Source organism: Dermacentor albipictus, chromosome 2 (genome assembly GCF_038994185.2).
Source record: "Dermacentor albipictus isolate Rhodes 1998 colony chromosome 2, USDA_Dalb.pri_finalv2, whole genome shotgun sequence".
NCBI classification, from domain to species: domain Eukaryota; kingdom Metazoa; phylum Arthropoda; class Arachnida; order Ixodida; family Ixodidae; genus Dermacentor; species Dermacentor albipictus.
The window spans coordinates 78,941,314-79,085,492 of record NC_091822.1 but is presented as its reverse complement, the minus strand read 5'-3'; the positions used below and the strand labels follow the sequence as shown (position 1 = coordinate 79,085,492).

General features: G+C 45.6%; 3 long non-coding RNA genes across 4 annotated transcripts; 1 reads left to right on the top strand and 2 right to left on the bottom strand.

Moving 5' to 3' along the window:
• The first annotated feature begins 25,660 nt into the window (after window positions 1-25,660).
• LOC139055967 (uncharacterized) lies at window positions 25,661-119,776 on the top strand. The gene is made up of 3 exons (XR_011512052.1): window positions 25,661-25,708; window positions 118,082-118,192; window positions 119,709-119,776. It is a non-coding gene; the product is annotated as an uncharacterized lncRNA (long non-coding RNA).
• LOC139055964 (uncharacterized) lies at window positions 71,803-91,173 on the bottom strand. Of its 2 annotated transcripts, none has more exons than XR_011512049.1 (4): window positions 91,040-91,173; window positions 86,214-86,284; window positions 83,146-83,247; window positions 71,803-76,186 (listed from the first exon to the last, which is right to left on the bottom strand). It is a non-coding gene; the product is annotated as an uncharacterized lncRNA (long non-coding RNA). The 2 variants fall into 2 exon arrangements; XR_011512050.1 differs by lacking the exon at window positions 71,803-76,186 and adding an exon at window positions 78,316-78,397.
• Window positions 119,777-124,022: 4,246 nt separating the features above from the next.
• On the bottom strand, window positions 124,023-142,501 carry LOC139055449 (uncharacterized). Its single transcript, XR_011511766.1, has 3 exons — window positions 142,406-142,501; window positions 128,598-128,647; window positions 124,023-125,181 (listed from the first exon to the last, which is right to left on the bottom strand). It is a non-coding gene; the product is annotated as an uncharacterized lncRNA (long non-coding RNA).
• Between the last annotated feature and the right edge of the window lie 1,678 nt (window positions 142,502-144,179).

The following is a 144,179-nucleotide window of genomic DNA, read 5'->3' as shown; positions in this document are numbered from 1 at the left end:
CTTCCACTGACAGAAATCGTTTTGGTTGGTTTGGGTAACAGTACATAACTCAAAATAAACAACAAATATTGAGGTTTTGTCTTCATGCAAACATAATGAGAGAAAGAAACTTGGGAGGCCCTTTGCCTTTATTAAGACTACGTGCAACAGGCTATGCGAGTTGCAGTTGCCAATGAGGTTTTACTTTATATGTTTACGTTACAAGAAAAACTAAAACGAAACGCTGCTACAGCTTCATCACATTGGAGTACGAAAACGTACATCTTGCCCTGAACATTCGTAATAGCACCCCTAATAAAAAGGACTCGTGGGTAATAATTTACTCTAGCATTATCGAATAACAGCCGAAAAGTATTGGATTACGCACCCAGCAAGGACTTCCATCCACCTCACGCCGTGTCTCCATGCGGATGCCTCCTCTTCTTCCGTAACTTACGCAGATATAATGGCACGGCATTGTTCTTGAAGTCTAAAAAAATAAGGCGAGTTCACTATGTTATTTTTCTTGCATTTGAAGATTTCCAAGAGTTACCGTATCTCTAACTATGTGATCAATTGGCGCTTCTGCTGAGATAACTACTCTACATTACGAGATAGGAATGGGCAAAAAAGAACAGTGCCTAGACGGCCAAGCGATGACAGCGATAACGAGCAATACAGGCTGTGCTAGTAAATTATTTTTTGAACTGTCATATTATTACCTACAATGTAGATTTGATGCTGCAAGAAGAAAAAAAGGCGCAGCGATGTTTTCACTGCCATTCTGTGCGAGCTGTTTAGTCGCGGCAGTTAACACTTAGCCGAAGCTCTAACGGGGCCACTAAAATTTACCATCACACATATATCAGGTAATGGGCCCGTAATACCGACTTTCAGAGTTGAGTGTATAGGCTGTTTTATGCAGCCACACAATATTTTTTCCAGTCTTGCCGATATTAACATTGGTCATTTTTTCATTGAGGCACTGTCACAGTTGCCCAAACAATCCACAATAACCATATATTCAACATATCTTAGAGCGTTGGCGCTATAAAGGAGGCGTACTTGATGATGAAAAACATGGGCCTCAAACATGGCCAATACCATCAACAGAGGATGCCCCGACAATGAGGTGATTGGTTAGCAACTATAGGTTCAACATAGCGAACAGTGTTAGTGTTATAAAGGAGGCGTACTTAACGATGATGAAGGCGGACCACAAACGGATCGAATACCCACAATAGAGGATGCACAACGCTGTCTTCGCGAGAATGACAACAAAGAATCCCACGCAAAGACACCGCCATTGCGTGAAGAACAATTTCTGCATGGACGTATTAGGTTGTGTACATAATAAGACTGCAAGTCATTGTCCAACTCTGAGTATTCATGGCAGTGTCTAGTTATGGTGTGCTCAATCTTAATGGGTAAAAGTTGTTCTTACGTTCCAGGACCCTTCTACTCAAGCGAAACATGACAACAAACTTCTACTTAAGCAGAACGGGACAACATACTTGAGCGGTTCTTTCGGCGTATATTTCATTCGCTATGACAGCCGCATTCCTTTGCAGTGAAGACCACCGTCGTATTTTCGATTACCAGCTGCTTCTTCGTCAAAAATTTCCGTTAAACCACTGCAGGAACCAGAGGAAAACGCAAGAGCTATACCGTTTATTAGGGGGACGGGTTCGGTCCTATTAAGGTTGATAATTGCTAACCAAGCACCTCATTGTCGGGGAATCCTGTATTGTGGGTATTCGCCATTTCATTCATTTCATTTCATTTATTTTCACCTTAAAGGCCCGGAGGCTTTACATAAGGGAGGGCTTTAATCCTTGTAACAATGTTAGAAGAAATGTACAGAACAGTAAGGAAACAACAATAAACAAATACAAGCCAGGAACAATTGTGAAAAAAAAGGAACATCGTGTTAGAGTAAGGGTCGGTGGGATCAGTAATTAAGCAGTGTGGTTATTTAACATTTCGCGGAACGTTTTACGGTCAGTGCATGACACGATATCTTCTGGGAGATGGTTCCAATGGGTTATAGCGTCGGGAAAGAATGAAGTGTTCATGGCAGACGATCGGGTATTAATGTTTGCTATGGGACGACTGTGGCTTAAGCGAGAGGATGTACGTAAGGGTGGATTTAACAGGGAATGCCTGGAGTGTGGATGGTAATAAAAGGTGTGAAGCAAGCAGAGACGAGAGATGATCCGGCGGGAAGCAAGTGATGGTAGTTTAAGTGTACGTTTTAGTGCGGTTATGCTGGTATCACGAGAGTAATTGGAAGTTATAAACCGAGTAGCGCGATTTTGTATTGCTTCTATGTCATAGGTTAGATATGATTGGGAAGGGTGCCAGATAGATGACGCATATTCTAACTGAGGACGTACGAATGTTAGATATGCTAGCTTTTTTATTTCTGGTGATGCGGCTTTCAGGTTGCGTTTTAAATATCCAAGGGTGCGTGAAGCATTAGAACAGAAGATGTCAATATGAGTTGCCCATGATAGTGTCGATGTCATGTGAACGCCGAGATATTTGTAAGACGGGGCATGATTGATAGGAGCTGAATTTATTGTGTAGGTGTGACTGGTTAAGCTGTGGTTGCGGGTGAATGACAGAGCTTTGCATTTAGTAAGGTTAAGTGGCATGTACCATTTCTCGCACCATACTGCGATAGAATCGAGATCCTGTTGTAGTGCGGCGATTTCATTCGAGCTTTTGATTGGGGAATATAGGACACAGTCATCCGCGAAAAGACGCAATTTATTCTTAACGTTAGCAGGTAAGTCATTGATGTAGATGAGGAATAGTAGAGGCGATAAACCAGCACCCTGTGGCACACCCGATGTTACGCTGCTAAGAGATGAATTATGGTTATTTGCAGAGGTAAACTGTGTGCGGCCTTTTAAAAAGTGTTCAAGCCAGGTAAGCAAGCTATTTGAGATTCCGATAGATGCGAGTTTTTGAAGTAGGTGATTGTGGGAAACGCGGTCGAATGCTTTTGAATAATCCAAGAAAATGGCATCATTCTGCAAATGAAGGTCCATGAAATGTAGAATGTCATGGGTGAACTCGGCGAGTTGGGTCTCGCATGAAAATAGTTTTCTGAAGCCGTGCTGGTGAGGGTAAAAGAAGTTAATAGATTCCAGGTGAGACATTAGGCTGGATGAGATTATATGTTCTAGAAGTTTAGAAGGAATGCTGGTCAGAGAAATTGGGCGATAATTTATAGCACGCGAGCGGTCGCCACTCTTGAAGATTGGTACGACATGGGCTTTCTTCCAGTCGTCGGGCAAGCTTTCAGTCTTTAAGGATTGTGTAAATATTAGATGTAGTACCTGGCTAGAAATGTTACTGGTGTTAACTAGTATTTTGGCGTTGATTCCATCACACCCGGCTGAGGTGGTTAGTTTGAGTGAATTAATGAGGCTACATATGCCATCAGGGTTGATCTTGATGTCTGACATTAATTTTACTGGGAGTGGTGGTATTGGTTCAATGGGAGTGTCATTAGTGATGGAGAAAACTGAGGTAAAGTAGTCGTTAAGAGCTGACGCGCATTTCTCAGAATTAATGAGATTACCATCCGGACCTGTTAGTTCAATCTGTCTAGAATGTGTCTTTACTGAAAGTAAGCGCCAGAATTTGTTGGATGAGATTATATGTTTATGTTACATGAGATTTATTTGTTAAACACCAACAATGTTTAAATTCCAAGAGTTTAGGGCAGGCGCAGTTTTCGCATAGCGTCGGGTCTTGCGCGTTCACAAAAGATGACCTGCGAATTCAACGCTGCTGTATTATGTTTGAGACCCATCTTTAGCATCATCAAGTACGCCTCCTTTATAACACCAACGATGTTATTGCAAGAATGACAGCCAAGAATCCCACATGTACACACCGCCATTGCGTGAAAAACAATTTCGGCGCGATGGACAGATTAGAGAGTTACATTAGAGAGACACAATAGAGAGAGCTCAGGAAGTTTAGGGGCCCGAGGGCGCATCGGGCGAGAGTAGACGCCACTGCGCATGTGCGGTACGTTGGGGCGACCAGCGTGATTGCGGAATAGAACACTTGCCCGCTGGTCTTGTCTGCCCAGCGGAGTGCATGCAGCGGACAAGCTTTTTGCCAAACAAACGTGGCAACCATCCGCACAAACAGCAGCATGTAGTCGGCGTCGTCTTCAAACGCGGCACTCGGTCATCTACAGTCGAAAAATGCTGGAACGGGTTTCACCACTGAAAAAGGTACTCTGTGTCCTGCGAAAGGTTTCAGCAACGAGGCAGTTTCGCGACAATCGGAAGTGAATTATCGCTGGTGCTGCCAATTGTAAGTAGAAGTAGCTAAAGGTGGCAACGTCAAAGTAAGTAGAAGTAGGTAAAGAATCCAGCAAGGAGCTAAATGTATCTATTTTTATGCGCATTTTTATTATACTGTGACGGGGATAAGACTAGTCAAAATAAAAGGGAAAATGTATTTAGGTGATATATACAGAGAGAAATCGAGATAGCCGAACAACAAACACTCGAGTGTTTCTTCGATCCTCGTTTTCATCCTCTTTCTTGTGCCTTCTCCAATGTACAGGAATGGCTCGTAACAATATTCTGGGCATATAGCGCATTTATTCGCAGCTGAATTATCTTCAAAGATTTAACACAACTCTCACGTCATGTTTTCTTGCAGGCAACTACGTAGAACCAGTATGAACGAATATTAAACGTGCTCCCGTTTAAATTCCAAGAGTTTAGGGCAGGCGCAGTTTTCGCATAGCGTCGGGTCTTGCGCGTTCACAAAAGATGACCTGCGAATTCAGCGCTGCTGTATAAACATGTAAAAATTCATCTACGTGTACTTTATGGCCATACTCAATGGCCTATGAATTCAAAACTGAAATTTTTAGGAAGATGGACAACCTTTTAAAAAATTAAAAGAAACAAAGAATGGTCGAGTTGACACCGTGCACTTATTTATTAAGAAAATGTAGGATTTTTGCAGCCTATTCTGTAGCCCTATACCAAACATTTTCACATATCTCACTGCGTCACATATTGATAAGCAAAATACAATATAATATAAAAACAAAGCAGAGTGCAATCTCCTGCACCGGGCAAACAAAATGGTCACGTAGACTAAGGCCACGCAGTTCGCACGGAGTGCACAAATTTTCCGTGTACATGAACTTCAACATGCCAACACACCTTTGAACATATCTCAAAGGAAAAGGTGTATTTGGCACAAACGAAACACATGACGTACAATATGATGAGCAAATCGAAAACAAGGTAAAAGCGGGAGCCAACATTTCGACAAGTAGACTTCTGTTTCTTTGTCTGCCTTGAAAGACAAGTCCACTTGTCGAAATCATTGCTTTCGATTTTACCTTGTTCTCGTTTTGCTTTTCACAATGCGAGCAGTCTGCGGGCGGTCCCAGAAGGGAGACGAAGAGGAGGATGAGAATGGAAAAGAGATCTAGTCAATCGGCAGACACTGTGAGGTCGATGCTAAATAAAGGAGTTCCAGCATGAGTTTGTGAAACAGGTCGAAGAGCTCAACAATAAGCTAGATATGGAGCGTGATGCACGAAAGGCGGTGGAAGATAGCTTCAAGGAGTCGAGGAAAAGCTGAACAGGACCGCCATCTTCAACGAGAACGGGTGTGACAATGGAACGCACTCTCCCGATATTACAGGGCAACGAGTGGTAGCAAAGCACGCGAAATGCGTGCATTGTGGGGAGGGATTGCTCAAAAGACCTTCACCTACTTTGAGGTCGTGAAAAAGGAAAAGCATGGACAGAGGGGTCAACGCCCGTTGCCAAGTCCGAATCACGCGGAAAATGATAACAAAGGGAAGCAGGGAAAGGCCTCTGGAGTACGAGAGATTGAAATGATGATTATAGCGGATGACTCAAACCTGGCTAAGCGCTCAGCGGCAATTGTGGAGAGGGTGAAAGGTGATAGAAAAGTTGCCGTAGTCACAGTTTCAGGGCGGACACGGGGTTCTGTCATGGCGCGAGTAAAAGCAAAGCTTGCGGAAAATGACTACGGACGCAACCAGTGTGTCGGTCTAGGTTCACCGCTCAATCTGTCGTTTCGTACTCTTCCTTCCCAAGTCTTTATTTTCCTTTTTTGGCGCAACAAATAATTCTTTAGATCCCAACCAACTTGCCCAGCAACAAGTTCTACTCAACTACATTTCAAGTACAGTGGGCCCCATTTTCTACCATGTCTACTTCAAGTTACATCAACCATTTGAGTCTTATTGTGCAATCAGTGTGTCGGTCTAGGTTCAGCGCTCAATCTGTCGTTTCGTACTCTTCCTTCCCAAGTGTTTATTTTCATTTTTTGGCGCTACAATGTATTCTTTAGATCCCAACCAACTCGCCCAGCAACAAGTTCTACTCAACTGCATTTCTAGTACCGTGGACCCCTTTTCTACCATGTCTACTTCAAGTTACATCAACCATTTGAGTCTTATTGTACAATCAGTGTGTCGGTTTAGGTTCAGCACTCAATCTGTAGTTCTTCACTCTTCCTTCCCAAGTCTTCATTTTCCTTTTTTGGCGCAACAATGTATTCTTTAGAGTTTTCGTGGTTTTATGACGTCGTGGGACGGACAGATAAAGTGGCCGCAGACCGAAGTTGTTTGACCAATGGCAGAGTATTATGGCGAAAAAGGCGTCGGATGAGAAATAATTTTTTTTGGTTCGGACTAACCAGGCATAATGAATCTGTACACGCCATATCAGACAGGGCATTTTCGCAGCTTTCGTGAAGTCGCGTCAGAGACAGGCGAAGTGGGGGTGGCCCGAAAATTTGTTGGCCAACCATAGAGGATTGATTGCAGAATTGGAATAGCTTGACGTTATAGTGCTCCAGTAAATGGATTCCGTTCGTGGTCAGCTGGTCTGTAAGCTCATGGAAGAAGTTGCGGCCGGAGAAAACGCCAATTGCGTTTAACTTTTCCGTTTACTTCATTATTTCCTCGAGTGACGGCTCGCCGCGACACTGGCATCCTCGGAACCTTATACCCGTGATATAGATTGGATAAGTTCGAAAAGAATCTAATGCAAAACAGAATCCATCATCAGACCCTGCAAATAACCCTTAAGCCCATAAGCAATGTGACAGTGACCTCGTCTGGCTTTTCCCTAATTGTACAGCACTTCGTACAAAAATTGGAAACTGGAAACTAGAGTCGCGAGGAGTTGATAAATTAAGCGATGTACAAAGGGAGAGAGCCAAGGTAACAGTGAAACAGGAACGAAAAGCGAAAATTAACAAATGTAACCGTTGTTTGTGAAATTATTTATGAATCGACTTTTTATTTAAAAAGGAAGTAGAGAGGACGCCACTGGAAGTGAAGAATGATTCTGAGTGTTTTGAATAACGCTTCTGCAGTTATTAGTCGAGTCGCCTGACGTAGGGTTCTCTGCTGTGCTAGTTTGGTTGTTTTTCTAACCTTGCGCGTTGGGCGCAGTACGTGTAGAACCGCAGCATCCTGCGCTTCGCTGTTGTACGGGACTGGTAACCACGCATCGCTATGTAACTTCCCAAATAACAGCACAAGTCAGTTTTTGTATTTCTCTTGGCAGAGCATTAAACGAGGGATACAAAAGAACTGTGATTGTTGGGCAAACCTAGATTACTCTCTAATTCTTTGAGTGCTAATTAAAAAAAACGTTACTAGAAATCTTTATTTCACACTTTCACTTGTTTACTTGTTCTTGGCAGTGTTCTTCCTGCGCTTCTTTCATGCACGAGTCCATTTAATGTTGTTCCTTCTTTGCCAAGTAAAGGAGTGCTGTATCTCACAGACGTACCTATGAGATACACCTTATTTCAATTTTCTTTCTCAGGTTTAACCGTTTTTATGGCGAATGGCGGGAAATATTCACATTTTTACTAGTAAAGGCACCTCCCCCCTCATTTGCATAGAACAGTTGCCTGCGCATCAGCGACTTAGATACAATGAATGCAGGCCTGGAAATAATAGCAAGTGTACGTGTGGGTGATCAGCGCTAGCTAGTCTACATTGCGTTTTTAATGCGTAAGCATCCCTTGGAGAGTACCCCAGTGCCTTCACGCAAAAAGTTTAAGGCCGTGTGTTGTATAAAAATGAGTAATTTTCCGACTTAAGAAATATAATGTTTATAATAGCGTAAATGTATGTGATTGGTAGCTTTATAGGCAATAAGGAACGATATAACCCCCCCCCCCCCCATAAAAATATAGAAAGAATACCCGAAGAGATACATTGGGCTTCTTAGAAAATGCATGGCGAAGCTTTTAATAGAGGTGGGCCAACATGAACTTGGGAGTGGACCAACTTGAAGTTTGGGGGAGGGTCAACAAAAATTTGAAGACGATCCACCTGAAAAGTCAGCGTGGGTCCACTTGAATATTGCATGTGGACCAACTTGAAATCTGGGAGTGGGCCAACTTAAATTGGCGGCTGGCCGACGTAAATTTGGGGATAGGCCAAGTTGAAATCTGGGGATGGGCGAACTTAAATTTGCTCGTACGCCAACTTGAAATGTTGTGGTTCTGGAACTTCAAATTTGGACGTGGGCCATCTTGAAATTTAGGGGTCGGCCAGCTTAAATTTGGCGGTGGGCAAACTTAAATTTGTGGGTTGCCAATTTGAATGTGAGGGTTGGACAACTTCGAATTTGAACGTGGGCCATCTTGAAATTCAGGGGTCAGCCAGCTTGAATTTGGTGGTGGGCGAACATATACCTTAGGGGGTGGGCCAACTGAAATTCGGGGCTGTGCTTACGCATACTTAGAGAACTCCAGGGGACTTCCGCATTATTTGTTTAGTTCTTGAATTTGCTTTGAATTAGGCTGGTACGCATGGATGAGTAGGTGACGATTATAATTTGGTTTTCCCACGGATACAGGCAATGCGCAGGGGGTGTTCACATGATCGCGCACGTTGGCGCGCACTGTAATTGTGCAATCGTCCTATTCAGTTAAAAGACCACATCGCGAAAGCTACTTTTACACTGAGAAGACAAATATATGGACGGACGATGCACTCGCCACTAAATGATTATAAGAAGGCATGCTCAAAATAACAGCCGGGGTGCACATGCGCGGACAGGAACGAAAGAAATACAAACAGAGTGGGATGTACCACAAGCAATACTTGAACAGATGTACAAAGTAAAGCATCTGATCATGTGACCGAAAAAAAATGTCTGGAGTATACCCCTCGCCTCAAATACCCTTGTAGATTAGTGTAACCATTCATACGGCTTTAAGAAAAAGCAACTACCTCATAAACATAACCTTCAGCATTCTCGTTGCCAGTATCACCATTTTTTAAATATATCTGCCCCAACGGGGCGTGAAACGGGCCCAAAATTATGCCCCTACATTGAATACGGTGGCCCCTCCGCGGAACCCAAGGAGAAAGAGCGTGCCATGCGCAATGCGCGCAGCTGGCGCACGAGGAGAATCGAGCAAGAAAGCGCCGCGTGGAGGAGAGTGGCGCTACTTTCAAATTATCAAAGGGTTTTAAGGAGCGGCACCCCGCCAAGAGGGGAGCGGAGCAATCAGAGGGCGTGTCGGGGGGGGGGGGGGGGCAGCGGACTAATGAGAGCGCGCTCCGGGGGTGAGGAGAGGAGAGGGGGTACAGGAGCAGGTGTTCCGCCAGCGCACACCCTTTCACTCCTTGTAATCTGCTGGGCGCGAGCGACAGCGAGATCTCGCACATGAGCGGCAGCGCCGACGTCGCGCACATCCCCGGCTTTGAGAGCGAGAAGCGTAAGCAAAACGCCGATGGAGGCAAGCCAAGCCCCACTTTAAGAGAAGGCAACCCTAGCCAAGCGCCAGTAGAGGAAAGGTAACCACCAACTTTGAGAGGGGGAGGCTCAGCAGAGACGTGGACGCAGAAAGATTCCTCCCACTGGACGGTTCAAGAGAGAATTCCTCGACCGTGATTGCAGCCACAGCTGCAAGGTGTGTGATAGGCTGTGTATTGATCCCAGCCTCACAAAACTGCAGGGTATGCGCAATCCGGAACCGAAGCTCGAATCTTAGAAAACAACAAGGAGACAAAAGACTTTCACAAAAATTGGGCTAAAGACAAGTTCAAACTTGGGAGAACGACCACCAGCTTCGTTGTTTAGACGGCTTTCACTGCGTGGAACTGGCTTTACTTTTCCTTTTCGGTTGGCCAGATGCCAGAGCAGTCGTGGCTGCTTCCCGTATACCGGGTGTTCAAAATTAAGCTTTATGGTTTTCTCAAAATGAGGAACTCAGAGACACGCGAAGACCATCTGTGCAAATAAGTTATGTGGCCATAGGGACATAAAGTAATATGATAATAATCGCCCCGAGTGGGAAAGAGGGACAGTTATCACCTTTGGCAATGCCTACGCCCCGTTGTCAGACTAAACGCCGCACGCAACAGCTGCGTCACATCAGGAAGGAGCTTTGCACCGATCCTAACTCTTTTGCAAGCATACTCATGCGAACGACGATTAAAATATGAAGTCAGATATCGCGGCGCACAGACAAGCTTGAAGAATTCTTCCAACTGATACTCTGTAGAAACACGACTGCCTCTAACCCTTCAATACAAACATACCCACTACTGAAGTCAACAAAAAGGTAATTATTCAATTTTACTTCATAGGGCTGCTGCCAGCGATAATTACCATCTCACGTTTTGTCCCCCTGGCCACATAACTCATTTGCACAGGTGGTCTTTGCGTGCTATCTAGTGCCTAAATTTAAGGAAAACATAAAGCCTAATTTTGAACACTCTGTACATGAACTGGCAGGGCATCTGTGTAATAATGAGTCCAGCGTAATATCGCAAAATTTTTAAGGTATTTCCTTCCTGGACAACATATTTCCTTTCTGAAAGTTTTCATTTAAAACAACAGACACCCATAAATTCCCTCTCTACTGCGCTATCTGAAACTAACTATAGTGACTTCGCTAGCCTAGATTTCAATGTGTGTACTACATCACAAAACATATCCGGTCATACTGCATAAGCTACCTTATAGCTTAATTGGGTCTTTCTTATTTTGCGTTATTATTCTGCCGGAGCGATTATTATTCTGCTGGAGCGAAGGAAGAAATGAAGACTTACTAGCGCTTGTGACCATAACCGCTTGCAATCTCCCTGCTGCTCTTTTTGGACTGGTGTTGCATTGCAAGAAGCTAAAATGAAAACGAACAAACACGCACATTAGAAGGCGGAAGTGTGTGTGCACGCTTTAAGAACAGTGCGTATGCATATTTGTGTTATTTGTCTAAGAGTGTAAGGGGGTGGAAGGCGCTATGCTTCGCATAATATTGTTCTGGCTAGCACAGTTCTGAAGTTGCGGCTGGCTGAACATGCGGCCTTCAAAACTCAAATCTCAAACCGAGATTTTCAAGTTCGTTTTCTTTAAATAAATTATTTACAATAGTCTTATTCGAGAGCAGATGTGCCAACTACTGCAGGAGGACACGGTGCCTTGTTGTTACAATAACAATGCACGAGCTGGACAGAGCCGCAGCAAAACGACAGCGAAAAGAAAAAAAAAGTATTTTGCTGCGGTGACGAGTACCTATGAGTGTACCTGTCATGGTCAATGTGCGATCTGAATGTCATTAAAAAATTAAATTATGGGGTTTTATGTGCCAAAACCACTTTCTGATTATCAGGCGCGCCGTAGTGGAGGACTCCGGAAATTTCGACCACCTGGGGATCTTTAACGTGTATCTAAATCTAAGTAAACGGGTGTTTTCGCATTTCGCCTCTATAGAAATGCGGCCGTCATGGCCGGGATTGGATTTCATGCCTTCGTGCTCAGCAGCCTAACACCATAGCCACTGAGCAACCACGGCGGGTTATCTGAATGTCATGAAAGTAGAGAATAAATGCAAGGGGCTTACAAATGAAGATATGTCCTGACCTGTTTCTATTTTTTGCAGGTTGGTGAAATTGCGCGTGTGTAATGATATGACTTTTTAGCCTGTGAATTTTCAACCCATAACTAACAAGACTTTTTTTTACAGGCAATGAAGTAGTGGGAGGTACCATATTGACCCCGGTGGAATACAGATCAATCATAAATTTATTTTATTTTGACAGGTTACGCAAAAGGGACGCGTTCAATGAGGTGGGTGATGTTGATTGGGAGTATTCCCCATCTTATTGACACGTGTGCATATTTATCTTGCTCCGGTGACTGCTGTTCACCGGCTAACAAAAGGGAAATGTTATTGTTGAGCCCAAAAAACTCCTGCATGATTTAGAACTTACACGAATGTTATCGTTCATCCTATCTGCTGTGTAGTTCCGCGCCGTACTTTGTATTACCGAATTGCCTGCACGACACGAATTGTGTAGCACTTTCTGTAAACCACGGGGGAAGCAGCGAATACGCTATACTCATTTCAGTAATCAAGTGCAGCGCTGCGGAGGCTAGAGGTACTTTCTGCAGTGACTGCGTTCGCACTTAGAAATAGTTTTATGACCGCAATGGTGCAAACCTCTTCTTTAAATAGGCTCATTGCAGGAAACAGTTTTTATTCTTATAAACAAACATGGTGTGGTATACAGCTGCTGATGCGTTGTTTTAGATCAATTTGCTTCTTGTGCTTTTTCTTTTCGGGTTAATAATTTGCAGCCTGTCGCGACATCCTCACGTGCATGCTCGCGCGATCAAGCGCCTTTGACTTTCAGCGAAGCACGTACGGAATGAGAAGAGGGATAATTTTTCGCGACCGAACTTCTTGCGTAGGTTCCACAGCGTTGCACCTGATGTCTGAAGAGCAGTACAGAACGTTCGACGAATCATGTATGAGAGCCGACGCGCTTAACGCGTTGATCTGATTTCGATGATCGTCGACTGTGTTCGCCGCTTTCATTGTACTTTGACCGTAACTTGCTTTAGTGGCAAAGGTTTACCCAATAAAAATTCGTTAAGCTATTAATAGTTTTGCTGCTGCGTTTTCTCGCGTCAGTATAGTGACATCTGCCGCAGGTGCTATTGCGTTCATATAGTGCACGCCCCCGCAAAGCCGCGATCCAAGCCTGAGACATGAGGACAGCACCAATGTCGCCATGGGCAGGCGAACAAAACGTAGACTGCAAGGGCTGCTACCGGAGCACGGACCTCTTCCCGAGAAGACCATAGAAATCAAAGCCAAGTCGACCACCATAATGGCAGCCCAACCGTCCCAAGCCACCGATCTACCGCGGATCAACTTTTGAGGACCCGGAATGCTTACCGGAGATATATGAAAGGGTCGCTACATTTGTCAACTGCGGCAGCGAGGGCAAGCAAATCCACGTTTTCTTTTCATTGGACGACGCCGCAGGCAGGCACGTGGTTCGACAATCGAGAAACTACCTTAACAACGTGGGACCTGTTTCGCCACGGCTTCCTAGAGACCTTCATGAGCATCGTGCGTAAAGAGCGAGGGCAAGCACTGCTCGAATCTCTAGGGCAACTGCCCAATGAGGCCATCGGCATCTTCACGGAAGAGATGACCCGTCTCTTCTCGCACGCCAACCGGGAAATATCCAAGAAAAAACTCCGCTTCCAGATGCCGGGCGTAAAGCAAGAACTCCTTATACGGCTGATTCGCAATTCGCCGAAGACCATAGCTGAGTTTTTGCACAGGCAGTAACGATTCAGAAAATCGGAAATGCGCACTAGGCTACATAGCCGCCAGCTGCTCACGCCGCCGTGCGCAATCGAACGCTCGGTTCCGACGACCTTCAAAAGACCATAATGGCCGGTATGCCCCAAGAACTGCGCGAGATGTTTCCTTCATCACAACCTCTGGTGGGTGGCCTCGGTCACTTACATGGTCTAAGACGAACTTGAGTGGTCGTTGGGGGTTTCCAAAGTGCAGCCTGAATTGTCGCCTCCATTGCTAGAAGCGATGACCGATGCCGCCGTAACCCGTCGTCATGGTCCCCCTTCGCGCTTGCATCAGGGCCGCTTAAGGTCGCAACGCCGTCGTCCGCAGCCGCCAGTTCGCCCTCCCGTCGCCCTAAGAAAGATGTGGTGGTTCTTTGTCTTGCGTTGCAGCTTGGTCTTCGCGTTGGGTCACGGCTCATGGCGTGCACCCGACCACTACCAACTCTGCTATAAATGCGCAGAAGCTGTTCATATCATGAAAGAAGCCGTCTGCCACTGATGACCATAGCGCGACTTCGCACTGCGAGGGGGGCCTTCAACGCGCCGCGTCCATAGCTTGGCGACCGACCACGTGATATCGCCGAGTACCTCGCCGCCACTCAGTGTGGCCAATGATGACCATCCCGTTCCCTGTCACCATGCTGATACGTGTCGCTGCGGCTCCGACCATACACTAACTCACCTCATGGTCGGTATGGAAGCCCACATCCCGAAAATTAAAACAGCAACCAATGAGGGGCGATTGCTGTTCGGTAAATTGACGAAGACCCTCCACCACCGACAAAAACGCCCAGACGACAATCTCAGCGACATATAAACAAGACGCTGCTATACCGACTTTGCCTCGAAGCAAGTACGAGGACAAACGAAGAACTGGTGAGCGACACGTTAGCATGATGCAGCCGTGACCTAACTCGAAGACCAAGCTGCAGCGCAAGACCTCGATCCACCACCAACCTCGACATGCATCGCGACGGCCATACAGTCACCACTGTAGCGGATGCAGAATCCGCCATGAGTGGACCCATCGCCGCCCACTTGAAGAAAGGCTGCAGGGGAAGGCTCTCAAATTCGAAAGGCTGCGAAATTCGGACCGCTGCAGGACACCTCATAACGTGGATTGGTATCTGCACGGCTGGTATTACCCTTCATGACCGGACCTACCCTGCCACGTTCATTACCCTCCAACAGTGCCCACGAGACGTCAATCTAGGCATGGAGAACGTGAACGAACGTGGCACAATCATCGACCAGAACTCAATATTGATGACGCTGTCCTAAGATCAAGCGATACCGCAGGAGAGCTATCGCAATCACCATGCCTCATGTGTTCTCGAAGATCAGGTCTGCATCCACCCTCGGTCCACCATTGACATCTCCCTGAAACTGAAACAGCCGCAGAAGTAGAAGGCACCATCGAAGGCGATCAACGTCGACTGCTCCACCGTGAAATTCGCATCGCAAGAGGGATTGCTCGACTGCACAAGGAAAAGCGGAAGTGATGCTGACAAACTTTATCGAGGAATTCATGCACACCAACAAGGGCACGACCATCGCATAGATCGAGGAAATTCCGGAAATCAGCAATGCGCTTGTCTTGGGGGGAGATTGCCCGCCAGGGGGCCGTGGAGCACCGACGTCTCTCACATGGGCTCCCGCTTTTCGTGCTTCTCACCCCGGAACAAGGCCAGTGACGAACCAAAGTTTTGCACCGGTGCGACCGGCAAGACGAAAGAAACCGGCGGACACTAGCCGCTTTCGGGTGAGTGCCCCGTATCACAAGATATCAAGCGTTATTCCCAAAGACCGCCCCCACGCCCGGTTAAGCCTAACGCCAGAACCAGCTCCGCGCGCCGCGCGACGCGTGAGCACGAGCACACGAGCGCTCGCCCACGCCGCGGCGAAGAGCCCCTACGATGAGCCGAGCTGCTGCAAGCAAAATGTCAAACCAGAAAGAAGATGAAGCAAATGCTATGCAAACAGACCGGACGGAAGAAAACACCGGGGAAGGTAGCTGGAACTATGACGCAGAAAGCGGCCGAACAATCGAAACCGAAAGCGCCTGGATCACAAGAAACAAGAAAGCCAAGAAGGACACCTTGAATTCAAAGACGCCGGCAAAAAAACCAACCGATGAGCAAACGCCAAATGCAGCACCTTCACACCAACAACGCAGACCCAGGATGCCGCCCCTGCCGCTTGACGACTTTAAGATCGTCTACCGCCCGCAAGCAGGTCTCGACCTCGCAAAATGGAATACCGTCGCAGTCGTGCACGCCACCGGTAGAGCGAGTGGACTATCACAGCAGGACTTCAATGACAAAGTACGCGTGCAAGTACAGAGAATCGAAAATTTAATCATCGCAAGCACGGCCGACAAGGAAGACGCAAAGCTGCTGGTCAGCATCAACAGAATACAGCTCGGAGGCACTTACCACAACGTCAAAGGCAACATACGAACTCCTGACGACGTCTCCCGAGGCGTCATCAATGGCCTCATACCAGGAACAAGCACCGCAGAACTTATGGCAGGAATCCGAGCACCGGCGCGTTACACCGTTCTTCATGCCCGAATGATGGGTCAGTCGACCGCGGCAGTCGTATTCTTCGAGGGACCGCACGTTCCCTACTACATCATCTTCCAGAGCGTAGACTTCCGCTGCAGACCATATCGCAAGTCAGTGCAGTACTGCCGCACCTGTGGCAACATGGGACACCGCCAAGACGTCTGTCCGAAACCGATCCCAGATTTTTGCTACAAGTGCGGCAAGACTGGACTACCAAAAGACCATGACTGCACACCGACCTGCAAGCTCTGCGGAGAAGCGCACGAAACCGCAAGTACAGAGTGCAAGAAGAGACTGAAGCCAAGTCCTCCACCCTACAATATACGCCAACAGCGCCTTAACAGACTACAAGAAAGAGACAACCACTGGAACTCCAGCAGTGAAGAGTTCCCGGAGCTGGGCACCTCGGCCACCAGCTCGAGCAGTGTCAGCGCGAGCAGCTCCCCTAGACGCAGCAGCTCCAAGCCAATACTGCGAAGTGCTTCGCGCTCACGTTCCCGCTCTCGCTCCCGCTCAGTCAAGCGCGCGAGCTACGCCGACGCGGTAAGCGGCTCGAGCGACTCGGGTGGTACGAGCAGCTTGGATGCATCGGCCCAAGCCGCAGTCATACGGGTCCTAGAAAACAAAAAGCAGAAACAGCAGAGCAAACTGGAGAATCAGCACAGCCAATTGCAAAGCCAGCAAAACCTCATAGACAAGCTACTCCGCAGTCAACAGAAACAGCAAGAGCTCACCGATAAACTGCTTCAAAAATGCAAAGAGCCACAAGAACTCACAGACAAGCTGCATCAAAAATGCCAGGAGCTCGAAAACATAAACAGAGCGTCGGGAACGACGTTGACTAAGGCCGACGTTGAAGCCATAGTAGATGCAAGGTGCCTGATATTTCAAGAAGCCTTTATGAAGAACATTCACGCCACACTGGAAAAAGTTGTACAATCAGCAGTCGAAAAAACAGCCGCTACCTTCGAAAACAAGATCGCCACGTTAAACGCCAAAATAGATGGGATCGCACCACAGCTCACCAATTTTATCGCGCACGTAAAGAACAACTACATCACCAAGGCACAGCTCGACAATTCGCGCCCCACGAGTCGGAAGAAGGCACGGGCGAACAGCCACAGCGATTCTTGCTCGGTCTCGCCCACTCGCGATCGCCGACGCGAATTCGAATCCATCGACGATGGCGATTCCTAACCACAAGGCAAAGAAACAGCATTCTACTATACGCATACGGCAATGGAACTGTCGATCATACCGCCCTCGACACGCCAATCTACAAGAATTCGTCAAGCTGAATCAACCCGACGTCATAGCACTACAAGAAACGAATACGCAGAATGTCCGACTGCAAGGATACGCCACATATGCACAAACCCGACGAACTGCCATACTGGTGAAGAAAACTCTGACAGCCCAAAAACATGACATAGAGAACACCCAGATCGAACACACCTTAATCGAGGTTTTACCGGAACGAAAGACGCAGAAAAGCCTATTCGTGGCCAGCGTGTACAGCCCGCCTCGCGACCAGCTACCGGATTTCGATCACTTTGTACGAGAAATCAGGAAATCCACGCATGGACACCAACTCGCCATAGTGGGTGACTTTAACGCCTCGCACACGGCATGGGGCTATCCTACCACCACAAAGAAGGGTGCTAGAGTGCACGATGCCGCACAGCAACACAGACTCACCCTCTGGAATGATCCCTTCCAGACCACGAGAATTGGAAACAGCGTCTCCAGGGACACAATCCCCGATCTTACCTTTACTGCAGACGTCCCCTGGGCAGAGTGGAGTCGACTCCTGGAAACCTTAGGCAGCGATCACCATATCCTCCAATTAGATGTAGCCCACACCCGTAAACAGACCAAGACCGGAATTGCACGGCTAACCGATTGGAAATCCTTCAGGGGCAAGCTAGATTCCGGAGCAAGCATAAGTGACATTGACGAGTGGCTCAAAAATGTATTAGACGCAGCAGAACGTCACACCAAGATCATACGACTCGATGCCGATACACCCGCGGTCGACGCGCACCTCCTACATCTCTGGGAGGCAAGACGTGGCCTCCTGAAGAGATGGAAGCGACAAAAGCTTAACAGAAAGCTAAAAACACGCATCGCTCTCCTTACCAAGCAGGCTCAAGACTATGCGGAACACCTCGTCAGGCAGAACTGGCACGCTTTCTGTGACAAGCTACAGGGGACCTTGAGCACGAAGAGGACCTGGCACCTCCTACGCGCACTCCTCGCCACTGATCCCACCAAAACGAAGCAGAAGCAACATCTTCACAGTCTTATCCACAACCACGCCGGATCAGAAGAACACCTCCTGCGAGAACTACAAAAGAAACTATGCGGAGATGCACCCTCTACCGCGTCAACTCGCTGCAAAGAATACTCTGGAAAACCGAACCCAGAACTCGACCGACCCTTCACGGAGGCCGAAATCCACGTAGCCCTATCCAAGCTGACTAGAAATACCAGCCCAGGTAAAGACAGGATCGTTAACAAACACCTACGCAACCTACCGCAGCAGGCCACCGAGGCTCTCCTCTGTTACTACAATGAGTGCTGGGAGAAAGGAGAACTGCCTGCTGTGTGGAAACACTCGGACATCACCATGATCCCCAAGGCCAACAAACCTCTCAGCTTGGAGAACCTACGCCCGATCTCCCTCACCTCGTGCGCGGGAAAGCTTTTCGAACATATGGTGCACGACCGCATTACCCAGTACCTAGAAGACAACGACCACCTACCAGACACCATGTTCGGTTTCAGGCAGCACCTCTCAACGCAGGATGTACTCTTACAACTAAAAGAAGGCCTTCTAGATCACCTAAACAATCGAAGCAAATACTCCATAGTGGCAATAGACGTCAAGGGAGCCTTTGATAACGTTAGCCACGACGCGATCCTCAACAATCTCGAAAGCACCGGCTGCGGCACTAGGACCTACGCATACGTCAGAAACTTTCTGATGGACCGCACGGCAACAGTCGGAATCTGCAACATCCGCAGTGAAAGCTTCCTACTTCCAAACAGAGGCACCCCGCAAGGGTCGGTCATTTCACCGCTACTCTTTAACGTAGCTATGATGAAGCTACCCCCACTACTCGAGACCATACCAGATCTGCGTCACGCGATGTATGCTGATGACATCACGCTCTGGACCAGAGCTACGAACGTTGGAAGGCAAGAAAGTAGCTTACAAGAAGCTGTCGACACCATCGAAAGCTATCTCCGAAACTGCGGCCTCCGCTGCGCCCCGGAGAAGTCTGAACACCTCGTCCTGAAAGCAAGAACGAGAGGCCGACCACCCAACTACGAAGAGCCCGACCCCAGCATCACACTCAACGGGACAACAATCCCGAAAGTCGACAGCGTGCGAATACTTGGACTCCACATCCACAAAGACGGATCGGGAGCTGCCAGCCTACCGAGACTAGAACGCACCCTTTCGCAACTAACGCACCTCATCAAACGGATCTCAAGCCAAAGAAGCGGGCTCAAGGAGCAAGACACTCTAAGAATAGTACAAGCGCTCCTCACCAGCCGCATCACATACGGCACGCCGTACCTGGCTTTAAAGAATGCTGAAATAGAAAAACTGAACATCATGATAAGGAAGGCAATCAAAGCCGCCCTGGGACTCCCCGCCATGGCCTCTACATCACGTCTCCTTAAGATGGGCGTCCACAACACGTGGCAAGAGCTCGCCGAAGCGCACAAGAACAGCCAGCTGGAACGACTCAAGCTCACGCCCACAGGGAGATCAGTACTCCGAAACCTAAACTACAGCGAGACGTATGTCGCAGACACGGACAAGAAAGAGCGAATACTACCGGACGTTCGAGAGTGCATTTCCATCGCACGTGTCCCGCGTAACATGCATCCCATATATCACAAGAGTAGAAGACAGGCTAGAGCCAACGCCATCAAAAGAAGTTTCAAGCATGACCCGAATGCCCGCTACACCGATGCGGCCAAGTATCCGCATCGAAACGCGTACGCTCTGAGCGTCGTCGACTCCCAAGGCTCCGAGCTTGCATCGGCAACCATCAAGGCACGCAACCCGGAAACGGCTGAAGAAGCGGCAATCGCTCTCGCCACCACCACATGCACAGACGCAGCAATTATATTCACCGACTCTCAGGCCGCCTGCAGAAACTTCTTGAGGGGCCGCATCTCGGCCGATGCACTCAAGATACTAAAAAGACGAAGCACTCCGCTCCCGTACACCTGCGTAACGTGGGTACCCGGACACGAGGGACTAGAGGGGAACGAAGCGGCCCACGCCGCTGCCCGCGAGCACGTCAGCCGGGCTCCCCACTCCCCACGCGCTCTCGGACCCGTGACAGAAGAGGCGGAGGCCGTACCCACCAACTATTCGGCCATATTGCAGCATTACAGGCTCGAGCGTCGAGTGTACCCTCCACCGCACCCTAAACTCGACAGAGAAGAAAGCCTAATCCTTAGACGCCTGCAAAGTAACACATACACGCACGGAACGATGATGCATCGCCTCTACCCGACACTCCACGGCTACCTCTGCCCACTGTGCAACGTACCCGACACTCTGGCACACTTGCTCCTGGAATGCCCGTGGCAGGAAGGCAGCGAAATGCAACCAGAAACGCAGGCAAACGACCTGTTCGAAACGTGGGAGGCCAAGCTAACCTTCGGGGACCTGGAAGACCAACGACAACTCGTCGCCAGGGCTAAGAGGGCAGTCGAAGCCAGAGGGTTCCTGGACTAAGGAGCCCTCCCACCTTAGGGTGATACCCGGCCTCGCTCGGGACACTGTTTCGTCTAATAAACGTTTCTCTCTCTCTCTTGTCTTGGGGTACCCGCCGTGGTTGCTCAGTGGCTATGGTGTTAGGCTGCTGAACACGAGGTCGCGGGATCGAATCCCGGCCACGGCGGCCGCATTTCGATGGGGGCGAAATGCGAAAACACCCGTGTACTTAGATTTAGGTGCACGTTGAAGAACCCCAGGTGGTCGAAATTTCCGGAGTCCCTCACTACAGCGTGCCTCATAATCAGAAAGTGGTTTTGGCACGTAAAACCCCATAATTTTTTTGTCTTGGGGTACTGCCGCCTCTACCACGGTGAGCAAATTCGCCGAACGAGACTTCGGCATAAATCCAAGCCGCCTCTTGACCAAGCAGTAACAGCTGAATGGTGTTTGCCGAAGAACTGCAAGGGGTCAAAATATTTACGGAACAACTGATTACTGCGCGACAATCAGCTTACCGTGAATTCGGCATATAAAACCACGGAGTGTCCTTTTTTGTGCACATAATCATTTTCAGTGCTTTCATGTTTAAGGTAATTTTGCAGTAGTATATAATATACCCCCCTTCATATGTGGTCCACAAGTTCAATGCACTCCAATGAACAAGTATAAACAAACAAACCTTAGGAGTTCACTGTGATATTCTCTTAAATCAATGCGCGTCCAGAACAACTTAATATTGAAGTGTATGCTTGACTAATTGCGTGGTTTTTTCCTTTCCAGCGTACAGGTGTACCAAGTTCCTATCGTTCATTGTATCTTCGTCGTAAGTAGACTGTTTTCGATGCATGCCAGCGAAATGAAGGAGAAATAAATTTATTAGTAAATTGATCAGAAATGCAGGCTATTGTTTTTTACTTGTTATCAAATTGAATGTTTATTTTTCATAGCAGTACAGGGAAAAGGGCTTAGAATAAAACACTACAAATATAGCTTGAAAGTGCCCAACGCACACCTGTGCCTCGATGGAACATACAAAATGTCATTCAATTAGCACTGTAGTCCACTTTAAAATCTGTAATTTTTATGTGGCATTCGACTTTACATTTAGGCAAACTACAATTTTATTCAATGGGATGCCCATATGAAATCAGTGAAATAACTGTAAATAAACTACATTGGTTCCACGGTGGCGACTTTTCAATTATAATCAATGAGTATACAATGATAGGCCCATGTTATTTAAACTAATGTTTTGTTGATTGAACAGCAAGACGTCAACAGAATTTCCACTAAAGTCTAATAACCATTTTCCTAAGGGCCGGCATTACAATCTTTGACGACGCTACGTAGAATAACAGCTCGACGACCGTGATCTGGCCTGGAAACGCTGTTACGACGCTATTTGTGAATGAACAAACCCATCCGACGTATTCGCGCACTGTAATATGAGCTTGTGACACACAGCATTTCGAATTCACAACGGAACTGCGCGTGACCCGAAGTCGTCCACGTGGTGCGTTTTAGGCCTTTCTACGCCCGGTGACCAACTTAGCGACTTTGTTTCTTTGTTGTTGTTCTTTCATCTTTGTTATTCATTGTTTGCTTTCCGCTTGAGTGTTTGTTTGCAGCTTCGGGAAGAATGCCGCAAGCGAGGCTCTGGACTGAGGGCCTTTCCACGTTACCACCGAACATGAATATAAAGTTTTTTCTCTCCCTCTCTCTCGGGACGATATCATTTAAGAGGGGGGGAGGGGAGGAATGACACGTGCGCTTGTTTATCTTTCTCCATCGACCACTGTTCACCGGCTAACAAATGGTAAACGTTATTGCTTTGCGCAAGAAGGACCTGCCTGATTTGGTACTTACGCGAATGTTATCCTTCATTCAATCTGTTGTGCATGTCCTCACCGAACCTACTATTAACAGATTGCATGCGCGACACGAAATATGTACTACTTTCTGGAAACCACGCGGGCACCAGCAATTACATAAGAACCTTCGAGCAGTGATATATAAAAGCCGACGCGATTGGCCCGCTGATCGGATTTCGAAGATCTCCGGCTGTGTTCGCCGCTATCGTTGTGCTTTCAGTGTAACTTGCGTTTGTGGGCACAGGTTCGTACATTAAAAAGTTAGTTAAACAATTGACAGTTTTGCTGGTGTGTTTTTTCACCGTTGCTTCATCGTAACAATATGATTTAGTCAAAATATCTGGCATCGTGACTTGACACGCGGTCGCATTTCTCGGAAACAACACTAAATGTAGGGCGACCCCGCTCCTCTATCAATCAACACATAAATCATGAGGCGGAGGCCCCTATTTTAGACAATGGCCGCCGAAACATTCGAGACCCAGCCCAAATGTCATGATTAGTGTCGAACCCAAGAAGAATGTCATTCAGCACGATTGTCACTTGCGTAAATGATTCGTGCGCCGGGTTCCCAGGCTTCTCTCACATTCCCAGAAGCAGAAACGAACCGAATGGTCCCATGCTCCTCTGACGACATGCAATAAAAACCAGGATAACTTGTTAGGAGATTGATCACACATTAAGAAAGCCGCGTCCGTCATCGTTATCCCAAGACTGAAGTTAAGTGGATGCAAATGAAGCATCGGGGATCAGCAACTGCAAAGAAGTCACGTGCCCAACCCACGGCAGGAAAGGTCATGCTTGAAAGCTTTTTGGTCTAGCACGATGCAATCTTGATGAATTTTCTAGCAAAGCGTACCATGGTTACTGGGGTGTACTATACTTCTGCTTAAATTTATGGAGGCCGTCAAAAGCAAGAGACGTGGCAAGCTCAACAAAGTTGCCCGCCTTCTGCAAGATAATGCCCCAGATCACAATTCGCATGTTACCCAGAAGGAAGCACGCTGCTGCGGGTTGGAATTTCTACCGCTTCCACCTTACTCACCCAAGCTCGCGATATCAGACTTCCACCTGCTTCCAACAATGCAGTAATTTTTGAAGGGCAAGCGTTCTTCAGATAACGAGATTCCCATTTTTGATATCACAGCGTGCATATTAGACCAACCTGTCGAGTTCTATGAGCGATGTAATTAAAGTGACATCAAAAGATGGGGGAAGTTTGGGTCACTAAGTGGCTCCAATGCAATTCGTTGCTCACAGTCTACAGGAAGTGGATTACGGGAAATCATTAAAGAACGCCCCCTGTATTTCCCCAAGTTGTGGTGCTTACCGCATGTTAAGACACGCGAAAATTAACTCGTGGCGTGAATGACATGGTAAAAATTTAGGGCGTAAGAAACGCGAAGAAAGGTACTTGTTTCAGGCCTCTTTTAAACTTACTTTATCTAATCTGCAAAGTCATGCACGACTGAAAATAAGGTGGCAGCAATGATGACACTCTCAGTATATTTGACCATACTACCATATCACGGACCCTTCACTGAGTGACATTTAGGATAGCAAAGGCGCTTGTCTTCATGAGAGGAACACTGAGAATGACTGCTACGCCGAAAGCCGTGTGGCAAACGACGGAGCGTGGCTATTACTTCAGTGAGCCTAAAGGCGACCCGCAACCGTCGTAAGGCACCAGCAGCGCGCTGACGAGCAGCGCCGCGAACGGTGGCAATGAAGAATTACTGACAGCTGTGCGAGTTGGTGCTCATTTATAGGGACTACGCAGCAATACTACCCATATTGTTGCGTAGTTCCTATGACTGAGGAACAGACGACAAAAGTGCAAACTCCCAACTACATTATTTGAGGATAATTTGACACTTAAGTACTTCAGTGTTACATATCCGCCGTAGTTGCTTAGGAGATTTGGTGTGATGCTGCTAATCATGATGTCGCGGAATCAATCCCGGCCGCCATGGTCGCATTTCGTTGGGAGCGAAATGCGAAAATGCCCGTGGTGCCGTGCATTCGGTGCACGTTAAAGAACTTTAGGTGGTCGAAATTGACATTGAGTGCCTCATCATCATCATCCTGGTCTTGGCACGCGAAATCCCGTCATTAAAGCTTTTATCGTGACATGGTCACCCTGGTGGCGTAAATGAAAACCACAAGGTAAAACTGAACGAAAATAATTTCTATCAGCCGTTGAAAAGGCAGACGTTACACAGTTGGTAAGTAACTTCAGTGGTCATAGCAACACGTGCTGCTCAAGACGGTAAACTCTTTATCTGAGAATGTGATGGAATGCTGGTGACACATGCGTTACCCATGTCTTTGATATCAAACGCCCCTATGATGTTCCGGCTAGTGTTTTTGTTTGTCAGTCGAAATGATGCGCGTTTTCGTTAGCGAATGTTTACCAAAATGTTATGCGGCTTTACCTGCCAAAACCGCAATCTTATTATGAGGCACGCCATAGTGGGAGGCTCCGGAAACAATTTGCACCACCCGGGGATCTTTAACGTGCACCTAAATCTAAGTACACTGGTGCTTTCGCATTTCGGCCCCACTGAAGTGCGGTAACCATGGCCGCGATGGCAAAGGGTTACAGGCGCAAGAACTGCAATGATCAACTAAATGTGCGTGGGATGCGTTGCCGAGGGCCAACTCATGCTCCTTGAAGTCCAACGTTAATACGGCTATTGATTTGGTCCATGAACGTGCGGACACAACTGCGACACGTTTTCACGGAACCGAACACGTTTTTTGTAAATATGTTTGAGAAACTGGCCCAGTCTTCAGTCCTTGTCCATTTCTCGCAGCTTGGCGTGTCAAGAATCGGGAGCAGCGGCCGGTGCACGCGTAAGGCCGCCGTCGACGGTGAGTGTGAACATGCCGCTGCGTCAATATTCGCCATCAATGCAGGTCATACAGAGTCGTGAACCAGACGCGGCAATAGCTGGGAAGCACGAGGAAGGAAAATGTAACCTGAAGGATAAAGACTCAGGCCCTCAGAATACGGCGAAATGACTAAGAATGCGCATGTTCGAGTTTGGTGCAATGCAATCTCCGGAGCTGTTACAAGTGCATAGGCGAAGATACACATATCATAATGAGCGCTAATAAAGACGAAGACAGCGGAAGAGAACGCACGATGACTTTCATTACATGCATCTTTCTTGGGCCGCCCGAACCAGCAGTTGAAGTAATGAAGTTATGTATTATCTATTGCAATGTTAGAAAGCCATACATGAGAAATTGACGACAATGCAGCTGTTGCAACTGTAATGCAACTGTAATGACGACTTCTGGACAACTTTAAATTAATTTAGCTAGCTCCTGATTATTATTCCTGAATTGTTTTAACACGTCCGTTCTTTGTTTGGGCGAAAGAAAGGCAAGGTTTGCCACAAGGTAAGGCAAAAGGAGGGTGCAAACCTCCTGACTAAGGTATTTACCTCGCTGGAGCAGCAAAAGTAGCAGTTTAATAATAAAACCAAATACAACTAATGAGACAGAAAAAATCAAGAATATATACAGCAAAATTTTAAGCACATTGCAATGTTTCAACTGTGTGCAAAATAGGAAGTAAATAAGCAAATACACCCCTGCAAAAATAAGAACAGTTTGTTACTAACAGAAGTTATACATACAGAATGTAACATTTATAACTTTGCTATTGAGATCAAACAATTTAAAGCTCCCTTAGCATTTGTTAAACATGTACCGATCAGGAAATAGTGTCTTTTGCACTGCATATTTACATTTGTGAGTTGTTCTACATTTTATAGCTTCGTCGACAATGTTAGGGCATGTATTGACTAAACACATAGCTTCATATTCGACAGTTTGGGAGCCATATTTTGTCCTTGGTTGCTTCATTGCTATTAAAGTATAATGCCGGCTGTGTCTATACTCAGGTAACGATTTGAAAATTGTTCAGTGTTGCTGGAGACCTCTGTAAATAGCCGTATGCAGACCTTTGTTTCTTTAAGTCTCTAATATTGGAAATGTTGTAGCACATCATTAATATAGAAGGCCCTATGCATTGTTTCCAGAAGTTAAGCAAACGAACAGCTTGCCGTTGCAGTACTGCCAATTTTTCTATATCAGTTTTATAACATGACATGACCTATTACGTGACCGTGAGAACCATTCCGAAATGAGCATTTAATGTCACAGTGTTGCAATATAGCATGATGTTGCATGAGCGCAAATTTTAGTAGCTAAAACGACTGCACAAACTAACTTTTCAACATCCATTTGGCAAATCCGACTTTGCGTGTGCAAGTATATCCGTGCAAAACTTTTACTTCGTAATTCGTTAACCAGTTGTTTGGAGACTTCGTGTTGTTTTAGAGAGCTGGCATACTCTCCCTCCTATGATACATCGACAGCTGTCGTGTTGCACAGGCTAAACTTTGTGGTGTCAATACCTCCTTAAGTGTCTCGTCCATTTAAGCAGTAAAGTTGTTTTCGTCTTTCAGCAAGGGAGCGCTTTATTACATGGTACATGTTCCCATTATAAATGTTGATGGTAAATCATGTTAGAATTTTGTTATCGCAGGCCACCAAAACTAATTTCCAGAGTAGTGACTCCTGCCGACACCTGTTTGTTTATCAGGCAACCCTTGCCCATTTTTAGGAAGGCTGAGCGTAATCTTTCCTGCAGTATTTGCAAATGCTTTACGCAAGCTCTCATAAACAATCGTGGTTGAGAATTTTTCCATGGCGAAAAGAAATGTTCACTCCTTTTTGGAGTTGCGCCTGTCAGACAGGGTTGCGATGTTCATAACCTTGCAGAGAATCGGTTGTTCGTGCCGGCACAAAAGTATTTACGCAAAATTGCAAAGTGTTCGTTACCTGCATAACATACACTAGCAGAATCATTGAGCAAAGTTAAACCAAGTATGGTTTGTTGCTCACCTCGTATCCAAAAAATGAAGATAACCGAAGGCCAGCACGCCCACGCTCCTAGAGCTAGTCGCATTGCTTCTTTAGAACAATTGTCTCATGCCAGAACGGCGCATAGCTCCGTGACAAGTGTCCTCTGTGGATTTCAACTACAGAAAGGACACCCTTCGCATGCGCTCACAGCATTCTGTCTTTCTTGCCAGTTGGCAGTTTTGAGAAGGTCGTGCAGTCTTTCTTAACTGCTCTTTATTTATTCAGCATCGCAAGACTTTATCGCAATTCGCACAATGCACATTCCACAACATGTAGCTCAGAGTGCTCAATATATTGGCTAATGCTTTCGAAATCCGACAAGTTGCTTAAATGAAACGTGTCACAGCAGCTCCGGGAGATGTAATTGATTGTAAACATCATTGTGTTTTACAGACCCCCAAAATTGTCTAGTTGTCATCTCTCCCTGTGGCAGACGACACACGGTGACCAAAATTACCGAGTTGCCAACCCGTCCTGTGGCAGTGAACACACAATGACATGATTTATCATTTATTACAAATTACCGTGCCGTTTAACACGTACAGGATGACACATGTGATTGAAATTAGGTGGCGCAATGCATTTTTTTTACGCCTATTCTATTGTGATCGACGCGGTCTGGATACATTGGGAAGTAAAGTTACTGCAGTTACGCGCAGGATGTAGTTGACAGATTCTAAAGACTTCTGAAAGTGAAGTTATTGCATTTCCGCAGTCACAACAATAGCTTCTCTTTCATAATACCAAATGAGAGCTGCAACAGTCCTGTGGCCAGCGAAAAATGAAAAGCACCTCTTTTCACAGGAGCAGGAGCGCGGTGAAAGTTTGGTGTTCGCCACGCAGACGAAGAAATATGCATTGTGGAGTTCGTGCGTTGTATTTGACCTAGAATATATATATAACCGAACCTCTTTTCTGGTTCTTGAAAAAAAATAGAGAAAAGTGGCTCCGTTTAGTCAGCGGACCCATTTTCGGATCTCGATTAGATCCCTTAATTGTTTTCCTTTTGAACCTAAAGCGAATTTGGTTACAAGACAACCATGTTGACATGAACATTTTAATGCACCTTGCATCTCATAACGCATATAGTTAAGAAGATATTTGGCGTTTTTAAGAACACAAGTTTCTTCCTACATTCTGGTATACCGGGATGGTGTAAGACGAAATTGTCATTCGCAACAAGGCTACATTTTTATAGTTCCTTCTCTTTATTATGATCAGTCCATATCGCCCATAGAGGACAAAGAATGCTAGCTCGAGCTGAACAACAACAACCATCCAGCCTTCGCTAGACTGATCAAGTGGGAAGACCTTTGTTGCAATCGCGACAATTTCTTATCTAGTCTTATGGAAAACTACATAAGGCGCCTGTAAAGGCTCTCGTAATGGGTGACAGGAGCTTATGACATATTTATTACGGCTGTTCAAGAGCACTTACCGCACTTTCTAGCTAATAGTTTTTTTTTTCACACACACCTACTCATTTTCGGCAGGAAACCTCAGTGTCTTTGACTTTCAAGTTTCTTGCTTTCACGTTGGTCTAACCTTCGCCTCGGGAACATTCTTTTCTATTCCTACTGCGACAACAGCTAAGAACTCAAACCTACGTTTGTTGTGTCCACCTTCTCGTCAATCATTTCCGCTTCACCGCCATTGTCACTGTTAGGCTACGTCCTTATCCTTAGTGTCACCATGGTGTCATGTGCCCAATGTTTACCCTTTAAAGCGAACAACTTTATTTGGCTTTTTGACCACTTATTGTGGTTGGTGGTATATCAATGTAGGTTGGTAGTCGGAGGTTGAAACTGATGCATCAATGAAACGGGCGAACGCGATCGCGTTGCGAAGCGTGTTCCCTGGCGAACTGGACCTGTGATGGCTCTTTGAGAGAGAAAGTGCTGTCCAGCAACTCTACCACCAGAGATGCTCTAGCATACGGATCTGTTCTCTGTGTACTTACGCTATGAAACAGCAAGCGCTGCATAAATATCCTCATTGCGGCAGTTATACCGGATGATTAACTTTAGACTTCACATAATTTTAGACACATTGTCGGCCTCGGATAGGGTAAGTCTTGTTTGAGGTCGAATATTCGAAGAAGCGGACATTATCTGCTGAAGAAATCAAAACAGATATTCAACCACTTAGGAAAAGTTCACTACGTAACTTCTTGCACCAATTACTTTGCAGCACATATAACATTTTACGAATTGCAGTTGGTAAGTGTGCAAGGCATACACACTTAGAATTGCCATGGCGGCCGCATTCCAATGGGAGCGAAATGCGAAAACGCCCGTGTACTTAGACTTAAGTGCACGCTGAAGAGCCCCAGATGGTCGAAATTTCCCGAGTCCTTCACTACGGCGTGCCTCATAATCAGGAAGTAGTTTTGGCACGTAAAACCCCATAATTTATTTTTAATCCTCTGAGAATTTATTTTCAGGATTACACCAGTTTAGAGACATTCATACAAGGGCGCTCCTGTTCTTTTTTATGTTTAAATGCGTAAAAGAGTGTTTTGCTTAAATGGAAGTGGAACAACAGGGCATTTTTACGCGCGAACTTGGCGGTGCTTATCCCGAAAACCATCCCACCCTCAAGATTTCCTGCAAGTTGATATACCTCGCAAATCACTGGATAAAATTCACCGAACTGCAATATGTGCCGTACAGTAAATATTTGAAACAATATAAAGCAATTTTTTACCAATTAGCCGTATACGTGTTTCAATTTCTCCTGCAAGTAATTTCCGTCTCTCAATAATCAAGCGTAGTTTCTAAAATTAGGCAATTCGCCGCAGAGAATTTTAAGAATTCTGTAAATCATAAAAATTATGACCCCGTATGTCGTCAAGCTCACAATTTCTTTATTAACGCGAATACCTTTCTTTAGGCGTTCAGATAGTTGCTTACTTTGCCAAAGGTTTCGTCCATTGTTTCTGCCCGATGTTCTTTGAGAGAGAGAGAGAAAAACTTTATTGGTTCTATCAAGGAGGTTAGCGGTGAGCCGTCTTGCGCTTGCTGCCTGGCTTCTCAGCATGGGTGTGCCCCTATTCCAGGGCTCCACTGAGCCTGGCCACTTCGCACGCGTGCTGCACGATCGCCCTTTGGGCGGTGAGCTCGCTGCTGGTGAGCAGGCCCTCCCATTGCTCCGCACTCGGGTTTTTATGTTTATGGAATGTGTAGTTATGCTTACATTCCCATGTTATGTGGTAAAGAGTTGGTATTTCTCCGCACCATGGGCAGGAGTTTCTGTATTGTGTCGGGTACATTTTACTTAATATGTGTAGATTATAGAAAGTTCCGGTTTGTAGCCTTCTCCAGTCGGCTGCTTCCTGTTGTGTAAGTAGTGTGTGTGGCGGAGGATATTTGATTCTCTGCCCTCTATAGTAGTTTAATATTTCCGCACACGTCGGCTCCACCGTTGTAGGGTTCTCGAGAGGCTCTATCTGTCCAGCTCGGTATGTGATCTCGCGAACTAGACTGTCTGCTCTCACGTTCCCTTCTATCCCGGTATGGGCCGGTATCCAGAAAAGTTTGTGTGTCACTTTATTTCCGAGGGTTCCTGCTCCGAGGAGGATTCGCAGGGCCTCTTTACAGACTCTCCCCTGCATGTAATGCCTGCATGCAGCTTTGGAGTCTGTTAATATGGTCAATGATCTGTTACTTCGGTAGCCTTCGGTCGCTGCAAGCGCTATGGCGACCTCTTCCCCCTCCGCTACCGTGCAATTCCTTATGGTTGCGCAGCTGATTGTCTCTCCCATGTAGTCTACTACAGCCGTAGCTACTCTGTGTGTTTTAGTGTGCTTGTCCCACGGGTATAGCCCTGCATCCGTGTACACCGTGTTTTCCTGTGTTGCCAGGTGGCCTTCCACGTAATCTGCCCTTGCCTGCCTTCTGGCTGCGTGTAGGTTCGCATCCATGTTGCGTGGAATTGGACTTATTCTGAGGGTTTGTCTGATGTTGTCTGGGATGTCTGCCCCTCGATCTATTGCCCCTTTCGTATCGTATCCTAGTCTCTTTAGGAGCATTCTTCCTGTAGCCGACTGCCAAAGTCTCGCTATTTGTGTGTTTAGTTGCGCTTCTGCCAGCTCGCTGAACGTGTTGTGTATTCATAGCTGCAGTAGCTTGTCGTTTGAAGTATTCCTCGGTATGTGCAGTGCCGTTTTGTACGCCTTCCTTAGTATGGTTTCTGCTTGTTCTCTTTCTAGCTTGTTCATCAAATGGTAAGGTAGCGAGTATGTGACTCTGCTGACCACTAAACTTTTAACCAACTTGATCGTGTCTGCCTCTTTCAGGCCATGTCTTCTATTTGAAACTCTCGTAATCATCCTACTTACTTGATCTGTCGATTTTTGGAGTAAGCTAGTTGTGTGACTGCATTTTCCGCTGCTTTGCAGCCACATTCCTAGAACTCTTGTCATGTTCTTTTCCGCTATAAGCTGGCCCTCTAAGTTTATTTCGATTTCGGCCTTGGTGGGGTTCTTTCCAATTCTGAGTATTTCCGATTTCTCTGTGGAGCAAGCCAGGCCTCTTGCCTTAACATAGTTTTCTACGCGGTTTGCTGCCTCTTGCAGTTTCTCTTGCTTTTGTCCTAGCGTTCCTTGGTTGGCCCATATTGTGATATCGTCCGCATACATTGCATGTCGTATGCCCTCGATTTCGCCTAGTTCCCTGGCCAGGCCAAGCATCGCAATGTTAAACAGTATGGGTGAAATGACTGAGCCCTGTGGCGTACCTTTGCTTGGGGTGACAAAGGTTTCGCTTCTTATATCCCCTAGTCCTATTGTGGCCGTTCTTTTTGCTAGGAAGGCTCTCACGTAGTCATGAGTCCTCTTCCCAGAATTTATGTTTTGAAGCCCTTCCATTATTGCACTGTGGCTGACATTATCGAAGGCTCCCTTGATGTCTAGTGCCATTATGATGTTTTCTCCTGTCTTGGGTGCTTTGCTTAGGACCTCTTCCTTAATCTGTAGGAGGACATCCTGTGTTGATAGCTTTGCTCGGAAGCCAAACATACTGTGCGGATACAGTTGCTTCCCTTCCATGAGTTGCTGTATTCTCTTTGTGATTATTCTTTCGTATAACTTTCCCAAGCACGAGGTGAGGGAGATTGGTCTTAGGTTTTCTATCTGTAGTTTCTTTCCTGGCTTCGGGATCATTACGACCTCGGCGTGTTTCCATTCCTCCGGGATCGTTCCCTCGTTCCACAATTTGTTTAAGTAGATTGTTAATTGATCTATCGCCTCCTCGCTTAGGTTGCGAATGAGGGAGTTGTTAATTTTGTCTGCTCCCGGTGCTGTGTTTTTGGTTAGGGACCCCAGAGCTGCGTTCACTTCTTCTCGTGTGATTGGCCTGTCCATATCTGCGTTTTCTTCCCCCTGATATTCCTCTTTATATTCTTCGGGTCTTTCCTGTCCGTAGCACTTGTTTTTCAAGGCCTCCATTAGCTGCTCTTCGGTACCATCGTACTGGTGAATCAGCCTCTGGATTGCCTTGTTGCTCTCTGCCTTTGTTTTCCCTGGGTCCATTAATGCTTTCAGAATGCGCCACGTTTTGGCCGTGTTGAGCGTACCTTGTAGCGAACTGCTAAACTGTTGCCAGCTTTGCCTGGCCAGTTGCGTTGCATATTCCTCTGCTTTTGCTGTGATTTCTGCTATTTTCTTTTTGAGTTTCTTGTTAAGCTTTTGTCTTTTCCATCTTTTAGTGAGTCCACGTCTCGCTTCCCATAGCCCAAGCAGACGTTTGTCCACCTCCGGTACTTGCTCCGTCCTATCTATTTCATGTGTATATGTTTCCTGTATTTGTTTGAGCTGCCGACACCATTCCGTGATGGATGTGATCTCTCCCTTTAGTTGTTGACTTCCTTGTCTGAACGCGTCCCAATCTGTTAAATGGGCCAATCCTATCTTTCTCTTGATTGTTCCTGCCTCTATTGACGTTCTTATGATGTAGTGATCGCTACCTAGGTTATCTAGCGTGTTCTCCCATTCGACCTGGCTTGCTCCTCTCACAAAGGTTAGATCTGGGCAGGTATCTGGGCTTACGCTATTCCCTAGTCGCGTAGGTTGGTTTTCGTCTGTGAGTAGCTCACATCTGATCCTTTCCGCCGCGTCACTTATCTTTTGTCCTTTTCGTTCTGCCTTCTGGTAGCCCCAGTTCGGACTTTTGGCATTAAAGTCCCCTGCTATGATGAGTGTGTTCGATCTGGCTAGTTTGTCTGCCTCGGCAAACAGCTTCTCGAAATCTCCATCTTTTTGTCTAGGGGGGCTATATAGGTTTATTGGTTCTTTGAACGTGAGCGTTTTTCAGTGAACAGTCAATGTAATGAATTTGTACCAAAGTGGCGCTAATTGTACGCGAAGATTTCGACTGCTGTCGCAGATTCCGTAGTACCTTAGTCTTATATATTCAGATAGTGCGCGCGACGCGGGTACTGTTCTACATTCTCGAATGTAAGCAAGCATGAGCAATAATTTTGAAATGTGCAGCCATCTTACCCGTAAGATTATATTTCACCGAACGATGACTGGGTTTCCCGTTACCTTTGTCCTTTGTGTGTTACTTGTCTTTCTGGGCCCGAATTCGCCAGTTAAGGTGTTATATTTATTAATCGCAGTTTTGTTAACAGATTAGCAGAATAACAGAACACAGATTCACCGCCCCTCCAACGTCACAATATCGTACTCAAGAAAGAACAGCGCGAATCTTCCTCGCTGCCCTACTATTGTTTTCTTGACAATACTTCCGTTTCATCAACGGTTTGCACTAGCATTCTTTGCAATGTAAGCACAAATTAGACGACGGCTGCACTTTCAAAAGACTCCTGTGATCAAATATTCTGTTACTTAAACACCTTCCGGTCTGGCCGGTGTAGCACTTCCCACAGGACAGGGCAATGTGATACACTACACCCTTTCCACACTCAATAAAACTGTCGCAATGTTTAACATGACAATCATTGCTCTTTTTTGTAACTTCGCAACATTTCTTTCTACTGCTGCGTAGATGCGGCTCGACATGTTTCTTGGCGAAAAAATATTTACACCGAAACGGGTGCCTACCTTTTCCATGTAGTACGACAAGGGTGCAGATACGAAATACTAGCGGCTGGATTTTGTTGAGCTTTAACCGCCCTTGTGAGGGCACCCATTCCTTGCAATTTCAGCGTCGTCAGTGTGTTTTACCGACTGGTACTAGAGTATTTACTGGATAATTTTAGACCCCCCCCTAAATTGTCATAATCAGAACGACAGAAAGCTGAGCTAGTTGGCAAGGATTCATTATGAAAAAAAGATGAGGCGTCCAGACCGGACACAAGAGAAGAGAAGTGGACAACACGAACGCCGACTATCAACTGAATTGAACACTGAGGCGAAAAAAAGAAGGAAGACACAAAACTCATCTGCGCAAGCTCTAGAATGGTACCACCATGTGTCAGTCGGGTACATGTGCTGGTCTACCTGAGAGATAGCTGTTAAGGCACTTAATCTCTTCCTTATGCAAAATAATCAAATGCTGACTCACGCGCGCACTTCCACCAATATAGATATGCCATGTCTCTACCGTAAGACACGTATCTTCATTCTTGTGCCTGCACAATACCGCGCATTCGTCTAACTCTGTCGTGCAGTTACAATCCTGGCAATGTAGGGAACGATCAGACGGCGATCCACCGGTTAACTACATTTTATGTTACATTAGCCTCTGATTGATACAGCGCCCCGTTTGCCCTACGTAGAACTGGCCACAGCTTAAGAGGAAGCTTTAGCTCGGGTGCTCCTTTCTAAATACATGTAAAAGGAGAATTCGTTTTTCCCGGCAACCATTGCACCAAATTTCCCGAGGTTTGTTGCATTTAAAAGAACAACTTAAAGTCTAGTGACTGTTGGTTTCGAATTATTGAGTTAGGTTGTCAATTGTTTATGAAAAATTGCAAAAAATAGAAATTTTCAAAAAACGAAATTATCAAGTTTACAACCCTGCAACTCAACAACGACAAAGGGTAATACAATTCTGTGAATGGCATCTAATAGCACATCTCAAGCGAACAAAATCGATGTTACACATGAATATAAAAAAGTTATTAATATCGAATAACAGCTTCTGCGGAACCCTTGTACCCAGCGTAACAAATTCGCGTAAGATGCAAAATGACATGACGAATTTGTCTGCTTTGGATGATCTCATAGATGCCGTTTACATAACCGCGATATCTGTTCTTGATGCAGAGGTATGAATTTGTAAACTTCGTACTTCTATTTTTTTCAAACGGTCGTATATTTGAAAATTTATTTAACAACATTCAGGCCCTAAATCGAAATTCCGCTTCAAAGAGTCAGTAGAACTTAGCTTTCTATCTCAAATGCAATAAATTTCATTAAAATCTGTCCAGGGCTTATCTCAGAAAAACGTTTTTTGCGTTTTACATGATATTAAAATAGGTCGCGTCAGAGTTGGGCCCGAGCTAAAGCTTCCTCTTAAGGGAACTTTATAAACCACACCCATACAACAGTCAGTAAAACTGTTGTTCTTACTGTGCTTCACTGGACAAATATCTGTTCTTTTTTGCCTTTTACCTGCTCCTTTTTCCTCTGCACGGCAGCGCATATCTTACCTAGCTTATTGGGAGCAGTGATAGCAACATTAGCATCAAATCTACTTGCAATTTTTAAAGCCTGTGCGATACTGCATGAATGTACGGAATAGCCACTACTTTTTTGCTATTACTACTTTCTGTAATCACGTCCGTCCCTCTCGAAACCGACTTCTTTAGGCGCTCAGCCACAGTGGCCACTGCTAAGCTAGGATAACCTGCTTCTAATAGGCACCGGACCTGTGCATTAAAACTGGAGCTCATTTTCTACATGCAGGATCTGGTGAGAGAAGAGTTCAGGCACGACATTGCAACACCGTTTTTTTACTAATGTATCAGCACTCGGTGCACTCTCTCCCCATCGCAGATCGCTTTGAAGATTGGGCCCGCGCGGTCGCGTCTTACGCAGCTACCACCACGGTACCACGGTACCACGATATTTAATAGTCGGCGTTCGTGTTGTCCACTTCTCTTCTCTTGTGTCCTGTCTGCACGCGTCACCTCCTTTGCCTAATCATAATCAGGGGTGCTATAACGTAAAACTATTCCAAACTTTTCTATTCCAATTCTGCTATCAGCCCTCCACGATTGGTCAAAAACTTTTTTCGACCACCCCCACTTCACCTGTCTGTCACGCGACGTCACAAAAACCGCGATACCTCCCCGTCTGATATGATGAGTACACACTGATTATGCATGATTTAACAGAAAAAAAGAAATATAGTTATTTCTGATTCGACCCCTTTCCGCCATTAGCCCTCGGCTATTGGTAAAAAGTTTTCGGGCTGCACCCACTTCCCCTGCCTGTCACGCTACGTCACAAAACCGCAAGAACTCACCGTGTCAAAGTGACGTGTACGCGATAACGATGCATTAATATGCCGAACAAAACTGAATTTTCTTCGGAATAGCCGCAGGTTGCCCTGTTCCAAAAGGAATAGAAGATGGCTGCCGCCGATCGCTCAGACGCTGGCTACTCGCACCTAACGGAGAGCATGGGTGTATTTGCGTATAATAAAACTTCTTGCGTGGTCGTGTAACGTTTTCGAGCACTTTCAGCACGTTTACCCCCTCATTCTGCTAACTCTTCTTTGCTGAGGGTCCGTTTTAGCGTCATTCTTGAGCTTCCGTTGCATGCCGCCGCGATTTTCGACCAGCCACCGCAAGCTAAGTAAGGGAAAGCCGACCAATCGTAGACGCCGGCACCACCCTCTTCATCCGGTTATCGACTTTCAGTGCAGTGGCCTGACCCCATCGAATCCCTCTCCACTTGAGCGTTCTCCTCGCCTCTTCTCAGCCAATTAGATATGACAAGCCGATCAGTGTAGGCAATGTTATTCGTTTTTCAAGCAAACAAAAGTGACTTCCTATGAACGAGGAGGGCGTTTGATTGGTCTGTTCAGACAACTCTGCGGGTGACCGCCCGGTGCTTGCGTTGGCGGTTACGCAAATTTGACGTCACGAGATTGGAATAGAAACATATTGGAATATTTTTACGTTATAGGGCCCCAGAGTTCAGTTCACCACATCATTTGCGGTTTCTTTAGAATTGCTTCTGCCTTTTCAGTTAAAATGTGATTCAAAATAAAAAAAAAACTTACTCGATCAGAACTTACTCCATCAATGTTGGCCCTAGCTTGCACGGATTTCCATTGATACTTTTGATTTATTTATGCAAATTCGCGCACCAGATGCAGCAATGGCGGCTATCTCAACCGTATTTTTTTCATTTCAAATGTTTTTCAATTGTAGTGTGAAGACCATGCGCAGACGCTATATATTTAAATATGTACACAGTACAAAGTTTATTATATGTTTAAAAGGGAAAAGATGGCCAACATAATTATTTGTAATGGTACGGATAGCCTATGCCTAGGGAATGAACATGTTGCTATATGCTAACCTCGCTTCCAATTGTGTTGCGTGTTTCTTTTAATGGTAAAAAAAAACCCTGCAGACTTCAGTGACCCCTTCGGCAGATTATTTTATCAACGGCATGTGAAATGCATGTGAATGATATTTGTTTCAGTAGCTTCTCTTCCCAGTAGGCACTGCAATGCTATCAACTCAAGCAAAAAAAAATCTCTTCGAATGATTTACATTTATTAGGGATGGAAACATCACTTGGTCATGAACTGTCGCTGAGGCACTGTAGCGAGGTTGCACCGATATGGTTTCGCATTCGAGTGGACTTTCACTTGAGGCAACATATGGCGCTCCTCCGAAAGCGCCACCTCGTTTCCCTACAACTGCTTTGCGAAAAAGGTCAAGGCACTATTTGCCGCCATGTAAAAGCGCTTTGACAGCACCGAGAAGGCACTGCATGTTTTGTTCAGATGCTTTTTTGTGCTATTTATCTTAACGCTCACTGTCGTACTGATCATTCTGCGTGGCCAAAATTTGCAATATTTAAGCTCTTGAATCAAAATGTGGAACACATATTGTACGATGGAACTGCCGTAAACAGAAAGAATACGTTGCTAATTATTGACGCCAGCTTACAGGGACTTAATTGAAGAAAGGCGTTGACAATTAAACGTATACGTGACACTATTCTGTCATTTCTAATTGAGTCGATGGGCTACATTCGAACGCATTTCTTTATTTCCCGTAACCTTAAGAGACTACGCGCTTTCCTAGTCCCGCCAACAAATGTCCTCATATGCTTTTTCCCCCGGCCCATTGATGTCACTTCCGTGAAATGTACGCTGTATTACGTGGAAGATTCACTAACATTGTTCGGATACAGACATTTGGTTGGAGATATTTTTTCCATCTAGGTGGCTTTGCGCTAGATGGATGTACGAATTTTAGTGTGCTTTTTGCATGTCTGTTACCTCGACAGACTTATTTTAATCTATAGTGGTCCTGCATGGGTCGACAATGACACTGGCGTTACGCAAGACTATGATATATGAAAATAAAAACGAGATTGTGCAAAGGCCTTCCGTCTGAAGAATATATGCAAAAGAGCGCTTAACTATTCGACATACGCCCTTGTTCTTTAAACCTTTTGTTCGCAGCTATTACGGAATACTTTCGCTAGATGAATACAAAATTGGCTATCTTTTGTTCTACCTTTCATTGTTCCCATTGCTCCTCCCTAGTGCTATTACAACCTGACTTGGCTGGGCACTAGTTTTACAAGGTTAACTTGACGACACCGCCACATAAACAGGGATGAACACACAGCATCTCAACCCGGAAGCTGCAGGTGTTGAAGTGGCAGTTTCAGGTTTTAGTAATTGGGGAAAGCAACTGAAGTCATTTTCTTTTAGTGTGAGAATATTAAATAAACACTGCAAGGGAAAAAAAAAGAAGCAGATAGACTCAGCTCTCTTTGACATCTGGGCAAAGTGAAGCATTCTTGGTGAGTGAGGCTTATGAACCATGTGTGTGTATATGAAATGTCACTTTCGAGGCGCAAATACTACTGTTAAGTGTAGCACGGTGTTTAAAGAAATGGCTTTATTTGAAGTAAATTATCTACAGACTGGATAGTATATGCAGATATTTACATAAGGTGCATAGTATCTATCTTATTTTAAAATATATTTCTAGTGGTGATTTATAGCGTCGCGTTGCACTATAATGTGTCGGTTCCTCCTAGCGCAGCTGCGGATCGAAACGTGCCAAGTGTCCCAATGCTCTCGCCCACCCGCAATAAAGGCTGTTCTATGCTCCCTATCAAAGCGTGCATCTGTGGCATAGTGGTTTATTATCAGGGTGGCGTACTGGAGGTACTGTGTTCAAATCCTGATATCGATGAATGGTAACAATCCTTATTGAATTATTTACGATGACGCAGTTTGTTGAAAATGAGGCGTGTGCAAAGTCACAGAGCCGTTTGAAGCGGAAAAGACGAAGTTTAGGCAAGCCCGTATTAAAAACAGGATTCACAAGCTGGATGAATTGGCTTGCTTGTAACTCCTGTTGACACTAGCGTCTCGGTTATCTCTAGTATTTATTGCGTGACAGTGTTATGCTTTAAAAGTGAACTCGTTAATTACATATTCGCTGCAGTGCTCGTAGATGGCGTCACAATCACGTTAATGAGTTCAGCATATGAGGCCAGATATCTACGAAAAAGAACCTGGAACTCCGCATCCCGCTTCTAATCAACAAGATCCATCCGCAGTTCTCTACACCTTTAACATGCGATAAATGTAACAACGTAATAGATCTTAGTCACATGCACTGGCGTTGCTCTGCATTACCCAGCGACAAGGGCAACATCGAAGAGCGATGGGACACAGCTCTACGCAGTCTCACATTGTAAGAATAGCTACGGGCAGTCCAACGGGCCCGCGAAACGGCCGAAAGGCTTTGTCTTCCTGTCCCAATGTGGGAGCGGCCGGCTTCGGGTTAGGAAACTAGCGTAACGTAATGTACCACAATAAAGTTTATCCATCCATCCATCCGCAAGAAAGCTACACTTTAAAGGGGCCGTGAACCGCATTTTATCGAAGGGCAGAAAGATATTTTAGGTAAAAACAGGCTATTTCAGAAATACGCTGCCACAAAATTACTTAAGTGCGTTCAGCAGAAGCGGAGTTATTGGAAAACACAGCCTCCACTGTGCTCTCATTACTTCTTAAGTGCTTCGCACTGCCAAGGCTACGGCGCACTAGGGCGCGCCCACAATGTTCTAAATGTCACTGTGGCACGCCGTTCAAATTTCATTTGTGATATTAACGTAGACGCCACGACTTCGGCCTTGGTGCTATGACGCGCCAAACATTAGCTAAACTCGCTTGTCCTGAGCGAGCAGCAGTGCGCTTAGCCAGTGGACCCGTAGCGGCACCCCGGGGCGGACGCGGTATATACGACATGTAGCCGGCCGCAGCTTCAAGTCGGCAATAAGTCTATAGCAGATCTCGAAAGGGACTACAAAATAATGCGTCCAATGACGAAATACAGAAGAGTGAGGACAAGGCCTTCTGTTGAAAATAGAGTGCCTGAGGGAAAGGTGACTTCGCGATCCGCTTGCGAACTTCAAGCACCGCGTACGACAACGAACCTTGGCTGAGACGGGCACTGCAGCGTATGGTACCCACGAACTATGTCATTTCACCCAGTCCGAGGGATAGTTCTGGGCCTCTTTGAAAAAACAAGCAAAGGTTTATTTAACCGCTTATACACAAAGTTTCTTACAGTTACTTAGAATGAACGCTGTCGTGCTGCTCTAGGCATGAGAATACTGGGATGTCGTCTATTCGCACTGGCATCTTACTCCGCGAGTCAACAATCCGCGAGGACGCGTTTAACGAGGAGCAATCAATTTGATTGACTTCATCACAAACTGAATATTTTTATAGATAATTGGACCTATCAATACTACTTTGTGATTTGCACAGAAAAATTTCTGAGCAGCTACGGGATGCATTTATCTTATTAGCTGCTGCTTTAAATTTTACGTTTTCGTCATTTCATTCGAGAATAGGTTTGGGAGTAGATGCAAGGGCGGCGAAACCCATACAAGATCTAGAGAAGTTGGTCTTGCTGCTGGAATGCTTCTGTATTTGACTCGCGTTGGTTTGCGAGGGTAAATTTCTCAAGATACACAGTAAACTATTCCGCTTTCCCGCATTTGTATTTAGAACTTTAGCTTGCACTAAGCGCGCCTTTTCGTTTCCCAAGGTGAGAGCTGGTCCGCAAAGCACTCCCTTGTCAATGCAAGTGTGAAAACTTGCACATTCATTAAGAGGAAGCTTTAGCTAAGGCCAAACTACGACGCGGCCTACTCATGCACATGTAAAACGGAAAAACGTTTTTTTCAGATACCCCCTGGACTTATTTTAATGAAATTTGTTGCATTTGAGAGAGAGTTAAATTGTAGTGAATTTTGGAAGCGGCCTTTCAATTTGGTGCCTTAATTTTGCTAAAAAAATTTTTTAATATTCGAAAATTTGAAAAAATAAAATAAAAGCACGATGTTTACAAATAAATAACTATGCATCAAGAGCTGACAACGCGGTTCTGTAAACGGCATCCACGAGATAATTCAAAGCGGACAAATTTGGTACGTCATTTCATATCTCACGTGAATTTGTTACATCGTGTAGAAGGGTTCTGCAAATGCTGTATTTACATATTACTACATTTTTTAGATCCATATAGGACATACCAATTTTATGCGCTTTAGATGTACTATTAGGTGCGATTCACGTCACTGTGATATAGCGTTTAATTACGTTACAGAGTTGTGAACTAGATAGTCTAACTTTCTTAATGTTTGCGATTTTTGACAATGTTTAATAAGTTTGATTGAATAATTCGAATAAAATGACGGCGTAAATCAAAAATTCGAAACCAACAGTCACTAGATTTTAATGTTTTCTTTTAAATGCCACAAACCTTTTCAAATTTGGTGCAGTGGTTGACGAGAAAAAGGAATTATCCTTTTACATGTATTTAGATGCGAGCACTCGAGCTAAAACTTCCTCTTAAGGTGCTGGTGCAGTTGACGTATGACGCGTGGGTCAGTGAGACAAAAGAGCCTCGCATTCTTAAAGGACAATAATTGCCATTTGGAAAAATACAATCTAGGTACATAAAAGAACAATTGTTGCAAACAACTTCTAAGAGCTTCATTTACTCATAGCTAGACATGAAAAAACTGGGCAGGAACATGCTAAAATCTGCGAGAGATATAAGCGATAAGGCAAAACAAAAGAGCGCGACACGTTCCTGGGCAGTGCGTGAAGCACGGAAATATGCGCAGTTGTTCTTGTATTTCAATGGAAATATTTACCACGCTCTGGTCGCCAAAATACGCTAATCAATTATGTACCATTGAAATAAATTGGGAAGAACGTTTCACGCAGCGGCTCGCACAATCTGTGTCTTCTTTTCTTTACAATATTTCTAAAGCCGCCTAGAGCTCGAGCTGCGTCTTTAAACAGACGAGACGTAAGAGCCCGAGTGTACGTTTTAGGTCGAGGTCGTATTCGCTGTGCTCGCTGTTCCTGACAAACTCGACTTCTCTATGTCACGGCTCTTCTCGATCGACTTGAGAATATTTTTTTTATTATAATCTCCCCGATTCTTCTGCTACATAATGTAAGATTGCAAGCAGCCCTTCATGGCAAGACCTGCTATTTCCAGCCTCGCAGTTGTATGCATCCATGCTTTTCAATGGTTCTCCAAGCCTCACGAATGTCTCCACAGATGACAAGCGCCTATCATGCTCAAAGGGAAGAAAATTGCAAGGAACCCAAAGAGATGCTGTTTTAAAATGAAGCTTTCGTTGCGAATGTTTGCGGACTTGCATAATGGTGGTGGTTCGCTATGTGGGTGCTACTGCGGTTGTCTTCCCGAACAGCTCACAATTATGAAAAATTAAAGAACTAGCTCAATGCGGGGATCGAACCTCGTGCCATCGCTAAGTAGTTGCTTGAGATGATCGCCGCTTGTAGATTGCGATGATGATTTCCATGCTATGGGCACATATCCACAAGAAACAATTGGTCAAGAAACAGGTGGCACACATCGTCCCTATGTCAGCTAGCTCTTGGAGATGATTGCCGCGTGCGAACGATGGTGATAATTATCGTGATGATTTGCGCACTATGGCACATACCCACGGCAGGGGATCGACATAGAGGCAGGCAGTAAACTAAAAGTAAATAAGCGCAAATAAATAAATATAAACCAATATAATAATTGTCATGTTGAGTAGCCCGGGTGTGCGAGAGCACATGCGCGCTCTCCAGTTTGTTTTACGCCAATAACGAAGGAATAATATTGGCGAGTTTACAGCGTTTCATTAACCACTTAACTAATGCTTCGCTTCACACAGATGTGCGTTGTATCTGCATGATTGTGTTTTTTTCTCGCTTTCGGTATTATGAGCGTGAGACAGTGTATGTAGCATTGGGGGACTTGATATCTAGCCTCACCAACGGCTCTTGAATGACCTCACACTTTGACAAGGTAGAAATCATCGTACCATACAAACAGTAGACACAAGACTCCACCAACTGCTTGGTAAGGTGCAATAGTGGGATGAATTTACTCGTCGAATGGTGAACCTCTGACAAATTCCGCGTCCCTGCCTGAAATAAAAATGAAATTAGCGGCGATAAGGCCTACCTTTAATTTTAGAAGCTGTGTGAAATGAGATGCATATCCGTAATAAAGAACTGCGGCGCATGCCACATGAAGCACGATGCGCATAAAATAAATGTGCTGCTGTTTGCAATTTTCAACAAATCAACGAAAGTTCACAGCACAAGCGATTTGGAGACTCAGCGCATAGGTAGAGGAAAGGACGAGTGCTTCCTCCCATGGATAAAGTATTACGGGCAGCTGAATGGAAAAAATGACTGCAAACACGTCAGCTAAATCACTGTAGACATTGTAGAGAACATACACAAGCTGGACAATCTGTAATTTCCAAATTAACAGTAATTTACACGGAACGTGAATTCGCGGCATCCCGGGCCAACGATATTGCTAAAAAGCAGGTGTAATCAGTTCGGTAGGTGCACGTAAGTAGCTGACAGTAACGCTGGGAAATGTTTAAAAACTTGAACATGCTCCGGTAGTCCCAAATCTACGAGTCATACCACTCATACCATTTTTAGTGTGGTTAAAAGGGCTGTGTGTTGCAGCATGAAGCGGAACAAGGAACAAAGAAAGACGAGGACAAACGCTTACGGACAACTAAAGTTTTATTGTCTGATGCAAGGTTTTACATAGAAAAAGACAGAATGAAAGAAAAACATAAAAAAAGATGCCATCAATGCTCACTAATCGCACTGGCGTAGCCTAAGAATGTCACTCTCTTCGTAAGCCTAGGAAGGCTTACTTATGCATGGGCATCCTTCACTTGCTTAGCTAGCTGAATCAACAAACATGCGCGCGCGAGTTTCGAACAGGCGTTACAGGACAAGGTAATCGATTGCAATTACAATTGCTCCTTTGAAACATACAATTTGTTTCCGTTAGTAATTACCAGCTGCAAATGTAATTGAACAATTACAAAACAGTAATGGATTCTTTAACGTTACTTTCCTCCTTACATTGTTTAACAATGCACGTATACAATAAGTAGAACGAGCTGAACTGGCTCTTTCAAAGTCTCCTTTGGAGCCCTTAACACGTTGTTTACCTTCACTAAGCGTTCCTCTTGAAAATTGTCTTCGGTAATCTTATCTCATTTTCTTGCGATCACGTCTGGAAGAGAAACTGAGAACTCGCTCAACCTGCGCGCTGGACCGAGGGACCATGTATTAACGTACGAACACCTTGCTCAAACGACTGGGATTACCCAATACCGCGATGCGTGGCGCTGGAGGCCATGTGAAACGCAGAGCTTCGTTTTTGCAGGGGATAGGGGAAGACGTTCGCGACAGGTCCAGTGAAAAACTGAAAAATCGTATTCAGTGAATCCCGGGCATTTACGTCCACAGTGTCCATCGCTGTCGCAGCATTTGAATTTGTATGCCGCCATCTAGTGGAATTCCTTTCGGCGCCCTTCACTCGCTAACCATTCAGAGTTCAACGAGTAATTGATACGGACGACAGCAAATGTTCACGCTCATTTAAAGAGAGCCAAATTTGTATTATACTTTAATATAATGCAGCATATCATTCAGCCATAGATATACTGTTTGTGTGTCACCATGACTCAAATACCGATATCATAAGAAGCCAACAAACAAAGACACCAAGGACAACACAGGGGAAAATACTTGTACTTACTAATTGAAAATAAATAAATTATAAATTAGACGAATTGAAAGTGGATGAAAAGACAACTTGCCGCAGCTGGGGAACGATCCCACGTCTTCGTATTACGAGTGCGATTGTCTGACCAATTGAGTTACCGCGGCGCCGTTTCCCCATCAACTTTCCTGTGTATTTATGTGTTGCTACTAGAACTAGCCCCGAGAGCGTTAGCCAGGAACATCCTTTCTACCGCAGGCGTCTAGACTACGTGCTCGTGAGGTACTAAACAACTGCGACAATGCGGCGAATTTATGATTTGTTCATTTTCAATTTGTAAGTGCAAGTAATTTCCCCTGTGTTGCCCTTGGTGGTGGTTTGTTGGCTTCTTATGATATGATTAATATAATCGGGCCCCACAATTAACCCCCTTTCTTCTCGTTCAATGACCAAAATAGATGTACGAAGACTCAGGTCGGCTAATGCATGGCGCATGGCTGCATGAATATGGGAGATGGCATGGGCTAAACGGTTATTTAAGCGCGGTTAGAGCTGAAGCGTGACAGGACACGCAGCTTCAAGATCGTGGCAAAAGATGCGCGTTAGGTTCTTACAGGGACATGGTCCAGCGACAAAATGGGTGCATGATAACGTATCAGCCGTATTAAGGAGACGAGAACTCTGAAGGCTTACCCAGCGCCTCTTGGACACTATGTAACTGCTCAGGGCTCTCGTCTCTTAGCCTGCTCGAAGCGCCAGCATTCCTGGATGGTGGAGACGTTGGTGTAGTACATCAACAAGCCGAAAGCTTCATACTCCATGCCCTTTAAAACGAGGCTCTATGTTTGTCACTCTAGGCTATATTGTTCTACATTTCTTGGCAGATGGCGAGCACGTCTTATATGCAGCAGTTTACGACTCGGTAGAAGACTGGGCACGCGTAGTGAGCTCATTTCATGCGGCCAGCTGACAATCTGGCAAGTTTCAAAGAAGGTTTCAGAGCTTCTACTCGAAAACTGGCCAGCTGCGGGGATATTCGTCATGCGTATGCAACCATACATGTATACAAGCCAAGTTGAAGATTGCATAAGCAAGCATGATGGCAGAGTCTGTCTGGTTCTACTGCCTGACACATTTGTTGTGGTGCTAACACACTCGTTGTGCTGACTCATGTGTCTTTCATGAAAGGAGACCACCGCTGTACGAATGATTGGTTTACTTTAACTCTGTACACCTTATTCTTACGTTCTTATTCCCCACGCTGACATGTGCACTTCAACTTTACTGAATAATATTTTGGCGCTAATAATGCGCTGATTACACAGCACAATATTTATTTACTCATTTATTTATTTATCTATTTATTTACTTATTTTCATGCATTCAGAACCAGAGGGAATTACAGAGAGGAGTGTTCTGACCATAAATTGGTAATCGCATCTTTCAAGGCGGCCGGGTTTTCGACTGCAGCGACGGAGGCGGGCAGGTGGTTCCAGTCGCTGCTTGTTTGTGGCAAAAAAGAGGCATGGCAAGTGTTAGAATTTTAAACTTGAGTTTGCGATCGATTCGCGAGGACATGTAAACTGGAAGAAGGAAAATATCGTTTTAAATGTTGGGTTAGCGTAAAAGAAATTTTGATAGAGGTTTATGCGGAAGAAATGGCGGCGTGGCTGAAGTGTCGGCAGGCCTAAGTTAGCTTTCATTGAAGAAACGCTGACGGAGCGAGAGTAATTAGAGAGCACACATGGTGCAGCGCGGTTCTGAACGGATTCAAGGGCGGCAAATAATGCGGAACTAGAGGGGTTCCAAATACAGCATGCATGTTCTTATTTTGATCTAACTAGAGTTGCGCACAATTTAATCTCGATGTCTGGAGGGAAATAATGAGAAATTCCGGCGTAGAAATGCAAGCATGCGATGAGAATTCTTAATTGCATGTTGAACGTACATATTCCATGAGAGCTATATGCACGCCAAGATAGCGCTAACAAGAAATGGTGTTTAAAGCGGAGTTACTAAAGGTGTAATCAAAGTCGTAATCAACTTTATTGTGACGCATTACTAAGATGACCTTACATTATGAAGTACATTTAAAACTCGATGTAACGAAGCCCGATTTCATGAAGTTCTCGAACTAACGAAGCATTTTACATTCCCCCACAGGCACCCATATAGCTATATGTTATCATCAACCCGAATTAATGAAACAAACTTGGCCGAACTCCATTTACCGAAGTTTTTTTGAAGTACATGAGTATAAAAAGCGGCAAGCTCTTTTTAATTTTGACACAGACGGGTTCTTCTTGGAGCGTGCGCTCTAAAGGAAACGCGTTAAAGCATCTGGGCGACATGGTCACATCACTAGCTTTATTTTGAAGAGGCTGCACGCCGCTCCCATGCATGGAACAGCCGCATCAACACCGCCTGGCTAGGAGCGGCGGTTGTGGCTTTCGTTATTTCATGATTTAGGTGACAGGTGGTTGGATTAGCGGCAAATTCAATGCCGCGGTAGCCTTTGTGTTTTGCTATGTTGCAATTTTTGATTTGTATGGACCCAAAAATTCCATTCTCGATTTTACGAACTTCCCGATCTAACGAAATATTTCGTCCGTGCTCATCACTTCGTTAAATCAAGTTTCAACTGTATTTAGCTTCATAAAGCACTTGTTGGTATACTTACAAACGGATTTTAACGCGGCTGAGTCTAGCTGATAGCTCGCGCGCGTATCGGTTCTTCGTCGTCGTCGTTAATTACCATCGCCTTAATTGACACCACAGGGCGTAGTTTCGATTCCCCCAAGGACTGAGGGTTCGACTCCTACCAGAGGTCCTGGATTGGCCTTGAATATGTAATTTGGAATCAAACTTGGAGATACGGCTGGTTCGTCCATATCTCCTAGTGGGATACGACTCCCTCCAAATGTCGAGGGTTCGACTCTCGCGAAAAGTCATGGGTCTTAGCTACGTCCTAATTAACACCGCAAGCCGTGGATTCGACTCCCACAAAAGGAAGAGGGTTCGACTCCCTATGAATTTTGGTGTATGACGCTGGACATCGGATTTGACGACCAATGAGACATCTAAAGCTCTCGCCTTCATCCTCTTTAGCCAAGGCGCAAGCCTGCGCGCTCACGAGACATTCATGAAAATTCGTTACATTCTCATTCGAATGCGCTGTTACTCCCTATTACATCTTTTGTTCCACCAATCATCGTGTGTTAGAGTGCTTTAATTAAGAATCTCTAAGTTAACTGTGATTATATACTTCGCCTTAATAAACAGCAATTGTTGTGAGTTCAGTCATCGATAACGGCCCCATCCATTTCTGTGCTGTTGAATGTTGAAGTTATAATGCTGGACGGTCAATAAGAAAGCAAAATCAGGAAGCTAGTCGTCGCGCATCCGCGGCTGCACGGTAATGAGAAAGTAAGCACTTCTAGCGGACATAATGAATTCGAATAGCGGTACGTAGGTGTGCGCATGCGGCCTCTGAAAACATGCGTTCAAGGCTTCCGTCGTACTCGCTAGTAGTCAGCAACTACGCTTAACAAAGGGCTTGGTGTAATTTGTGTGCGCCCGCGCATTTGCCCGCGTGTTTGTGCATGTCTATGTGCGTGCGCACGTGCGTGCGTGCCTGCGTGTAGTTATGTTTAGACTCTTCATGAACTCGCACAAGGCTCCGCAGTATATATGTTGGTTGGATCTGCTGCATTATTGCCATTTGTTATTTCGTTGAACAGCTTGGATAACATCAGCTGCGACACCCTATATATATTCTTACGTTGCAGAAGTCACACATAACAATGTATTTAAAATATTTACAAGAGCGACAATGACGCATAAACAAGATGGCTGTTGAGACCGATTCCACCTCTACTCGTCAGGTCGTCTTAGGACTGGAGCCGCTCTTGGTTGCGCCCTAACATAATCCCCCGCCTATAAGGGAGCCGTCTCGGCGCTAACTATAAGGCAGATGAACTCGCGGCAAGGAAAGGCTTCAGTCGGGACACATGAAAAACGTTCATGGGGACACGCAAGCCCAGTGGAGCGATCTGGTAGTTGACATCACCAAGCTGACGCAATATCCTGTAGGGCCCTCTGTAGCGCAGCAGCAGATTTTCAGAGAAGCCGATGCGGCGATGTGGTGTCCATAGGAGGACCACGGATCCTGAGGCAAATCAAACGTCCCGATGTCGACTGTTGTACGGTATCTTCAACGCCACCTGAGACTCAATGAGCCAGAAGCCGGCCACCTGGCGCGCCGTGGGAGCGAGAGCGAACACCTTTTCAGCCTATTCAGCGATAGTGTTCAGGAAGGAATCAGTGTGTTAAAGGGCAAAGAATGGTGGCGGCCGAACCGAAGGTAAGAGGGTGAAAAGCCAGCGGCCTCGTGGCCGGACAAATTATAAGTGTAGGTAACGAAAGGCAACATGCTGTCCCAATCACTGGTCGTCAGAAATGTACATGGAGAGCACTTCCGTCAACATGCGATTGAGCAGCTCCGTCAGTTCATTTGTCTGCACGTGGTAGGTGGTAGACAGCTTGTGCTCGGCAGAACAGGGTTGAAGCAGGCCCTCAAATACTCGGGTCAAAATGGTGCGGCCGTGATACCTGAAGAACTGCCGGGGTGCGCCGCGATGGAGGATGACGTCATGCAAAAGGAAATCTGCCACCTCAGTTGCACAGCTTGTGCGCGAAGCTCGCCTGATCGCGTACAGGGTCCCGTAGTCAGTCATGACAACGACCGACTTAGTGCCAGCTTTCGACGTCTTAAAAGAGCCGAGAAGATCGAGACAGACGCGAAAGAATGGTTCTGAGGGCACATCGATGGGTTGCAGGCGTCCAGCGAGCAGCGCAGAAGGTTTTTTGTGGCCCGCCCAGGCTGCAAAGTTGCAGTGCACAGAGCGGTACAGGCCTGGCCAGTAGAAGCGGTGCCGTACGCGGTCGGAAGTACGCGAAACGCCTAGGTTGCACGCAGTAGGGATGTCATGCAGCTGTTGAAGAAGTGATATACGGAGCTGGTGTGGTACAACGAGTAAAAATCATGGCCCGACAGGGCGTAAGCTGCGACGGTTGAGAATGTCGTCGCGGAGCACTAACATGCGGAACATGGGCTCCAAATGTCCCGAATTGAGAAAATCGATAAGTGCACGTAAGCAGTCATCATGCCGTTCAGTACAGATGCCGTGTAGATCAGAAATGGCCGGGATGCAAAAGTCGGTGTCATGCGTATCCTATTCAAGGCGGTCGGCAAGATAACGGGAGAAGCAGTCGGCATCCGTGTGCAAAGGGCCTGAACTGTATAAAACAGCAAATGAATATTCTTGGAGTCGTAGTGCCCGTCTACGCAGTTGTTGAGTGGGGTATTTAAGTGAGGAGGGCCAGTAAAAGGCGTGGTGATCGGTAACCACGGAAAATGTGCGGCTGTACAAGTAAGGGCGGAATTTGGCAACTGCACAAACTAACGTTAGGTACTCCCCTTCCGTAATTGAAAATTTTCTTTCGGCGGGAGACAAGAGGCGGCTTGCGTATGCAAATACACGCTCTGGGTTGCGCTTCTATTGAACAAGTGCAGCCCCAATTTATGGCCACTGGCATGCTTGTAACGTACAGAAGCGGCAGATGGATAATAATGAGTCAGCAATGGGGAAGCCGCGAGTGAGCGTACGAGCGCGGAAGAGACTTTGGTTTGAGCAAGGCCGCATGTGAAAGCAACATCGTTCTTATGTCGGCGAGTGGGCAAGCAGTTTTGACGAAATTCTTGGTAAAACAATGGAAATACGAGATAGCCTAACAAAGCTTCTTACGTCTGCGGTGGAAGACGGAACAGGAAAGTTCTCGACAACACTTTTCTTCTCAGGATCGGGTGGAACGGCATCGGCACTGACGAGATGGCCAATAACGTTAATATGACAACCTCCAAAGTAGCAGTTGAATAAGTTCAATTGCAGCCCGGCGCGTTGGAAAACAGCAAGAGCAGCCGATAGACGCGATAGATGACTTGTGAAAGTTGGCGAAAGGGCTATAACGCTGTCTAGATAACACAGGCATGTGGACCAATTATAGCCACAAAGTAAGGAGCCCTCCATTCTTTCGAAGATTGCTGGGGCATTACAAAAGCCGAATGGCATAAGCTTGAATTGGTAGAGCCCGTTAGGTGTGACAAAGGCAGCTTTCTCACGGTCCATGTCATCTAATGATATTTCCCAATAGCCTGATCGGAGGTTTATCGATGAAATGTACTCGGTTCTGTGCAAGCAGTCCAAGGTGTCATTACGCGGCAAGGGGTAGATTTCTTTGCGTAACATTTTGTTGAGTCTGTAATCCGCACAATAGTGCCAACTGCCGTCCTTCTCGAAAAGGAGAACAGGGGACGCCCACGGAGTGCAAGATGGCTTGATAATTTCTTTAGTCAACATCTTATCGACTTCTCGTGCCACTTCTCGTTCAGCATATGAAACACTGCACGGCAGGCAGCGTGTCGGATTAGCGTCTCCGGTGTATATATTATGAGGCACCACCAATGTCTGAACTAAAGGGTGGTCGTCCAGATAAGAAATGTCGCGGTTAGTTTTTCAAGAGACGGCGGAGGCCAGGAGCTTGAGCTCAAGAAGATCAGGCGCAATCATCTTGCTAAGTTCGTCTGTGAGACAGTGAATCGGAGGATCGTGTAGAGGGCGACGGAATTTCGACGTCAGGAGCCGATATCTCGCAACCATCCACAGGTGAGATGTCGCCCGAAGACATGCCTCTGGGAAAAAATTGAGTCGAGCAGTTAAAATTAAGAAGAAGGAGCGAAGGTTGATTGCCTGCAACAGTGAGCAAGGAATGAGGAACAAGAAAATTACTTTGAAACAATAAGTCAGCGGTGGGACATAGTACACAGACGCCGTCTGTGTACTATGTAGGTGTAGTGGTGTATGTGGTGTATTTAGGTGTAGGTTTTCAGGAGTGCATAACTGGGGTTGTGTGACTGGTGTACTATAGCAGCGGTGGAGCAGTTCAAACTGAATGACACTAGACTCGCAATCAAAGATGGGTGAATGGGTCGAAAAAAAGTCTAAGACAAGTATAACGTAGAAAGGCCATTGCTCCAATATGGCAACCAAGACAGTAGTTAGGCAGCCCGCGACGTCAGTGGGGGTGGTGCACATACCAGTCACGGTAGGCGTGCTGCCGTCGGCGACGCGGAGGATGCGTGATGCAGTGGGTGTGAGAACTCTGTTCAGGCTTCGGTGCAATTGGGCATTCAACACACACACACACGAATATATATATATATACGAACGTTTTCTTGCAGTCAGTGATTGATATCCATTGCCAATACGCCGACTAATGCACGAAAATGACGTATGTATGTCCGGTGTTCAGGCCTAGGTCCTGCCTTCGGTAAGACCTTTTCCAGTTCGAGAATGGAGAGGAGATGGTATATACTTCCACAACTCACACAACAGTGTATGGTTCCACCCAAAGCATCGAAAATGAGCACATTCTTTCGAACGCCCAATGCGCGCGACTACCGTGAGCGGAACGTAATATTTATTGCAAGAAGATTGCATAACAATAGCATGAGTGGTCCAGCAAGATCCGCTGAAAGCGAATACGATGCATTCCTTCGGCACGTGGCCCGAAAAGGAAATAAATGTGCTCACGCAAGAGAAATCTTTGCTAAACTGAATGAGAACATGGCTACATATGGTTTTAAAAAAATCCCGAAACACAAGAATCAGAAAAGGTTGAGCGAAGGGGTGCAGCAGTGTTCCAGTGCTGGGAGTGATGCCATCATGTGCAAGGCCCACGCTCAGTGAGACCTACGCGACGAAGTTAGCATCCGTACATGCATTCACCATGTTGTGGTCACAGGAATAAAGCTGTCAATACTATTTGAGCAATATAAAACACGGACAATGATCAGCAGGGAAGACATTGGCTTTCCCATTCACCCTTCAAGACCTATAACTGGATCAAAGTTGCCTTCTGTACCAGACGTCATAGCCACATGTCCTCCGGCATGCTTGGAATCCCAGTGTTCACAAAGAAGCGTCCAGGTTTTCTCAATCCTGCAACCCTTCGCCATAACTGCCGAGGCGCCTACCATCTATCAGTTTATCGGCTGTCGTCACTCGTCTAACCATCCAGTTTAAGAAACACCGCGGAACTGTAGGACACTTATGACATTTGATGCTGTATAATTTCGGTAACAGTTGTACTGAATCGACTCTGTGACAGGCTTTGAATGGATCACTTCATAGATCAAGTGTATGGTGTTCTTATGCAGCATATGAAGGAGAGAACATTTGAGGCCTACAAAGACGCCTTTGCAGTAGTACGTGCCATGCAATGGGTGATGGAACAAAAAGTGTCGGGTGACTGGAAGAATAGAGCTGTGGTTAAAAGATTAAATGCGGGTAGTGAATATTCCAATTAACACTAACAGGAAAAAGGGAGCTTGGAAGACCGTGTATTGCACAGGGTGGTAAACTTGTGGTCTATCAGAGTTACAGAGTGGGTGCCAAGAGAAAGAAAGCGACCAGCAGAGATTCAAATTGTTTTATAAAATGAGGAAATTTTCACGCATGAGAGGGGTTGAGCTGACCTTAGACAGGTAATTGGAAATAGGTTGGAGACATCTTCATCCTGTGATGGAACTAAATATGTAGAGTTGATAATGATATTAAATTGACTAAAAAGCCAACTGCGACAAAATTTTCGACTGGGTTCAAAGCCCAGTTTCAAGTAATATAAACATAGAGCAGTCTTTGTGTGAAATTTTACCCTTGAATCTTGTGTCGGTACGGCACAGCACCATTACAGACGTCAATGTTTTATGCGCAAGCGTATCTGGCGAGCTAGTGCAATCGGCGAATGTATGCTTGAAGCCAGGAAGGAAGCGAAGGAGGAAGGCGCCTGGAGGTGAAGGGAATCGCGCGCCGGGGAAAGTACGAAGGAGAGCAGTGAACGCGTGGCAAAGTAACACCACCTAGAGGAAAGTGTAGGTGGCGTTGATCGTACGGGGGATGTAGAAACGAGGCGAAATGTCGCAAAGGAGGAAGGTAGGTGGAGGCGCGCTGGGTTGACCTCTGCAGGCCGTTACTATGGGCTGTGTGAGTGTTATGGAAGTACCGGGTTCGTTTCGTGATGGAGTGGCAGAGCGCCGAGCGAGATGGACAGAGCCGCAATGCAAGAGCTAGCAGGCCAACCGCGAGTCGACCGACCCCGAAGTCGTCGCGAAGCGCCGGGAAACAACCTGAACAAGTCCGGCAGAAGGCGCCGGCTCCACATGCCCAGGAGACGGATGAGGAACGTGCTAGACGGCTTGCAACAATGCCGGTGTATCAGGCAAGACGCCGTACCTAAAATCTCTACAACCGTGTGAACGCCGTTTGGAAGGCAATCGCAGTGTCTTGTGTGAATCCCGGTAGCGCAACACTGGACAGAATGTATGGATTGTGATATGAAAGTAGTAGACAGCCATAGAAAGTAAGGATAGTAGATTTATCGGCAGTAAAAATCTCCAGGCATTCACTTGCTAACTAAATTAACAAGCACAGTGTGAGCACGCACAGGCAAACATGTGCAAATCACATTCGATGACTGCGGACACTCGCTGTCAAAACGCTGCCACGAGCAAGCGCGGAAGCAGCAGCGAGTAAAGTGACATGCGTGCTGTCTATCGCATCAACGCAAACTAAGCGACGAGAACACATCACCTATGCACCTATGAGCCGTCGACGCCGTCGGTACGCCTACACCCTGCCGAGTGCTTTCCAGGTAACGCGCGCGTCGCCGAAGACGCAGTAACTGGTGGAGTACAACGGCTCCCCCCACACCCCGATACCTACCTTCCTTTCCCCCGGGACTATGCGCACGACGGAAGGCAGCGCACAGTGCATTGCCTCCACGCTTACCTCTTTTGCAGACGCGAGATTGAGCCGCGATCGTCGGCTCACCGTCACACACTTTCTCCTGCATATACAAGATACGGAGCGTGGGGTCGATCTTATCGCCGGTGGACTTTGTGCAGAACATCGAGGCGGCGACGACGGTAGCAATGTGGCTGGAATGTCCATGCAATTATTATCGTAAATATTTAAGAAATACACCCGTACACTTGCACCTAACCGCATTCACGAAATGAATCATCACTGTAATTTTTTCATAGCGAATTTAAAAAAAAAAAAACGTCGCCATTACTACTTGCAGGAGGTGACGTACGACTTGGTGTGTTCACAAGTAGTGCCCATTTCACCTACTTGCCTTGCTTGTACAGTTCCCGTGTATAAACGAACAAGTCCAGTACTTATGTTAGCCACAACAGTTACGATTGCACTATGTACTCGTATTATACTCTGTTAGTTCCTTCGTGTGCTGTGCCAGCGCCATAGCGTGCCCGCGACGCCACGTATTGTCTGTATCTCGTTGTTTCTAAGTTCAACAAGAAGAGCGCCAATGTGTTCTGTCTCAGCTCGGAGATGAGCGCGTTTGCATAGAGGAATGATTCAACAAGAGCGGACACTCCCATGGAGCCCAGCGGCCGAATTTACTGCAGCGCACGAAGCCGCCGACATGAACATCTGGTCCACATATCCGCTGTTGGTTTTGGGTGCGCCCGTTTCGAATGCTAGCTGGAGCGCTTTACATCACTTGCGCTGATCGTCGCGCCATTTTTAACGCCCCGTGTGGCCATAAATCCGGCTTCCAGCGTCTGAACTTTATTCCGGCAAAAAAAAAAAAAAATCGAACCACCCATACCGAGGCTTTCCATGTGACGCAAGGAAGTTACTGTTCTAATTGTATTTATCAAGACAAAATACGTAGAAAAATCGTAAAGTCCGACCTGCACACAACCTGCAGACATGATAACGTCAGACTGTAATTTGAATACAGGACAAGACATAATTATATTACACGAAAACTCAAACAAATATCTTTCCCAGCGTTTCTACCATTCATATACCGGGCACGGCGCCCGCAGTTTGCGCGCCCCGATGCGTGAATATCTCGCAGTTCACGGAGTGGCGCTCCCGTTTCCTTGAACAACTTCCAGATAGCGCTCGCCTCCGCCGCATCGTGACCCATGCAAGAGGGCGCGTTTCTGCCAGAAAGGCGGCGTTCGTGCATAGCGTTCGCCGCAAGCGTTTCCAGGGAAAGGTTACGGCTACATACGCTGTAGTTGACGGGAAGCGTGCGAAGCAGTCAGGGATGTTTGAATGCTATAGGCGTTCCACTCCTAATTGCGAAGGTTAAGCGTCGTTCAATTTTTTTATTCTACTGCTAGACCGCGTGCCGTCTACATGGGAAATCGCTTTATCATTAAGTAAAAATGATTGCGAACAATCTTTACGAGCCTCCATCGAATATGTGTCACGTGCAATTTAACAAAGACGAAATACGCCTTGTAAAATGAGCAAATTTAATTTTGCTCTACTTAAATGCCCGTTCTGGGAACTTTCTGCATTTATCCAACGTTCTGGCACCAGGTAAGAATCAGTAGTTCCTGTACAAGTCTACACCGGATGACGTTAACTGAAAAAATCAATAACAAGCATGTGTCATATTGGTATTAACAACTTATAAGAATAATGCGTCTAGGGCGACATTACAAACAAAAGCAATTCGCTTTGACATACACGGTTTCGAAAATACCCGACTGATTCAAACCCATTCAAATAAATTATGAAGAAAACATCTGATTTCCTAGCATTCCCCCCTTCCCGTGCATAATTTCCTGCACTGTAAGTGTACAAATGCACGGGCGACTGCACGTTTCCAAAATAACTTGGCCTCAGCCGACGCGATAGTATGCTACATACACAGAGATGGCCACAACACAGGCTCTAAGCCATACCATCAAGCTAGGCGCTCGCAAAATGTCTTCTACTCGCACTCAAGGGTACTTCGTGTGCGCCAAGCCTTTTTCAGAAGACATAATTTTCGTATTCTTGGGTTTCGAGCTCCTCGGCGTTACCTTTCGCGCATTCTGCCGGCGCGAGCAACACACGCCAGTGTTATCACCCTTGGCTATTTCTCTCCGCGCCTTCGACAAGCGTGAGTACCGGAAGAAGATATATGTGGCGGGGCCATAAAAAGCGTTACAAACTTGTCTTACTAAGATTCAGTACACGGCTAACTGTCACTACGGCGGGCTTGCTTTTTTTCTAACTGCTTCGCAACCCAATTTGCGGCGAGCATTCCTCAAACGTATTCCAAAAATTTACAAAATTATTTACTATAATTTTGGGAATCAGAAAAAGCGCAAAAACTTGTCCTGGTGAGATTCAGCACGCGCGAAACTGCGTCACATGGCCGAGCTGCTTTTCCCTAACTGCGTCACAAAGCCGGGTGCAGCGAGCGTGACCAAAAACTACTGAAATAAGTTGTAATGATGTTAGGACTCATAGGAAGCGTTGCCAACATCTCCAAATACGAGTCATTAGGTCAAATTAACGACGACAGGACGGCACAACTGACTCACAAGTCACGGTTCCATGCCGTAAGAAGCCAAAGTTACTTGAAATGTGATGCAGAATGTGCAGGAAATTTCTCACCTTGCCTTAGTCCAAAAGTGCAGTGGTGCCGTGTCGAAGTGCAGAAGCAATGCAAGAATATGACGGAGGCCGACAAACAAGCTACATCAAAAAGGGACGGGTCGCCGAACAGGCGGACTTCACATGCGCAACCAACTTCGCTGGCTTCGGTGGCCTGTCCGGCGAATGACGATTGCATCTGGGGGAGCCATCGTCTGCTGTTCTTCCGTGAACCTTTTTTGACGTAAACTTGGGTAACTGCAAGTATCACAGCTATATTACACCTACACGGTGACATTCACGTAAAAAGGTTTTTTTTTGCTTGCAAATTAGGGTCGGCCTCGAGGGCTTGGCTTCTTTACGGCTCTCAAAAAGTGCCTTCTTATCAAATATGACCCTTAACATCGCGTTTCTGCTGTTTGAGAGCTTTGCATGAGAAACATTCAGCTAAAAGGATTTTGCTGCTGCCAAAATGGTCCACGAGGAGTGTTCTGATTTTTCTCAGCAATCATAAAACGACGAAGTATTTGTCAGAAAACTTCAAAGATTGCGAGAGTTATTGCAGTGATTATGAGCGATAACACGTAGGCTTGTTCAGGGATTATTTGGCTCCATTGGACAGCCGTATATCCTTGACTTGTCACTGGCCGGCCGGCTGGCTGGCGGGCCGGCTCAGGCGCAGCAGCCAACTCATGCCGATGACAACAACCGTGAATTTCCTCACAACTGATGCCTCTACAAGGGAGTGGCCTGTACAACGAGTTGATAATTCTATCCCTGCTTTCAAACAAAGCTTGCAGTGGCTCACAAGCATCGGTGCTGTTGCGGTCACGCAAAAAACCCAGTTGCTCCCTGATGCGTCTGGCGTGCCTTTAGCTTGTTGATAGGTAACGGAAAAAAATAAGTCTTAAAGTACGATTTCATTTATGCTCAAAACTTTTTTAGTTTTAACGGGAAAGACTAAGAAAATAAACGTTGTCTGTAAGTTCATTTCCCATTATCTTTTTACGACGCTCGCGTCAAACAACGAATGCGATTAACACCAGGGTTGACGTGTTTCCTGTTGCCAGCTTTCTCCGAGTGTCCCCTCTTGTTGAATTGCTTTCTCTATGCTTGAATGATGACATGTGTTGAGAAATAGTGATAAGGCACGTCGCGGCCTGTGCTCGGAAGGAAAACGCGGTCTATAAGAGCCTGCCGTGACTGTTTGCGACGTTCAGTCGGTTTAGTTGAACACTGCAGGTGTTTCACTTTTGACAAGGGGCGTTTGTCTCGGCTACGATAGCGATTAGTTTCTTTAAATTGGTGCGATCTTCAAATTTGGTAGCAGAAAGGAGCATTAAAATAAGACTGCTTCTAAATTCGCCATGTAAGCAACTTTCTTTGATGTTCTAATAAAAATGTATAAATATTTCTGGTAAATATGTTTCTCAACGGCATTTCCGTCTCGCTTATGAACTTCTCGGCCAGAAAGATTCGCTCGCTAGCTCATAGCCTTTTTATAAAAACAAAACGAATAAAAAACATGTGTAATCTAAGAAAATACCTTGTCATTGTGCTAAGAGTTGGTGCATTGTTAAGATCGCTGCAAGATCACGTTGCAGGTACGAGTGTTTGTAGTGCCTATGTGGTGTAATCATTTTTAGGTGTCACAGAACTTTAAACAATCACTTGTGGCATGTAGCATATTTCTTGTCCTTGAGCTGTAATATTCGAAGAAGGAGACTTTTCTAGTATGGGAAATCAAAATATATATTGAACTAATTACAGAGTATTCCCAAAAGCGCTTATAAATATTTAGTTTACGGCACCTATTGCAATTTAGGAATTGTAGCCGGTTGGTTTCCACGACGTATCCACTTGAAACGAATTTCCAGCATTACGTAAGTTTCGTGATATTATTTCCAAAACTCTGAGACAAAACGCATACGCGTTCCAGATAGTTCTATTTATAAAAGCATGAAAGAGCGTTTTGTTAAAGAAGTAAGTGGAATGACAATGCGTTTCTGTCGCCGAAGTAGGTGGCGCATACTTCCGAACTGGCACAATTATGGAGATTTGAAGTGGATAGGCATTGCACTCACCGGCTACAGTTCGTAAATTGTCCGATGTACCATAAGTAATAATCAAGAAATTAGTTATTTCAGTTTGGTAATGAGATCAATATATGGTTAGACTTCTGGCGCAAGTAACGTCCGCCTCCCTGAATAGTGCTCCTCAAACAACTGGAATTAGGTTATCCGCAACGGGCGATATTTAAAAACTACTATAAAGCTTAAAAATGCTCACCCAGTGCAATTCCTCTAATCACACTATATGCGAAATTACGCATCATTAGTACCACAGGCATCGTTACCTTCCTCTGCTGCCTTTCATACATGGCGCGCTCCGGCGCTTGTGTCTCGTCCCTCATGCTGTGAGCTGCGAGATTTGAGGAAAAGGAACAAGAATAAAAACGTTTCTTCTGCTCCTGCCATGCATTGGAACGGTTCTCAGGTCTTTCGCTCGCTCACTCTCAGCACCTGTGTCCCGAGCAATCGTTGTCCGGCAATCCTGTCAGTGGCGTAGGACAGGCGAGTTGTAGTACGGCAAGGGTCACCGACCGCCATCATTGACTGTCAGCAGCAACGTTTCCCTGCGAGCTGCAAGGGAAACAGCAGTGACGTTCGCCGGCATCAAATTCGTTGCGATACCTGCAATTTTCGATGCGACGGGGCCAGAACAGAAGCTGGAGCGGGAAGGCAATCATGAACGGCAATTGCTCTCGCGCTGACGATGGTGGGGAGTTGACCATAGTGCAGTAATAGTATCAGCAAGTTGTCCAATCATTTTCTCAAGGCAAGACTGCCGATCTTGGTAGAGAAACAGTGGAAGGGTTGTTGTTGCCACCGTACCTCTTGCTGAATACTCAGCAATGCGATCGGACAGCGCTGCAAGATTGTGGAGAGACACGTCTTCTGGTATGGTACCCAAGGTGACCCCCAGATTCTGCGGCAGGCGCTGAACAAACAGTTCACGCAGCAGCGGGCTGTTTGCGTTCAGCATGAAGTCACTGAGAAGCAGCCACATAAGGCCTCTAAATTCCGGTTGACGATGGTGGCCGAGCTCCTCTTTGTTGAGTAGCTGCTGGAGGTGCCTGCGCAAAGACAAACTTTCGTTCTAGGGCCGTCGTTTTGAAGTTGTCGTAGGGGGTGGTGTCCTGTAGTCCACAATGTATTGGAACTCTTCAACTACCTTTGTAAATAGTGCGGAGACAGCGTGGAGGAACCTCGCTGTGCCCGAGGTAATGCGCCGAAGGTGGAAGATGGCCTCCACCTGAGCACGCAAGGCAGCAGGACTTGGTGGCCAAAAGGACGACAGGTGAATCTGCACCGTGGTGAGCCCCTCTGCGCTGGTCATCGGTCTCTCGTTCGTGGCCTAGTCTATGGTGTCATGATCGCCGTACAATCGCGTCCGCGTCATCACGTTACAGGGACGAAGGTTAGTTCCACTATAACAATGTGGGAGTCAGAGAGCAAACGACCTACAAACCGTTCACAACGATGAACGGACCCGAAGAACCTCTTTGTTGCTTTTTCTTCCTTTTCCTACAAATTTCGGAGTTCGCAGCACGAGGCACGAGAGACGAGTGTCGGAGCGCGCCATATATGAGAGGCGGCCGAGGAAGATGATGACTGCTGGAATTAGATTTATTTTAGAGTTATAGCCTGGTGGTTTCATTCACTGATGTTACCTTTATTTGCGGTAGTTCAATTAAGCCTATGGCAAGTATGTGTTTAAAAGCAGTGGTGCATGTCTTCTGTACATATTGTGCAACACCGATTGTTGCCTATAAATTTAATTGTTTTATCCGCCTCGCCTTGATTTTATTCTTTATTCATAGAGTTTTGTTGAGGAAAACATTGATGTTGAAGGTCCAAACAATGACTAACTTGCGTGAAATACGGACGCAGAATTTTTCTTGATATCCTGCTATCAGAAGCTGTAACCAAGTCCACAATATTCTACATGCCATAGTGTCCTGGACGTATAAAGAAGTCATTGCATTGCATTTGCATCAGCGCTAAAATATTACAACTGTAGCGTTTCTTCTTTTAATGTTAGCGAACACTTATATGCGAGAAGACACTTCCCTCTTCATCCTTATTATCTAATGTTTCCACTGTTCGGATTGGAGCTTTGTCAGCTTCTTTCCGTAGGACTGCTGCATGCTTTTGCATTAGAACGTTGCAAGCCTCTAGTTGTGATGAAGAATGCAGCCTTCTAAGATTACCGCTACTATCAATAATTAAGAAAACCACGAAGAACAGCTTGAGGCACACTCTGTATGACAGATTACACCTAACGTTTACAAATTACACAATAACGTTTATTGGTTGAATCTCCCATGAGAAAGCTATTGAAATTGTACGTTCTGAATACGATCATCAGCCATGCAGTAGTAAGCCAAAGGGGAAAGAAGGCGTTTGTTTCGGAATTGTTAGCCGTACATTGGCCTACGTATATTGAAAATAGTCATGAGAAAGGGAAATATGCTCAGTTTTTGTGCGTGCAGGGATGGTTCTCGGCCTTAGCATAAACTTTTTATATGAAAGCTTCGTGGCGAACTGACCACTCTGCACACTTTGGAGTGCATCAGTATTGAGTACTTGTTGAAGCCTTCACGATAAGGGTAGTCAAATCACAGGCTAGGAGAGCGCTGTTAGTCCATGCTCGAGAATGCGGGCCTTCTCCAGTGAATCCTTCGCGTCAGTCTTCTGGTGTAAGGCGTGGGATCGAAGGCTTCACTTGCAAAGCGTGCCCTTGTTGCGACGTTTGTCCGGAAAATATGTGAATTATGTCGGGAATGAGCGCTTAATGGTGAAACGATGGCTTGCACATCTTCGTCGTTAAATTGTATAGAAGGCCGAAGCTGCCGCTTTATTAATGAGTCGTGAACGCCCTGTACTTCTCGAGTGAGAGCATGTTCGAACGTAATGGGGTACCATCGTGGACTCATTGCGTACATCTGCGATTGTAATAATTGTCTTTTTACTATATTAAAATGGTACGCATTTCGCAACTTGTGTTTAATCTTGCTGAAGAAGCGACTCCCACTTTCTGTTCGGATTTTTTCGATGTTTCTTCGAGCAAAACGTGAAATGTATCGAGAATAAGTGCCTGTTGGCGAAACGAGAGCTTTGCCAATTTTTCGCATATGCTGCCTATTATCCCGCTTGAATAGTAAAGGGTTGACACTCTGCACTGCTCGACGCAACAGACGTTCGAATAACCTGGAGTACCAGGGTGGCGGTAATGTGTATAATGACGATGGTCCTTTAAAAATGTATAAAGAGTAAGTATTTTGGAATTCTGGGTTCACATTGCCTGAAAATTTATATGGTCTCTGTGTCCAGGAAAGTATGTTCATGCTCAGAAGGCTAGGTAATCTGATCTGCAAATCCCGAATAAATTTGTGGTAATTGACATACAGAGGTCCTTCTAATTTTGAAGAAACAGCAAGCTGCGGTGTCCCTGCGGGCAATTTATGAGAAACCCTTGTAGCTTGAGTGCTGTGCAAACGGGGCCTGAAGCTCATGAATGAGTAATCCCGAAATCGAATTATTTCTGTTACAGCTACAGGCGTGGTACTGCCGACGCCATTTCGTTTGAGTGTTGGTTGGGAACTATACACAAAGTTCGATCTCAATGGCAAGTTCTTATTCTTGAAAAGCCTAAAATTTCTATTTAATATACTTCTTGGCACCATTACCTTATTCCGTGTAGTTAGTGGAGAAGTGCCAGATACAGTAAGCACTGTTCCTGAATATCCGCTTTGTTTCTTCGTAGTGACATCGCTTGATAATATAAAGTTGTTACGACGATCTAGCTCTGGCGGAATCATTCTGGTAATGAGGGGTAATCGGGACTGTAATGCGCTGCTGGCAGCCTGAGTTTCTGACTCAGGAAGATGAGTTCCAGCTTTAATAAACGGTTTAGACACTGTTGTCGATTCAAGCGAATAAGTTTTGGTTCTTAACGGCATGTTAGTTAAAAGCCGTTTACTTTCGCTCTTGGAAATTCTTGTGTCGCTCGAAAATGGCTTTGAGTGCCGAAAACCAGATTGCTCCAACACCGTTATCACTGGCATTGAAATGACTGTTGACATTTCGTGGACAGAGGGGTGTTCAGAGGTAAGATGTAAAGCTTCAATACCGGAAACTGGCTTGGAAACTTGCTTAACGACACCAGATGTAGACGTGGATAAATGTATGAATACTGTGGGTACAGCAGACGTCTTCTTACTGATCTCTTCATTTCGTTTGGTTGAGATATCAATTTTGGGGGATAAAACTTTCGAAAGGAGCAGTTTCATTTTGCCATTTAGGGATCCTTGTGGTTCGTTTGAAACTGTAGCGACATTTGAAGATGCAGCTGTAGGCGGAGGGAGCGCTTCAGTTACGGACGGTATTTTTGAAACCTTTCCTTTAACGCTTTTTCTTTTGAGATCTGTGGCAATTGGTGTAAGCTTCGATATCTGTTTTGAAAGTTGAGCAGCGAAAGGTGCTCCAGACGCCAAAGTTCCATTCATTGTTTTTTCTGTTGTATGCACGCCTTCTGGCCCCAAACGAGACTTGGAAAGCTTTGCAATTGGATTCCAACCTTTAGATTTACTATTAGCGCGATGAATATGTGAAATTACCTGAGATGGTATTTTATGCGGATGCCGTTTATCTGCAGTTTTTGAAACAGCTGTCTCAGAAGGAAATTCCCCAAAGCGGGGTTTAGGGTGTACAGAGGTATCATGCTTCTTTGACACGGCAGTGTTAAGGCCACCGCTACGTGTTAAAACCTTAGGGTTTGTGGCCAGGCCTAAAACTGTCGAAGTAGTCGTTGTGATGGCCATTGGAAATTCGGGTCCAGACGACAGCATCTCCGAATGCGTGTTAGAATCTTTCTCCGTAGACGGTTCTTCAGTCAGCCTAACCATAAAACTTGATGGCACGGTTTTCTTTGCAGGTAGTATGAAAGGAATTGTTGCAGTTTTCGTAGGTGTCTTGCGGTTATTTTGACTTCCATGTGAGCGACTGAAATTTTGCATTGAAAGAAATAGAATATCTTCAGCTTTCGGCAAAGAAAGTTTCAGTGCAGCCGGCGCCGTTTCAGATAATACTTCGCCTTCGTTTGACAGTAATTCGCTAGCTGTCGGCGAAGATCTTAAGTTCAGATGAACCATCTGTTTTGAGAGCGCGGCGGAATGCGTGTTTGGAAATCGTGTCGAAACCTTGCTATTGCTTGTCGCGGTTTTTGTCATGACGTAAGCATTTTGAAGCGCCAATCCTGGGGTTGTCTTTGCTGGAGGTATAATAGGCGTACTGGTTGTCGCCTGATCAAGTTTTGAACGTCGCATAATTTTGGTAATTATTGAGCCTTCCTTCGTCATTACTGAGGTTTCGGTCGGAGTGGCTCTCAATCTAGGTTCAAAAGTTGGCTTGGATAGCGATGCTGAAGGCTTGGTTACAAATCCAGTTGCCGTCTTGCTACTACCATTGACATTTCCAGACATAGGAGCAGCATTATGAATTAAAGATACTGATTCTGCACTTCGTACCACTACAATAGGCCCAGTAGTCTCCTCAGAAAGTTTCGGTGAACGCGGCATCGATTCGGGAACTGTTTCGCCTTCTTTCGTCAATACTGCAGATACTAACGGTGGCACTCTAAAGCTTGGCTGAACAATTTGTTTTGAGAGTGACACTGAAGGTATCACTTTTCTATTGCCTTTGGGAGTGATTTCTCTTCCCGGTTGAACAGATGGCCTTGAGAACAGTGCTAGTAGCGCGTTCTGTAGTGGTCTCGCTGTCTTGCTTGCCCCAGTCGCATTTCCACGTGCCGGAGGAGCATTATTAAAAGAAGTCTCTGAAACTATCTTGGGTACAGCTGCTGTAGGCACAATGGCCGGTAGCAAGAGTTTTCCTGAGAGCGTCCTCATTTCGGTAACTACTTCGCCTCCCATCTTCAGTGCTCCTGTCTCTGTCGTTGTAACTTCTTTCATTCTCGGTTGAATGCTTTTCGTTGAGAGCTTTGGTAAGGAATCAGTTGCAAGTCTTGTCACCGTCTCACTACCGCCTCTCACATTTTCTCGCAAAGGAGGAATATTATTCGCAGATTGCGAAGCTGTCTTTTTTGCCGCTACAATAGGCGAAATGGTTGGCTGGGAAAGTATCGGTGAAGGCAGCGCCATTTTATTAACTACTTTGGCTTCGCTTGGTAGCGCAGTCTGCTTTGAGATCAATGCTCTAGGCGTATTCTGAAAAACTCTGGCTGTTTCAGCCGCGCTAGTCAAATTTTCACGCATATGAGAAATGTGAATGGCAGGTAATAAAGCTATCTCTGGCATAGCCACTATAGACAAAATGGTAGGTTTGAAAAGTATTGGTGATGGCGTCACGATTTCAGTAACTACTTTGGCTTCCTTTTTCAGTGCTCCGGTTTCTTCCGGTGTGACCTTTAATGGCGCCGTGATATTCTGCCTGGAGAGCAATTCTTCAAGCTCCCTTGCAAATCCATTCGCCCTCTTGCTACCACCTGTCCTATGTTTTACATTATGAGTCTTAGGTGTCGCAGATTTTGAGGCTGCCTTCGGTAAAGCTACAATAGGCACACTGGAAGACTGATAATGTGTTAATGAAGGTACCATCATTTCGGAAACTACTATCGCTTCTTCAGTAATTGGTGCGGTGACTGCGTGGGGCAGTCCTAAGCTCAGTTGCACAGGCTGCTTTGAGAGCACTATTGAAGGCCTGGCATGAAGTACTTCCGCTATCTCGCTACTACCAGTCACATTTTCAGGCATAAGAGCAGCATCGTCAATCGCAGATCTTGAGGGTATCCTTGCTGCAGTTACAATAGGCGCATTGGTCGACTGAGACAGCTTTAGTGAAGGCGGCTGCACTATGCTCACTACGTTGTGCTCATTCGTGAGTTTTCTGACCTGTGCGTGTGATACTTTCAAGTTCGCTTTCACAGTCTGCTTCACGAACAATGCTGAAGTCATGTTCTGAAATGCTGTGGTGGTTTTGCTGGCACGAGTCACATTTTCAAGCGTATTAGGAGGATTGTGAATCGTGTATTCCGGGACGATGCACACTTGTGAGCTGGGAAAGCTTAGACGAAGGCGGGATCATTTCGGTAACTACAATGGCTTCCTTCGTGATTGCGCCGCTAACTCTGTGTTGTACTGTGAAATTCGGTTTTACAGTATTCGTTATCGCCAATGCTGAAGGTGTGTTCTGGAACGCTGTCGCTGTTTTTCTAACGTCAGTCACGTTTCCGGGTGTAGGAATAGTAGTGTTATTTGTAGAATCTGACGCTGTATTTTTTACCTCTCCTCTAGGCAGACTGGTTGGCGGAAGCAGTTTCGGCGTGGGCGGCCTGGTTTCGATAACTGCTCGGTCTTCTTTCGTGAGTGTTCCGATCTCTCTCTGTGAAACTCTCATGCGCGCTTCCACAGTTTGTTTTGAGAGCGACGTTGAACGCGTGTTTTGAAATACCTTTGCGATCCTGTTACTGCCAATTACATTTTCAAGGGAAAAATGAGCGTTATCAAGCCCAGTTTCTGAGGGCCTCTTTCGTACAGCTTCACTAATAACACTGGTCAGCAGAGAGCGTTTTGCTGAAGGAAGCAGAAATGCATTACCAGCCTTATCTTCCTTCGTTGGTATTCTAGTAAGGGTCAGCGGAGCTTTGAGGCTCGACACTGTCTGCTTTAAGGGCAATGGTGAAGGTGTGTTCTGGAATGGTCTCGCTGGCTTCCGACAGGCCGTAAAGGTTTTAGGGGTCGCAGAAGCATTACGACTAGCAGTTTCGGAGAATGTATTTGGAACAACTACTATAGGTGCAGTGGTCGCCTTAGAAAATTTTGGTGCAGGAGGGTGTCCCATGGTAACTTCATTTGCATTCTTTACTAATGGGCTCTTTCTTAGTTTGACTTTTATTCCCGGCTGCGCTGTTTTCCTTGAGTGCGATGCTGTAAGCTTGGTTTCAAATCCTGTCGCTGCCTTGCTACCGCTTGTAACATTTTGTAGTGCAGCAGGAGAATTATAAATCGCAAGTTCTGGACCTGCCGTCAAAATAAAATTAATAGGTGCACTGGTTCTCTGACTAAGCTTTCGTGAACTGGACATCATTGCGGTATCTGCTTTACCGTTCTTCATTACCCCAGTCGCGGTTTGGGGGGCTTTAAAGCTCGTTTTCACCATCTGCTTTGAGAGCGATGCTAAAGGCAAGTTTGCAATTTGTGACGCTGATTTTGTAGGCTCAGTCATATTTTCATTTATAACATGAGGGGAATTATCAAGCGCTAATTCTGAGGCTATGTTTGGTACAGCTATAATAGTCGAAGCGGTCGCCTTAGAAGATTTTGGTGTAGACGGCGCCGATTTAGCGACTACTTCACCTCCTTTCTTTATTACTGCGGTCATGTGCTGCGGGACTACTAAGCTGGAATTGACAGTTGGTAGAGAGAGTGATGACGAAGACCTGAGTAGCGCCTCGCCTTTTGGAAGGATCCTCAAGCCAGGTTGGAGAGTTTGCCTTGAGAGCAATGCTAATGGCATACTTGTAAGTGATGTAGCTGTCTTGACACTACTTGCAGCAATTTCTGGTTTAGAAGCATTACCAAACAGAGATCGTGAGGATCCATTTTGGTAAGTGTTATTAACAACACTGGTCTGCTGACTAAGTTTGGCGACAGGTGACAATATTTCCGGAACTATATTGCCATCTTTTGTGAGTATTCCATTCATTTTCTGTGGCAGTTTCAAGCCCCGTTGGAGCGCTTTTCTTGCGAACACTGCCGGGGACTTGAATATTCCTCTGTGTGCTGCAGAATCTTTTAGGCTCGGCTGCGCACTCCACTTGGAAAGCAACGCTAACGGCGTGTTCGCAAATGCTACCGTTGTCTTTTTACTTTGGGTGACATTTTCCGGCGTATAACGAGCAATATAATCCGGTGCTTCGGAAACTGGCTTTATAACATCTACATTAGACATGTTGGTCCCATCTGAAAGTGGTGGGAAAGACGCCAACAATGTAGAAACAACTTTCCCGACTTTCGTTAACTTTTCGAGTTCCACTGGGTGACTTGTCAAACCAGGTGTAATCGTATGCATTGAGACAACTGCTGTAGATGTGCTCTCAAATGCTGTTGCTCTCTTTTTACTACTGGTAACATTTTCAGGCTTAGGAGGAGCGCTATTTTTAGCATATTCTGAAGCTTTCTTCGGTAAAGCTACAATGCCTGTATTAGTCGGCTGAAAGTGTCTTAATTCAAGGGGCGCCAATTTGATGTATACATTTCTTTCCGACGGCTGGACGCTCGCATTCTGTTGTAATAGTTTTTTTGATAGAATGGCTGAATTCATTCTTTCAAACTCTTCCACAGCCATGTATCTGGGATTGGCATTTCCAGACAAGGGAGTTATATTAATAGTATGGCCAGAGGCTGGTTTCTGTGTAGATAGAGTGGGCATAGTGTCTGATAGAGATAGTTTTATGAATGGTAGAACCATTCTGGAATACACTTTGGCTTCTGTCGATGGAGCACCTTTGTTTGCCGGGAGAACCCTCCAGCTAGTTTGACTAGCTTGGTCAGAGGGCAATATTGTGAGCCTTGATGCAGCTGCAGCCTCGGTATTGACATTAGGATTGTCATTTAGGCTAGAGTTCACCGCATTCGGATGCTTCGATGGCTTGGACAACGTTGATGAAGGCTTAACAGGCAGCTGGGAAATTTTAAGCGTGGAGGCTTGGTAGAATAGATGATCACCGTGATCTTCTGTCGAAAGGGTTTGTTTTGGAGGAAGAACCAATGATGTCGGTGACAGAATTTGTTTTGGGAACGAATTTGTCACTCCTGAAGCAACGGTAGTGAATAAGCCCCGGCCAGGTTTAGCTCCATGCTTGGTGATAATAGTTACAGGTTTCAATGACTGCTCGAAGGGCTTGTGAGAGTTCGGTGTAGCAGAGAGATAAATTTCAGTTTCAGATGTCCTGTTCAATGATTGAGCTTTAACTTCTTTCATTGAGACATTCTTGTTTGAAGTGAAGGCTATGTTCATATTTACAGGTTCATCTGACTGCACTACGGGTGGTTGCGTTGAACGTACACATTTTTTCTCGCATTTCACATGTAATTCTGGATGCTTTGCAAGAGTAACTGCTAACTCGGGAACAGGTTCCGAGACCTTTGATGCATCCGCTCTAGTAAAGTCCGTAACATCTGTTCCAGACAATTTCGGTGGAATAAATGTCTCGCCTTCTCTCTTCAACAAAGCAGTTTCCCTCGTAGAAACATCTAAGTTACGTGGCCTAATTGTCTCTGATAACAGTTCTGACGGCCTGAAAAAGCTAGTCATGTTGTAGGTGTCTACACTGTTTTCTGACCACCTACGCGTTGGAACTACTTTCATTACTGACTTCATGAGTTCAGTCGGCATCTTTGGTGAAATCCGAGACCTGTCTGTTGTGTTTAATAATTTAGTGGATGGTCCTTTTACCTTGTTCGGAAGAGTTTTCTCCAGCAGAGGATATTCTGCATTTGTTGCCGTTGAGCCCCATGACGATAGCAACGAATTCGCGAATTTGGTTAACACCCTGCTACTTACAGGTGCATTTTCAGGCATAGCTGTCGCTTCTAGTATTAAGCCTGCCTTTGGGGCGTTTGACTTAATGGTTCGTTGGGGAAGCATGTTTGATGGAAAGCGTTAGTCATTCTCATCGGAAGAACTTGTCAGGAGCGATGGAAATTCGGCACCTGACTTTAAAGACTGCTTTGGGAACAATATTGATGAATTTGTTGGCTTGGAACTCTTTGCTTTTTCATTGATTGCTGTATATTTAGGTGCTAAAGGATCTATAAATGTAAAAAGTGGCATCGATGTTCCCAGTGTTGTCACTAGCGGAGACCTAGTGTTTTCCTTTGGACACATCAGCATTGTGAATTCTTTGTTTCTCTTGCCCGAAAGACGGGTCCCAGATAAGAGAGTTTCCGCAGTTGCAGATAATGATGTCTGTGGGAACGCTATAAAAGGAGTGGTGCTTGCGCCTGTCGAAAACTCTTTTTTTGATGTTGACTCGAACATACCATACATATCTTCTATAGGGGGAGAGTTTTTTGGATTGGTGACCTCCATTCCTAGAACAGCATCATGCTCATTCTGCGAACTTAGTAAGGTGGATGGTGTGGAATTATCACCTCGCACATGTGACTCAATTCTTTTTCTATGAAGGTCTTTAGGAGCCGAACTAAGGAACTGATCAGTATAAAAGCTTTGGTGGTGCGTTAATGCTACTGGCTTATTTTCTGCTTTTATGAAAATGTTTTCAAGCATGTGAGTTGGTGTGGATGGTGTGGATGGTGCCGATTGTGGATGCGTAGTCGGCCTCGGCTCAAAATTCGGGTAATAAGGTGCCGTTCCCTCAAGATTTGAATTTGGTGGGGTTATTCGGGTAGATAATTGTGAATCAGTTTCTACTACATGTGACTCGTTTAACCTGCCAGGAACAGCCTTAGGTTTTGAGCTGAAAGATGTGTCGGTGATAGAGATGTCGTTATGCATTGCCACGGCCGGTTCATTCCATGGTTTACTGAAAATATTTTTGGATGGTACGTTTGACATAATAGTGGGAGATCGCAGCAGAGTTGTCGCGTTCAGTCCAATATCGTTGAAATATTTCGCCCTTGGCTCAGCACTTTCACTTAGGGAAGTTAGCGCTGTAGATAATTTTAGAGTGTCATCCGGAAAATGTGATTCGTGCATGTTTCCAAGAAAGGCTTCAGCTTCGGACTTGAAGGTTACGTCAGTATCATAATTCTCCTGGCGCCTTCTTACTGCTGGTTCATTCTCTGGCCTTGTGAATTGTATGTTTGGCGATATCGTGGCCGATGGCGGAGGCGTGCCAGGTTTCACTCCGATATCCGACAGATAAGCCTCTGCTGGCTCATGCTTTTCACTTCGGGAAGTTAGTGCACTGGATAACTGAAAATTTGATTCCGGTACATGTGACTCGAGCATTTCACCAGGAAGAGCTTCAGGTTCTAAACTGAAAGACGCGTCAGTATTAAAGCTGTCATGGCGCGTTGTCATTCCTGGCTCATTCTGTGGTTTTGTGACATAATGATTTGTTCTATGAGTTGGTAAGCTCAGTGAAGTGATGGTCGATCGTGGGGGCGTATTAGATCTCAGTTTGATATCAGGTAAGTAGGGGCGTGATGGCTGATTGTATTCATTTGGAGAATATATTGCGCTAGACAACTTCGAATTAGTTTTTGATACATGTGAGTCTGGCAATTTCCTAGGAAAGGCTTTAAGTTGTGGGCTGAAGATTGATCCCATATTAAAGTTGCGGTGAGTCATTCTCACCGCAGGTTCATTCTGTTGTTTTGTGAAAATGTTTTTGTGTGCGTTAGCTGCTTTACTTGACCAAGTAGTGGCCGATGGCGGAGGCATGTCAGGTTTGACTCCGATATCCGACAGATAAGCCTCTGCTGGCTCACCCTTTTCACTTGGGGAAGTTAGTGCACTGGGTAACTGCAAATTGGATTCCGGTAGATGTGACTCGAGCATTTCACCAGGAAGAGCTTCAGGTTCTAAACTAAAGGAAGCGTCACTATTAAAGCTGTTTCTGCGCGTTGTCATTGCTGGTTTATTCTGTGGTTTTATGACATAATGATTTGTTGTATGAGTTGGTACGCTCAGTGAACTGATGGTCGATCGTGGGGGCGCATTAAATCTCAGTTGAATATCAGGTAAGTAAGGCCGTGATGGCTGATTATATTCATTTGGGGAATATAGTCTGCTAGGCAACGTCGAAATAGTTTTTGATACATATGAGTCTGGCAATTTTCTAGGAAAGACTTTAGTTTCCGGACTGAAGAATGATTCCAAGTTAAAGTTCCAGTGAGTCATTCTCACCGCTGGTTCACTCTGTAGTTTTGTGAAAATGTTTTTGTGTGCGTTAGCTGCTGTGCTTGACCAAGTCACGGCCGACGGCGGGGGCGTGTCAGGTTTCACTTCGATATCCGACGGAGAAGCCTCTGCTGGCTCACGCTTTTCAGTTGGGGAAGCTAGTGCACTCGATAACTCCAGATTGGATTCCGGTACATGTGGCTCGAGCATTTCACCAGGAAGGGCTTCAGCTTCTAAACTGAAGGATGCGCCAGTATTAAAACTGTCAGTAGGCGTTGTCAATGCTGGTTCATTCTGTGGTTTTATCACATAATGATTTGTTGTATGAGTCGGTACGCTCAGTGAATTGATGGTCGATCGTGGGGGCGCATTAGATCTCAGCTTAATATCAGGTAAGTAAGGCCGTGATTGCTGATTATGTTCATTTGGGGAATATATTGTGCTAGACAACTTTGAATTACTTTTTGATACGTGTGAGTTTGGCAATTCTTTAGGAAAGACTTTAGGTTCAGGACTGAAGAATGATTTAATATTAAAGTTGCTGTGGGGCATTCTCACCGTTGGTTCATTCTGTAGTTTCGTGAAAATGTTTTTGTTTGCGTTAGCTGCTGTGCTTGACCATGTCATGGCTGATGGCGGAGGCGTGTCAAGTTTCACTCCGATATCCGATAGATAAGCCTCTGCGGGCTCACGCTTTTCACTTCGGGAAGTTAGTGCACTGGATAACGTTAAATTGGATTTCTCTACATGTGACTCAAGCATATCACCAAGTAGGGAATTAGGCTTTAAGCTGAAGGATGCGTCAGTATTAAAGCTGTCATGGCGCCTTGTCATTGCTGGCTCATTCTCAGGTCTTGTATCATAATGATTTGTTGTACGAGTTGGTAAGCTCCGTGAAGTGATGGTCGATCGTGCGGGCGTATTAGATCTCAGTTCAATATCAGGTAAGTAAGGCCGCGATGGCTGATTGTATTCATTTGGAGAATATATTGCGCTAGACAACTTCGAATTAGTTTTTGATACATCTGACTTAGCCAATTTTCTAGGAAATAGTTTAGGTTTTGTACTAAAGAATGATTCCGCATTAAAGATGTGGTGGGGCATTCTCATTACTGGTTCGTTCTGCGGCTTTGTAAGACTGTTTTTGTATGTCTTAGTTGGTATGCTCGACGAACTAGTGGCCGATCGCGGGGGTGTATTAGAACCCAGTCCGATATCGGAGAAGTAAGACGACGATGGGCCATTACTGTCAATTGGCGAATTAGATTTTGATACATATGATTCTGGCAATTTGCTAGGAAAGACTTTAGACTCTGGATTGTGCAATGATTCACTATTCAAGGTGTAGTGGGGCATTCTATCTGCTGCTTCATTCTGCGATTTTCTGAAAAAGTTCTTGTGTGCATGAGCTGCCGCGTTTGACCAAGTGATGGACGATGGCAGAAAAGTTGTAGCTTCGAGACCAGTCGTATTGAGATAGGACTCTGTTGTCGCCCGCTTTTCATTTCGCGACGTTCTCCTATAGTATAACTTGGAATTACTTCCAGGCTCACCTGACTCTATTATTTCGTTCGGAAATGCTTTAAGCGCTGGACTGTAGGATACGTCACTGTTAAGGTTACATTGTCGTGTTCCCGTAGCGACTTCATTCTGTGGTGTCGTGACTTTGTTATTTGCTATGTTTCTCCAACTGGTGGCTGATGGCAGGGAAGTAGTAGTTCTTAGTTCGCTATTCGAAAGGTAACGTTGCGTACGCCGACGATAATCATTGTCTGTTGCACGAAATACAGGCTTTGGAGAGGATTCGAGAGGTGGTGGCTTGTAAACAGAAATAGTGTCCATGCTTTGCTTTCCGTTATTCGTGTCATCAGCGTTGTCTTTGGATAATTTTAGTAGGCTGTTCATAATACTGTATGCATTTTCACTCATTAAAGGGGAACTTGATCTGAATTTTGAGTGAGTTGAAGAAGAATGCCCCTTGTCAGCCGTGAAGTGAGACGATATATGGGGCTCGCTACTTGTTCCAAAATCATGTGCGCTCATTCTGGCATCTTTTGCGGCCCCTTCATCCAGATTGCTTCCAACGCCATCTGCGCCCATGTTTCTATCACTGAGTTTTCTTGGTGATGCGAAGGTTACAACTTTTGAGGCTTCTTCTTTGTTACCATCCCACCACGGTGTTTCACTGGTGCTTACTCTCTTTATGACTGATGGCATGGCTAATTTTGATTCAGGCCATGCATTTTCAAACTCGCTCTCTGTGTTTACTTTGTGTCTGGTGTCTGTATAGACTTCACGTTCGTTTTCAGATGATGCCACGGCTTTAAGTAAGGAACTGCTTGGTGTTTCAGGCATCTTCGGCATGCTCCAAGTCGCAGAAGGTTGTACAGCGTTGCCTCTTAAGAATTTCTCAGAATCTTTTCCAAAAGGATCATGCGTCCAGTCCTCATATACGCGCTCAGCATTGTGCACGGCAGTCCTCACATGGTTTATGCTATTCTTCAGCCTATTTTTGACGAATTTATCAAATGCGGTTGTCACTTCCGTTACTTTTTTCTTCAATGACTCACGCTGGCGATATTGTTCCTCGTTTACCAAAGGAAAGCGTTCTCTGAGAGCCTTCATATCCGCTCCTCCCTTGGTCTTGAACTTATGCCAGAACGAGCCTGCATATAAAATAAAGAATCAGAATAAATACTGCGGATTGCCACATTTACTTTTCAGGTTCATGTCCTATACATTGCAGCACGTTTAAAACACATCTTCGACAGTCCCTTTGGTCTGAGTGCTTCAATCCTAACGCAATGTTACAAGAAGTATAGAGAAACATGTGCGCAGGAAGCGCATAAACACGCAATGGTACAGATTACAATGCTTATAGCAGGCCATACGCACTTTAAACAAACGCAATTGATCACATATTTAGTGCAATGGAAAATTTTGCGCAAATGTTCAGTAAGCTACGACTGATTCATTTGGTTGCTAGGAATGGCAACTCCATCTGTTTTCTTATCGCATCACCGCCGTCGTTTTCATTACATCGATAAAATGGCGCAGTTTCGACCGAAAGATGAAGTATTCATTGCTATAGCAAATTAGTTGACAGCTAGACGAGGTAAGGATACTAGATTTATCGGCCGTATTGACTTGTAAACATTCGCTCGCTAAGTGAATTAACAAGCGTGCTGTCAGCGCACACAAACAAACATGAACACATCACACTGCATGAGCGAAGACACTCGCTGTCAAAGCGCTGGCGTGATCAAGAGCGGCTGCGAGCGAAGTGATCTTCACGCCTTCTATCGCCTCAACGCAGGAGCGGCTCGAACAGAGCGCGCACAAAGGTATGAGCCATCTGCAGATCGCTTTCAAGATACGGCCCACGCGACTGCACGCGGCCGCGCAAAGTACGCATTTGGTGGTGGAGTCGAAGCTGCACCCCTCCATCCTGCACTGCCATCCCGTTTTCCTCTATGAGATTGAGCCGAGATCTTCAGTTCCTCTTGCGCCCGGTCATGAAATGCGCCGTTGCTGCCAGAGCACAACAATGCGGCCACCATTCCCTCCCTTACCCCCCCCCCCCCCCCACGGGCCTTTCGCGCGACGGAAGGCGGCGCGTTTTGCTCTCCGCTTTCTCCTTCACGCGCGCCAAATAGATCCGCGGACGTCGACTTCCCTCGCGTGCTTTCACTCGCACATACAGCATACGAGGCGTGACGACGGTGTTATCACCCTCGCACTGTATACCGAACATAAAGGCGACGGGAAATACCTGCTTGGGGTGTCCATATAGTTGTCGGAATAAAATTTGAAAAAGGTCAGTTTTTCATATACTTACACTTTAGGTCTCTGCTGTGCGCTAATTTTCTTAATGGGATGCCTTTTTACCTAAGTGAGCATGTTGTGCTTCTGCCATCCGTAACATCAAAGATAGGTGACATGTGATAAATTATGTTATTCGATTGTGCACATAGCTATTTCCCCAGCGTGTCGAGTAACATTCCTAAATTATAGCGACATGGTCAAAGTTACTTCGCGAATATTCACACGGTACAGTATGTACAAAGGATATGGAAAAGAAAAGAGGAAAGAACTAATCTTTTATCAAGTAACTTCAGCGGATCTTTTTGAAAATGCAATAGTACATATTCTACATTTATTTACTTTGACAGCATTAATTGAGGCTCATGTTCTCTTTCTTTCTGGTCACTCTGTAAGGTTTGCCGTAAGAATGATGGTACAAGAAAGACAGTATTGATACCAAAGAGAAAGGTTTCAAAGGGAGTTGCGAAACTTCTTTGCGGGTCTTCTACAGTTGAACTGCGTGTTATTGAACACCGAAAATAATTTTTAAACGAAGTCGAGTGTCCCTGATTCGTTCGTGACCAGTGTATTCAGGTAGACTGGTGGTTACTTCACGTTTACGGTTCCACTGACGCTCGCAACGCTCGAATTCGGGACACTTTCAACGATCTATTCAGCCAATCTATTGCGTGAGCGAAGTCGGTCCCCGGAGTAGGGCTTCGCCCAGATGCGCCAAAGTGACGTGCAAAAATTTGCTACGCATCGCATGGTACTATTCCATGCATTCGTCTTGACATATTAGCACGTGCATTTCATACAGAGGTACTTGGATCTGCCTATCTGCTGCTTTTCCTGTTTGCCCATATGCCTCTGTGTCGCACCATTAGAGGTATAGACGACAATTATTCTCTTAGATATGTAAACATGATTTTTTCCCAACCTAAAGGTGGGCTCCGTTTCATGCGGAGAAGTTGATCAGAATCTCGCAATACCCGCTGATGGACGATCTCATAACCTTCAGAAGCTGCGTCGATGTAACATTTTCCGTGTACACATATTCTTGGTTTCGGCGCCTGCAAAATAACGTTCGGAATGTCGTGTACAATTTCAATTCGTTTGAACACTCATAGGCGTATTTCAAAATAGTTTCCACTATGGTTGTAAAGCTCTCACTTTGCCAAAAGTCTCCACAGTGTTTTCTTATGCGCTAATGAGCCGCGTATCTCGTACATAATTCGTTGGTTTCGTTTTTTTTTCGAAATGTTTGCTTATTTTAAAGTAATAAGCGGGATACACAGAACAATGCTGACAAGAAATATGGAGAAGTGTCATGCTTGTTGGGAAAAAAATATCTTTGTGCTAATCCCCATCCAGCACCGCATATTTCGTTAAGTGTGCATCGGTTACGACAAAAATCAGCAGTTACGCCTAAGACGCACAAGTTATTACCTGCTTTAAGAAAGCCTAAGTTTCACAACTACTCCATATTGATGTCCGCACTCCTTTGTACTATTCCGGAAACCTCATTTAACCGGCTTACGAATGTTAAAAGCTACCCGCCGTGGTGGCGTAGTGGCTTCGTCAGTGGGCTGCTAAGCCCGAGGGCGTAGGATCGAATTCCGGCCATGGCGGCCACATTTCGATGGGGGTAAAATCCAAAACCGCCCGTGTACCATGCGTTGGATGCACGTAAAAGAACCCCGGGTGGTAAAAAATTATTTCGGCGCCTTCCACAACGGCGTGCCTCATAATCATGTGGTTTCGACAGGTAAAACACCCGAATTCATTTAAATGCTAAGGTTATCGCTCATTCAGGGCAAGAGGTGCATTCCTGTATCGGAAGACTCCGGAATTCTATCGCAGGTTCTGTCAACTGTCTTTTGCCACCGAACCTTGTGTACTGAGGCTGTATGCGCAAAAAGTATTGTCTAGTACATTCCTGGAACGTGCGCGGACAACAGTGATTATGCTGGACCTTTCGACGAGTCATATCTAAAAGCCGACGCGCTTCACCAGCAGGTCAAATTTTGACGATCGCCGCCAGTATACGCCGCTTATCTCGTGTTTGAGTGTTAGTTGCCTGGTCGGCAGAAGTTCGCCCGATAAAGAGATTCCTGACTGTGCAGTTGCGCCGCTGTTTCATTCCCCAATTTCGCTACAATGGGACACATGCTGAAATTGCTTTTCCTGTGTACTGGAAATCCTCTGAAAGCCCGCCAAGCCATAGGCGTCAAAAACACGTCAACGTCGCCACAAACAAGCGATCTAACCGCAGCCTGCAACGATCACCGCTAAATACGGACTTGTACTCTAGACGACCAAGAATATAATGACCCAGCCAACGGAGTGAAATTGCGAAGTACCTATCCAGGGAGGCACTACCATTTCGCGTACCATCGTTTGAAGTTCACGAGGGTTGCAATGTGGGCCTGTTGGCAATGCATGCTTGTTTATCTGTTCACGTGGCTGTGACTCACGTTCGCTGAGTGTATAAGTACCACATGGTTTTTGATAATAAACATTGTTGTAAGTTAGCGCTGTGTATGTCCCTGTGTCTCTTGTTTGGTCCCGTCTTTTAATCGCGTTACCTAACACCCATTAAATATCGTTTGAAGACCCGGATTGCTAGCTGCAGACTTTGGAAAGGGTTTCAGCATTCCAAAACCGGTACTTGGAGGAATTGAATTGTATTCTGGGGCTTTACGTGCCAAAACCACGATTTCATTATGGGGAACGCCGTAGATGGGCGACCTCTGATAAATGTTTGGACCACCAGGGAACTGCACCATGTGTACTTTTCCTAGGAGGATCCAGAAAAGATTTGGTTCGGGAACCGCGAAGCCACTCTAACAACATGGGACCTGTTTCCAAGCAACTTCCTTGCAATTTCGTTATGAAATATGCTCAGGTAAAGTTCAAATGTTGGGTGTAAGTACGGATTTTGGTGCGACTCACGTATTCAAGTGCTCTGGAGCATTATAAATGTAGTTTCAAATGACGCTAATCTTAGATTTGAGAGAACAGTAAATCTCACCAAGTCTAAATTTTGAGTAAATGGCGGATTATTATAGGCAATGAGAATGTAAAGCTGAAAATGTGTGTCGACATATTATAGCCTTTGCGAAAGGAGTCTTAGAGAAATACTTCAAAGCAGCCTACTCTATTTATGAGGTGTCTCTCTGCATCAAGAGATAATTCTGCGTAACATTGGGTTCACATTTAAGGGTGGAAGAAGGGAAGAATGCTCATAGCATTGTTTGGCGAAACATACCTGTTATTTGCGTAACTACGAGTCTTTCAAATAACTGCCAAGATTTTGTTCTGTCGCTTTTTCCCATGCGCAACAATGCGCCTGTTCTAACCTCTCTGAACTAAACGGGTCAGTTTACTATATCCTATTTCGGAGAATAGGGGACAGAGTATGGACGATACGTGAAGAAAGTTGAAAGTTTGTGGGATAATTACGGCCTTTGCAGGAAATTACATATTCGAGCGCTCCAGAGGGTGCGTTGAGAAATATACAGAGTTTTGCGGAGGGGTGCAGAGTTCATAGCTTTATTGGAAGGGTTATAATAGTGGCCGAGATGAAATTTCGTGAAAGTGGTAGAAAGAGTATGAATGATGTGCATGCGGAGTTTAAAGTGTGTAGCAATTAGGTACGGTTTTTGCTAAAAAGTTCCGAAGCAAGTTCTCAAAAGTGTTATACGCAATAATGGTATCAAATTGGTGTCATATATCAGTTTACGCTTCGAACTGTGTTGTTAATTACGAGTAGCTGAAACTGCTAATGGAACTGCTGATGCAATGATGTGATGCAATACAAAAGAGCAGTTGTCAGTCAGCGTCCATTTCGTGTTTTTCTTGTACATTCTAGATCCATTGCGCACGTTCTAAAATTAATCATCTAGCTCAATGCTAAAACGGCAAGTGGAGTGACAAGGTAGGTTAACTTCGTGCGAATCAAACACCGAACTAAAGCAAACAAGGCACAGAACCAAAGAGTGCTTAAGTTATCTGATTCCTTTCGCGATGTATGATTTTGACGATGTTGTAATTTAATATATTTTTTCGCTCAGAAATACGAGTGCTAGTCATGAACCTAAAAAAGACGTGCTAGCATAAGTGCAACATATATCAGCCGAACTTTTTGTTGGGCTAGTTGGTGCATATTACTGAAGTACTATAGTGCCAAACAGACGACACAAGAAGAAGAGACACGGACAAGCGCTCGTCCGTGTCTCTTCTTCCTGTGTCGTCTGTCTGGCGCTATAGTACTTCAGTAATATATCAGCCTAATAGCCGTGTTGTGACGACGCTTACAGGCGTGTATAGTTGCTAATGAAATTCTTCCGAAATATTCATCGTTACCTCAGAAGTGGCAATCAGCATCACGTGAGTACATCTTTAAGAACCGCGTCAATTCCACAGTTCAAAATTTTTTTGACACCTCTGTCATTCACCAGTGTATGTATACTAGAATGTTACATATCATCACAGCACTTGGTTAATACCTTATATTTTGCTGCTTGGTGGGTTCCATATAAGTTATTTGACATGGCCATACTTGGTTTCCATCCAAATTTATCGGTTCAACATCTTTGAATAAATATGTTTCAGCATGCCCTCATGCAGTCTCCGTTTTTTTTTCGTGTATTCATCGCCGTTTCTTCCATCAATGTCTACTAAAGGCCCACCTTTGTTTTCGTACCTTTCTGCTGTTGATGCGATAATTTTTCATATTGTACACTCGTACACATTCAAACCATGCTTATGGTCAACTTTAACTTTTCAGATAATTTATGCTACACTAGCATTTCAGATTCATATACACATGCCCATGCATCACACATATCTCTTGAATGAACAATTAAGACGGCACACACACACACACACACACACACACACACACACACACACACACACACACACACACACACACACACACACACACACACACACACACACACACACACACACACACACACACACACACACACACACACACACACACACACGCGGGCGCGCGCCCACGCACACACTATCACAGGACAGTCACAGAACGCGCCACGCAAGAAACATTAGCACTTGGCGCGTGTATAATGCATGATAATGATAGCTCAGTAGCTATGACATTCCGTGGTTGAGGATCAAATTGCGGTTAAATTTCTCGTCCGTGGCTGTTGGATGTCGTTGGGCAAAAAATGGAGAAACGACCGCGTACATATATTTAGGTGCAGGGTGACGAGCCACAGGTGGCTGTAAGTATATGGTAGCTCTATACTGCAGCATATGTCGTAGCCACAGTGTTGTTTTGCGACATTAACTAAGACAGATTAATAAAGAAAACAATACTACAGAATAAAATTAGAAATAACAACCCAATGTTACGATATCGCATTTAGTCGTGGCTACTGAGCGGCGTTCGCTGCTAGATATTTATAGGAATTGTGACCCAGCCTTGTGATTGCAACAAAGGCACTCCAGGCTTCGGCGGTCATGCGAATCGCGTGTACGCCTTGGGAGCCTAATCATGGGAACATGAAATGTTGCTTAGTGGGTTTACTATGTGCTTAACTATACGCTACGAATATGTCACTAAATGACCAGTTCTACCGAGAATAAATTATTCTTTATTGTGACGTGCGTGCTTACGCACAAAAAGCACTAACGAAAGAGACAGCTTGCCTAGATAAAAATTATCCATTGTTTTTTTTCAGTCGTTGCCGTCAATTTCGAGCACGGAAACTTCGACACTAACGTTTCAGCCATTTCTCTGCACCGATCTTAAATCAAACTAAACGAAGATCAGCGTTAAACTTACCCAACACTTAGTGCCATCCAGTTCTCGACGTTGCAGCGTGTGTGTGCCTGCTCTCCCGGTAGAAATAGAGCATGGGTAGTAACAAGGTGTGAGTCTTGATGTCTGAAAGAGTGAAAAGGGTGTCGTATATTCACGGGCAAAGTCAGATAAGCAATAGTAATAACTAAGTAGAGTATGTGGTGTCACGTGACGATCCTATACAGCGCATACGAATGGACGCGCTTCTGAATTAAAGAGCAAATTGCGTGATTAACGCAACAATCTCAACGTAGCTTATATCCGGAAAACGTAATATTGTCTTGAAAACGCAATAAATGCCTTATGCATTTACTCGTCAAGGTGCGTCAATTCATGAAATAAAACAGGCGTCTTGATGTCACTTATATATGCACATATTCCTTCGATTAATGGAATGAGACAGTTAACGTTTACAAGTATTTGGAAACTATTATGGCCAGAAAGCTCTCTTGATGCATGAAAGTCGACTATATTTTCCGGTCTCAACGGCATACGCAGGAATTTTTCAAGTGAACCTTCCCGAAGAAAATTGCCATCCTACAGAAAAACTTGATCGCTCAAATCTGGAAGAGGCAGACACCATCTTAGACCTTTGTCAGTCCACACGTATTGTTTTTTTTTTCGGATCTATTCAATGTGGCGGAGCCACGCTTAAAACTGCCCAATTTCTTTCGTCACGCCTGAGCTACAAAAGACAAGAGAACATGGGCTTCAGCAAATCATTCCTGATGCTGTAAATTTTGTCCTCTATGCACTTCACTAACTTTTGCATAAAAATACCGTGTTAACGTAAAATGAAACACAATGTTAGTTTATACTGCTAAAACACTCTTTAAAGCCTCTATGTTCGTGCGTTTCGTAATGAGAAGTTTCTCACTAGAAGAGACAATGAAGACCAGCGAGCCACTGTTTGGATTTCGCACTCAAACCAAAATGCCTGTACGGTGGCGTGACGTCGCGGATCTCAAAGTATTTTCTCCTATGTGTGCCGTTGTGGTGGTGTAAATGTTTCCGAAGCTTGCAATGTTTTGTCTTTACCGAAAAGTATATTTACCCGAGAAGTGCACCCTCCGCGATAACCCATTGGCGATGGCGTGGCGTGGCTCAGCTCGAGGCCGCGAGTGGGTTTTCGCCTGGGCCTTCCGCATTTCAATAGGTGCGGAATGCGAAAGCGCTCGTGCACCGTGCCGTGCATTGGATGGGCCGCAAATATTCCAAGGTAGCGAAAATTAATTTGTAGCATTCGTGCTACAAAAAGCATAAAAATCAACATGGTGGTTTCTCCATAGAAAGTTCAGGCATTTAAATAATTTACCAATGCCTTCACGCGGGATTCATACGTGGAGACAAGATATATCGGTATCGGCGAGCGCGTGGTAAACAGCATTCTCGCACCCTCTGATGAAGCAAGAGCATGCTGTGGGGACACGTGACTGCACATGGCGGGTCTTCACATGTTCGTATGCCCACTTAGATGCCCACTTCTGGTCAGCCTGCTATAGGAATTAAGATGAGTGCAACAGATTGCGCTAGATCAAAGTATCGCGCGTTACCAACGCCACCTAGAGGGTAGAAGGCTTGTGAACTCTTATCCACGACGTCATCCTACTGCTACGACCGCCGTAGAATCTAATCGGGATGCTTCAAATGAAGCAGTAGTGAACTTGACGTCATCGCTTTCGTCACACCATTATTAGCAATGAACGAGGGGCCCGATTAACCGAGGGGCCCGATTCTTATTAGTCATATCGTAAGAAGTCAACAAACACTGACACCAAGGACAACATCGGGGAAATTACTTGTGCTTAATAAATGAAAAAAAAGGAACGAGTAATTATTCGAAATTAGAGTGGATGAAAAAACAACTTGCCGCAGGTGGGAACCGAACCCACAACCTTCGCATTTCGGGTGCGATGCTCTAGCAATTGAGCTCTCGCAGCACTGTGTCCCAATTCACTCTCTTGGGTATTTATGTGTCCAAGTAGAACCATGGGAGTGTTAGCCAGCGCCACCACTCACAGACCTTCGCGGCGGACGTGGAACGTCCTTTTTGCCGCAGGCGTCACGACAAAGTGATCTTTTTGGGTGAAGGCAACTGGTCAATAAACCCACAAATGCTACCTGAAGGCATCAATACTGCCAGATTCGAGACCCTCGTTATGTAATAAACGAGAAGAACGGGGGTTAACCGAGGGGCCCAATTTTTATTAGTCATGTCATAAGACAAACACCTTGTCAGTGTTTGTTGGCTTCTTATGATATGACCAATAAAAATCGGGCCCCTCGGTTAGCCCCCTGTGTTCTCGTTGTTGTGCTTTGCATGTCACCTGTTTTACAGCGAAGTTTCGACAATAAAGAGTTAGTTTTGTGATTCTATTTTCCAGGATTGTTTTCTTCATGGTCACTGCAATGTGACGTCTGGTGCAGGTGTTTTTGCTTTCATGCACCGGCCGCTTTGCCTACGACGTGCTTCTCTTTTTGGGACGCATGATCAGTAAATCAGGAGTCCGCCCTGATCCGCAGAAGACATCTGCCATCGCTAATTTCCACAAGTCCACCGACAAGAAAGGAGTGCGGAGATTTCTTGGCTTGTGTGCCAATAGCAGGCGCTTCGTCAAGGACTCTTCGCGCATCGCCGAGCCATTAACTTCTTTCACGAAATAAGATGCCGATTTCAAGTTGCAAGCATGTCTCTTGTTATACATGAGTCATTGAAGGTTCCAGAACTATTGCTGGTGTCCGCGTATCGTCCAGGAAGTACTACACAATTCGCGCCGCGCATACAATCAGATTACACAAGGTGCGGTGAGAACAGACATAGGATAGAACCATCGATAACATTCGAGCAACTTCTGATACATGCAGGCGCGTCCTGCGCTGAGCGATAGCGTTTAACCTTTGTTAGTCGGAGAAAAAGCAGTCACCTGAGAAAGATAAGCAAGTACACTTGTCAATATATGCTCATTTTGAAGTGGCATTTACTATATAAGTTGCCCGCTTATTGACAATGAAAGCTAAACAGGAACATCAAATAAGGCAAAGAATCTCACCAATATCTGAGGCCAAATGCGGTAGCAATGCTCCTTATGCGCTGGAAGTTGCGTTAGTGATGGGAACGCCACTAAATACCAGAGCAAGGGTGAAAAGAAAGTTGTGCTATAAGTATCGAGGAAAAAGAAGCTATACCGTGAAACAGAACACATACTGGAGACAGCATATCCTGCTAAAGTAACCTATAGCCTACATTTCTCTTTCTTTTCGTTTTACGGCAATGCAAAGCTTGCCAGTCAAAGTGCAGAAACCTGGAGTCACTGCGCTGAGAGCGGCGTGGAACATGGTCTAACAAATGTGTTTTAATCAGTAGCCTCAATAGGTGCATATGCAAACCTGCGCTTCAAAGAAACAGCAGTAAGACTGAGAAAGCGATTATGCGGCTGCGTTGATAAAACGAGAAAACATAGGCGATCCCAGATATCAAACACTCATTTTTCCAATTCGTGTCGAATGCCGTGGTGAATTTATCGGTAACGAGAGGTAGAAAGTAGTTCTCACAAACTTATGAGTTCTATTGTTATGGAATTCGCAATGAAAAAAATAAATATTTCCTAACATTACAAGGCCGAGCACAAGTTTGTGCTAGACGAATGGGTAACAATACGAAGTTACAGCTCGGCTCACTTCAAGCTACCCGCACGCAGCATTGCTGTGTGTGTAAGCGTACAGCCGGTCCTCGAACGTGCTCTGCCGCTAGCGGCTTGGGGCCTCTGAAGATTTACATGCTGTGCAGGAGCACTCCGAAAAGTGCCACCTCCTCTTCTCCCACGGCCTTATCCGACGTTGGCAGGTGCAGAAGAGGGCTCAGGCTGCCACTACAGGTGTTCCGGTTAAGGGTTAAGCTCTTTACGAAATTTCGCAATGAAAGAAGAAACACTCCCTAGATGTCCTTAGAGCACCAAATATACGCCCTAAAGTGCACTTTTCTTATAATACATTGAATACTTTCTAAAACTGTTCGGCAATTCGCTTTCACTTACAAGCATCGTCGATGGTTTCTCAAAGTTTTTTCTTATTTTGCTAGTTAGAGTCTTGTAGCAGTAATGCGTGCCAACCTTTCGATAAAGTTTATCTCTACAATAATAAATGCGCTTTCTTTGTATTTTTAATCATAGAGTTTATGTTCCATACCAACACAAGCTACGTTTATGGCGTTCGTAGTGCTTGCTCGTTTGGCATTGCGGACACACCTTTACTAAAGGAGCCTTGACTACGCGATCTGAATGTGTTTCGTGCATATTCGAGTGTGGTACAAAAGCAGTTATACAAATGGCCATACCACCCGCTGCTGTGGCACTTGTCCCCGCGGACACAGCGTCTCTTGGAAACGTGAACTTTTCTTGCATGGCAACACGCAATGAAAGCGAGCCATTGTGTAAAAATATAACTAGCGAATTTTTACACAAACGTTATGGAGATGAGCTACGCACACCGAGCCGATTATGTAGGGGCTCCACGTGACTGCATCAATATTTGATGGTGGAGTACCGTGGCCCGCAACTCTACGCCAAATGTAAAAAAAAATATTTGTGTTTATACTTGCAAAATGCTTCGCGATACTACCAATATACAGAGCATTCTCTTCATTTTCTTCGTAACCTGGCCACATATTGCTTCATTTGTTAGTCAGCCTTGCGAATCGCAAAGAATTTGCAAAATATTTTTCAAATATAGCACCAGGCAATCTAGTAAACCAGCTAGTCCAGTGAATACCTGATATTGTTTTTATTACCAGCTATTGAATGGCACCTCAACTGATGAAACGATGGTCGTCAGATATCTCACATATCTGAATATGGCTTCCAAGCTATTAAGCGGCCCGCAGTCGGTGCCCTATCTCGAAAAACTTCATTTTACTTACATTCATTGACATCAACCAACAAGTGAGCTAATCGAACATTGACGGTGAATTTTTACATAACGGGCTGCATTTTAGCGAGCACTAACTGCACTGCTCTTGGACGTTGATTTAGGTTACGGGCAGTACTTTTAGAATCTGTTACTTAAAGGTGCAGAGTGATTGCTAGCAGGATAATGTAGGCTATATTGAAATGCACTTGAATGACGAAGCTACCAACACGAATGAGTTTACTCAACACTATCTACGAGATTTGGAGCAGCCACCTGGTACAGGCAATCTTGTATGGGAAGTGTACAACTGAATGAATGGATAAAAAAAAGTCTGTATACAGGCATACTCTCCAGGTGAGACCTCAGTTGGCAGCGTGCAAAAAGTATATTTAAAAACATAGCTTCAAATTTATTGTTTCAGGCAATGCGATCGTATTTCCCACGAGCCAAAGCATATGCAAGGAGCATTTAAAAATTAGGTGCGCATAGGAAGTACAAAAAAAAAACGTCGCTGCGATTGCATATATTGACAGCAGAGAGCAAAAAAAAATATTCAGATCCTACAGTCTGGGAATCTGCATAAACGAAGCTTTTTCTGGTGTTTGCGAAAATTGCTGCTATTGTTTAGCGAGCATTTGCATACAGAGTGGACAACTACGCAGTCTGAAACATTTCTGTCTTAAACCCCTCACTCTACATAAATTTCGGGCCCTCGATCATGCGTATCCCGCACGATGACGATGGAATGACGCCGACGAAACGACTACCACGGTGTGATGACGACCCAATGATGAATGCAAGATAAGGTAAACGGACGACCACGAATGCAGGTGACGATGACATTAAAACAATGACATGATGACACTGCAATCAGTAACACAGAATATGACAACGGAACAATCCCGTATGAAGGACGACAACAGCATGATGATGTTGGACTCGCCACGACAGAATGAGGACCATGGACCGACTATGACTTCATCACGACGATCGTAAGAGGACGACAAAATCACGACAACGCCGTGACAATAATGACGTAATGCCTGTGGACTGCCTACAACTCAATGACGACAATTGAAGTACGAGGACGGCTTGATGACAACATTCCTACAATGTGATTATGACACTGGAGTGACAAAGATATGTCGACGGCAGCAACGATTACAAAGTTGGAATGACGACGACGGAGTGTGCACAATCGGATGATGACGCTGGAATGATTACGATGGTATGACGACAACGGTGTAATGACAATGAAGCGAACACGATGTCATATTGAATACTGCATGACAACGATGGTATGACGGGCACAGCATGAACACAACAGTACTGATGCCCGCACGAGGACAATAATATGACGAAGGTGGAAGGAAGATAATGTTAATAAGATAATAATGATAATAGGACAGCGTAAAAAATAAACCCATTCCTCTTGTAATACCCCCTGGGTGGTCTTTAAGCAAATGAAAATTAATGAGTGGATGATTTAGGTAATGACTGATGACGATGGACTCACAAGAATTGCGTGACGTCGAAAGCATGACTGGAATAGTATGACGACCCTGAAATCACGACGACAGAATGACGACGATAGAACGGCCACGACACTACAACAAGGAGCCTATGACGACGACTTAATGTGAACAATGTAATGCGAAGACAGTATGACCACGACAACGGGACAATTACGGCCTGATGATGACAGGATTACAACCCAGGGATAAGAGCAGAGAGAAAACAGAAAAAGTATGACGAAGACATGGCAGTGAAGAAACAATCAGAATGGCATGATGGCAAAGACGCAATGATGTTTGCTCTAAGTTTTGCACCAGCGAATTGTTCAAGACAGAGGCCGCAGCCGGTGGCCTTCAGCCTGCACCTAAAAGGAAGGCGGACAAGGCGAATCAAGCTTTGCTTTTAACATTGAGTTCACTGTATTGGAAGCGATGTGAATATTAGATTCAGAAAGTCGGGCTGCGTGATACTAGTATGAGATATGAACGCGCACATGGAAGATCTACAGAGATATAGTGATTATAAATTAAAATTAGAATCTGGGGTCTTACGTGCCAATATCAAATCAGAATATGAGGTAAGTAAAGTGGGGGCAAGCGCGTATCAATTTTTCTACCTAAACTTATTTAAGGTAAGGCTTAATGTAAGTACATGAGCGTTTTGCATTTTGCCCTCATAAAAGTGTGGCAACACAGATCGTGATGGAACCTACGGCCTTCGAGCTCCGCAGCGCAAGGCCGTAACGACTGCCCTAATGCGATGGGTACCGGTAGTAACGGTTCTTTCTAAAGATTGTAACAGTTCTACTGAATACAACGACCGAACACGTAAGAGGAACTCAACCATGTAGTTGACAACCAGGAGCACAAATGTCCTGAACTAAAAAAAAGGAAATTGTAAAGAAACAGTCATGCTTCGACTACACCATGGTCTCATCAATGGAGAATGAACATAGTTGAAGAAGGATAGCTTTGGTAACAATGATTAACGTATAAGTCTAAACCATGCAGAAAGCCACAGCAGCAGAACACACCGAATAATAAAAAAAATCGCAGAGCTGGTAAAAAAGCATGAAGAGGAGAACAAGATCACTACATACAGCGATCACGAATCACGAGGAGCTGGTGAATAACTTGCATGAGATCAGACAAACATATCTCGAAAGCTGTTCACAACAAGTATGCATAAGAACGCTTTTCTTTCATTAAAATTCTTAGCTGCAGACAGTTTGATAAAAAAAAAGAAAATGATGTCAGCATTGATTCTAACAATCGTAACTGTATACATAAAAGGTACGGAAGCATTGCGGGGAGTATGCCGGATAAAGTCTATCAAAGATAAAATCCATTCGTCCAATATGGCCTTAAATATCAGCAAATAGCGTACTGATTAGTGTTACATATTTGAGAATTGATGATTGAGATTAAAAAGCGACTAAGAATTAACATTTACTTACTTGCGATGGAAAATGAGATTATGATAAAATACGAGTACAACATGGAGCGTTTCTGGGGCAACTCCATCGTTTTATGTGTTCTATTGTCTATGAAAAGGGACAGACATGGACAAGAGCATATGTTTCTACGTTGCGCACATTTCTGCCATGTATGCATTGTGTAATGGCAGATGAATGTTCCTCGACAAGGAAAGACATGACCTCTCCTACAAGGCCGGATATTATTCGGACATTTCGCCTACATTGACGTCTGAGGCACTGAATGGTATTCACTAAAGTTTCAAAGAATTTTTTTTTACATCCACATATTCTTATGCACCATATAGTAGCATGTAACTTACTTTATATACGGTTAGAGGCCACGTAGAGTTAGCATGTAGGACTTAACGTTTTGGATACAGTGAATTCATTATTATTTGCATTTCATTGTATGAATATGGCTGCGTCCTCACTCAGCACGGCGCTTCAGTCAAAACAAAAGGGAGCAGACTTGCGCGACCTTGCGAATTCGCAGACCAACTTGCAGAGAAGCTGTTTCTTTCGAGCAGTTGCACTAAGCCGTCAAGCTGCCTTATAACATACCACACATTTCGAATTTTCCACTGCAATGGCTCATGCCCTGGACTATACTATGTGAAAATTTAAACTTCATGTTTCATTTCCTTATCTTAAGACACTGAGAATGCATGCAAATAACGTTACTAAATGCATTAATTAACGCACCTGCACACATTAAACCTTGCATGAGCGTAAGAGCTAACAGGCTCCCTGATTCCCCCCAAAAAACTGAAATATGCTCGACTGTCAATTCTTCTTGGACAGCAGGCTGACAGTGCTGGTACTTCGTATAAGGCCTAAAATATAGAAAGACACGAGTATTTCTGTCGTGATCTCTGAAAGCGCATTAATTAGGCCACAAAGGGTGAACTTTAGGAACACATTACTCTTAATCCATTTGCTGTATATGTCAACTCAGTGCGACGGACCGTTCCCTCAAACACTGGAGAACTTTACACATAATGAACCTATATTATTCCGAGTATTTGTTTACCAGGACATTTTAACACCGCACATTTGCCTCAATATGCGTGCCAGCCACATTGTTCTACTCATTTTCGATAATTTCATCCCGATGGCTGGTAAGATTTTTTTTAGGACAGCGGGCTGAATTTCACGCCACTCTTGAAGCACATAACACCACAGCACATGGACAAGTAATTATAGCCAGATTTTCAGACGTTCCACTCATTCCGAATTTCTCCTACGCATCAAGAATTCTGTGTCCATCGTACGCACCACCCTACGTACTTACAAGTGCGTCGCTTAGAACACTGAAGAAACCGTAGAATATACTAGTCGCCTCGTATAACGCTATAAAATATGCACAAAAGGAAAATTAAGTAATTACTTTCAGTGCCCGTAATGAATACAGAAATGCAAATGTTTCAGGTCATGCTATCCTTAACATGCTCCGCATTTCTAGAACTCGGAAACTTGGTTTGTTGTACAGTTCTCTCAGGACGCAGGAAAACATTTGAATAGTGCAGAATAACGCACTTCGAGACTTCCGTAAGAAACTTTTCTCAATGACCGTGATCTATGAGCGCATATTTGCCTTCATATAAGCACGCGCCATTACATACTGCCCATATTTCTTATGTTTATTTAGTGTAGGTGACCGTTATATTTGACCCGGGATCGCGAGCTAAATTTTACGCCAGGAAGGTCCGCAGGTAGGTCGGTTTACTGGCAGGTCCGCAATAATACCAATCACTTTGAACATTGTCTGCACGTCATTCAGCTCGAGTTTGCTTCGATGGTTTGGTGAACTTATCATTTTAACCTAAACAGCTTCTTGAACTGTTTGAAAATAAGCCCGCTATGTATGTCTCACGTAAATATAACACCAAATCAAGCATCTCACAACTATATCACCATATTTGACCTCTGACCTTAAGTACCCTTTCTCATTTTTCACTGTTATCACTTTCGCTAGCACGATGTGCTAGCTAATCTGCGTTACGGTTTAAATTTGCGCCTTGCACATCGCGCAGATTAGATAATCACCTGAGCTACACGTGCAACTACAGGAACACATGCGCATTCAATGGGTATTGTTAGGATTGGGGGCTTAATCCCATCGCTCGTTACCAGTTGTCAAGATTGGAGTCGGGCATGAATTCGAAGGTAGCTGGTCCATGCCGTCCTCCTACTTATCCGCGCTGACGACGTTGTTGAAGGGAAGGACTGCGTCTCATCGAGAACGAGGAACATGGGTTTGTTTACAGTATCGACATAAGGACGTTGCAGTTCATCAGTATAGCATGACTGCGAGAAAGTACACTGAGCAGCCGCACAAGAGCGCTTTATAAACACTCGGTCCTCCTTTCTTTCTTTCTTTCTTTCTTTATTGATTTATTTAAGACAATGAACAGATCCCAAGGTAAGGGAAACGTTCAACCAGTCATCGTAAACGAGTCGCCTCTCTGCGGGCGGGTCACACACACTTCTTTGCGCAAAATTCACGGTCTCCAACCGAGGCCAGACGGACTTCGTAGAACTCGGGACTGACGTCAGGAGAGGTCGGTTGCCCATTGTCTTGCGTGTTAAACGGCACGTGGGAAGGGACTTGGAACTACGTTCTGCTGGGGACTCCTTTGTTCATAGCAGACCACGTTGGCGGTGGCGGCTTCCGGCACTTAGCCTGCTTCGTCGCACTCATCTTGGCTCCAGCGACGGAGAGTCGAGGACGCGCGTATTGTTCTCCACACACAGTCGACTTAGTGACGCCGCGGCTAGAGCGTTGCGGCGGCCGTCCAGGAAAAGTTTGACACCGCTGTCGCAACTGGCTGGCAAAACTTGCACCTCAGCAGGCCGTTCTTAACAGTCTTTGGATATGGCATTCTCCATGCCTTCAGATATGGAACAACTTTTTCACTGACCAGTACTTTATTTCAACTTATTTCAACTTTATTTCACTGACCAGTATTCCATGTAAACTTTTAGAACACATTATATCATCAGCAATTATGAAATACCTAACCGATCACAATCTCCTCTTCATTAACCAGCACGGGTTCCAACGGGGTCGCTCATGTGAGACGCAGTTGTTCGAGTTAGTCTCTGACCTGCACCAAGCTATCAACGACTCGTCACAAATTGACGCCATATTTATTGATTTTGCGAAGGCTTTTGATAAGGTAGCTCATAACCGTTTATTATTAAAACTTCGCCATTTTAACATAAATAGTAGGATTACGAAATGGATTAGTAACTTTTTAACTAACCGGTACCAATTCGTAACTACTAATGAATTTTCTTCTCCGCGATCACTAGTTAAATCCGGAGTGCCGCAGGGATCTGTATTGGGACCAATTTTATTCCTGCTATACGTCAACGACATCAGCAATAATATTAAATCTACAATAAGACTATTTGCAGATGACTGCATAATTTATAGACGAATAATTAACACTTTTGACACTGACATTTTGCAATCCGACCTCGCGAAAATTACCGACTGGTGTAAACAGTGGCAAATGAAAATAAATGTTTCAAAAACTAAGGCTATAGCCTTCACTAGATCCAGTAACCCTAGGGTTACCCGTTACGTAATGAACGACATTAGTATTGCACATGCGCAAACAATAAAATATTTGGAAATTCATTTATCTTCAAACGTTTCATGGAATCATCACATCGATGCGATTACTAGCAGTGCTTGTAAAACCCTTGGCTACATTAGGCGTAACCTTTACTCGGCAAACAAGTCCACTAAATTATTAGCCTATACCACACTAGTTCGTTCGAAAATGGAGTACGCGTCTTTTATTTGGAATCCGCATCAATCGTACCTCATAAACAAGCTCGAGTCGGTACAAAACAGAGCAGCCCGCTTCATCACGAAAAATTACTCACGAAATTCTAGCATCACTAACATAAAGATATCTCTAAATCTCCCCGCGCTAGAAAATCGAAGGCTGATAGGACTTCTTTCCCATTTTCACAAGCTATATCACAGCGGGTCGTCTTTCAGCGCATGCCACATCAGGCCCGCCCATCGTATCTTCCCGCGCCTTGATCATTCCTTTAAAGTGCAGCCCGTTCTTGCGCGCTCTAACTTCTTGAGACACTCGCCCCTCTTTCTCGCGATATATCATTGGAATATGCTACCTCATGAAATCGTGTCAGCTCTAAGTCACGATGATTTTCTAGCAAAACTAAAACAGTATTTTAACGTACTAACATAGTATTCTCGTGCTCATTTGTTATAGGCATCACTGTGTTGTTGCGCGCCTTGAATTTTTTTTTTCTCTCCCTCACCATATTTTGATGTTTGCGCGAATGGTTTTGTTCTGGTTTAGCGCAGGGTCACTTGTACTGCATAAAATTTGATCCACTTGTGATTTTCATTGTTTATGCAATATGTTATGGTATGTTAACGTTTTTATCAAGTATTTTTCCTTGTATAAATTGACCAAGCTACGCTGATTTTGTGTAACACCCAGTTTAAATCTATATGTATCTTCAGCGTTTAGGACGTGTAGTTGTATTGCTCTTACTGGTTTCTTTTTGTTTGTTTTCCCGTTTTTCCGCTTGTGTTCTTTTTATTGTAGCATGCATTATCTGTTTAAATGCGTATACTGTATATATCACTAATTCATTGTAACACCCCTATGTAATGCCCGCATGGGCCTTTAGGGTACTTGAATAAAAAACTTATTTAAATGATTCCTAAGCAAACCCTCATAAATTCCGCTACCTTAATGGTAATATTTCCCTGCATAATGATCACAAAAAGCACAATGCTATATTTATTTATTTTCAGTTTATTGCTCTGCGTTTTATTTGTATATATTTGATCCTGAAGTTGGAGTGCGTACTTTTGTACATCGTTATATTAGTATCTGTAAGGACTGTATATTTTTCATCTTTTTTGCCTAATATGCACAATAGCGTTTACTACTTATTTTGTGGAATGCTCCCCAATTGATTGTATAGGTTTTATATACATAAATGTAGTGTACATATATTATGTGCGTATATTGCGTCTTGGTCATCTTAATTTGGTGCTCCTCTTCCCGAATGCGTCATAAGAGGTCGGTAGGAAAATATCAGTGAAAAGAAATTTTACATCTGTTAATATTTACGCTAAACCTAAGCAAAACACAATGTTTAGTTAACCGACGACAGCAAGAAAACGTACTACGCGCCCTACATAATGCAAATAAAAATTGAGAAAATCAGCGTTCGGCAACGATTTTCGAAGTTTATGATTGCCATCCACTTTTACCATTAGAAATAGAAAGAAAAACGAACGCAATTTAATGGAGGTTTATCCGATTGATTTTAGCAATTCATGTAATTCAGAGCATTTAAGTGCTGACGAACATCGTGGAATTTAGCTGCATAGCCTGGAAGAAATATAACTGCGCCCTTCGTCTCTTGTTTCTGCAAGGGCATCAGGGCAATATGTCTGAGCGTTTTACGTTACGCTCCCAAACGGGCACAGACCGATCGTATTACATTTTTGATTTAGCCCTTAATTTTCATATGCACTTCAAAATTTACAAGTTGATTTTTTTAAGGTATTTCTTCCATTCACTCTAAATAAAAACTGGGGGAATGGTGTAGTTTTCTCAAGCAACATGCACGCAGCATAATGCACGACTACGGCGCTTAAGAATGATTGTAGGTTTGCTTGAACTCAGAAAGGAATGTGAGCGTTCGCTTTGGCGGCACAAAACTTTAGGTTTGAAATTTGCAGTGTCCAGTTCAGCTGCTTATACTGAAATTTTGGTGTGATAAGAAGCCTGCTGAGTTAACAGCTGATTTCGGACGTTTGCACGCTATGCGCTAATGTGTTGTCGGGATCAACGCTTGCGTGTCGGTTCCTGTGAGATGGTTGGAAGTGAGCATTCTGAGTTTCTTCTTTGTTCAATACTGCAAACCTTGTACAGGTCCAAGCAGGGTGGGTCAAATGACAACAAAACAATAAACAATAATAACAAAGTTAAAAAAAACAAAACATCAAAGTGTGGCGAAAGGCAATAAGGAATCATTCCAGTCCGTTACCGTGCGAGGGAAAAATGAAAACTTGAATAAATCTGTTCGCGCAAAATACGGTGTCAGGGAATTAGGATGATGGTGGCGTGTATGCCTTGACGTTGAAAGCGACAGATATGGAGAAGGGTTAATAGCTAGATAGTTATTCCAAAGCAAGAAAAGAAATTGCAAACGTAAATTTTTTCTTCGTTGTTCAAGACATTGTATACCGTTAATCTGCATTAATTCAGAGGGTGAGTCATACGGGGAAAATTTAGAGTAAATAAACCTTACAGCTTTTCTCTGTACCTTTTCTAGGCGGGTGATATTGTGTTTATTAAATGGGTCCCAGACAACGCATGCATATTCAAGTTTAGGTCTAATTAGTGAATTGTAAGCAAGTAATTTTACGCTAGGGGGAGAACTTCTTAGCTTATGTCTTAAAAAGTACAGTTTACGGAATGCGGAAGAACAGATGTTATCTATATGTAAATTCGATGATAAAGTATTAGTTAGTGTGACACCCAAATACTTATATTTAGTCTCTTCCAGCAAAGGTGACGAACCAAGTCTGTAGTTAAAAGAAAGAGGAGCTTTTTTGCGAGAGAAGCGAAGAAAGACGGTCTTATCTGTGTTAAGTTTCATGTCCCACGTTTCACACCATTCAAAAATCTTAGCAAGAGAGGAGTTAAGATGGATTTGGTCGTTAATTGAAGTTATTTCTTGAAAAAGCACACAATCATCCGCAAACAATCTGATTTGGACATTCGGATCAAGTTCAGCAGCAATGTCATTGATATATAATAAAAACAATAATGGCCCCAGCACACTTCCTTGGGGCACGCCAGAGCCGACCGGAAGGCAACCTGATTGCTGCTCATTAACTGTTACAAATTGGTAGCGATTGGTTAAATAGTTTGAAATCCATATGATTAAAATTTCCTGGAGTCCAATACGTCTGAGTTTTAAAATTAGTTTGTCATGGGGAACTCTATCGAAAGCTTTACTGATGTCAAGAAATATTGCATCAATCTGCCCGTTCCTATCGAGACATGAAGCGAGTGAATGTATTACTGTCACTAATTGTGTAATTGTTGAGTATCCTTTTCTAAACCCGTGCTGAAAATTAGAGAGGACTGCGTGTGCATCTAAAAATTCATTAATCTGGTTGGCAATAATATGTTCGATTAGTTTACAACATGATGATGTAAGTGATATTGGACGATAATTTTGTAATAATGTGCGGTCACCTTTCTTATGTATTGGCACAAGCCTGGCTATCTTCCAGTCGCTCGGTAATTTTCCATGAAGTAATGAAATACGAAATAAAATAACTAGAAACTTTGCAACAGATTCCGCATATCTCTTCAAAAACACGTTAGAAAGGTTGTCGGGACCACATGATGATTTAGTTTTTAAATTTAGTAACATAGAAACTATGCCAGGGTATGAAATAAAATTTACATCACAGGGGTGAAACACTGCGTGATTGGATGGACAAGCACCGGATTTAGAAAACACACTGTGAAAGTAGTCATTGAATTGGTGCGCAATATCCCCGTGATCAGTAACCACAGAACCATCAACAAAAATTTGCGACACCGGTTTCTTTTTTTCACTTATATAATTCCAAAACTTTTTTGGTTCCTCTACAATAAAATTTGGCAGCACTGTATTAAAATAATGTTCTTTCGAAGAGTGTACTGCACGTGCAAGACCTTCTTTTAAATCCTTTAAATGACCTAAATGCAAGCGCTGTTTATTTAACCGTTTTATTTTTCGCTTTAAGTGTATTATTTCACGCGTCATCCATGGCGTTTGTCTACGAACAAATTTACGTTTGCTTGGCACAAACTTATCGATACAGAAGTGGCACATATCTTTAAAACGGCGCCAAAGTGTGTTCAAATCAGTATCATTGAAATCGATAAGGCATGTTTCCAGATGTTCTATAGTTGATGCATCATCTGCACGTGAGTAATCTTTGAAATACCAATGTTTCACAGTGTTATTAGGTACAGTACAAGCGACAATGAGTAAGTGAACACTGACAAGCATGTGGTAAGAGATGCCTTCCACAATTTCAACAGTGTAATCAGGTAATCCTCTTGGAAAAAATACCAAATCCAGTACAGATTTGCTAGTTCCTTGTACACGTGTCGGTTCCTGAACTATTTGAATGAGGTCATGTGTTAACATTATGTTAAGTAAACTGTTTAAATTATTGCTGTTTTGAGGAAGGGATTCAAAACGCTCCCAATTAACGCCTGCCAGGTTTAGGTCACCAATAAGTACCAATTTGTTTCTCTGGAACCGAGACATGTGCTCTTCAAGTTTTAACAGATAATCATCTGATGCATCAGGAGGTCTGTAAATGACAAACAAAATCAAGGTATGGCCCCAGCATGAGATCTTTATGCACAAACATTCAAGGTCGGGAATTTCCTCCAAGAGAATAGCCTGTATGTGGTCTTTAATTAGAACTGCAACGCCACCTCCCCTGAAAGGCCGATCCCTACGAAAAACTTGGTAACAATTAGGGAAGACATCCTCGTCCGCTATTTCAGTCCGCAGCCACGTCTCGGTTATAACGGCAATATGTGGGAATGTTCTAGTAAAGAAACCTCAAGGGGTTCCGTTTTGTTAACTACACTACGAGCATTTAGGGTGATTATGCGCAAGTGCTTGTCACATTCTTTGGAAAGGCGTCAATGCTCGGGCTGCTGATAGCGTTGATTGTTTATCTTGACAAGCATGTTTTTTGCCTCATCCCAAAAGAACATATCATTATTGACCCTAAGTTTATCATGAAGTAGGCGTACTTTTTTAGCCTGCAGTTTTTCATCTTTCGCGCTTTCCCACAGAAGCTTCCGTTTCTTTAGCGTTGCTTGTGAGTAATCATGTTGTACAGACATGCCTGAATTTTTGAGCTTGCTGCAGTTTTCAAATATAAGTTTCTTTTCGTTGAAGTCCTGCAGATAGATTATGACCGGTCGTTTGCTACCTTGTCGGCCCAGCCTATGAATGCGACCGATTGATTTGCACTGTACTTGCAGCTTATCCCTCATTACCTCGGTGAGAACTTTTTCTTTGAGGGCTGCTTCCGTTTCGTCATCACAATCAGAAACGCCATGACTAATTACGTTTGAACGCCTATTTCTGTCTTCGAGATCAGTTAGTTTCTTTGCCTGGAAGCCAATAACATTTTCTATAGACTTGAGAGAAGTTTGAACCTGATCCCTTTCCGTCGGAGAAGATTCAGATAACCTTTTGTCAAGTGGAGCGCACGTCTGTTGAAGGTTATTAATCAATGTTTTTATGTTAGACAGTTGGACTTTCATTTCTGAAATATCGTTACGGATAGCAGTTTGACCCTGAAGCAACTCTTCAAACAATTCCTTCTGCGTGGGACCTGGGTTTGATTCAATGTCCCCACAGAGAAGCAACTTGCACACAAGAAGACATTCATAGGCAAGGTCTAAACACTTCTGTGGGCACGGCAGGACAAAAATTCCACGACAATCAGTCCGTAAAGAACTACTGTGAGGACTAACCTGCAGAACGCAGAACAGAGTTCTGGTTAGCGTCATTGCCAGTCCGCGTCCGCCGTGCCCACAGAAGATGAACCGGTGAGGTGCTTCTTTTATAGTGGTGTTCTCAGGTGACGTCACACCGCGACTACCAGGTGGTGTCTCTAGTGGAGCCAGGTCTCCAGGAAATAACCATGGTGTCATTTGGCCAGCAGCGTTATCCGGACGAAGTTGATAGACGTCGATGACATCGCTTCTATCCCGGCACGTGTAGCCGCTCGTTGCCAAAAATGTGCCGATCTGGAAAATGCCCTGCAGAACGCAGAACAGAGTTCTGGTTAGCGTCATTGCCAGTCCGCGTCCGCCGTGCCCACAGAAGATGAACCGGTGAGGTGCTTCTTTTATAGTGGTGTTCTCAGGTGACGTCACACCGCGACTACCAGGTGGTGTCGCTAGTGGAGCCAGGTCTCCAGGAAATAACCATGGTGTCATTTGGCCAGCAGCGTTATCCGGACGAAGTTGATAGACGTCGATGACATCGCTTCTATCACGGCACGTGTAGCCGCTCGTTGCCAAAAATGTGCCGATCTGGAAAATGCCCTGCAGAACGCAGAACAGAGTTCTAGTTAGCGTCATTGCCAGTCCGCGTCCGCCGTGCCCACCTATAGTTGCAGTTGTTGCTGAGAGCCAAGCCATCTCCTTGGTCACCAGGCACTCTCGTCCTGACCAGCGATTGTTAGCACTGACCAGTTGAGATTTTCCGGGCCGTGGAGGAGCTCTTGCAAACGACCAGCTGGGGCAGAGACATTCGAAGCTCTCCTGCTTTCCGGAGCTGATTCACTTCAGCTTGGTGGAGGTCACAATGCATCCCACCAGCATTGCCCAGACGGCAACGAGGCCCGACGCAGACTGTGACGGCTCAACAAAGAAGCTCATTTCGAGTTGATAACAGCCGCCACCTTCCGTGGAAGCGCTAACTACAACAAAGACCTTTCTACCTGAACCTGACCCTGATATGCGGAACGTCACAAAGAGCCCACTAATTGATCAAAGTGGCGAACGTCGCAGACTTTCGTGGGAACGGTGTCGACATCCAGTTCCCAGTTCACCACCTCGTTGCCTCGTATGCGGGGGAGACCGGGCTAGGTTGGAGGCAAAGTCCGGTGGTAACATGCGACGTCAAGGGCGGAATTTTGCGAACGATAAGGTTATTGTGACTGGCCGAGACGCAGCTATCAGATTCCACAGTATAGTTATTTAGGGAAATAAACCGCTTTATATGCAGACGCATTTGAGGCAGTGAGAGTGTGCTGACGTATGCTGACGTGTCCTTGTGCGCTCTCCGAAAAGATGTTTGCTCTGACTTGTTCCTCATGCTACGAGAACGATGTATTGCACTCTGTGCTCCTGCCAGTACAAGAATACGTCGCTTTTTAATTAGCTTTGCCTCTTCTGCGTAAATAAACCACCTGTTCCGTTCCTTTGACCTGTAGACCTCGTAGCATTCACGAAAGAAGCAGCCCTCATCAGCGAAACTCGGACGATGGCGTGCGCCAGCTTAGCATCCATGCGAGGCTCCGGTAGGGTAGTCCAGCTACCCGCTACGAGAGGCACCGGAGGCGTAGGCTAAACAGCGACCCTCAGTCAATGCTGGACCCCGAGGCCACGACCCCCGAATCTTATAAGCAGTAGGAAGTGGTGAGATTGACCTCACGGACCTTGGGACGTGGCGACTGACCGGTGTTCCGATAAGTCATTCAGGTCACTCCTGTTAGTCAGTGGTTGTTCCCAAGGCGACTTGGGAATGACCACCTTTTGCAACTGTCTAGATATGGCGGAGGACTGGTGACATGGTGCTGCTTCTGTGGGTGAGCGTTTGGTTTGGGCTGTAAGATTTACCTAGATTAAATTTCTCTGGGTTATTTTATTTGAATCGCTGGGGATATTTTACGTCTATTACAATTTGCTTGGGTATCGAGCAACTTTTACGGGACTGTCACAATCCGCGCGGGTTCGCGAACGAGGGAGGGCTCGAGGCAGCCTCCGTTAGGGAGACGCTCCGCAACATGGTGGTGATGAACGATGACTGACGGCCGAGCAGCTGTGCTCGTCAGTGTTTATTGTGGACGGTGCCCAATGTTGCCTATCGAGCATGGCAGGCCACCGAGCCTGGCGGGCCAATGAAGATTATGACCGAGGGGGCGTCATATGCACATTACACCCCCTTACCACCGTTTGTTTGTCGATAACGAAAAAATAAACGTCAAAGTTTAAAGTACGAGGCTCTGCCTCCGTCCTATCCGGTCGACAATGCCAGCTACCCAGGCGAGTAACGGTCCGGGGCACTGGTGTTGACGGGCCGGGTGTGGCAACGCCGGGTGCTACCTGAGACAGCCTCGCTCGGTCCGGAGGGTCCACAGTGGTCTGCCTTGTGAGTGGTACCGGGCTCGACACCGGCCCAATGGGCACTGCACCACTGGCAACGCTTACCGCCTTCGAGGTAGGCGGTGCTCCAATGGAAGCGACTGGTGTTGCCGCTTGTCCTCCTGCGGGCTGGAACTCCGAGGGGGCAGATGAGGGTGTTGGCTAGGTCCCGAGTGGAGGCCTAACACGATCGGCGTGTCTATGCCTCATGGCCCCGTCTGGCATGTGGACGAGCAGCGATGAGGCACTGACAGAAGACACCACCTGCGCGTCGGACCAAGGTGGGCCAGGATGGAAGTTCCTGGCAAAAACTGGAGCACCCGGCTCCGGCAAAGGCCGGGAGGGCACCCTCGGTCAGCAGCCAGCTTCTACTACGGTTGCTTCAGGAGCACTGTGCATCGGTGATCCGGATGCAAGACGTCCAGGGGGTCTTGACCATCCAACCCAGCAGGAACTCATAGGGGGTACGGCCAGTGACATCGTAGGGCGCGGCCGGGTACTGAAAAAGTATCCGGGCAATCTGCGTCCGGAGATAAGCAGTCTTGCCCTTCTTGAGCTTGTCCTTGACGATGTGCACCACCCACTCGGCTGCACCGTTTGAGGCAGGGTGATACGGCGGAATCATCATCCGGTGGATTCCATTTTTCGTCAGCCAGGCCAGGCACTCTGCGCTGGCGAAAGCAGGCCCATTGTCGGACACGATGACGTCGGGCAACACCTGGGTGGCGAAGACCTGACGTAGCACTGCAATGGCCATGCCCGCTGATGGATTCGTGATAGGTAGAGCATCCACCCACTACGAAAAGGCGTCCACCGCAACCAGGAATTAATGGCCCCTGAAAGGCCCCCAAGATCCACATGTACACGGGACCAGGGTCTCTGTAGGAACGGCTAGGGGGTGATTTCCATATTACGTGATGCCCGCCGATGATCCTGGTAGATTTGGCAGCTCTGAACCATGCGAGCGATGTCCTGGTTCAGGCCAGGCCACCAAACATGGTACCGGGCCACCATCTTGGTGTTTTCCACGCCAGGATGACGCGCGTACAGCAACTGCAGGACCCTGGCCCGAATACTTTGTGGGATTACGACCCTGGAACCTCACAGTAGGCAGCCCTGCTGCAAGCTCAGCTCAGCGGCCTTATGGCTATAGGCCTCCTGTACCAATTCCTCCCCATGGGGCACCACTTTGACCACCTGAGACAGGACTGGGTCCCGGCTGGTCGCTTGAGATACCGCAGATCTGGAGAGCACGTCCGGGTACGCGTTCTCCAGCATGAACACTTCAGCAGGTTCCGGAACAGCATCAGGTACCTCTGGTGGGGGCAGGGGGCTCAGGGCATCAGGAGGTCAGAGGTCGTTTCCCGGACGGTAAACCAGCTGGTAACTGTAAGGTGCCAGCCTCAAGGCCCAGCGCACCACTCGAGCTGATGCTTGCACGGGAACTGCCTTGTCAGGCCCCAGCAGCCCCAATAGCGGCTTCTGGTCTATGACCGCCTCTAACTTCCGGCCCCACAGATACTGGTCGAAGCGTTCGACTCCGAACATTAGGGCCAGGCCTTCCTTGTCCTGCTGGCTGTAGCGTTGCTCTGCAGCCGACGAGAAGCAAACGACACAGGACGTTCCTGGCCAGCTGCGGGACCCGCGTTTCATGTCTCCTGCTCGACCTTCTCAAGCCAGCCACGCCGCATGTTAAGTTGCTCGGTGAGCTGCTCGACATACTGCACTCGCATTTCAACCCAGCACCGCCCACACTGATGAAGCATTTCCGCTTCAACAGCCCGAGCCTCCGGGCAGGAGAGACGCTCGGGCAGTTCGTTGCGGCGCTAGGAGGGTTAGCGAGTGCCTGCGGTTTCGGGGACCAGCTGGACTCGGTGCTCCGGGACGATTTCGTCTGCGGCATCAACAACCCCGCCATGCAGATGCGACTCCTGGAGCTCTCCGACCCCTCGCTGGACGACGCTGTTAAGGCAGCGCTGGCAATGGATGCTGCCGCCAAGGACGCTGGCGCGATTGCCCATGTGACTGGCTCACCGTCGGCGGAAGCGGGGGTCGACAAGTTGGTGACAAAGGGCCGTACTTGCGGTCGCTGTGGTGGTGGCCACTCCTCCTCACGGTGCCAGTTCTCTCAAGAACAATGCTTCATGTGCGGAAAAACTGGGCACCTGGCACGGGTGTGCAAAGGGGGAGGACGAACAGCAAATAGTAGCAGCAGCCTGGTTCAAGCCCAGGTACCACATAAGCCCGCGGCCAGGTTAGCCGTTGCAAGGGTATGCGGCGGGAGCGTGCGGCAGCAGGCTCACGTTATTCCGCGGCCAGGTTCCACGTCGTGGCCGCGGACCTGCCGATTTTCAACATGTGGCCCACAGGCCTTGTACCATCGTCTATGCCGCAGTAGATGCTGGCCGTCGACATCTGCGGGCAGCCCATTTCCATAGAGCTGGACACAGGGGCCAGCGTGTCTGTCATGGCCGGGAAATGGTTCAAGCCTGCCTTCCCCAGCGTGTCCGTTGAGGCTTCGAGCGTGATGCTGCGCAGCCACTCCGGGTAGCTCTCCCAGCTCCAGGGACAGGAAAAGGTCAGCGTTCGCTCTGGAGACAGAGAGGTGCCCTTCCCCTTTAATTAACCAAGGTGGTCGTCGCCGACGCTGCTGGGCCAAAACAGTATTCATGCACTGGGCGTTCGTCTGCCAGAGTATCAGGAAGCCAGCCTGAATGTGGTGAAAGACGTCCCCATCCTCCTGACCAGTTCAAGTCCTTATTCCAGCGAGGGTGATCACATTAGCCGGCACGACGGCTGGTATCTAGTTACCTGAGGGATCCCGGCCACGTTTTTTCAAGCCTCGCCTACAGCCATTCGCCCTGAAGGACGGGATCACCCGGGCGCTGCAAGGGTTACAGTGAGAGGACATCCTGGTGCCCTTCAAGATGTTTGAATGGGCCGCTCACATTGTACCAGTCCGCAAGCGAGACGACAGTGTCCGGATGAGTGGGAATTTCGAGGTTACCCCAAACCGCATCGCTACCGTCGTGAAGTACCCGTGTCACCGGATTAAGGATGTCTGGTCAGCATAGTCCGGTGGACAGAAGTTCGCCAAACTCGCTCTCAGAGATGCTTACCAGCAGCTGGTGCTCCGGGATGCCTCCCTCAAGCATCTCACAATATCGACAACTTTGGTACTCTTCCAGTACATGCGCTTACCATTTTGGCGTGGCCACAGCCCCAGCCATATTTCAGAGGTAGATGGGCAACCTCTTCAGGGGCATGAGACACGTGGTGGTGTACTTGGACGACATCCTGGTTACTGGCAGCGATGACGGGTACCACCTGCTGAACCTGTACAATGTCCTCGCACCACTTCAAGACACCAGCTTCGAGCTATAACTGGAAAACTGCATTTTCCTGGCCCCCAGTGTTGAGTACTTGGGACATGTAATTTCTCAGGCTGGCCTAGCCCCGGCTCCCCACAATGTTGATGCTGTGCTCAAGGCGCCTAAGCCTCAGAACAAGAAGGAGCTTCAGAGCTACCTCAGCCTCATCAACATCTACAGGAGTTTCCTGCGGAACCAGTCGGGGCATCTGGCGCACCGTCCTGGCGCACCGCGGCAAGGATGGCCAGGAACGCCCTGTGTCGTTTGCTCGGAAGAACACGTGTACTTGTTCCTCGTAAATTCGCCAGGCGGATCCATCTCCCTCGAATGCCTCGAGCCTTCCATACAGACGCATGGAGGCAGCAATGGGGGGCGGTGTTTCACCGCTCGCGGCGGTGTCGGACGATCGGTGGGTACTCGTCGCCATTGTCACGATCCACCTGGGTTCGTGAACGAGGGTGGGCTCGAGGCGCTTTCCGTTAGACAGACGCTCCGCAGCGTTAGGTGATGAACTGTGACTTACCACGGAGCAGCCATGCTCGTCGGGGTTTATTGTGTGCGGTGCCCAATGTTGCCTACTGAGCATGACAGGCCACCGAGTCTGGCGGGCCAACAAAGATTATGTCCGAAGGGGCGTCACATGCTTGTTACAGCGACAACAGAGCCAAAGCTTAAACTAGTGACCATGGTACTATTCAGTTTGACGAGAGCTAACCCGCTGTCCTTGTTTGACGAGGTCGAGGCAGCAGCAGAGCAGGACCTAAAAGAATAAGATAGTCGTAAAACCATTCTTCAAAATGACAATTAGTTCTAAATCGTCGATCATCTCGGTACCAAATTGTTAAGCAAAAGGCGTGAGCACGAATGAATTAGGCAGCAAAAGGATGAAATTAGCAAAGAAGAGGAAGAAAGGAAGCAGACTCTGAAGGAATTTCACGGAAATATGATTGACCGGAATAAAGGGTATTACCGGCTGGTAATTGCAGGATTGGTCGAAAAGACTGAAAGTTTGTAGCAGTCAATCAAACTAAGCCAACGGAAGGTTGAAAAAGCTGTAGGTAGAACGCAGAAAAACTGGGAGGAAATCGCTAGCAGATTTTTCTCGAGAGCCGAAGAGAAGTATAGTACTTGTGAAGTCAGCAGCACGTTATATAGGTAAGAAGGAAGTGTTAGCTGCTAAACAGGCCTTGGTGGCAACATAGGCCGTGAAAGGCTGTAATGAGAACGGCGAGGTGTTGTGCCAACAGAGCACTATAGAGACAGCTAGGCCAGCTGTGAATGAATTGGCACAGTCAGCGTGTTTATGCCTCGTAGGTATTTTTAACCAGGCTGTCTACAGGGTACAGAGTAGTGCTGAAGCGACAGATACCAGCACCCATGTCGAAATCAATAACGAGTCAGATCTGTGTGCCGAAGCGCATTGGAGGCTGTACGATGCAGTTGAGGGCAGTTCACAGGAGTGCAAGCTGCGTAGCTCGAAAGCAGAAAGCTGCATTCTGCAGTGGTCGGTGAAGCTGTCCGCCAGCCCAGGTAGCCGAAAGAGGGATGACTTAGGTAAGCGGCATTCGGACTGTATGGGTGACATGGCGATCTAGACTGACCACCTGTGTGCCGATGCACTTCGTGAGCTGGACAATGTAGTAGAGAGTTCGCAGGAGTGCGAGTTGCGTAGTTCGTGTAAACACTGCTCCATTGTTCCAGGGTTGGTTAGGCTGTCCGGCAGTCGAGGCAACGAAAAAGATGATTAAAATGAAAATTACTTACACTGTGCGGGTAAGGCAGTGACGCGGACCGACGAGGAATGTAACGGTGAGCATGAGGCACGAGCTGATGGTTCAAAAGCGAGCAGTAGGAGGAAGTGCCCAGGAAAGAAGCGTCGCAGTGGTAGGCATGCGATGAAAATTGTAGTGCAGCAAAAGAGGGAGACAAACGCAAAAAGGCAGGGCACTAAAAAGAAAAGGGACCGTCGTCGCTTGCGAAGAGTTCATTTAAAGTCCGTCTGAAGGGCCAGAGAAAAAGAGACAAAGAAACACGTTCAGCGCGAACGCACACAAAGGGCATGTTACAATTATGTTGTATTGTGTACGGTCGTTCTTTTCGCAGTGTGCTGCAGTGTACGGTATTAAATAGACACGACGTGTTTCCGCGAGGTTATTGTGAGAACGCGTCGCCAGGACGCAAGCTAGCAGGCTTCGGTACTGTCTCGACAGAGCTGATGTAATGACGCAAGATAGCAGGCGACGGTACTGTCTCGAAAGAGCTGATGTAATGTCAGGCCTTTTGTGGTTGCGGGAAGCCAGAATAATTTTCAGGATGGGACCCCCTCAAGTGCGCCTCAGAAGTATGAGTCCGTCGTAATGTAATCGGAACGTGACAGTAAAGAAAAACTTCCGCTGCAACAAACGCTTTGTATTGTTTCTTTTTGACTATTTGAGAATTCTCGCGAATTTAGAATAGAGGCTTTCATCTTTCATTAGCAAGTTCTGAGATTTGTTTAGGTTTTCGTTTGAGAACTCGAAAGTATCAAAGACGGTTTTTTTGCCTAAAGCTTTAGTTTTGCTACATGTTCGCTAATGAGTGGTTACACTTGCTTTTTCAATGCGTAAGCAATACTTGGCGAGCTCCCCAAGCGTGTCACGCGAAAGGTGTAACGCGCCTTATGTGCAGAGAAATGCCTAATTTGCTAAGACATTTAATCGTTATAATAGTATAAATATAGATCACTGGTGGCTTCATGAGTGATGCGGAACAATTTAAACGAAAAATTATCAGTGGCCTTCCACTCTGTGATGAAGGATGGCCAACGAAGCTGTTTATGTGGGCCCCTCAATGGCAACCTGCAGCTCCGCCGCGGGTCGGCGCGGCATTGCGGAATCTTCGGTATCAGGCCACGTATATGGAGTGTTCAAAGCATGCTTTACCGCCGCCGTAGATCGGCCCGGTATTGCACTATCTTTCGTATCGGCTAAAGTATGGGGAGTGTTTACCGCCTCCATTACTTCTATCGCCGGTCCGATCAGTCCGGTATTGTACAATCTTCGGGATCGGCCCACGTATGGGTAGTGCCTAATGACAACGTCACCTCCGCCGTGGGTCGGCCCGGCCCGACGATAATGTGAGAGAGAATAGTCTAGAGGAATTGAAATCCCACAAGTAACGCCGGAAGAAGTAAAGAACGCCTTGGGAGCTTTGCAAAGGGGAAAGGCAGCAGGGGAGGATCAGGTAATAGCAGATTTGTTGAAGGATGGTGAGAACATTGTCCTAGGAAGACTGGCCACCCTATATACACAATGCCTCATGACGTCGAGCGTACAGAAATCTTGGAAGAACGCTAATATAATCCTAATCCATAAGAAAGGGGACGCCGAAGACTTGAGAAACTATAGACCGATCAGCTTACTCTCCGTCGCCTACAAAGTATTTACTAAGGTAATCGCAAATAGAATCAGGAACACCTTAGACTTCTGTCAACCAAAAGACTAGGCATGATTCCGTAAAGGCTGCTCAACAAAAGACCATGTTCACACTATCAATCAGGTGACAGTGAAATGTGCGGAATATAACCAACCCTTATATATAGCTTTCATTGATTACGAGAAAGCGTTTGATTCAGTCGAAACCTCAGCGGTCATGGAGGCATTATGGAATGAGGGTGGAGATGAGCCATATGTAAAAATACTGGAAGATATCTATAGCGGCTCCACAGCCACCGTAGTCCTCCATAAAGAAAGCAACAAAATCCCAATAAAGAAAGGCGTTAGACAGGGAGATACGATCTCTCCAATGCTACTCACAGTGTGCTTACGTGAGGTGTTCAGAGACCTGGACTGGGAAGAATTGGGGATAAAAAGTTGATGGAGAATGCCTTAGCAACTTGCGATTCACTCGTGATATTGCCTTGCTTAGTAACTCAGCAGACCAATTGCAATGCATGCTCTCTGACCTGGAGAGGCAAAGCAGAAGGGTGGGTCTAAAGATTAATCTGCAGAAAACGAAAGTAATGTTTAACAGTCTCGGAAGAGAACAGCAGTGTAGGATAGGTAACGAGGCACTGGTAATAGCAAGGGGATACATTTACTTCGGACAGGTAGTGACCACGGATCCGGATCATGAGACTAAAATAACCAGAAGAATAAGAACGGTCTGGGGTGCGTATGGCAGGCATTTTGAAATCATGAACAGCAGATTGCCACTACACTATCCCTCATGAGAAAAGTGTATAACAGCTGTGTCTTACCAGTACTCACTTATGGGGTGGAAATCTGGAGGCTTACGAAAAGGGTTCTTCTGAAATTGAGGACGACGCAGCGACCTATGGAAAGAACAATTATGGGTGTAACGTTAAGGGATAAGAAAAGAGCAGATTGGGTGAGGGAACAAACGCTGGTATATGACATCTTAGTTGAAATCAAGAAAAAGAAATGGGCACCGGCAGGACATGTAATGAGGAGGGAAGATAACCGCTGGTCATTAAGGGTTACGGACTGATTCCAAGGGAAGGGAAGCGTAGCAGGGGACGGGAGAAAGTTAGGTGGGCGGATGACATTAAGGTGCTTGCAGGGACAACATGGCCACAATTAGTACATGGCCGGGGTAGTTGGAGAAGTATCGGAGAGGCCTTTGCCCTGCGGTGGGCGTAACCAGGCTGATGATGATGACGATGACCCGCAGAGGTATGTAGGGCTCCATGGAAAATGAGTGGGAAAGCTAATGAATAGGTGAGGTGGACCAACTGAAATTTGTGGGAGGGCAAACCTTAACTTTGGAGATAGGTTAACTTGAAATTTGAAAGTGAGCCAACAAAAATTTTAGGTTAAGCTAGCTTGAAAATTAGTGATTGGTAAATTTGAAATTTGGGCTAGGAGGAATTTGAATTGTTTGGATCGGCCAACTGAAATTTGGGTGTGGGCAATCCTAAATGTGGCAATGGCCCAACTTGAATTTCTGGGTGTGGTGGATGGAAAACTGAAATTTGTAGTTTGGCCAACTTACAATTTTTGGTGGGCCGACATAAATCTGGCAGTGGACCAACGTGAAATTTGATGGTGTGCCAACATAAAGTTTGCATTTAAGACAACCTAAATTTAGGGTTGGGTTGACTTGATGTTTGAGGGTGTAGGGTGGCCGAAATGAAATTTCGTAGTTTGGCCAAGTCGAAATTTGGCGTTAGCGAAACTGAGATGTGAGATTGGGCTAATTGAAAGGTCGGATGTCGACCAACGTAAGTTTGACTGTGTGCGAAATAGAGATGTGAGTTGGCGCAATGTCAAATCGAACGCGGTTGCGCGTCCTCCGAGTGATGAACTCCACGCGCTCAAGCGAGCGCGTTTAGGCGCTAGGCGCGTTTGAGCACGGCAACGTTAGAGGTCCCATGTCGAAGAAAATTAGGTGTTGGCTCTAGCGTCTCCGGCCGAGAAAGTCACCTCGAATCGCTTATCCCCATGCATGCGCACCGTTCACGGTGCGTAGAGGCGTTACTGGACTAATTGAATTTATCAAAGTGAAATACATCAGAAAATTCGTAAAGTACGACATATACGCAACCTACAATCATGATAGCGTTGTTTTGTAATTTAAATATGAGAGGGAGCACAATTCTGTTACGTGAAAACTCAATTACCAACCCCTTTTAACGCAATAGCGTTTTCTAGCTGCCGTTTCAGGTCTGCGTTACTAGGAGCAGTACGGCCCGCTCGGTCCATTTAGGGAGCCTACATGAAAGCTCTCTGTGCATGTAGGCTCCCTAGATTTCTTGGAATATCAAAAAAAAAAGAACCGCAAAGCTTGTCTTCGTTCAGAGCGTTCGCTGCCAGCATTTTCAGGAAGACATTACGGTTATATAAACGGCAGTTGCCGGGATGCGTGAGAAACAATCAGGTAACTTTGAATGCTGTCGCGTTCCACTCTTAAAGGCGAAGCTTAAGATTTCCTCAAAGTTTTCATTCGACCTTACCGAAGTGCATTTAGTACGCAGGCGAGGGATCGCAGATGAGGAACATCCGCATAACGTATCGCATCTTTGATTGGTTGTCTCCATCCCCCGAAACAGAGTCGCGCATATCCGGCTTTCCCTTTTCTAACAGGTAGAGGAAAAGCGCGCAAGCTGAACGTGTGACTGACGCCTGAGAAGGATATGGGTGATGCGAAACCACGTGACTGTTACCAACGTCCCATGTTTCGCCTATCCAAAGCTCCCAGCGCTGCCGGTAAAACTGGCGAACGCGCCGGTAGGACGAGCGTTCGTCGAGATGCCAGCATTCAGTGGCCCAGGTTGCTTCGGTTAAGGTGGACCGTGATGGAGTTCGGCGACTCCCTGTGGTTAAGACGTTGCGCGAAATAAGAAATGGCCTCAATCTTGACGACTGCTCCAACGAGAAGGTCCGGAGAGCCTCAGAGTGCTCGAAGATGGGGGAGAGCGATCGAAAGGAACAAGCCGAACGCCAGGACGCAGTCTTTTTGAACCACCCGGAGGCGACGCCTTCTTCCGCGAGATCAGTCCAGAACGCACCGAAACGGCCAGTCGAAGGTGCCAATAGCCTTGCGGGAGCGATGGCTACATGGTTTCGCGGCGATACACTCTCCCCTCACGGAACACCTCAGGCGCTGCTGAGGCTGCGGGTCTTCCCTTTTTCCCGCTCTGCTTTGTCGAGGCGCGCTTGTGCCCGGTGTTTCGGCTCAATTGGCACGATAGCTTTGAAGGGGCCGGGTGCGGCGAGAACATCTGACAATTGTCTACTAAAGTGTAAGCATTCTTTGTCACCGTAAGGGTCATGTGTAGATACGCACAAGCTAGGAAAAGAAAGTAAGCAAAAGCAGCCACAGCTAAACCAAACAGTGCTTAGGCATTAGTAGCCAATTCTCACAACTCCTGTAGGTTTTATTCTCTCGATCGTACATAATCATTGTCTTGTTCTATGCGCAAGCAGTTTGACTCTTAGGTCTCAGAGTAAGCGGCGGGCAAGCCGCTGGTTTATGCCTGCCTGCTCCCAGTAGCTTCCGATTACCTAACAAATGTCAATAAAGGGGCCCTGAGTCACACCTGAGGCTTTGTAGAAAAATGCAGACCAGGGATAGCATTCGATGTTGTCAACATCTCAGCCAAGTTTTGCGGTTGCGCGCGGCGCGTAGATCTCACAAGTGGAGCCTGAATTGACATATTTCTCCCTTCTCAGCCCTTGACAGCCCCTCTCCTCCCCCTCTTCGAACCTGTATGCGGCTTGCATATGCCGTCATTTGCAAGAATCCTCTATACGGCTATTATTGACTGATAGCTGACATCAATCATTAGGGTGTTTGGATCAGTCCGCTTATTCCATGTGTTGCTGTGTGGAGCTGTTAGAACTTCGCTGAGTTTTTCTTGGCGCCCGCAGCTTTGCCGAGCACGGGGAGAGGGAGCTGAGATGGAGTGAAAGCAGAGTTTAAAAATAGCAGCGCGCAAAATAACGGCATGGCGAGGGTGGGTGGAGCCTAGCGTGGGAGAAGAAGCTGCGCGGCGGGGACGCAGGGGGTTGGACTTCATTACTTTCCGATCAAAGCCCGCGCGCTCGCTTCGGCGGTGTTCTTTCTCGCAGTGAAAAAAAAGTGACGGAGCGTTTGCATAGCAATGGCGAAGACTACTGTTAGGATTCCCGACGCAGAAGCCACATGACTGGGTCGTCGTCGAGAAGCTGATCGTGAACGGAAGCGTCGACAGAGATCCGATCCTGAAGCGAGAGCTGGGGAAGTTGAAGCAAGATGTCGCAAGAAGGGACATTCCGAAGCTTGCGAAAACGGCGGATCGCATTCTGCGAGATACTAGGCAGGACATCGTGAAGAAATTCGTATCGCTCGTAAACGAAAGAGGCTGGAAAATCCTGGGTTGCGTGTGCCAGTAAAGTAGTGCCAAACCGGACGCTTTGTCTAACTTTTGCTGGGTTTTCCTGAGCTCCGCTGGTCTCTGGCGTTTGCGATAGCAGAGCCACGCATGATTATTTTTTTAACAGTCAGTCAGTTTATTTAATAAAGAGGCTAAAATATGCACAAATGCGCTTTTGAATTTTGATAAGCATTAGGTCCTTTCGGAAGAAGCCGACTATCGTCTGCTCATGCTCGGCCGCTCCCGGGTCCATAGGAATTACACTTATGGCGCCCTTCTTATCGGTGTCGGAGCCGTTGGGTCTGGCTAAACTCGATTAGATTTGAACGTTAACTTGCCTCCTATCATGCGAGAGCTGAAGATCAGGCCACATGTACGCTTGCCAGTGCTTGCTCGCTTCTGGCCGCTCCTGGCTAGATAACTTGGCAGACATCGCTTCGTGTTGAGCTATTCACAGTGCTTCTAAATGCGGAAGTTTGATGTGGCTACTATCCTTCGGTGGGGGCGGGGGGTGGGAGCCTGGTGTAGGCTAAAGCCGGTCTGCACCACGTAGCACGGCGAGACAGGAGAACATGTGTGTGCGCGCACTCCAGCATTGTCGTGCACAAAGCAAACGCTGCGCATACGCACTACAGTTGGATGTATATCTTGCCCGCAGCGTACGTAACGCGGCCGCCGCGGGTTGCTGTTGCTGCGAATAGCCTTCTCGCTGAAAGCAGTGCTGCTCGCTGTGGACAATAACGTTTGGACAAAACCCCTTAAACCACATTGGGTGTGTCATAGGCGCGAAAATCGGAAATAGTGGCATTAACGTGAACATGCGAAGTTAAATTTGAATTGCGCGCCAAGGTAATGTTCAGAAGGTGGAGCGTTGACAGAACGACCCGCTCCCACTGGCCCTCGCAGTACAATAGCTGAAGGCATTGCAGAAGCAGCGGGACCACCGCTAAGGAGGTCAAAGGATCTTTGATTGCCAATAACTCCGCTTTTGCTGAATGCATTGAAATAAATGTTGCTGCAAGGTATTTCATAAATAGTATAGTTTAACTTCCACTGCATTTCTCGACGTCGATAAAATGGTTTTCAGTATCCCTTTAAGAACCTCTTTCTACATCTCTCAGTAAGCAGATCCCTACTCCCTCTGTTTCACTTGGGGTTCCAATCATTTCATACCTTCCCTCTGTAGACAGATACCAGCAGAGCGAAAATATTGTGCATGACTTAATGCCCCCACTGGAAGTCAAACTTTCCTACAGCTGTAATGCCCCGCTAGCCTTGGTAGAGAGAGGACAACATTTTCAGCAACTACACGATTTATACGGTTGGGCTGTGCTCCGACGCACCACCCTGCATTTTACCTCCCAATCAGTACACTCTAAACACGAGTGAGAGTATCGCAGGAGTAAAGGGGCCGATTTACTTTTCAAAGTATCGTTTTAGTATCGCAAAATGTCGAGTGGGATGAAATGCATTCTTCACTCCGTCAGCAAGAAGAGAGTGAAATGTTATTTTAACTCTGCCTTCTGAGAGAGAGTGGAATGCCCGTTCAACTCCGGAGGCAGTAGACAATAAAGCCTGGCTTAAGCTCCTGCTTCAACTGTAGGAGGCTGGCACCGAACATGGCAATGTGTCACTGACGCACTCTGAGCAACGAGAACGTCGTTTTACTTCGAAGGGAAAAGGCAGCCGCCGTGCAAAGGGAAGCGGTGGCAGTGCTCTTGCTTTTCACTCGGAATTACCCCACCGCGTGCGTGCACAACATCGCGGAACAGCAGAGCACTGGCGAAAGGTGATCCGTCCAGCGGGCATAGAGTTACCTAGTAAACATATAGAGGGGACACTCCCATAGGCCGTTAACGCCCACCTAGCGGAATCAGCGAAACGCACGAGCTTCCAAGATGGTCGCAGCACGCGGCTAAATCTGAGAGGCCATCATTTCATTTTCGTTTCTTTTCTTTTTTTGTGCGTGTGACCAGCAACGTTTTATATATCGAGTGACTTCATGCAGGCGCTTGTGCCGCTGTTTATTTGTTGCTACGACGAACGCCCAAAGCTGTTGAACCTTTATGTTAGTTTTATTTAAATTGATATTCATTATGCTTCAAGCGTTAGCTTAGGGCAAGAATCAGGCCAAGTGTTACTGAGGAAGTAGAACTTTATGGTTTGTGTTATAGTGCTTCTAATTACTCACATCAAAAGGTGTATCGTAAATGTGCCATCTTCCTTCAATACCAATCAGCTTGCTGTACAGTCAAGAACACGAAAATAGCACACAACAGTTTATTGCAGGAAGATTGTGAGAAAAGTGGTTGACACATGAAAATGAGAAGATGCAGCGGAATGGAAGTAATAGAGAATAATCTCAAATTAGTGTTGTAATGGCAACAACTTTACACAAGAATAATAACACACACGTGCTGCAGCTATCCAGGGAAAGAAAAAAAAACTACAGAGCCACGTCAGCAATTACTTTACTCAAGATAGGATCGTTTTAGAATGAATAAATATCACGGTTTTTCTTGTACATCTATGAAATAGGCTGAATTATGGTAGTAAATTTTTGGGGATGGTTGTGCGCCAATATAAAGTGGCTACGAAAATAATTGGTGACGCACCAACATTCTCATTTCGAATTGTTCTTCAATGCGTTCCTCATTAAGCTGCTGCAAGATGCCGGCATCTCCATCAATTAAGCACTTCCGCTGTGTTTGCGGTTTTCACCTGCTGTCTTCGAAGCCTTACAATTGTCCTCTGATACTTGGCAATTAGCCCGTGAATATGCATGATGCCCTTTCGCTGTAAACTATATTTTGAGGAAGGAATAGTGGAAATTCCTGGAATACGTAGAATGACAGGCAAGAATGTAAACAATACTGGAGCCTTCAAAGCTGTTGAATGGACTTGCTACGTTCGTTCATGTAATGCATATTTTTCTGATCTAACATCAAGGAAGCACTGTTATAAATGCTAAGAAAGAACAACGTTTCTGTGGTAAGGAGTCCATACACAATTAAAACATGAAAACACCTATCTCCAGTCCAATACAAAACAGATAACAACGCTTGAGCGCACATAGCCTGCTACGGAGGTTGAGGGAGAGTGCGCATTGTTGCCATACTGCGAATATTGCAAGTGTACCGCTCTAGAAATAGCCACGTTTCTTTTGCAAAACCGGTGCACCATACTTTTTCAGAAGCCGCTGCTCGTAATATAAAGCCCTATGCACCGAACGGCATGGGTTCGTAGGCCGGATTTCTCAACGAACCATTTCCTTACTTCGTCACTGTTTCGGACGTGCCTCTCAGCTCGGAGGTTGCGCCGTGGCACTCATTACTGCGCATGATAAAAAGAGAGAACGCCAAATTAAATTCTACGCTGCAAATAGGCAACAGCTGTTTACGCCTTCAAGGCGCCGTGACTCGTTCTCGGAATCGTTCATGCGGGTGACAGTTACATAACAAAATACAAAAAATAATTATTTAACAACGTGCAAAACAATTTCATGTGGCGTTACCATGAAACGGCGACGAAGCAGTAGTGTCAGACGCTGGCAGAAGAACCCAACAACGGTCCTCGGGCACATTTACCAGAACAAGGACGCCGCGAGCCCGGCGACCGGGCCACAGTGCCTCACTGGGCTTCGCACGTGTTGGATCGTGCCGCCTGTCAAGCTGCTAGCCACGGCGGCACCCGTAGCCACATTTTTGTTGATGTGCGCTGCCACTTAGCAGAATCGGCGAATCTCCATAGCTCGGCGGCTTGGCCGCAAAACCGCTCGAGTGCCCACTCTTGTCGTTTACTATGTTACTCTATGCAGTGAGCAGGAACCAAGGCCATCCAAGGGAGATCGTGTACCAGCCATCTTGTGCCACCGCGAAAACAGGAGAGTCATTCGTCATTTCTTGGATATAATAGCAAATCCTCCACGGTAAGTGAATTCTAACTTGCGCGCACGCTCTGCGTACATGACGTGCTGCCGCCAGGCAGTCGTCGTTGAGCCGACGCAATTGACAACCCACTATGCACGCGCGCTGCTTCTGTCGATGTCAATCGAATAATGCAGTTGTCGCAATAACTGCGTGCGATTTTATCACTTGGCACTCTCCGTGAGAGCTATAAAATCGCAAATACGGCGTGAACCACGGTATGTGCAATAAGACCTGAGGCGAGGGGACGCATAAAAAGGCTGCTTAACGCGCCTTTTGTGTTTGAATTTATTCAAACACAAAACACACGTGTGTTTGCAGCACGTGTGTTTTCTGTCTACTGTGTACGGAATGCTGTGTAAATAAAAAGACACATAGCAGAAGGCGCCATTTTGCTGGCGGCAAGCTTTCGTTGTAATAAGCCACGCACTTGACGCTGTCTTTCGCCCATGGGTAATTTGCTACCACTGAAGTTATGTGCAGCGCCAGTGCTAGTTGGATACATTGCCGCAGGCATTCAGTTGCATGCTGCGTGAGGTAAGATGTGCGCGTAATCTTGAACACACTGAAAACGCATGTGGTATAAAGTATGTAAACAGGAATAAGGTGCCTCAGAAAGGCTGGCCAACGTTTCGATAGGCGGACCTATCTTCGTCAAAGGCGGCCTCGTCATCCTCGGCAGGTTAGTTTTCAAGGGTTAGTGCACTGACGTCACGTGCGGGTATTGTCGCTGGCGGCTGATTTTACAGGCAGAGACTTCAGAGGTAACGAGCATTGTCGTTCGACGTCTGTGAGCGTCATTCCCAAGACGAGGGGACAAGAGCGGAAGAGTGGGAATGCGGGGAGAAAAGAAAAGAAAGAAAAGCAGAGAAAAGAAAGAGAGAAATGACAAAAGAGAAACAAATTTAAGATAGACGGGGGCCTGGGAGCGCGTTCGGGAGGCGAGAGGCTAGGAAGCATTTAGGGGTGTCGTTGGCGGCATGTTCTTGTGGCATTAGAAGAGCCGGTCAGGCGGTCAGTGCGCGGGTAACAAAAAAGACAAAAAAAAACATGAGTAGAAAGAGTGACGGGAGCAGCAGCAACTCCCGTCACTCAGACTACAAAGCATGAGGAATTCATATTTTACGCTTAATAAAACTAATGTGTTGTTCCTTATGCATTGAAATCATGTGATTGGATGTCTCATGTCTCGTTTTGCAGGTTTTTGAGCATGGTGCGAATGTGAAAGGGTGCTTATGTGTTCGAACTCGGCGAATTATGAAGTTCGTGTGTTTGTAGGCCTTGTTAATTGTCGAAGCAGTAACTGCCACAGTAGTCAATTAAACGAAACCAGATAAAATAGACTAAATGTAATTTTGAAGGCAGAATCTTTCTTCCCGAGTTAGCGCCTATTTTTCACTGCGCGTAAAGATACCGTACTTTCCGACTTACCAAGGACACATCCTACTATTACCACCATTGTGCCGCTATGCCACAGCTGACGTGTTTCATGGTGCTTTTTTTTTTGTTCTGCTTCAGCTTTTGGGACCCCGCGTTATCTCCAAATGCCTGCCCCGTTATTCCGAATCGCCTGTTCGCATTCTTGGATGCGGGGACGCCACATGAAAAAGGAATTGAGAAGCAGGCGGCAAAGTGAAACGCTGCAGAAAGCTTCGCAGCAGAACCTGTGGTGCAATCTTATAAGGGTTTGGAAAGCGAACCAATCGCTTGTTCCTTCTGATTGTTCAAGATCGATTGTTCAAAATCACTTGAGAGCAAGTGAACGGTAATATTATCTGGAAATGTTATGAGATCACAGCTCTCCTAAAGCGCACGACCACATTCGGCTCCTATATTTTCTCGATACAGCTACAATGAATACCACAATGGGTTGGTTAACAAGCCGTATACAGAAACCATAGCGCACTGAACATGCTGCTTTGTTTGTAAGACATGTAGCCACACGGAAGCGCGTGGATTAATGTGGAAACGGAGGTGCAAATTTCTTCCTCACATGAATAAAGATTGGAATAAAGTTTTGGAATAAATTTTGTTTCTCTATCTGATTCGTCCATCTCTTTCTTCCCTGCCCATCTGTATACATGCCGTGATGTGCGAGGAAACTGGTCACGTCATGTATAGGGTACGTGTGTTTATAGCATGTTGCCTCAACTGTAGGTCGATCCCGGATAGTGCAGCCTAAAAAAATGTGTGCTGATTCCGAATGTAGTGTAGTCTTAAGTGCGACGCTGTCACTACACCGTCACATGATGGATGGCACGATAGAGAGATGAGGGCGTAGTTGCGCTTTTAACACCTGTAGGAGAGCAATATTGCGCTCTTGCCGGGGAAATTTCCGCTTATGCAAGCAGCGGCATGGAAAGGGACCGGCGTTCGCTCGCTCGCTACTAGACTCCGCATGGCCAATGCACGTCCGAAGAAATTTCTGATAAAGCGGACTTTCAAGAACGCAAGAATGAATGTGCAGAGGGCACCAACCGTTGCTATCAATGCACTCGAAAACGGTGCGAAGGTGATTGACCTTCCAGTTGACGTTGATCAAATGTCGTCGTTCACAGTAATTATGGTGTTAATGGACCAAATTCTCTCAGTCACAACTCACTCATGAAAACATTGCCTTTCATCGACTTCAACAAGAACTTTATTTGCGTTCAAACTTTATTTTTGTCTCGTTCACCTAGAACTTCGTTTGCCTTGCGGTTGCGTCCTTTCTCGCAAGTGGTCACTACCATGTTATCGTCTGGTTACTTCCTAATCTGTAGTATGTGCTTCACTAGGGTTGAGGATTGGGCGAGTTGCGCGACTAGTACAGCGCAACATAGAAAGGAAGATTCAAGCCGAGCCGGCGAGGTGAAAGAAAAGAGCGCTGGCTTCCAACTCATTTATTAGGAAGTTCCACGAAGTATGTAGCTACAAGAAAGTATCAAGCAATGTCGTCACAACACTTCACAAAACTTCACACCAATAGAAGACTACAGCATCAGAAATCAAAGAACGCGAAATTCTGTCATGCACGCTTAAACTGATAAAGAAATCTTACTTGCTTTCATCTTTCAGCTATAGCTGGTGTAATAAATCAGAAAAAGAAGGACAGTAACACAGAAACCCAACAAAGAAATAATGAACAAACCAGGCCATTAGTCATACCATATTTGCATAACGTCTTTCACAGATTAAAAAAGATTTGCCGCAATGGTAGCGTGGAAGTAGTGCTCTCCGCGCCGGGTACGCTGCGCATTTTCTGTACGGCCGTAAATCAGCTCCATCCGGGCACCACTGTCTGTTCGACCATGCACAAGAAGCCTTTAGGGTCTTGCGTTGTAGGAGTTGTTTATTCAATACACACTATAATGTGGGAAGAGATATATGAGCCAAAGTGGGCCCTGCCCTAACCAAAGGCCAAAAGAACATTATTAGAAATTGCACCGAGTTATACAGGGACACTTAAGAATTCACTGTCGTAACTGTGGTTGTAATCCGAATTTTCCTCGGTGTGAAGTGCTGAAAAAAAGAACCGACCACAACTTGCGCTTAAGATTATTGAAGCTGATCTCATAGCAAGGGGTCGCAGCACGTATGTTAGCGCATCATATTTGTGCCTATCTTCAGAGGAAGCAAGATTTCTAGATCAGTTTTAACTGTGCATGATAAAATTGCACGTTGTGTGACTCGTCATCTATCGGTGTGACGTTTTGTGAAGTGTTCTGACGACATTGCGTAATGCTTTCTTGTATATATCCTTCAACCTGCCAATAAACCAGTTGGAAGTCAGCGCTCTTTTCTTTCATCTGGTCGGCTCGGCTTGATTCTTCCCTTCTATATTGCACTGTAGCAGTTTTAGGCTGTAGTATGTGGCTGCCCATAGGACTAAAAAAGTAGTGGTGTTAGAAATCGCATTTCATTTAAGGTTAATCAAACAACGAAACACAGCCTATTATACTTCTGTCACACGGCACGTGTACTGTCATTCACAGCGAATGAGAATACGTCTTAATGCCATTTTTGTTGCTTCTTTACGTGCATAGCGAACGACATTCACAGCTAATGACATTCGCCCATTGAAGGAGTTTGCTGAATTCATGCAAGCACGACTTGTGTAATCTTGACGACAGAGGATTGGCAAAAAACGCCAAAATCGATAATTTAAAACGAAATGTAATTTGAGTAAAGGTTGTCATTATTGCTGTTATGAACTTTTTATTAACTTTATGACGTACAGCACGATGAAATTGTTTGTGCAGCTACAATCTTTTTCCAAGTCTCTAACTGGACGCTAGCACCTCTATTCGAAAATGTTTGCTAACGTTCATCTGTTCTTTTTTTTTCAATTCGTGCATATTGTTTTCAATGTGGTGCCGTGCTAAAACCTATCAATGAACCACGGAAGCCAACTCTGCAGCTTTGACAAGACGCTCGCGCTGCTGAATGTGTAGGAAGAGTCACTTCATCGACTTGCGCACGGCAGAGCACTACTTGGAAGTATACATGTTGATTGCCCAGTGCCTGCGTGCACAAGGTGTCGATAAACATCGCCATCAATTGCGAATGCTATTTTGAATACACGTGCAGACAGGGAACGCAAGACCTTAATGACATTCGGTATGAATGAGCAAAACGAGAACACCGTGAAAACAGGAGCCAATGTTTCGACAAGTAGACTTGCCTTGAAGAAGACAAGCCCACTTGTCGAAACGTTGGCTCCTACTTTCCCCATGTTCTCATGTCGCTCATCGTCTTGAATTTCCATCTGCCGCCTTCCCCATATGTTTCCTGGATTCGGTATGAGTTGCATTTACTGTGAACGAGATCACATGTGCCACGTGACCGAGGTATTAGCTGTGTTAGTTGTCTTATAAGTAGCTTTAAGGTACACAGGTCGAGCTAAGGCCTCTGATACTAATACGTTTCATTAAACTGATATCACGCATGAGTTCTGAATCACGTTAAGTGCCAGATGCGAACGTTTATAACACTCGCCCTTGGTAACCATATAAGCGCTTCAAAGAAAATGTCCCTGCCGGCTGGATATTAAAGTCATGTCCTGCTGCAACAGAGATGGGATTGCCGCGCCCGCTAAGCGGTGGGACTAGGATGCATGCTTCTAGCTTGGTATTATTTGCTAGATTTTCCGCACCGAACAAGTTCTACTACGGGCAGTATCTACGCATATATACATTTTAGAAGTCGCAAGAAGCAATACTTAGTGGACGAGTACATTGTGCGCCTCGCACTGAAGTGTTCTCGAAGATGGCGGTGCCCACTGTGACAGAATTTTTCCGTCCCAGTGAATATGTGTTCAACGCCAGAAGTATCTCTGAAGTTGGCAAACATTTTCTTTTCCTACCTCACGAACAATAGCCAAAGAAGCCAAATTATCGCATGAACCACACCTGTTATCGCACCAAAGAAGGGATAGCGCATACTGTCAGCTAATAATACGAAACCTGTGCGGAATTATTGCATTTATGCACAGGCTAATTTGCTACTTTACAGCAACTGTTTAACCTCAACCTCAGGCGGGGAATAATTAAGCTATCGCAAACGTTGTCAGAAGACGAACTCGCATAATTAGAGATGAATTCTGCTCTAAAATGACACTCTCTCTGTAAGCTTCCAAACGTTGGTCTGCGTACGGCTTGATGTACTCCTGCTTTCGGAAACCTATAAAACATTGTGCACACAGTGGTAATAACGAGGGCGCAGCCAAATATCTTGAAACATACGTGGAAGAAGTGTTCTTATGAAAAGTTGAACAGCTAGGGTAGTGTGTACAAGCTTCTCTCATTATAGTCTGATGGCATGAGACGCGCGATGTAGGTAAGAGACAAAAGATGACACTCACACACGCAGATCTTTTTATTGAGGAATCCTTCGTAAGTCTGCACAGATATTGTAATACATGGTAACATAACCAAAGATGCAAAAAGGGCACTGCCGGAAACAACCCCATGACACAATAGCAATCAGCACAACAGTCTAAGGAAGCATAAGCAATCGAAGGTACTTAATTGTAGTGGCCTGTAGGCCAATCATTTTAAGTCTACATCGCAACGAACTATAATGCTAAATGGGGTTTGCGACGATCCCACCCGTGCTAAGGAAAAACATCGTTTTCTATCATTAGGCTTAATTGAAAAAATCGCAATTTATTAGTTCGTACATCAAGAAATGGCGTAAGGCGTCAGTTGTATAGATCTCGCGATTATTTATGCTCTTTAGATCCGTGGCTTTTTCATTGATTCAGGGAAATGATAACAGCTAACATATAACATATACGCAACGGCTTAGTTACCCTGGTCTAGCAGCAATCCTTGCAAATTAGATTATATAACGCAAACAGGCTAATAGATAAGTGTGCGAATGTTTCTGGTTACTTTTTAACTGGGTGTTGTGTGTGTATATGCTCAGGTCATTCTACAAACCTCAATAGGAGTTGATGCGCATATAACATTGCTTTCTCTTACAGACATTCCTTTAGTTTGTCGATGCCTTATAACAGTAAAAGCTGTAGTTTGTAAGATAAACCTTAATATGGCTCGCAGAAGCTCGAGGCAAATTTTTACGCCTTTCGTCCCACCAGACACTGAAATGTTCCAATGACGCTTCACCATCCCTTGCGAAATTCTTGCTTTCGTAAGCCGTTCACATGTCCGGTGGTATAAGGATAGTTTGGTGGATGCATTCTCGCTTGTTACATTGGTTGAACGGGTTCAATATCTGTGCTATCTTCTGGTGATTCGTCGTCGTATTTGCCGCTTTCTTCCCTAAGTATCGCGTCAACGTCGATGGGTTGAAATGGCTCGTCGTCGTATTCGTTTCCTTTCAACTCTTGCACCTTGTTCTTCATACTAATTATTCCGCGGATAGCCGCTGTTGTCAAATCTTTGGCCTTCCCAGCTGCTTCAAGTATGCCTCGTCGGACGCGTTTGTTCGCGCCATCAGGGAGTGATCGCTTAACCAGGGTTTTCACAAAACTGCTACCTAGTCCATCCTGCACAATAAAAAAGACGAACGTTTTACCACGATTTATGCAGTATTTAACTTCGTTTGGCAAGCAATGAGAACACGTGGGCAGAATTTCTCCTTTAGTCATGACTCTATTCGCTCGTCGAGTGAATTCGTACTCTAAGCAAACCTACACATCTTCAGTCGGTTACGAGCGTTCGTGCACCTAGACTTTGCTTGCTTACTCTGAATGCACTATAAGATGAGTATAAAATTTATTGAAAATATCATGTTTCTAGTCACATTACTCAAGTCAGTATGTCTTCCCATAGACACCATGCAGCTTATTGGAACCAGTATTGATCAATTGAAACACCTTGAATATAAGGCCAAGTAGCAGGTAAGTTGTAATGCTGCTAAAAACCTTTTCGGCTCACACATTTCTGTATTGAATTACGCATGGCCTCGCGATATTGACATCATGGATGATAAATTGAAGAATGGCTTATTAACAAGCAACTTGCTTGTGGCACAACAGTTTATTGATTAGCATTTCAAATGTCCTCTCGTGCGCATATCGTATTAAAGGTACTGACAACTGGCCAGATTATGATGTGAGATGTTGATGGAATCGAAATGACAATGGACTATAGTGATAGATTCCAGCGCGCTGTTAATGATTTGTGCAAGAATTATAATTTTACATTGACAAAGAAAGTATCAAAAACCAGTAGGTGGCGTGGCCTGGTGGTGAAACCTTGGTACTTCGGATGCAGTGTATGAGACTGCTTTACAAAAGTTTACTGTTATGAGGCACAACATATTTATTGGTTAAAATTGGACTTCGCACAGTATTAAACGCTCACGCTGAATTCTATTCGTAACAACATTACGAAGTAACGTATTACCCCTTTCACACCGGCACCAGCAAACTCCTTTTAACTTCGTCGTCTTTATCTCGAGGAAGATGCACTCCGTGTCACACGGTCGCCCTTCTGCTAAGGGAATTTAATGCAACTTTTGGTCAAGGGAGATCGGCGATCTCCCTCGGCGGCTGAAGGGAGTAGTCTCGTGTCGATACTGTTTTTGTGTAAGTGACAATTTATTGACGCCATACAGCTCTGAGAGCAGCTGGGCTCTGGCTTCACGAAGGGATTTCGCAGCGATTTATGGCGACTCTTGGCCTGAGTTTTACATCAATTGATCCGTTAAGTCGCCACGTTTCCGTGGACATCTAGTTTTGAGGTGAGACGCTTCTTTGCCCGGTGTTATGAACGTTATTGGGCCTCGACTACGCCTCGACGCGCTAAGACTAAGCGTGCGCCGGTGGCGCGCCGAAGATGCAGTGGAAAATGGAGGTTCAAGTTATCGGTGAAGACATCACTGCAGAAAAGTTCACCGCCGAAATGGGCTGGTGCACCGCCCGTTTCCGCTGACCCGACGAGAAACGTGGCAAAAACTCACCTCACGGCGACCCACCCCAATCGACAGACTCCCGCTCTCGCTCTAAAACCAGGAAGAACATTAAATCTCAAGCCCCGAGGGCGGACGTATGCCCCAATTCCCCAAGAGCGAAATTAAGATCATCGCCAGACCTAAAGGGAAACAAAATATCCACAAAGTTGACAGACGCACAGAGACTGCAGCCATTTTCCAAGCAACACAACTTAGCCCGGAAGAAAGCTAAGACGACACGACCTGTACGAACGCTCAACAAAACATCGTCGTGATCAGCACGCGCCGGCCGCACAATTCTGACAGGTGCGTGCGCATGAAATCTAACCACGTCAATGGTGCAACCCACGAAGTCAACGCATACGAGGCAGTACCAGACAACACTACCAAAAAAGTTATCCGCATTCTCCTCACTGACAGTACCCAGAAAATCAACGCTAACATCATGAATGCCCGCAATCCGCTAGCGCTGGCCGCCAAGCGCATCGGTTCCACCACGACCGCTGTCATCGCCTTCGACGGACCCAGTGTGCCGTTCCTGGTCCGATACGTCACAACACTGGTCCCCTGCTCCTTGTACGGCAAGCAAATTGGCATATGTTCCGCTGTGACCGTCTCGGGCACCGCACGGATGATTGTTCATTCCTTAACAACAAGATCTGCAGGGGCTGCGGCGGCCGCAATTCCCACCAAGACTATCAGTACACCCCCAAATTCACGCTGAGCGGTAGACCCCACCCCACGGCGGACAAATTGTGCACGGCCAACTATAAAGCGGCATACATAATCGGGAACTGCCTCTGGGAACAACGTACGGCACAGCAATCAACCCCTCCACCAGGTGACATCCCGCCCATGGACACGAAATACCGCTCCCTCTCCCACTCCCGACCTGGAGCATGCCATTCCTGGTCGATATCCAGGTAGAGCCCAAGAGGCTGACAGATTTCTGAAAAGGTGAGCTTTGCAGACACTATGACACGCGTCTAGCGAGAGGGTCTGGTCAGGTCTCCCCCTACACCTAAACAAAACACAGGCAATACGGTCAGCGATCAACTTAAGAAAGAAAATCCAGTTATGCGCGACATAATTCAAAAACATACACAGGAGGTTCAGAGCCTAAAATAACCCACACGCAAAGCCCCAAAACCCATCAGCTTTAGAGGAACCCTCGACACCGGCCCCAAAAGAGAGCACTCCAAGGAGCTGGTACGGGGCAGGCGCGCCCTGAAGTCAAAGACTTGCTCGTGTCGCTACAGAGCACCGTCGAAACTCACCACAGCGCTCTGGTTGCCGTAATGAAAAGAGTCACCACCATAGAAAACAACCTCTAGACACTTTTCACCACATCCACCCCCGCCACCGCGGCTATAATCATGGACAAGAGCGGAATCACTCACAACACTCCCGCCTCGGCACCTGCGGCCTCTTAGATCCCTTCCTCATCATGGCACATACTAATACCAATACAATGATATGGCCGTAGAACTGTGGAGGCTACCTCCAGAGACAGCCCGTTTTTCGTCAACACCTTCGCACATCTTCACGACAGCCGGATGTACTCATACTTCAGGAAACGCACGACACACCGATCACCGGTCCCTTCCCTGACATCAACCCTTCATCAACGCAAGCATCAAATCCTCGATGACAAATCCTGACATACAAAGGCAATCTTGGGCCTCGATCTCCCTGGAGGTGAGCAGGCGTTAAGCACTCCCCTTACGTGGGCCGATCCCGAACATAATGCAATAACAGCCCGACCCGCGGAGGAGGTGAGCAGGCGTTCAGCACTCCGCATACGTGTGCTGATCCCAAAAATAGTGCGATGCCGGGCCGACCCACGGCGGAGCTGTAGTTCGCCATTGAGTGGCCCACATACACAGATTCGCTGGTCATCCTTCTTCACAGAGTGGAAGCGCAATTGTTTTTTTTTATAATAGGTGCTCTTCAGAACTATAGGTGGTGAATAAATCTGAGTATCATAATTGGAACGTAAGGACTTACCTCATTGGTGACCTGGCTGGCAAGAAATTCATTAGTACTAGCCAAGAGCACTGCATGAAAGAAAAAAAAAGTGTTATGTTAATCTAGGCACGCAGCTCAAATTTTAAATTAAAATGTTACTTCATTTACATTATGAAGGTTAATAATAATATGAAGGTTCTTTTATTATTTATCGCTCGTAATGCAAAAATCACAGAGTATGTAAAAAGATGTTCTTTCTCTCTCTCTCTCGCACACACATAATCCACCAACATACTGGAATAATTTTAATTTGCAACTAGCAGTGCTAATATTGAATCACCTAATAAGAAGCCTCAAGAGGTTTCGACTTATAATTATTCCAAATAGGCTACTCGACTTATGAACATGAAGATTCTCAGGTGAATAGTGACTGCTGTGATTGCAAAGTCCTTGTGGCGTCTGGAAACTGACATGCGCGGGCGCCATCTAAAAAGAATGCACCAATCAACTACACTTAAACTGCTAAATCTGCACCTGGATAGCCATACCGCATTTCTACCGCGGCGCAGTCTTTGCAAGTGGCTACTAAAGGTTACGCACTCATTTTGTATTACTGCTCTCGCTCTAATCTTGGAAACTACTTTGGCAATTAGACCAGCGCTACAAAACCGAACGCATCGGCTTGTAACGTACGAGGGTATAGACCGTCAGTTTTGCTTATAATTTTATTGCCTGCTTTGTAGAAAGTAAATATTGATTAATTTAGTAATTCTAGAACACTCGCGACAAAGCATAAATAAAATAAAATTCATATATTGTTCGCGCAAATTTTTTTTTTTTGACCCGCACCACGCTTTGCTGATGATTGCTCTTTGTAGCAAACGTAGACTCCAGATTATTAGACGGCCCTTCTGTGGTCGTGGTATTGCAGTTTCGTTCGCCGTGGAGGAGTTACGGGAAACTCGGCAAGCAGTCGTCTACAGCATCTGAGTTGACCGGAGTTCGAGACGCAGTCGGTTGCATTCTGCAGCAAAGCCTCGAGAAATGAATAGTATTCTTTGACTCAAAACCAGCACTGCAACTCATGAGCAATTATATGAATCACAGAACGGCATACAGTCCTCTGGTTTATGATATCACGTCTTTGCTTGGTGGAGCGTCTCATCGCGCTGCGGTGTATTCCTAGCCGTTGTGGAATAGCTGGAAATGAACAGGCTGACGCGGTAGCAAGAAAGGAAGACACTGACGGGAGGATTAAAAAACTTAACTTTTCCCTGTATGACCCCAACGCCTTGCTCCATAACTCTATAAAAACCTCTATGGTGCATTAATGGAAGAACCCCCAACATGAGCAAGAGCACCACAAAATTGATACTTGCTTGTGATTCAGGCTTTCACTTCAGTTTCGGGGTGGCCAGGAAACACTCATCCACCGATTACGGTTCGGTGTGGCCTTGAATCACCAATATCTTCACAAGCTTGGACAAGAACGCGACCCTCAATTTAGCGCCTGTCACAATGCCGAGACAATAGCTCACGTACTTTGCGTTTGTCCTCAATATGCGACCGAACGAAGAACAACTAAGACTGGTGTTGACTGCTTGGACTCTAACCCTTTTTCAGAAGAAAATATTTTAGGCGCGTGAAAAAGAGTTGACCATGCCCAGCATGCCATAACGTCACTCTTGAACTTTCTACGAGAGACTGGCTCAGACGATCGCCTATAGAACCTCTGAGACGGGCAGACAATGTGATATGGGTTTGCGCGATGACTTTTTTTTGTGGTCAAAATTACTGTTGCGTGTATTGTGTCTAAAGTATCCGCGTATTGGACAACGTGGGCTAGTAGCCTTTGTACCATAACATTATAGTCTACCTCCTACCTATCCATGTATCTCCTACTTTTCCTTACCACAGCGAGGAGTAGCAGGCTAGAGACATGCTCTCCAGACCAACGTCTCCTCCTTCCTCTTCATTAAAATCTACTCCTCCTCCTCGGCAAGCAGCGGTTGTCTAAGCAGACGAAGCAGCTTGTGCGCAAATCAACACTGTGAATCTGCTTTCTCTATAGTGGCCCCTTACCGTGCCGCGAATGAGCTAACCGGCGTGAGTCATCCTACTGTCGCCTGAATAAATAGCTAAGCTCGGTGCGGAGCTTCAACGTCTCCAAAGTGAAAAACTCTGAAGGTTGCGGGTGAAGTTGTGTGCCAGAATACTGGAAGAACGACGTTGCAGCGCCGCGACACGTTCACAACAGCTGCACTGCGATGTAAAAGGCGGGGCTACTTTGTGCACAAGGAGGTAGCAAGATCTGAAGCTTTCCGCAAAAACGTCATCCGTGAGCAGGACACAAAAAAGTGGCCAATGTGAGTGTCCACACCATTCGACGATATATGAAAGACGCTCAGGTCTCAAGTCAAATAACAGGAAATCTGGATTAGTTCTTCACAAAGGAGAAGATCTCCTGACATGACGTCGGACGTACGTCAGAATCATACCAGAATGGCCGACGTATAAACGGTAAGCACTTTTTTTTATGCTTGAAAGCGACCGCCACAGCACCTGTACATTTTTGGGTAGAGGTATACTGGTCGTGTCTTGGTTATGTGCCGTAGCAATAGCATATGGTCTGTGTATAGCCGTCAAGTATGGGTATATATGCATTTATAAAACAAACAAAAATTTACTCGGTTTTTCAGCATGCTACCCTAAGATATTTTGCGTTTCCTTAAGGATAGTTCGTCATTTGCTCGTCAAATCGTCAAATCGCCGTCAAATCACCAAATCGCCGTTCGTCAAATCGCCATTAGCACGTCGTACGTGCTAATGGCGATTTCACACATCCACCAGCAATTTAATATATGTTCCCAGAGTAGCGCAGCACCTAAACAGCGTCAATTGAAACATGAGTAACTGCTCTAAGCGTTACTCGATAAGAACAATAAAGGGAGAGGGGTTGCCTACACATACTGCTTGGCAAGCAAAAACGAAATCTATGTCATGTTGCAGCCACTGGCAAGTGTCGGTGGTGGGAGCGGCTGTCCGAAGTCTCTGGATCTTCGCGACGGAAGAGAAAATAAGTTGCTGCCACAGAGAAACATCACATATGCAGCACTGAATGCATTTTCTTGAAGAACAACAGATTATCTAGATTGCACATCCCTGAACACTACACACAGGAACGAGAAGATTAATAAAAACGGCAAAGAGTTTCTGGACGTGTGCTAAACGAGAAAAAACTTAGAAGGCACTCTAACCACCTATGGAACTTCGGCTCGCCGAGAATATTTCTTTGGCTTTAGCTAAGTCTACATTACGTAAGACGGCATCATATTCAAGAATACGATCTATTCTTATGCGTTATATTATGTTTTGCAATTGATAATAAAAGAAACCTAGCCTTGTGGCTGCATTGTCAGATAGCTGGCCTATACGAGAAGGAGCAGTCGTTGCAAGACCATGCATGTGGAACTTCGCAACGGGAAATATTCTGGTGTAAAAACGAGCGTCCGCTTCGAAAGCGGCACATTTTGCCAACTTATGTAATGCGCAAGTGATTTTTTAGCTTTGAGCTCATAGCCCAAAAAATTCTCTCTGAGTATACAGGAGATGGAACATGCTGTGAAATGTGGCTGCATACACTCTCGGAGACTGCCCTACGGTGAGTAGAGGTAGGAGCACGCACACGCTCACATAGAGTTACCAAATTCTATGCCTCTAGGATGTGTGAGCGCACCAGGCGCTGATGTCTTGGCATAAACGCGCATTTTGTCTCCTATATGTGTGAAGTTTTACAGCGAGGCTGTATACGCATAGCCGATTCGTCCGGCCGTCCGTCGCTTGCACGCCGAGGGAGGGAGGGAGGGAGGGAGGGAGGGAGGGAGGGAGGGAAAACTTTTGAGTCTTTCGAGAGTTTCGCGGTTATGAGGTCTCCGTCGTCTTCATCTTCTTGGCGCTGGCGACAGGAGACTTCTCTTCAGCAAGGGTGGGCCCCCATTCTAAGGCTCCACTGAGTCGCGCTGCATCGCTCGCGTGCTGCACTAGGGCCCTTTGGGCCGTGAGCTCGCTGCTGGTGAGCCGACTCTCCCATTGCTCCGCACTCAGGTGTTCGTGTTTGTGGAATGCTTTGTTGCGTTCGCACTCCCAGGTGATGTGGTAAAGTGTAGGTTTGGCACCGCACCAAGGGTAGGTGGCCCTGTATTGTGTCGGAAACATCTTATTGAGCACGTGTAAGTTGGGGAAGGAGTTTGTCTGTAGTCTGCGCCAGCTGGTCGCTTCCTCCTTTGAGAGGTCTTTGTGTGGTGGCGGATATCTAATTCTAGTTCCTCTATGAAAGTTCAGGGTCTCTGCGTATCCCCCCTCGCAAGCCTGTAGGTGGGTCTCCGGGGCATCCGACCACCCATCTCGGAACGCTTCACCTCGAGCTAGGCTGTCTGCCCTTTCGTTCCCCACTATGCCTACGTGACCCGGGATCCAGATTAGTTTGTGTCGGGGCTTTTTCTTCTCGGCGGAGGTGGCTCCGCTGAGTATTCTGAGGGCAGTTTTGCTGATTCTGCCTCTCGTGTAGTTTCTGCACACCTCTTTTGAGTCCGTCAGTATGTTGAGAGATCGGCCTGTTATATAACCTTCCGCTGCCGCCAGCGCTACGGCAATCTCCTCGGACCACGCTGTGCCAGCGACCTTTGCTGTGGCATACGTGATCGCGTTTCCTTCCCTATTAACCACTACCGTCGCGGCTACGCGTTCTCTTCCGTGTGGATATACAGCGGCGTCCGTGTATACTGTATTGTCTAGCTGGGCTAGCGTTCTCTCAACATATTCGGCCCTAGCTTTTCGCCTGTTTTCGTGTAAGTTGGGATCCATATTTTTTGGCAGTGGTCCCACATTAATGGTTTTTCTGAGGTGGTCCGGTACTTCCGCGTATCTGTCTGCCAGTCCGCTCGTATCCCGACCCAACCTCCTCAGGAGCGCTCGTCCCGTAGAGTTGCCTCTGAGTCTCGCGCTTTGCGTACCCAGCAGAGCCTCGGCGAGCTCGCTGAAGGTGTTGCTGATGCCCAGCTGGAGCAACTTCTCGTTCGACGTGTTTCTCGGTAGACACAGAGCCGTCTTGTACGCCTTCCTGAGGATGGTGTCTGCTTGCTCTCTTTCTGCCTTGGTCGTCACGTGGTACGGCAGGGAGTGCGTGACTCGGCTGACAATTAGGCTGTTGACTAGCTTCAGAGTGTCTTCTTCTTTCATTCCGTATCTCTTTTGGAACACCCTATTGATCATGCGGCCCACCTGTTCCACCGCCTTGCTCAGCAGGCTAATGGTGTGGCTGCACTTCCGGCTGCCTTGTAGCCACATGCCCAGGATCCTAATCATGTTCTTCTCCGGGATGTTGTGTCCCTCGAGGGTCACCTCCAGTGTCGCTTGCGTTGGGTGCTTGCCAACCCTGAGGAGCTCCGACTTCTCCGTGGAGCATCGCAGTCCCCTTTCTCTGGTGTAGTTTTCCACGCAGGTCACCGCTTCCTGCAGTTTTTCTTGCTTCTCTCCGAGGGATCCTTGGGTGACCCAGATTGTGACGTCATCGAAAATTTTTCCGGCGTGACCCAATCATGATGAGCGAAAAAGGACGAGAAAGATGCGCGCGATTGACTGAGGCAGAAGGGACGTCGTTTTTCTCCGTCGTAAGCGCCTGCGCAGCAGTTTCTCGACGTTTCCGAAATTGGTAGGCCACATGACATACGTATTCCTGATGAGCAGGCAGCTTTCGATTAGCAACTCCATCGATCAGCAGCTCAATCATCAATGATGCACACCCGCGTGCGAGAGCAGCCTCGTGTAGCCGACCATAATAAGCTACTGCGTACCGAACATCTGGCATCCTACCAAGTCGCCACTTAAGCCTCGTTGGTTATCCATCTGTGCGGAGTGTGTGAGCGTTGACGTTTCATTGTCGGAGGTACACTAAAAAATGTGGATGTACTGCTTCTAAGCGTCGGCGATTTTTTTATTGATGTGAGCTCTTTACTTCACTTTACATGATTTCAATGGAATAACCAGTTAAATTAGCGAATCACCTTCACGAGTACCATAAATAGATTTTCAGTATTTCCATAATCAACCTTGTTCAGTATCATGTTTCTGTAACGTTCATATATCACGTACCCCAACCCGCTATGCTTGATGATATGGACATTGCTATCGTCACAAGGGAAGGTGTCTTAATTATGTTAAGGGGCTTGAGCACCAGAAAGTGTATAGGACCAGATCAAATCCCAAATACATTTTTACAGCGCTATTCTATACAGATAAGCGATTTCTTGGCAAAGGTCGTTAATGCATCCTTGCGTAGTTGCGAACTTCTGGACGACTGGAAAACTGCACGCGTAATTCCTATATTTAAAAAAGGTGATAGGTCCATAAATTGTAATTACAGGCCAATTTCTTTAACTTCTGTCTGTTGCAAGTTACTAGAGCATATTTTGGCTCACAATATCCAGTGCTTTTTAGCAGATAATAACGTCTTATCTCCTTGCCAACACGGCTTTCGGAAGGGAATGTCCACGACGACACAACTGGTAACAACTATTCACGACTTTTTTGCAGCTCTAGACCGTTCTGGGAAAATTGATATACTTTTGTTGGATTTTTCTAAAGCCTTTGATAAGGTTCCGCACTGTAAATTACTTCGAAAATTAAATAACCTAGGATTGCCGCTATATCTTATCAAATGGGTTGAGGCATATTTAACTAATAGAAAGCCATTTGTTGAAATCAAATCTAGTGTATCTAGGATGCTCAGCGTTACATCCGGTGTTCCCCAGGGGAGTGTTTTGGGGTCATTATTACTTCTTATATATGTAAATGATTCAGTGCAAGTAATCCCTGACTCAGTGTCTATTAAACTTTTTGCGGACGATTGTATTGTGTTTAAAGAAATAACCTGCCATGAAGATCAAAGTCTATTACAGCGAACTCTCAGCCACATTGAATGCTGGTGCGCAGAATGGGACATGGAACTAAACGTTAACAAAACAGTGTTATTAAATTTAACGCGGAAAACTAATCCTGGCGTGTTCACTTACACTATCCATGGCTCTCACATTCAAGCAGTCACTCAATATAAGTATTCAGGGATTACTCTTTCTAGTGATATGACATGGGGAGCGCACATCTCTGCAATTTGCGCAAAATCTTTTCGCAAACTATGTTTTTTTAAAAAAGAGGCTTACAAAGGCAACGGTGAATGTTACATTTCAAGCATACAATGCATACAATGCCCTTGTGAAGTGTGCATCTCTTGTATGGGATCCCCACACAAAAAAGGATATACACTGCTTAGAACACCTGCAAAGGAAAGCAATCAGATTTATATCAAATAAATATAAAAGGCTGGATTCTCCAACTAAGCTCATGATTGCGCATAACATTCCCACCCTAGCTGCACGCAGAAAAATCAGTCGACTAAAACTCTTGCATAATATTTTGTCTGGAAAAATAAATACATCGGTACGCCCCTATATTTAAAGTCCACCGCAAGAAGAACAACACGTAACATTCGCAAATACTCCCTGCAACCAATGTTTGCGCAAACAGAGGCTTTTAAGCAGAGTTTTTTCCCACGCACTGTTTGAGACTGGAACAGTCTACCTGAGTTTGTTTGTCAGGCTGAAAATTTTGACGAAGCCCTTGAACTACACCTGTCTTAAATATGAACGTAGCCAAACTGTTATTTCTGATGCAAGTACTGTTGTAAATTATTGATGTGCTGTTCTTTTTAGGTGTGTGTATGATAAATACCGTCCCAGTGAAACCGATGTATTGTATTGTCGTGCAAATGTTGTTGGAAATTATTCCTGTGCTGTGTTTTTCCCATGTGATTGTAATTCCACTCCTGCTTGGGCCACATTGGCCTGCAGTATTGGGAAATAAATAAATAAAAATAAATATGTAGTCAAGGCATACATCACGTCAATAGAATGAGGCAAGTCAAAGTGAGACGGAGGAAAAAAGCCCAATTTTCAACTTGCCGCTCCCTATCGGCTAAGTGTGGCTTCTAGGTTTCACGATATTTTGCCTGCAACTGTCGCTACATACCTACATTGCTTGTCCAGAGAACAGTCGTGATTGCGCGAAGGTCTTTAGAATAAAAATACCCGTACTGGGTCCCTGTGAGTTGTAGATGACCCATAGGCCTCAAATCAGCTAAGTTAAATTTCTGAGTGAGTACGCCACAGTCTCAGTAAGTGGTGTTCCCAATTACCGGAAGGCGCAAACGTTTTCCGTTATTTGTTTCCTTTACTAGCTACACTTTCCCGAAATTTTTGCTGGATAGGTCCTAACATTCAGTGTGCTAAATTACTTGAGTAATAGTTTTGGACGGGGCCAAAGCGCGCCTGAGAGAAGACGTTGAACCCAGATTAAATTCTGGTGGAGCTCGTTTCTTGTAGATGCTCAATACCACTTCAGTTTCCTTGTCTAGGATGGTATGGGCAAACTAGCAAAAGCTACTCAGTGCTGTCTTCATCGAAAATGAGATGCCACGACCACATGCAGCCCTCCATCAACCGACAAGCGTATTTGAGTGGCAACAAGATTTTTTCGTGTGCCGCAGAGTTGTTAGAGGAAAGGACGCTGAGTACTGAAAGTCATACGCGCTGCTATGAAATTGAGCTAGTATCAAAAAGAATAAACTGCAAACAATGGCTGGCGGAGGGAGTACAATTTTCACCTAATCTCTCTCAAAGGTAGTTTATTGGTAAAGGCTGTCAGAAAGCTTGAAAAATGGGAAATTGAAGAAAGCATAAGTTTGCGAAAGCAAACACACCAATTAAAAGCACAAGCAGGTGATGAAAAAATTGTGCCTACCACACGACTAGCACCATATGCCACGGTATTGTCCATGGATTGATTTTCTATCGAGAGAGAGAGAGAGAAAGAAGAGGTTGAACGAAGGAAAATTTTGGTATGTGTACAGCTGAACACCTGGAAAAAAATAGTCACTATGGGAAATTACTGAAACGCTTTCCATTTAGGAAGGGCTCCAACTACTGCGAAAGTTAAGAAAGCTAACCTTGAACCTAACGAGATAACTCCTCTGAGAAGAGGCTTTCTAAACCGAGGACTTGTTAAACTAGGTTCTGTAATACTGACACATGGCTGACTCGCTTCGTGGCTCCGACTGGATTACCACGGTTTTCCATGGGAAATGATTTTGCAAACACTAGGCGTAAATACAATCAACACTATAATTGCGTAAAATATATTTAACAGTAACTGTTTTCGTGAAATATAGGCAGCGCGCTTAATGCTTTAGGCTACGTTGTCTTCGTCGTTCATGCCAATTTTTTGGGACGATGCCTTTTTGAATAATTGGTCCTCTAGGGCGCAGAGATGGCTGGCTACATGCTGTTCTTTCTTGCGTAATGAAGAAACCCGTGTTCTTACATTGCCATATATTAGCCAGAAAGCGCCCAAAACACTGCCAGGCCAAAATCCACTTGTCCAGAGAAAAACGAATGCGTAATGAAGTACGCCGCGTGGTGATAGGGGCAACACGAGAAAAACGCATGCCTTCTGGCTGGCTCTGGCAGCCAGAAGGCATGTGTTCAAAAAAAATGACGAGGCGGAATGTGTCCTCGCGAATAAAAGTCAAAGTAGAAAAAATTTTAAAAAGCGTAGTTACCTTTCCTGGTTTTAGTGTCTTGCCATGGCTGCTTTGGCGCAAGTGAAATAAAAATCTTCACATTCATTTCTGTGACATGAAGGCACAAATGAACCACCACAACGCTTCATCTCATCGGACCTCGCTGCGTACTTTGCCAACTTGTCTGATAGTGTGTTGATTTGGCTTGTGTCGTCGTATGGTCTGATGTACGACTTTAGAAAAGTCAATGCAGCTTTGGCATCAAATGTTTATGCGAACATTAAACCCACAAAGCTCCGGAATCGAATATCTAAAGGACGCTTTGGAAATGTCAATGCAGCTTTGGCAGCAAATGTGTATGAGAACTTTATGTACATAACGTTTCGGAATTGAAATCCATGCACTCTGCAAATTCAGCGGCCTCCGTGAGATGCCGCGATGAGTCCGCTTGCTATCAGAACGCCCCTGAAACTGTAATCGGATGGGGCTACTTGGGTTATGTGACCACAGGTGCATGGGCGTTGCCACGAAAGCCAGCACGAGTTCGCAATGTTCGCACCGAAACGTCTTTTGGAGCATGAAAAGGAGACTCTAAACAAAACCAAGAATGATTTCCGGCGCCGGGGTTGTTTTTGTCGGCGGTGCATGATAGCACGAAAGAATTTCGCGGGGCGACTGATGCCCTGCGAAATTCAAGTGCTTAAAGGTTTTGAAGCCACTGAACCTGAAACCTGTAACCCGAAAGAACCTCAATATGTGGCCGACGCGCATTGGACCCTGACTGGCGAGTCGGTCTAGGATTCGATTAATATTGACCACGTCTTCTGTCAGATGAATAAGTTTTCAAGGTGGGTGAATAATTCGCAAACCCCGTATAGTTGGAGTGGGCAGACGGCTTTGCAGAGGACGCGTAGGGACGGTTGCAGCGCAAGCTACATACGACGCCGACCGACCAAGTGGAAAGATTGCACGCCGTCTTCTGAACAGGAAGTTTTCAGCATTTGATAATTGTTGCTTACAGAAATGCGATAACTATTGAAGTTATTCAGTGTGAGTCGGTCAGGGTATTTTTAGCTGAATTTCACCAGGTATTTGATAAAACGTAGGTCGTACACGCCAACTTCTGTCCATAACATTACCGCACTTCAAGGTCTCATTTGTATGCAAACAACTTGATTTAAATCATTTGAGGGTTTGTATCTGGAGAGCATTCTTTAGTGAAGCATATACTGTTTAACAGAGAAGTTACAGTTTGCTATCACGTAAGTACTTCTTTCGCGTATCTCAAAAGCTATATCAAAAACACTCAGTAGCAATTTATCAGCAGTGTGTTAGGCTTTTTTTGATGCCGTGCGCGCACGCCAGGTCAGTCGTGAAGAATGCTTTCCTTGCACGCGCAAATTGCAACGCTAAAGTATACTTGAGCCACTATCACTTTACTTCCCACTACCCTCTTTCCCAGGGTAGGGTAGCAAACCGGATCTTCCCTTCTGGTTAACCTCTCTGCATTTCACCCTTTCCTGTGTCTCTCGTTATCTCTCTTGCACGCGACTATATGCATATCTTTTGTTTTTACCAAATATTTTTCGTAAAGGCTGAACTCTAGGTGCCATTTAACGCAGGTCTGTGCTACCGTGTTAAGACAGTAAATAGATCTTCAGTATTTTGATAACCAACCTTGATCAGTATCATGTTTCTATAGCTTTCATATGTAGTGAAGGCGTGCTTCACGTCTGACGAACAAGGCAAGGCAAAGTGACACGCCCGAAAAACGCCCAATTTTCAACGTACCGTTCCCTATCGGCTAACAGCGGCTTCTAGGTTTCACGATATTTTGCCTGCAACTGTCGCTACACACCCACCTTGCTTCTCTAGAGAACAGTCGTGATTGGACGATTGTCATTAAAATGAAAAAAAAATATGCGGATTGGGACCCTGTGAGTCGCAGATGCCCCATAATGGGCGGCGCATCAGCTCACCTAAATTTCTGAGCCAGTACGACATAAACCCTGTAATAGTGTTCTCAATTAATGAAAGGCGCAAGTTTGTTCTGTTATTTCTTTCTTTCGCTGGCTCTAGTTTCCTGAAATATTTGCTTCGTTAGTGCTGATATTTAGTGGGCGAAATTATTTTTGGACAGGGTCAAAACGCGCCTTAGAGAACATCTTGAGCCCAGTAATTATTCCGATGAAGCTCGCTGCTGCTGGTTGCTGTATACGAGTTCAGTATCCTTGTCGAGGGCTATACGGTGTTAGGGTTGGCGTCTGAGGCCACGTGGCGAAAGGAATTTCAACCGACCCTATCACCCTGCCTCGTCGAAATGAGGCGTGACTTCGCCTGTTATTTTGGGCGCCCTGATCCACGTGCCGAAAGAACTTTCTCTCACCGGACCTTTTACCAGGCCTCATCGAAATGAAGCGTGACTTTCTAATTCGCTATGACCGTTTCGAGTGTGCCTGTCTGCCGGAAGCCCCGCAGTGTACAGCCTCTTGTTGTGTGTGTGTGTGTGTGTGTGTGTGTGTGTGTGTGTGTGTGTGTGTGTGTGTGTGTGTGTGTGTGTGTGTGTGTGTGTGTGTGTGTGTGTGTGTGTGTGTGTGTGTGTGTGTGTGTGTGTGTGTGTGTGTGCGTTGGCCCTTTCCTCGAATTGGACCTAGAAGAGAACTTCCACGAACCCGCAAAGCAGAGAAGAGGTGGACAGGCGTCTACAATTCCGGCCGGGAGGCGGGATGACTTCTTCCTTTCAGCAGGCTCGGTATAACCAGAGGAGGAGGGGCCCTCTTCCCGTGCCGGTCACGTGACATCGACGCAAGCAAGATCCCGCCCACCATTGTAGAGAGCCTATTTAAGGCGCTTCGAAATGTACTTTTACTAACTTCATACTTTTCTCATTTTCTTTCATCTACCTTTGAATAAACCGTGCAAGTTTCACACTAGAAATCGCCTCGCCCTTGCTTGGTCACCATGGGCTACCGGATGCCTGCAGCCCGCCGACAACGCCACGCTACCCAATAAGTAACGTCGGTGGAGCTTCGATAGGCAGGCGCCGCTACTTCTCGGAAGCGGTACGATACGCTACCCTAAAGTACGCAACAAAGGGGACACTAGCAAAAGCTATCTAGTGCTGTCTTCGTCGAAAATGACGTGCCACGACCACCTGCAGCCGTCCATGAGCAGACCAGTTTATTTGAATGGCGATAACATTTCTTCTTACGCCGTAGGGGCGTTCTGGAAAGGGCACTGAGAGTACGGAAAGTCATACCGTCTGCCATGACATTTATCTAATGTGAAGAACAAGAAAATTGAAAACAAGGGCTGCAGGAGGGAGTACAATTCTCACCTAATATCTCGAAGGTAGTTTGTTGACAAAGGCTGTCAGAAAGCTTTGGAAAGTGGAAATTGATGAAAGCGTTATATTGCGAAAGCAAACACACTAATTAAATGCACGAGCAGATTAAGAACAATTCTTGTGCCTGCCACACGACCTGCACCATGTGCCACTTGCCGTGCTTCGTGTGCAAGTTTCGAAGGCTCTGCAGGAATTCAATGCCATAGCTGCAGCAAATGAACCCAGGAAGTCTGCCTTGGTGCTTACCTGTACTACGATAAGGGCCTCAATTGCAAGAAAGTGTTTGTAATTTTTTAGGATTGGGTCATTTTGCCCAAGTTGCCTGTCTCATTTTGCCTCATGTATGAGGCAAAAGGAAACGAGGCAAATGTGGTAATTCTCACACCATCATATTTGCTAGCATAGTATGGCAGAGGCGCAAGGAACAATGTTATAGCGTATTTTTCGCAATTATAAATTTTAGCAAACGATCAGCGTCAAATTGAATATTATTGTTTCATTTTGCCCTGCCGTATGCTAAATTCACGAGCCGACTGGAAGCGTTCTTGTATTATCTTGACCTCGATTTTCGCAGATGTCCACTATCACGATTAGTTTTTACAGTATCTGTAATACAAACACCGAACCTATAATGTTCAGTAAGATACTGGCTTTGGTGCCCATGTGTGGACTGAATGCCTTAAAACATGCGTTGTTATTCATATGCATGGGGAGGCGTGTTTATCTCGAGTGTCAATTGGAGTTTCTCTATTACCCTCAACCTCGGCGGTTTCAATAAAATAAGATTATGTCATTTCTTTAGGCTTGGGCTGCTCAACATGAACGTCACTTTGAGAAGGCTTGCAGCATAATACGAAAGAAGTGACGTACCTTGAGCGAAAAGCAAACTATAAGGGAGCCAGGTATGCCGCATCATGCAGAAGTTCACTGCGCAGTCAACGCACAACTTTTTGCATAACCTCGAAGGCTTACTTTGCATTACACACAGATGTTTCCAAAAAGACAATACACTCTATTTCTGGGGAATGTCAATCAAGTCAGTCAGCAGGGCTTTGAAGCCTTTGAGATGCTGGGCTCGCAGATGCATTATGGTGCAGCCGACAGTCTCTTCGACAACATGCTGCTTACGCCCGCTCCAAGCTCTCCCCGTGTTCGCTGTCACTACATAAATATGGATTTAATTCGCGGAGATGTCATGCCGTCGACGACACATATTTTCATTAGTCCATGTATGAATTTTCTATCGAGAGAAAGAGAGATAGAGAGATGGAACGAGAGAGAGGAGGCTGAACGAGAATTTTTGATATGTGTACAGGAATAATGTACAGACAAGGTCAAAGGCATTCCTTTTCATTGTGTGGTCTGACCTTTTTGAATTCACACACTGGCCATATAAAGTTACTGCTATTATAAATCGTGTGTAGGATGTTTCTAAACGTAGTTGGCTTCATCGAAGATCGATGAAATTTTATGCAATCCCACCTTGAATAATTTAAGGCTATCAATAGTTTGACCGACTGAAGAAATTGCGATCAGTAATTCCAAGCTCCCAGACAATGGCACAAAACCCTGCATAATGCCGTGTCGGCGTCTTCCCAACATATGAAGGCTGGTACTGCACTGCACCATAAGTTGGCGCCACTAGAGTCTGTGTCTCTGTGACCCTTTGTTGTTTCGTTACGTGACTGTGTGTAACTTTTCCTCAGATTCAAAGATGAAAGCCACTAAGTAAAACAAAGAATGCAGTTTTTTCAAGAAGAAATTATTCCATGCTTTACAGACAAGTTGGAGAAAGGCATAGCCTTGTAATATGCACATGCGTTGTCCATTTGTTAAGTTTATTTTGTCCCCTTTCTTCATGCTGAAATGATTTCCATTTAGAAAGTGCTCCAACCACTGGGAAAGTTGAGCAAGCTAAGCTTGCATCTAGCGAGATAACTCATCTGAGAAGAGGCTTTGTAAACTGAGGACCTTTAGCGTAATATAATATGTAATACCTTTATTCATGAAAATAAGTGGTACAATGTGCCGAGGCATTAGGAAAAAAGTTGCTAAAAAGCAACTTGACTGGTCCTAATAACCAGAAGGTCATAAGGCAGCAGACAGCAAGGAGCGAGAAAAAAAAAAGGAAAAGAAAGGAAAGAAGTAGAACGAAAAAAGAGAAAGGAAATAGAGAGTAAGGGCATATAGCACATATATCTCACTTGAACAAATTTGCTTCGCACATCAAACAGCTCGGAAAAAGCTTGTTAAACTAGGTTCTGTAATACTGACTCTTGGCTGACTTGCCTCGTGGCTCCCACTACATTACCACGGTTTGCCACGGAAAATGAATTTGCAAACACTAGGCGTAAATAATATAAGCACTATAATGGCGTATAATTCATTTAACAGTAACTATTTTCTCTAAATACAGACAGCGCGCCTAATGTTTTAGGCTACATTGCCTTCATTGTTCATGCCAATGTCCGGCACAAAGACTTTTTGTATAATTTGTCGTCTCGCGCGCTGAGATGACTGGCTACATGCTGTTCTTTGTTACGTAACGAAGAAAGGCGTGTTTTTACATTGCCTAAGACAACTGGTGCTGCCTATGAGCACTGTGAGCCTTATTGCCTAAAGCATGCACAAGTGCAATGCATGC